Consider the following 108,787-nt stretch of genomic DNA (forward strand, 5'->3'; position numbering starts at 1 on the left):
TGGAGAAGGTTGTGAGCCCGCGGTCAACTAGACGGGAACTTAATTTTCTTTAGCCAGCACTTCGCATGGGGCCTACTACGTTCCAGGCACTGTTCTAAGTGCGTGGCAAATATTAACTCATTTAATTTGCACAGCAGCCCTAAGAGGTGGGTCCCTTGGTGATCCTCATTTTACAGATGAGGAAATTGAGGCAGAGAGAGAGGAAGCTGCTTGCTCAAGGCCATCGTTTACACCCAGGGAGCCTGGCTCCAGGCTCTGGTTTGTCACACCACTGTGCTGAATGCCCCTTTGAGAGGCATTTAAATTCAAAATGAGAAACTGATCAGGGCAAACAAAACACGTTAGTGGCTGGCCCGCGGGCCACCAGTTTGAGACCCCTGTCCCAACCTGAGGGTCTTAGCTTGAGGTGCATGTTGGAATTCTCAGGGAGTCATTGGATAATAATATTAATGGATAACATGTATACACCTCCTCACTCTGCACAATCCTATGAGGTAGGGACAATTGCTGTTCCCAACTCACAGATGAGGAAACTGAGACATACAGAGGTGTAGCCACTTGTCCAAGGTCACACAGCCAGTAGGCAGCAGAGTAGGGGGTCTAAGGCAGGCAGTTTAGACCCAGAGCCCATGCTTTTTAGTGGGGTCTGCATGCAGGTTTTGGGGCACAGCTACAGTTATGGGATACTTGACTGATTTCTCTTAGCCAATGGTTCTCAACTGTGGGCAATTTTACCTCCAAGAAAATATCTGGCAATGACTGGAGACCTTTTTTTGGTTGCCACAAAGGGTGTGGGAGTGCTACCAGCATTTAGTGGGTAGAGGCCAGGGATGGTGGTCAATATCCTACAATGCACAGGATGGCCCCCCAACAAAGATTCTTCCAGCCCCAAATACCAATAGAGTTGAAGATGAGAAACTCGGGTCTAAGCCAAGCCTGATTCTCCCCCTCAACCATCCCAATCCCAGACCCCTCTCTTTTTTTCTCCATCTGGCCTCTCTCAGTCTCTTTCTGACTCCCTTCACCACCACCTCCCACCCTGCTGAGTCTTCCTGTCTCTCTGTGTCTCTGTTTATCTCAGCTTCTCTGTCCCTCATCTGCTCTTAGAGGTGTCTGTGACCCCTCCAAGCTTCAGAGCCCGTTTCTGTCTCCAGAGAAGCACAGACCAGAGGCAGGGTTGGGTGAGGTCCAGAATGTTCTTCCAAGAACTTAGGAGAAGGAGTTCTTGGTTCTTCAGGAGACTTGCTGAGGTGAGAACAGAGCGGGGATATAGTCTGGAAGATGGAGGTGGGGCCTCTTCCCTCCCTTCCTGTGCCCCTCACGTAGGGTAGGGGAATCTCAAAAAACAAAGTCCTTGGGCCAGCCACCAAGTTTTCTTTTCTCACACAGTTTTTAACTTTGAATTTGTGTGTCTATCCAATTAGCCACAGTCCCTGCCACTTCCTGTTGTCTTACACTGGCCTTGTTGCCCTCATTAGTTTAATGATGGCTCTTGAGTATGAGACCCCTGGGATGATAGGAAGCCAGAATTTGGAACAGGGTTTGGACTAGATGGTGGGGAGGAAGGATCTCTACTGGTGACAATGTTTTTCGCTTGGCAGACTCTTGGCCCTCTCTCTCTCACCCCCACTCAACATGCAGGATTCCCTCTGTCCTTCATGTTCATTCTTTTCTCAGGACATTCCAGCACTTCTGGCCTCTGGGTGTCCAGCTTTGGATTGGGAGCCTGGGGGCACTGATTGATGAGTGAGGGGTGCAGGCTGGACCCTGGGCTAGCCCAGGGCTGGGGCCTGGCCCCCAGCTTTATCACCTTCAAGGCACAGAGCAAACCCTGGTAATAAAGTTGAGAATACTAGTGCTAATAAAAAAAAGCTAGCATTTATTAGGTGCTTACTATTTACCAGACACTGCACTAAATGACTTCCATGCGTGATCACATTAAATAAATGTCTACAGCAGCATTTCTAAAACATCTTTGAATTTGATTTAGAGTCAGAAATACACTTTCTTTGTGACGTAGTATGTACTCACTATATATTATCAATATTTAATATTTTCACAAAACCGTCTTTACCCTTGACATCATGTTTTTGTTTTTTTTTTAAAGTATATTCAATTTTATATTAAACAAAAAAAACACTTGTCAAGAGCCACCGAAGTTGAAGGTGGGAAAGGGAGTTGACAACAAGGAGCACAAGGCAAGTGTTTGGTGTGATGGCAATGTTCTGAATCTCAATTTGTGTGGTGTGCAATTTTATACATTTGTCCAAACTCATCGAACTGTACACCTAAAAGGCAAATTTTATTGTGTGTAAATATATCTCAATAAACTTGAATAAAAAACAATAAGAGCCATGAAAGTCATTTCACAATCTGTGGTTTGCTCAGGACCCACAGTATGAAAAACAGGGAAAGAGGGAGAGAGGGAGGGAGGGTAGAGAAAGAAAGGGAGTGGCATTAATTGCTGTCAAGTAGATTCTGACTCATGGTGACCTCATGTGTGCAGAGTAAAACTGCTCCATAGGGTTTTTAAGGCTGTGAACTGTCAGAAGCAGATTGCCAGGCTTATCTTCCAAGGGACTTCTGGGCGGGTTTGAACCACCCACCTTTCTGCTAGTGTAGCCAAGTGCTTAACCAAATTAAGCTGAATTAGTTGCCAGTTGCCAATGTTTTAAAAAATCAGATTTCATGTGAAACTGGGATTTCCAGCTTTTCTCAGGAAAATCTAAGGATCTGGCCCTAGCGGGGGCCCCCGTTTCATATCCTGGACAAGCCCACCTTTGCTCAGGCCTGGCATCCTTTCTCCGCCAGCCCAGTGCTGGGCACACAGGGGCGATTCACCTTTGGTGACATGATTTGGTTGTGGGTGAGACATAAAAGGAATGGAAGGTCCAGGAGATACAGAGAGTAATGGTCCAAGGGGGTGGGAAGGACACGGGGTCACTATGTCACATCAGATGAGGTGGTTGACAATGGGAAACTGAGAAGGAAAAGGGAACAGAAAGCAAAGAGACTGGGGGAGATTTCCTGCAGGGTCTGCCCGGGCATGTCTGTGCCAGGCGCCTGGGGCTTCCTCCTCCCTTCAGGTCCCCACCAGATCTGTGGTGAGTGTGACCAGGAGTGCCTGCTTCTTCGGAGTGGGTCCCGTCAGTGGGTCAGTTAGCAGGAACCTGTCACAGGTGTGACTTTGTGACTCTATGTCTAGGTCAGTCTCTGTCAGATTTGATCTGTCTGCTAGGGTTGGTTTCAATGTGTCAGCTGCGAGACCATGTGGATGTGTTTGTGTGTGTCCCAGTGGAGTGTCTAGGTCAGGCTATGTCCAGGTGTCCCTGTGACAGGTGCCTCTGTGTGATGATGTGTGTGTGCCTGTCCAGCTGCACCTAGCAGGGAATGTGTGTTTCTTGACAAGCGCTCAGCCTTGTCTGTGTGTGTTGTGGGTGCCGGCTCAGTGGGAATGTTTGTGAACACTGTGTTTGTGAACACAGGTGTGGTCATTCGTGGAACTCTGCGTGACTATCGTTGTCTCTGTGTCTGGGTGACTCCGTCAGCGGGCCAGTCTGGGTGTGTGTGTGCCCGGTGAGCCTTTGAGTTTGTGTGTCCATTAGCGTGTATTCATGCGGCTGTGGCCGGGTGTCTGAGTCTGTGTGTCCCCATGGCCCTGTCAGCATGTGACTTTGTGTACCCAGGAGCGCCCGTCGCTGGGCCTGTATGGACTTTTTTGGGTGTATATCTGTGGGTCCCAGTCAGTGTGTCAGTGTGTCAGTATGTGTGTTGGGCCGGCCGTCCCGGTCCCCATCCGCGCGGCCCAACCCTCCCCTGCCCCGGGCCTGGCCCGGCCCCGCCCCCGCTGCAGGGAAACCCCCTGCACGGAGGGGGCGCGGCGCGCGCCTGCAAGTCTCAACTTGCCCGCGGCGGCAGCGGGTGGGGGGGGCGGCGGGGCGGGGCCGTGGCGTCACGCGGGGCGGGGCGTGGGAGCCTGTGGGCGGGGCGGGGGCGGGGCGGGCGAGGCGGGGCGGGGCGGCCCCCGAGCGAGCCTGGAGCCGGCGGGAGGACAGACCCCGCGCAAGCCACATGCGAGCGGGCGCCCAGCGGCGCGGCGGCAGCGAGATCAGCGGCGGCGGCCACATCGCGGACGCGCCCGCGGCCCGAGCAGCAGTAGCAGTAGCCACTGAAACAGCAGCAGCCACTGCAGTTAGAGCAGCAGAGCGACAGCAGCAGCAGCCGCCGCATCGAGCGGCGCTAGCGGGCGCGCCCTCCTGAAGGAAGCCGCCCGCCACACACCACCATCCCCTCCGGCGTGTTCATGCCCCCGGGGTGAGTGTGCGCACCTCGAGTCCCCGCTGGCGGCCGTGGGCCAGGCCGGGTGGGCTCCCTGGAGGAGGTGGCGGGAGTGCACTCCGAGAGCGGTGGGGGCGCGCCGCAGCCCCACGCCGTGCCTGCCTCCTGCCCACCCCCCACGGGGCACTTTGGGCGGGGGTCGCTGAGCTGGAGGCACGAAGGGACCCGGCGCCTGGTTCGGGAACGCAGGTGCCTCAGCGGTCTGGCGGGTTTGTTTACAAACAATGGGGTGCAGGCTCAGCAGCGCCCCCTGGCGGCCAGTGCGGCCCCGGGGAAGAGAGTTGACCCGGGGTGCCCCGGCCCCCGCAGTACCGGAGGGGCGGAGGGGGGTCGGCGAGGAGGGGTGGCCACACCCCGGGCGCGTGCCCGCTGGGGGCGGTGGCAGGGGGCGGCTCGCGGGCCGCCGAGTCTGCGGCTCCTGCGGGCGGGGGCTGCGCCCCAGCAACAGCCAGTTATTGGCCCCGCACTCGGCTGGCGGGCGGGGCAGGCGCACGTGGAGGCGGCGGGGTGGGAGGGGCGGTGACAGCCGAGGGGCGTCTGGGACCGCCGTGGGAGCGCGCGTGTGCGGGGTTGTGGAGCTGCAGGTGTCTCGCCTGGGTGTGTGCGTGCGTCTGGCTCCGAGTTTGTGTTGGGCTCTGCGGGGAATGGTGGTGTCAGTCCAGGGGAATGTTGGAGGGTGTGTGTGTGTGTGTGTGTGTGTCCTGTGTCTGGCCCTGCCATGCCTGTGGGGTGGGTGCCCTGTTTATATGTGATTCTACCTATGTGTGTGTGTGTTCTCTGTGAGTCTTGCCTGTGGGTGATTCCATCCGTGTTGCTCGCATGTGTGGTTGTTGTGTGTGTGTGTTGCCTGAGTGTACTCTGGGTGAGTTTGAACATGTGTTTTGCCTGTGTGGGGGGCTGTATCCATTTGTGCTTGCGTGTGTAGCTTGAGTGAGTTTGTGTGCTTATACGTATCTGCCTGTGTTGTCTCGGTGTGCTTGTGCGTCTTGCCCGTATAGTATTATCTATTGGTGGCCGTCTCTCTGTGTGTATCTTCAGGGCATGTGTCTCTGCTGAGCGTTTAGTTTATGATCCTGCGTCTGCTGAATGCCAGTGTTTGTTTTCTGTCCAGGTGCCTGTGTGAGTCCTGCGTGTGTGTGTATGTGTGTGTGTGCATGGTAGGGAGTTGTCTCACTCGGTCTGTGTTTTGTCAGTGTGTCTAGCATTGGCATCTGGGAACTGGAGACTGAGGCTCTGCGGGGTCTATGTAGTCAGTGGGTATTGCTGCCTGCTTCTCAGATCGGGCTGTGTGTGTGTATGTGTGTGTGCGTGTGTGGGGGCTGAGTCTGAAGGGCTTGTCTCTCTGATGGGCTGGCTCATGTGTGTCATGTGGGCTGCGTGTGTGTAGTGTTTATGTCTGTCACGTGAGATCAGTGTTTCTGTCACGGCTTTAGGTGTGTGCTTCTGGGGCCGTGCAGGATTAGTTAACTGCGTTTGCCTCTGTGTGTGTTTGCCTGTGTGTGTGTGCTAGTGTGCCGGGGCCTTACAGTTGGTGAGAGTGTCTCAGGGTGGGAAGGAGGGAGGTGGGCTGATGTCTGCTCTTATGCTGGTGTGTCTGTGTGTGGTTGCTGGCATGTGTGGGTCTACATCTGGGTCTGATAACATGTGTCCGTGTGTGTCTTGGCGTCTCAGAGTTGGTGCTGAGTAGGTGTGTACTGGTTGTGTTGGTCTGTGGCTGTGGCTGTCTGTTTTGGGTTGATGTGTGTGCAGTTCAGTCCTGGGAGGTGTAGATCTTGTCTCTTGAGTGTATGTCTGAGAATTGTGGCAGTGCCTATTTGTGTGTGTTTCTCTCAGTCTGTGATGGTTACACTGTGTATGTGTGTGTATGTGTCTCTGGGCTTATCAACAGTGTGTGGGATTAAGGGGGGTTGTGCTAGCTACCCTGCACTGTGTGTGTGGCCCTTGTGTAGGCCTGTGTGTATGTCTAGATTTTGGTCAGGGTGTGTGTGTGAGTGTCCTTCTGTCTGATATTGGGGCCATCTCAATGTCTGTGTGCAAACGGGAGGTGGGATGGGAGGCCAGGCTGGCCACTCCTGGGTGAGTCCTTGTGTGTGTGTTGTGTGCCCATCACCCCCTCCCCTCCACATGTACACACCCCACAGTCCTCTCCATCTGGGTTCTGTGAGAATCCCTGTGGGTGTTGTGTGGGAGTGCCCTCCATGTGTGTCCATCTCTATGTTTCAGAAGTTACCCAAACCAACCTGTATCCTGTGTCAATCTTAGGTTAGGTGGGTTTGTGTTGGGAGCTGTGACAACGCACGCACCCACCCACACATACGTACACACACACTCCTGACAGGCCCTTCCATTTAGGTTTTGTGTGAACCCTTGTACTTGCTGCGAGAGCCATCCTGTGCCTCCCTCCCCCCATGTGTATCCATATCCATCACCATGTGCACAGGTTGGCTGTTCAGCCCCTGCGCTGTGTCGGCCTTGGCTGGATAGATGTCCGGTGTGAGCCCAGTGTGTGCTGTGGGCGCTCCCCTGCCCCATCCCATGTGTGCTCATCGTCGTGTTACTCCCGGGTCGTGTGTGTGTATTGTGGGGCCCTGTACCCCTACACATCCCCGCTGACCTGCCCCTCCCCCGTGTCCCGCAGGCCCCAGGGAGCGCCATGGCCCGCGCACGCCAGGAGGGCAGCTCCCCCGAGCCCGTAGAGGGTCTGGCCCGCGACAGCCCGCGCCCCTTCCCACTCGGCAGCCTGGTGCCCTCGGCCGTGTCCTGTGGCCTCTGCGAGCCCGGCCTGCCCGCTGCCCCCGCCCTGCTGCCCGCCGCCTACCTCTGCGCCCCCGCCGCCCCGCCCGCAGTCACCGCCGCCCTGGGGGGCCCCCGCTGGCCAGGGGGTCCCCGCAGCCGGCCGCGGGGCCCGCGCCCGGACGGTGAGTGCCAGTCCCACGCCCGAGATGTTGAGAGCCAGGAAGAGAGACCCCAAGGAACTCTAAAAGTGGGAGCGAATTGGGGGTGCGGAGAGCCGGGCCACGGGGAGGGTGTGGCCAGTGTGGTCTTTGTGTTGCAAGAAGCAGGAAGAAGGAGTGGGAGGCGGGGGTGGGGGAGAGGCCTAGTGGGAAGTCCCTCCTGGAATCTGACTGCAGTCCTCGAGTTGCAGGCCACGGCCCCTTCCGGGCCTCGGACAACAGCTGTTTCCCAGCCCCCTCCTCCAGTCTGGGTCCCCTGATCCCCTCGGGGACTGCAGTTGGAGAGAGGGTGGGCCGAGTGGGAGGACAGGCCCCTCTGGACTTTGAGGAGGGGGCGAGGGTGGCCATTTGCCTTTATTTGCATATCTTTAGCCCGGCCGGGCAGGTTCCGTAGGAGGAAGGAGAGGGGGAGGGGCAATTGTGTTGGGAAATTCCCCTCGGGGCGGGGGTGAGTTGTGGGGAGGGAAGGGTTAAAGGTCCCCTGCCTGATGGGCTGTTAACCCTGTGATGTCCGGGGAGCCTCATCCCTGTGGAGACAACACACACGCACACAGACACACAGTGGCGGGGAAAAGATTGTCCTGGTTTCCGCAAGCCCAGAGGGATGAGAGAAAACTTCCCTGGCTCGGTCCTGGCCGTGGGGGAGGGGAGTTCCAATATCGAGACTTAAGTCTTAGATGGAGAAACTGAGGCCCTGGTTTTAGACCTTAAGGGGGAAACCTTCGCCAGGACCCGTGAGACAGAGGAAAAGTACGAGAAACTCAGACGGGGGGGCGGGAAGAAAGACACGGCCAGTATCCCAGCCCCCCAGGACCGTCCTCAGCGTTGGCTACAGTCTGGCCTTCTGGTCTCCAGGCTCCAGCCACATCCGGGGGTGTGGCTTCACTGTGGTTGGACCCGAGAGGGCAGGAGACCTGAGGCTTATGACTCGGGGTGGGGTCAGTCGCTGTATCCTCTGTGTGACCTTAGGGTGGGCCTCAGTTTTCCCTATCTGTCAAATGGGGCAGGCAAAATTTGACCCCCTTGTGGAGTAAAAGTACTTAAATAAGAGGAAGGACTTCCAAACTGACCCAGGTCGTGGGGAGGTGGCTGGTCAGACAGCTGACCCCAGAGAGGCCTCCTCAGGACCTCTGCTTGCTTTCTGGTGCCTGAGGAGTAGGAGCCGAGAAGTCCGCCTCTAAGAGGGGAAAGAGGAATCGCTAGAAATGAGGCGGGGAGCAGAGGAGAAATCAGGCGGTTGGAAAAGGGAGCAGCCGGGCTGGCCACCGGGACTCCCGGACCCTTAGGGACACCTCGGGGCCAGGAGGGTAGGTGGGTGCTGACCTCGCCCCTCGTCCTCTCTCAGGTCCTCAGCCCTCACTCTCGCCGGCGGAGCAGCACCTGGAGTCGCCGGTGCCCAGCGCCCCGGGGGCCCTGGCGGGCGGCCCAACGCAGGCGGCCCCGGGGGTCCGGGGAGAGGAGGAGCAATGGGCCCGAGAGATCGGGGCCCAGCTGCGGCGGATGGCGGACGACCTCAACGCGCTGTACGAGCGGCGGGTGAGTCTGGGGGAGGGGTAGACGGCAGGTGGGACTTCCCGCCGGGGGCAGGAGGGGGGCAGGGCTGCAGGCGGCCCCGCCAGATGTGCAGCAGCTGCTGCCGTGCGCGGCGGGGTCGCGGCGGGGACAGGCAGGTCGGGGGGGCGGGTAGGTGGCGTGGCCGCCGAGCCGCCGGTGGGCCGCGCTGGCAGGGCCGGGCAAGGCCGGGGTAGCCGGGCCGCCGGAGCGCTGCGGCAGCGGAGACTGGGGCGGCGCTGAGCGCGAGCGCGGCTCATATATCCCGGGCTATTTATAGCCGGTGAGTCAGCAGCGGCGCGCGGCCGCGCCCGAGCCTCCCGGGCTCGCAGCGCCACCCTGTTTCCCGGGCGGAGGGCGGGGCGGCGGGGAGCCCCGCCCCCGGGAGTGCGCCCCTCCCCTCCCCCAAACCCCCCCGAAAACACAACGCGGCCTCTTTTTACAACAAAACAGGTCGCACACCACCCAGATCTATCTAATCCGAACATTACACCCGTACCGCTTGCTTATTAAAAAGAAAAAAGAGAATTGGCAAATGTATATATTTTTACAACAAGGAAATACAAACAAAAATTAATCAAGATGCAGTTGCTGAGTGCTTCAGGTTCCCATTTAATTCACGGGGTCTTAAAGAATGAAAAGAGAGTTTTAAAAAGATGAGTGGTAACTAAAAACTGGACTATAGAAATGCTAATTATTACACATAAGGTACAGATCATTGATTAAAATACATACACGCAAACGGTATGTTATGAAGCGCCGTGTTCACCTCCCCGATCCTTTCCCCTCCCTCCTTCCAGAGAAAGCCTCTAAAGTGGGGGGATCTCAGTCCCTATCAGGGGCTTATTTTTTTACTAGGCATTTACCAGCCCAGAAACACTGCCTAGGCTTGTGGGCACTTTTAGCCTCCTGTAGATCATGGTGGCGACATGGTTAAGCCCTGGGCTACTACCTGAAAGATGGGCGGTTCAAATTCATCAGCGGCTTCACGGAGAAAGACCTGGCGGTCTGCCCCTATCCAGATTACAGCTTAGAAAACCCTATGAGGTAGTTCTATTCTGTCATATAGGATTGTTATGAGTTGAAATAGACTCAGTGGCACCCAACGACCACGTAGATCATATAGGGAGTCCCTGGGTGGTACAAAGGGCTAACGCACTCGGCAGCTAACTGAAATGTTGGAGGTTCGAGTCCATCCAGAGGTGCCTTGGAAGAAGGGCCTGGTGACCTACTTCTAAAAAATCAGCAATGGAGAGCCCTCTGGAGCACAGTTCTACGCTAACACACATGGGGTTGCCATGAGGTAGACTTGCTGGCAGCTGGTTTAGATGATGGAGTATGTATCCCTCTCCACACTTTTGTTCCCTCAATATTATACTTCTTCAAGGCATTCATTTTCACTGCTAAGTAGTATTCTGCTGTATCAATATGTATATATAGTGCACTTACTCTTTTTCTCATTAGTGGATATTTAGGGTATTTCTTTGTTTCCTTTTAAATTTTTAGGTGTTTGTTTTTTTGACTCTTCCAAACAAGGCACATCTCCTGCTGTGCCCATGGTTGAGTGTCTCCAGGGTAGATATCTGGGTGGTTGGGTCTTGGCACCTTCAGTTTTACTAGGTGATTGCCAGCTTGTTCTCCAAGGTGTCTGTGGCAGGTGGCACTTTCAGCAGAGTGATGGTGGCAAGCTTTTTAATTTATGCCAATCTGACATGCCCCTTTGCCACCTTGTCCTGGCCAAAAGAGTTAGTGGGGGGTGTTGAGAAGGCAGGCTTTGATTCCTCCTGCCCTGAGTTTCCCTAAGGATCACTTATCTGACCTTCACGTTCTCATCTGTAAAATGAGTTTCTGCTTCCCTCTGTGTTCTATGAGGATGAGATTAGGCACGTCCTGCATATCACAGGGCCTACTTACATGCTCAGTATAAGGGGTTGTTGTTAGTTGCTTTCAAGTCAATTCCAACTCATGGCAACCCCAAGTGTGCCAGAGCAGAACTGTGCTCCATAGAGTTGTTCATGGCTGAGTGACTCAAAGGGCTAAACACTGGGCTACTACCTGAAAGGTTAGCGCTAGTTTTGAACACACCCAGAGGTGCCTTGGAAGAAAGGCCTGGTGATCTGCTTCTGAAAGATCAGCCATCAAAAACCCTACGGAGCACAGTGGCACACATGGTGTCACCATGAGTCAGAGTCTACTCGTTGGCAGCTGGTTGTTGTTAGGTGCTGTTGAATCGATTTTAACTCACAGTGACCCCCTATGACAGAGTAGAATTGCCCCATAGGGTTTTCTAGGCTGTAATCTTTACTAGAGAAGATTGCCAGGCCTTTCTACCATGAAGCCCCCGGATGGATTCGAACCCTGTGACCTTTCAGTTAGCAGCTGAACAGTTAACCATTGTGCCACCAGGGCTCCTTTGCAACTGGTTACTGGTTAATAACAATAATAGTACCTACTCAGAGGGCTGGCCGAAGGTGTAGTTCACACACATAACATCTCCTAGGCGAGCTGGCCCTGCTACTCTACCTTCGGCTGCCCTCAGACCTGGGCACCCACACACCCTTGCCCTGGGACCCCAGCCCACTCATTTCTCTTCTCTCTCTCTCCTCAGAGACAGGAGGAGCAGCACCGGCACCGTCCCTCGCCCTGGAGGGTCCTGTACAATCTCATCATGGGACTACTGCCCTTACCAAGGGACCATGGCGCCCCCGAGATGGAGCCCAATTAGGTGCCTGCACCCGCCTGGTAGACGTTGAGGACTTGGGGGGGCAGGCTCCTCCCACCTCCTGATGCCCTGGCCAGCGCGGGGGACTTTTTCTGCACCATGTAGCATACTGGACTACTGGCCCTGCCTGCCCCGGGGCGGCCAGGACAGCCACAGGGGGGCACTGACAGAGATGTGGACTCCTGGTTCCCTGGCCGAGGTGCCAGGGAGGGCGGGCTGCTGGACTCTGCATCTGAAGGGAAGGCAGCGGTGACCAAGGGGGTGGGGATCGCGCCGCCTGCCTCTACTGCCCACCACCATCTCAGGAAAGGCTGCTGGTGCTGGCTGCCCATTCCAGCTGCAGGGGTGACACTGGGGGTTTCCCCCCCAGTGTTCCTTCACTTTGGGCCTGGCCTTAGGCCCCTGGTGCTTCCCCCCCTCCTCCCAGGGAGGGGGCCCATGAAGAGCAAATGAGCCAAACATGATCACTAGCCTCCTGGAGCCAGAGAGTGGGGTGTGTCGGACAGCCCCGGCCCAGCGCCTGGCCATCTTCCCTGAGCCAGCGGCAGGTGGTGGGCGTGCCTGCCTCACCTTCATCAGGGGTGGCCAGGAGGGGCCCAGACTGTGAATCCTGTGCTCTGCCCATGACCACCCTTCTCCCCCCATCGACCCCATTCATAGGTTTAGAGAGAGCACGTGTGACCACTGGCATTCATTTGGGGGGTGGGATATCTCGGTGGAAGCCGCCCCAGCCTTAGTCCCCAGGCGAGGCGCTGGGGGGGAGGATGGGAAGTCAGGGAGGGGGGGTCTTGGAAGAGGGAGGAGTCTGGGAGCGGGGAGGGGTGGCCCAGCCTGTAAAATACTGTATATGCGCTACTGTAGATACCGGAATGAATTTTCTGTACATGTTTGGTTAATTTTTTTTGTACATGATTTTTGTATGTTTCCTTTTCAATAAAATCAGATTGGAACAGTGGACGTTCTTTCTGCCCGCCTTCCCCGCCGCGTGGCCTGGGTGAGGCCTGGCACCATCCACTGAGAGTCTCCTTCTGTGGCCCTGTCTTTAGGGTGGGGGGAAGTCCACGGGGCACAGGAGGGTGTCCAGCTCTGTCAGTTCCACCCTCAGGGAAATGGGGACGCTCAGGGAAAAAGACCCTTCTAGAAACCAAAAACCAAACTCTTTGCTGTCAAGTTGATTCTCACTCATGGCCACCCCAGGTGTTGAGTAGAACTGCTCCGTGGGGTTTCCTTGGCTGCCATCTTTACGGCAGCAGATTGCCAGGACTTTTCTTCCGCCGAGCCTGTAGGTGGGGTTCAAACTGCCAACCTTTAGATTAATAAATGAGCACAAACCATTTGCGAAACGTAGGGACTTACTTCTAGAATACCAGGGCACAGGAAAAAGGAACCGCCACTTTGGACAAGAATCCGGCAAACCCCCTGTCAAGCTGAAGATGTACATACTTGACGCCGGCATTTGCCTTTCTGGGCGTCTCCTTTAGAAGGTGGGAGCTGTGCATGGGAAGGTCCCAGGTGGTGATGTTGCCACTGCACAGAGCCAGCCACCTAAGTGCCCAACAGCCATCAAAGGGTAAGTAAAGCCTGATCAACTCTGCCACACTTCCGGAGTAATACACAGCAGTGAACTGTATCGAGATAAATAAACACAAATGGTGAGCAAAGTGAACAAGTGGTAAAAAGAAGTTGGGTATATGGGGTTTGTACACTATTCTCTATAGCTTTTTTCATGAGTAAATATTTCCAAGCAGGGCCCCACAGAAGGGGCCACACAAAGGTCTGCTTAGTCCTCACTTGGGTGCACGTTGGCTCCTTGGTAGAGGATGCTACCTGCCCTCGCGATCAACCACCTCCTCTCTCCAGAAACATCTCATGGAATAACTGGTATGGTTGGGCTTAGGTCTACCATTTTACTATGTGTGTTCTGTTTGCCCTGTTCCGTCTGTTTTTTGTTCCTCTGTTCTCCCTTTCCTACTTTCTCTTGGATTATTTGAAAAACTTTCAGAAGTCCATTTAAATCAATCTTTTGGTGATTTAACTCTCTCTCAACATTTTTTTCTATTGCTCTGCTGGCAGCCACTATTGCTTGGACCCGACTTATGGAGACTGGAATAAAATGCTGCCTGGTCCTGTACCATCCCCATGATCAGTTGCAGATTAGACCATTGTGATTCATAGGGTTTTCATTGGCTGATTTTCAGACATAGATAGCCAGGCCTTTCTTTCTAGTACCTGTAGGTCCGGAAGCTCCACTGAAACCTGTTCAGCGTCATAGCAACACACAAGCCTCCACTGACCAGACGGGCGGTGGCTGTGCGTGAGATGCCTTGGCCAGGAATCGAACTGGCGTCTCCCACACGGAAGGTGAGGACTTTACTACCTAACCACCACTGCTCCAGTATTGCTCTAAGGAGTATAAAAACACATCCTTAACGATTCACAGTATATTTAGTTAATACTGTGTACACCAGTTCACGTATCACGTAGAAATCTGGTGACCATATAGGTCCACAGAGCCTTTTTAAAATTTTTTATATTTTTACACTACAAAATAGAACACTGAATATTTTTCCAAAATAACGAACAATTTATTCTAGTTGTTGTCCGGTGCCATCAAGTCGGCTCTGACTCATAGCGACCCCATGAACAAAAAAGTCGGGTCCTGCACCATCCTCACAATCATTGCTATGTTTGAGCCCATTGTTGGAGCCACTGTGTCTATCTTGTTGAGGATCTTCCTCTTTTTCACTGACCCTCTACCTTACCAAGCATGATGTCTTTTTCCAGGGGAAATGCCATACCACACTGAGATACCACTCCCCCCGCCGCCACTAGAATGCCATAAAAAAAAAAAAAATCTATGTTGGCGAGGATGTGGAGAAATTGAAACCCTCATCCACTGCTGATGGGAATGCAAAATGGTACAGCTGCTGTGGAAAAGTTTGGGGGTTCCTCAAAAAGTTAAACATAGTTACTATTAAAAAAAAAAAAACACCATTGCTGTCGAGTCGATTCTGACTCATAGCGACCCTATAGGACAGAATAGAACTGCTCCACAGCGTTTTCAAGGAGCGCCTCGTGGATCTGAACTGCCGACCTTTTGGTTGGCAGCCGTAGCACTTAACCACTATGCCACAAGGGATTCCATAGTTGCCATATGACCCAGCAATTCCACTCCTCGGTGTATACCCAAGAGACCTGAAAGCAAGAACACCAGCAGTACGTGTACACCAGTGTTCACTGCTGCACTGTTCACAAGAGCCAAAACTTGTTCGTCAACAAATGAAGAAATGTGGTACACACATGTATTACCCATGCATAAAAAGAAATGAAGTCCTGATAGATGCTACGACACAGATGAATCTTGAAAACATGATGCTCGTGAAATGTCACAAAAGGACAAATAACGTATGATCCCACTTACATGAAATAGGCAAACGTATAGAGAGCAAAGTTTATTAGTGGCTGCCAGGGCAGGAAGGAGGGCGGAGGGGGAGTCAGTGCTTAGGGGCACTGAGTTTCTGTTATGCTGGTGAACTAATTTGGAAACGGATAGTGGTGATGGTTGTACATGATGAACAAAATCAGTGTCGCTGCGTTGTACCTGTAAAAAATGTAGAACTGGCAAACGTTTTGCTTTATATATACCCATAACCTGCTGCTGTTGATTCCGACTCATAGCGAACCTATAGGACAGACCAGAACTGCCCCACACGGTTTCCAAGAAGCGGCTGGTGGATCTGAACTGCAGACCTTTTGGTTAGCAGTCATATATATAAAAATCTATATAGTTGTTTTCACAATAAAACAATTTAAAGAACACGCAAGAAACTGGCAAAAGTCCGCACTGCAAAGGGAAACCATAGAGTGTGGCGCTGCGAGGAGCCTGAGAACTTTTCAGTGTTTTCTTTACATTGTACATGTATTAGACGAAAAACAAAAGGGTTTCCACTGCACGTATTAGAGTGGAAGCTATTTTACTAGAACGTTCTGAGGCTCTAAGGGTGTTATGCATTCAGCACGTTAACTGTTTAGTTCTTACACATATTGGGGGCAACAGAAGTGTGGTATAGGGTGAGAAACCTGGCAGCGCCTTTTCTTTCATTTGTAACCCCAGCAACTCAAAGTGGGTCAACCAAACGTATTTGTTACCTTCATGGATTACATCCTCCTTGAATGGGCTATATACCTCCTGGAGGTACGTCACAGGGTTAGCAGTGTGCAGCTTCTTGGAGACTTGGGGAAACCCATTTTTGTAACAGGAGCATGTACTATAGGGGAACAATATGAAATCTGAAAAATAAAGGTATTTCTTGCCTTGGGCTGGCAGCTTCCAGCTCCACCCCTCCCCTGGTTCCTGAGGTATCTGGTCCAGATGACTCAATCCTTGCTATTAGAGGTATCCAAACACCCAAACCCACTGCCGACAAGTTGATTCCGATTCATAGAGGCCCTATAGGACAGAGTAGAACTGTCCCGTAGGGTTTACAAAGCTGTAATCTTTACGGAAGCTGACTACCACGTTTCTCTCACGGAACAGCTGGTGGGTTTGAACCTCTGACCTTTCGGTTAGCGGCCGAGCGTTTAACCACTTTGTCACCAAGACTCCTTATTTTGACTCATAGTGACTCTATGTGACAGAGTAGAACTGGCCCAGAGGGTTTCCTAAACTGTAATCTTTACAGAAGCAGACTGCCAAGTCTTTCCTCCAGTGGAGCCACTGCTGGGTTCAAACCACTGACCTTTCAGTTAGCTGCCAAGCACTTAACTACTGCACCACCCGGGCTCCTTATTAGAGGTACAAGTTGGAAAAGTTTGAAAGGCTTTAGGGAAGATTTGACAATGACAATCTCTTTATCCATTCAGACCCACCTGCTCCCCCTTGTGACCAAGGTCCCACACTGCAAAAAGAAGGGAGGCAGTAAGCTCAAAATTTCAAACCTGGGGTGAGATTCAAGGGGCAATAAAACTGCTGACCTTGGCGCCATAGGTTCTCCATTAACAGGGTCCAGGAAGGGACCTCCCCCTCCAGAAATGCCTGAATGACAGCCCCATCTTCATCCAGGCGGAAGCGGGGTGGTGGTGGGGGGGGGATAATCTCATCACCTGAGAAGACTAGCTCCTTTTCACCTCACATAGCAGGACTCAAATAGGCAACGGGCTGCAAATCCACCCCTCACACAACTTGACATCAAGGAGAAACACAAGAGTGGGAGGTGTCTGGGAATGAGTACAGACTGCCAAGCAAGAGAAACATGGGCTCCAATTAAAGCCTGACCCCCACCAGCTGTGGGACTTGGGGCTGGTTACTGCAGTGTCACCAACTTTAAAATGGGACCATCACCCACTTTTCCTCTGAGCAATGCCTGGCACAGAGAATCTAAATAAAACAGATGGTAGAATCAATATCACTTGTCTTACCCCTTTTTCATGATTATTGTAATTCTTGCCACTGAGAACAGCCACTATTATCTGACTTATCGAAGAGACAATTGGAACCCGAAGCTTCTCCTCCCTCTAGAATTTGCAGTCTTACTCCTGCTGCATTATCCTGCAGAGTGGAGGCAGGAATGGTGACCGAGGGGAGGAAACCTCCCAGTCCTGTCAGGGCATTCACTAGTGTTTCTTCAGGTCTAACGGTCAACCAGGAGGGTCACTCCCTGTCAGATCCACTTTCTAATGTGAAAGAAATACAACAACAAAAAATCCAAAACCAAAATTTTATTTCTACTATCATTCCTTTTTAAAGAACCAGGGAAAGTATAGAAAACATGTGAAACACCAACAGCTACATTTCAGAGTAAATGAAGGACAGACAACCACTTAATTAAATGCCCGCCTCCTGCAGGCCCGCCTGCCTCAGTTATGGGGCTGTGTTAAAAGGGCAGCTCTGTGTTCCAGCTCAGCCCCAGGGAACGTGCCTCTCCAGGGGTGGGCCCACAAACAGGCCATTTTAAACAAGCTGTTCTTCCACTAATATTCCACTCAGAAGGTCCCCCCTGGTAAGGTATCCAGGGGCTTAGTAACATTTCCCTCTTCCGAAGCCCAGGCTGAACTCCACTAATCCTAAACGAAAACTCAAGACCAGCACAGCAGATGGCACCTGTTGTTTTTTGTGATATCAAACTTTGGAAGAAAGACATTCCGCTGGGCCTGTTTTTTCCTCTCTAAAGGCACCTGTCTGAATTTGGAACTTTGGTTCCACTGACATTTATTCGGGCCTGGGCCTTATTCCCCACCTGAAGTCACACTCCTCGCTGTATGACATCATGCGGGGAATAAGTCCAAGAAGATGGTAAGAGGCTCCTAAGCGACAAGGCGTGCTGGTTCCTCGCAGGTATCTCCGCCGAGGCCCCAGAGGGCTGGTGAAGCCATGATGGCACCAGGTGGGGACGTGTCAGAGGGGTGCTTTGAGGTGATCACCACTCAGGGGAGCTGGCAGGCCCGGGGCTGGCACACAGGCCCAACAGCACTGGAATGGGAACAGCCAGTCCCCAGCCCGTTGCTCAGCAGCTGCTGGGGAGCGGAAGCCGTACATCTGCACACTCTCCCGCTCCCAGGAAGTCGTGTGTACTGGTCAATCACTTCATTTCCCCATCTTGAGATGCCTTTGTGGGGGCAGGAGGAAGGGAGTATCTCTGGGCGTGCTGCAGGTCAGCATCTTGGGGCCTCCAACTCTTCGGTTCACTTGGGGCCAAGGCACTCCACAATCCCACTCCCCTTTATGCCATCAAAGAAGAAGAAGTTGTTGTGAGGAGGGTCCCTCTGAGACAGGGCCTGGTGAGAAAACCGAGAGGAAGGGTCAGGCAAGTGCTTTAAAAGGGATAAAATGAGGGGGAAAAAGTCTTCTAAAAGCAGTGTAGGGCAGTGGTTCTTAAGCAGGGGCAATTCTGCCTCCCACCCAGGGGGTATCTGACCATGTCTGGAGACATTTTTGGTTGTCACAACTCTGTGCTCTGTCCCTTCCCAGCTATGGGTCCTTGGGCAGATCATTTTAACCCCCCCGAACTTTTCCCATGTTAAATGAGAATAATTAATGCGTGATCCTGGGGGATTAAAACAGATGATGTACTTCAAGTATCTAAAACAATGCCCAGCACAGAGCAGCACTGCTTGGCAAATGGCAGTGATAACTATTTATGACTATTCAACTGATAAAGGCAGCCATTAGTTTCATTGATCCTGGGCTGCCACCTTCATCACCTGAGGGAATCAGGTGACTGCGTGAACTGGAGACACACACTGATGTGGCTGGGGCTCACTTGCTTCCCATGGGACAGCCCCAGAACCCAGAGGTCCTAGGAGTGGTCAACAGAAGGACAGAGGCCTTCTAGAGACGGGGCCAGACTCCCTGAAATGACATGCTGAGTCATGTCTGTACCTGCACGTTTCTGGGGAAGGGTTCAGAGATGTCAGCAAATTTTCAAAGAGGGCTGAAACGCCACCAGGAGGTACCACCGAGAGACAACCTCCCTGAGGCACACGGCTGGGTCGGGTCTATGATTCCAGGGAGCACCACGCTTGTCATTCTTAAGGACGGACCTTATTTATAAGCTCACGGACGTGCCCTAGACACCTTAACTTCTCCATGAACTGAGCATGGAGTTTCCTCATCTGTAAAACGGGATAATTATACCTACACCTCAAGTGGTGATTTATCTGTGTAGCTGAGGAAAACTTACTGAGCATCTACTCTGTGCCAGGTATTACAGATTCTGCCTATAAGCTCGTGAGGAGGAAATGAGACCTGGCCTGTAATGAATTTAGCACACTGCATGGCAGAGTGAATGCTCAGTAACTATATATTACTATTATTTGTATATAACCTATATAATTAAAAAAAAAAAACAAACCCACCCATTGCCACTGAGTTGATTCCAACTCATAGCAACCCTATAGGACAGAGCAGAACTTCCCCAAAGGGCTTCCAAGGAATGGCTGGTGGATTCAAACGGCCGATCTTTTGGTTAGGGTTAGCAGCTGAGCTCTTGAGCACTGTGCCACCAGGGCTCCCCTGTATGATTACATTTATATTTAATAATCACTATCAGTTGGACACTGACTGTATGTACAGGGTCCTTGAGCTTACATCTGTTTGGGCAGATGAAACACAATGACAGGATGAATGATGGTGTCAGGCAGGCGAGGTATCAGGCAGCACAAGCCATTCCAGACCAAGGTAGACAGGAAGGGGCCAGAGGGGCCGGAGGGGCTGGGCCAAGCTACAGGTTTAGGTGGGCAGCTGCCTGCAGGCAGGGCAGAGAGTGAGGCCAGGGCTGGGTGGGGTATGTGGAAGGGCCTGACCACAGTGACAGGATGGCGCCCACACTCCTCAGGCACAGGAAGCCCCTGAGGCGGGGCAGAGGGCAGAGCCTCACAGCAGGGAGACTAGGCTGGAGAAGACATGCTAGCTGGTTCTCAGGGCATGGATGTCCAGTGCTGGCTCGGCCACCTCCTAGCTGTGGGACTTAGATCAGAGGTGTGCCTCTCTGAGCTCCCATCCAAAATGACTGTGTAGCACCTGCCTGCTACTTCTTGGTAGGAATGAAATGCTATGAGGCTTGTAATGTGCCTGGCACATGGTAAATGCTCAATAGACAGCAGCTGCTGTTACTTAGGAGCCGTGGTGGTGCAGTGGTTAAGCGTTTGGCTGATAACCAAAAGATCGGCAGTTCGAATCCACTAGTTGCTCCTTGGAAACCCAATGGGGCAGTTCCACTCTGTCCTATAATGTTGCTATGAGTTGGCATCAACTGGATGGCAACGGGTTTGGTTTTTTTGGTTTGCTATTACTAATGGGGCTTCTTACCAATATCTGGGGATTCCAAGTACCCAGTCTAGTGGAAGGGCCCAAGACCCACAGCTAGAACTCTTAGACCACAAGTCCCAGGAGATGATAGAAGTTAAAGAGCATGGAGTCTGTAGGGAACTGCTGAGGGCAGTGGGGACAGATGGAAGGGAAAGGCGATTTAGACAAAGGAGGCACACTTGACAGGGGACATGGATGTAGGATGTAGTGTCTGCAAGGGCATAAGAAAGGGAGGACACAAGGATGACTCCAGGGAACAGACTGGTAGGCCTGTCCTCTGTCTCCTAATGTGTCCTCCTCAGAGGTGGTCAGAGGCCCCTCAGGACAGCAGGGAAAGGGCTAGGCCCTCCGAATGAGGGGCCCTATGGCCAGCTGGCTGCAGGCTGGATTGCAGTTAAGTAAGGGGTAGTGGTGGGGACAAGAGAGCAGGACACGGGGTGAACACGGGGCAAAAGGTAAAGTGCTTCCTAAGCATGATGGGGGCAGAGGGAGAGAGATTCCAAACACACCCAGCAACCAAGAATGCAGAGTCTTCGGACTGTCTGGGATAAACAGAAACAAGACGCTGGCAGCAGCTGTCCCCAGCAGCAGGAAGGAGGGGGCTATGTGAGGGGTGAGGACTGAGATGCAGAGAACCACTGCAAATAACGGGGTAAAGGGCACCTGTCTCAACCCCTAATCTCCATTTCACACGAACAACTCAAGGAGCAGCTTCTTAGCAGGAGTATGGAGCAGAGGTTCAAGGACAGTGGCCCCAAGGCCTCTGCAGAGCGTCTTTGAATGGAGTGCCATCTAGGGGCGGCACCTGAGACAGAACAGCCAAGTGGTGAAGAACACAGGCTCAGCAACCAGACTGCCTGGGTTCAAATCCTGGCTCTGGCACTTATCAGCTTGGGCAATCCATTTCACTTCTCTGCCACTCAGCTCCTCCTTCATAAATTAGGGATCACAGTAGTTCCCACCTCATGATATATGAGTTAATCCATGCCAACAACATTGTCTGGGACATAATGGGCTTTCAATAAATGTTATCCCATTATTATTGCTGCTGTGACCACAGACTACAAAAATACATAGGTTCCCATTCCCCCCTTATGGCCTGTGCATTGCTGCAGTCTTTCCTGCTGAGTCTGTCTACAGGTAGCCTCAGAATCCTTCTCAGCATAGTGCTCTGGGTAGCCACTGCCCATGTCTTGGGTTGGGCCTACAAATAGCATCTCTACTTCACTCTGGGTTACAATGAAGGCCTGAGAGAGAGACAGTCCTGGCCGTCGCAAACCTCCTTTCCCCCACTTCTCTGGTGAGTGCCTACTGCTTAGGACAGAGGAGCAGTGCAGATGTGGGGAATGGAGAAGTTGGTCCAGAGAGAAGGGTCAGGAGAGAAAACAGGAGCCTCAAGAAGAGGGTGGGACTATTAAATTCAGTCAAGTGTCTCTAGAGCAAATTTACACACCTGAAGACAATGTGGTGAAAGCTGAGACTCCACATTTTCTTAACATGTAAATATTTTAACATGGAAACCACTTAATGAGGCCCAACTTGGCCCCATGAACGTCAAAGACGAACCGTGACTACAAATCCACTAATGTAGCCAAGGCCCTGCAAAAGGCAAATTTAACACCTTTGCACAAGTAACAAAGTTCCCAAAGAAAATATATTTGTGAGCATGCTATAGTTTTAGCAACCCTAATGGTGTGGAAGAGATTCGAAAGGCTGTGCCAGTTATTTGTTAGGGGACTCCGCATGAGATACTTCCCTTCTGAGAGGGACAAAAGCACTTGCCTGGCGGGGTCATGGGGCTGCCCCATACAGGGCCTTGTGGGGCCTCTGGCACAGAGCATGTGCCCCACAGACACTGACTATGCTCATCTCTACATACACCTATGTGCACGGACTAGAACGAGAGGGGCTTGATGCCAGTGTGATGGATGGAGCGAAACGGGACAAAGTCGTGTTTAAGAGCACAAGTTCTGGAGTTCCTTCTCTGGGTCTCAGTTCCTTCCTCTTAAATAGAGATCATGACCATTCCTATTTCATAGGCTGTGAGAAGCACAATCCCTGGCAGATACAATTAGTACCAGATAAATATATAGTCAGGGGACAGTAGACAGACCCTTGCAAGCAACATGTTCAGCTCTGAGCTCAGCAGAGAGCAGTCCACGCTTAGGTCATCTGCTGAATGGCCACCTGGATGGGATGGCAAGAATAGGAGGGGTGCATTGGGGGAGAGAAGGCAGGGAAGAAAAGGGCAGGGTATGAAACAAGGATGAGGCAGGTCAGCTTCCTAGGACAGCCCTCAGTTCTCCGTTTGGCCCACTGATGAGTCATGCTGTGGTGCGTCAACTCTCTTCTGCTCCACAGTGGCGTTTTACCTTCACAATTTCCTGTGCCAAGATCCCGCCAACCACGGCGCACACAGGGGCCATCTCGGAGAAGCAGTACCTGCAAAAAAAGATGAGTGAGATGGAGCCCCAGGGACAGGCATCCCGATGACATCTGGGAAAGTTCAGGAGAGGGCCCTAAGTGCTACTGGGAGGAGTCAATCTAGAGAACAATGCTAATGCTGGCGTTTGGGCATGGAAAAGAAATCTGATCCAGGGGTTAGTGAGTGGTTGGGAAAGACCTTTGAACTTTGGGAAGCAGGAATTCTTTCATAACACTTTCTTTCTGTTTTTAAGTTTAAGTTAAGACTATATCTGTGCTTCCTAAAAATAAGGCCCTACAAATATCAGATGTTTCAATGCCCCGGTCACATTCTCGCAATTCTCTTCTCACCCATAATGGGCAGGGGCTCTATCTGCTACTCCCAGACAAACATCAGGGAGGAGGCCTGTGTTAACATGCAGGAGGCCTGGGAAATTTGGGGCTTGAAATGGAAGCACGGGGACAGAATACTCTTGGCTACCCACACAGAAAGCAGCCCTTCTGGGCCAGCCTGGAGCATCCAGGGGACAGACTTTAGCAGAGACTGTCACCTGCTGCTCCAAATCACCACCCTGCGAGCAAACACATTCCTCCACTGCTTCCCCAGGAGGTGTGCTCCACAGGCTCCCACCCCTGCACACAAAGTTGTGAACAGGGACACAGACCAGCTATAGGGAAGGCTTCCCTAAGGAATGTGACCATCAGGAGATCATCTCCATTCTTCCCAGTGTGGTACACAGCCTTCCACATGCTTTTAAAAGTGCAAATTATCATTTTAAAGGCAAATACAGTAAAACCTGAGAAAGCTGGATCATTTGTAAGGCGGAAAAACGGAAATATTTTCTACTAATAGAGCGCAGAAAACTTGTGAAACCCAGAAAAACAAGGCAGTCCTACTGAGTTCCGGCTCTCACAGGTTTCACTGCAGAGGTAGTCCCTGACTGAGGGCCGAATGCCACCCCCCCCCTTTTTTTTAAGTTTTCATTATTATTGCCTGTATCTTTATAAATCCAATCTTTGTCTTTGGGGGTTGGAAACATTACATACAAACTTATAGCTTCAACATCTGCGCTTCCTACTCCTCCAGTTATAAACATTATGTAAGCTCCACCCCCCAAAAAAGAATGGCTGAAAGTATGGTTTGTCCTGGGGACCACCTGTACTATCAAGCCATTATTCATTTGGCTTTGTAACTTACTGATGGATATTTAAGCTGTTCAACACAGCAATCACACATCTTGGCATAGGTGTTCAATTACTCCTTGAGGCTCCTAAATACAGAATTGTTGGGTTTTGAAACTTATTGCCAAAATGCCTTCCAGAAAGGCTGTATCCATTTCAAGTCCCTCATACCCTGGCCAAGACCAGCACACCCGTTCTGTTAAACCACAGTGCTAATGTCTCCTCCTGCTTGGAAAGGTCCATTACAGGCCTTCAGAACACAGAAGACTGTACCGAAGAAAAACCAATCACTCAGAATGCTACTATTCATGATAATCAACTCTGAGAATATTTCCTTTAAATAAAAATACACCTATATTTTTTTTTCCTGTTAAAAGTACATCACCTCAAAAAAATTTACCAAACTGAACCAGCAACATATAAAAGGGATTATACACCCCTGAGGTAAACTTTAAACCTTAAACCAAAAATGTCCCCAGAAATCTTCTTAAAACCAAACATAGTTTAGCTTAACTACTAAAGAATGTCCGCCTTGAGCATTATGCTCTTTTAAGAACTATCTATATGGGACCAAACTGACAACAGCAACTTGAAAGATGAGACAGGAAACGGGGGCAGTGCATCAATGTTTATGGCAGAGGAATAACTCAGAGATGGAGGGTAAAAGAATGGTTGTACAACTCGAAGAACGTAATCAACGTCACTAAATTATACATGAAAAAGCTGTTGAACTGGTGTATGTTCTGCTGTGTATATTCTCAACAACAACAACAAAAAAAACAGATTACACACCATGACTAAGTGGGATTTATGCCAGGAATGCAAGGTTGGTTTAACGTATGAAAACTCATCAATGTAATAAACCATGTTAATAAAGGATCATAACTCTATGATCCCCCCATCCGTCTGTCAGTTTGTTGTACTGTGGGGGCTTGCGTGTTGCTGTGATGCTGGAAGCCATGCCACCGGTACTCAGATACCAGCAGGGTCACCCATGGAGGACAGGTTTCAGATGAGCTTCCAGACTAAGACAGTAGGAAGAAAGACCTGGCAGTCTATTTCTGAAAAGCATTAGCCAGTGAAAACCTTATGAATAGCAGCAGAACATTGTCTAACATAGGGCTGGAAGATGAGCCCCCCAGGTTGGAAGGCACTCAAAAGATGACTGGGAGAGAGTTGCCTCCTCAAAGTAGAGTCAACCTTAATGACGTGGATGGAAAAGCTTTCGAGACCTTCATTTGCTGATGTGGCACGACTCAAAATGAGAAGAAAGAGCTGAAAACATCCATTAATAATCAGAACCTGGAATGTACGAAGTATGAATCTAGGAAAACTGGAAATCATCAAAAATGAAATGGAATGCATAAACATCGATATCCTAGGCTTAGTGAGCTGAAATGGACTGGTATCGGCCATTTTGAACCGGACAGTTGTATAGTCTACTGTGCTGGGAATGACAACTTGAAGAGGAATGGCCTTGTACTCATCATCAAAAAGAACATTTCAAGATCTATCCTTAAGTACAAAGCTGTCAGTGATTGGATAATATCCATACGCCTACAAGGAAGGCCAGTTAACACAACTACTATTCAAACTTATGCACCAACCACTAAGGCCAAAGATGAAGAAACAGAAGATTTTTATCAGCTGCTGCAGTCTGAAATTGATCGAACATGCGATCAAGATGCATTGATAATTACTGGTGATTGGAATGGGAAAGTTGGAAACAAAGAAGGATCAGCAGTTCGAAAATATGGCCTTGGTGACAGAAACAATGCCGGAGATCGAATGATAGAATTTTGCAAGACCAACGACTTCTTCATTGCAAATACCTTCTTTCACCAACATGAACAGCAACTATACACACGTACCATGTCAAATGGAACACACAGAAATCAAACTGACTACATCTGTGGAAAGAGACGATGGAAAAGCTCAATATCATCAGTCAGAACAAGGCCAGGGGGCCGACTGTGGAACAGACCGTCAATTGCTTGTATGCAAGTTCAAGCTGAAACTGAAGAAAATCAGAGCAAGTCCACGAGAGCCAAAATATGACCTTGAGTATATCCCACCTGAATTTAGAGACCATTTGAAGAGCAGATTTGATGCACTGAACCACTAATGACTGAAGACCAGGCGAACTGTGGAATGACATCAAGGATACCATCCATGAAGAAAGCAAGAGGTCATTGAAAAGACAGGAAAGAAAAAAAAGACCAAGATGGATGTCAGAGTAGACTCTGAAACTTGCTCTCGAATGTCAAGCAGCTAAAGCAAAAGGAAGAATGGATGAAGTAAAAGAACTGAACACGAGATTTCAAAGGGCGGCTTGAAAAGACAAAGTAAAGTATTACAATGACATGTGCAAAGAGCTGGAGATGGAAAACCAAAAGGGAAGAACATGCTCAGCGTTTCTCAAGGTGAAGGAACTAAAGAAAACATTCAAGCCTCGAGTTGCAATAGTGAAGGATTCCAAGGGGAAAATACTAAATGATGCGAGCAGCATCAAAAGAAGATGGAAGGAATACACAGAGTCATTATACCAAAAAGAATTAGTCAATGTTCAACCGTTTCAAGAGGTGGCATATGATCAGGAACCGATGGTACTGAAGGAAGAAGTCCAAGCTGCTCTGAAGGCACTGGAGAAAAACAAGGCTCCAGGAAGTGATGGAATATCAGTTGAGATGTTTCAACAAACAGATGCAGCGCTGGAGGTGCTCACTCGTCCATGCCAAGAAATATGGAAGACAGCTTCCTGGCCAACCGACAGGAAGAGATCCATATTTATGCCTATTCCCAAGAAAGTTGATCCAACTGAATATGGAAATTATAGAACAATATCATTAATATCACACCAAGCAAAATTTTGATGAAGATCATTCAAAAACAGCTGCAGCAATATATTGACGGGACTGCCAGAAATTCAGGCCGGTTTCAGAAGAGGAAGTAGAACCAGGGATATCATTGCTGATGTCAGACGGATCCTGGCTGAAAGCAGAGAATACCAGAAGGATGTTTATCTGTGTTTTATTGACTATGCAAAGACATTTGACTGTGTGGATCATAACAAATTATGGATAACATTGCGAAGATTCATGGGAATTCCAGAACATTTCATTGTGCTCATGAGGAACCTTTACATAGATCAAGAGACAGTTGTTCAAACAGAACAAGGGGATACTGAGTGGTTTAAAGTCAGGAAAGGTGTGTGTCAGGGTTGTATTCTTTCACCATACCTATTCAATCTGTACACCGAGCAAATAATATGAGAAGCTGGACTACATGAAGAAGAACGGGGCATCAGGGCTGGAGGAAGACTCATTAACAACCTGTGTTATGCAGATACAACCTTGCTTGCTGAAAGTGAAGAGGACTTGAAGCACTTACTAATGAAGATCAAAGACCACAGCCTTCAGTATGGATTACACCTCAACATAAAAAAAAAACAAAAATCCTCACAACTGGACCAATGAACAACATCATGATAAACAAGAAGAAGACTGAAGTTGTCAAGGATTTCATTTTACTTGGATCCACAATCAACAGCCATGGAAGTAGCAGTCAAGAAATCAAAAGACGCATTGCATTAGGCAAATCTGCTGCAAAGGGCCTCTTTAAAGTGTTGAAAAATAAAGATGTCATCTTGAAGACTAAGGTGAGCCTGACCCAAGCCATGGTATTCTCAATCGCATCATATGCACGTGAAAGCTGGATACAATGAATAAGGAAGACCGAAGAAGAACGGACGGCTTTGAATTGCGGTGTTGGCAAAGAATATTGAATATACCATGGACTGCCAAAAGAACGAACAAATATGCCTTAGAAGAAGGACAACTAGAATGCTCCTTAGAAGCAAGGATGGCAAGACAGCGTCTTACATACTTTGGACATGTTGTCAGGAGGGATCAGTCCCTGGAGAAGGACATCATGCTTGGCAGAGTACAGGGTCAGCGGAAAATAGGAAGACCTTCAACGAGGTGGACTGACACAGTGGCTGCACCAATGAGCTCAAGCATTACAACAATTATGAGGATGGCTCAGGACCGGGCAGCGTTTTGTTCTGTTGTGCATAGAGTCGCTATGAGTCGGAACCGACTCGACGGCACCTAACAACAACTGTATGATCACCTTAACGGATACAAACAAAGCATTTGACAAAATCCAACATACTTTCATGGTAACACGGGTTTTTTTTTAACATTCAACAAACTAGGAAGAGAAGGACACTTCCTGAACCTCATGAAGGGTGTCCACGACAAACTCACAGCTAACATTATAGCTGACCCTGGTGGCGCAGTGCTTAAGCGCTCAGCGGCTAACTGAAAGGTCGGCAGTTCAAACTCAAGAGCTGCTTCGCAGGAGGAAGTTGTGGCAGTCTGCTTCCGTAAAGATCATGGCCTTGAAAACCCTATGGGGCAGTTCTACTCAGAAGTGAGTCCATGGCAATGGGTTTGGTTTTTTGGTTAAGATCATACTTAACAGTGAAAGACTGGGTGTTTTCTCTCTACAATCAGGAACAGGACAAGGATGTTGGCTCTCACCACTTCTATTGAACACTGTACTGGAGGTTCTAGCCAGAGCAATTAAGGAAGGAAAAAGAAATAAAAGACATCTGAACTGGAAAGGAAGATGTAATACTATCTCTATTCACAGATGACATGATCTTGGACATAGAAAATCCTGAGGAATCCACAGGAAAAAAAAAAAACTATTAAACCTACTGAATGAATTCAGCAAGGTTACAGGATACAAGCTATCAAGATAAAAAAATCAATTGTACTTCTATACCAGCGACAAACATTACAAAATGAAATTTAAGAAAACAATTCCATTTGCAGTAGAATCAAAAAGGATATTATTATTTAGGAATAAACTTAACAAAACAAGTTGAAGACTTGTACACAGAAAACTACAAAACATTGTACAAAGAAATTAAAGAGGACCTAAATGAACGGATATCCCATTTTCACGGATCAGAAGATTTAATTTTAATATGGTATCCTCATTGTTAGGTGCCGTCAAATCAGTTTCAACTCACAGCAACCCCTATGTACAACGGAAGGGAACACTGCCGGGTCCTGTGCCATCCCACGATCCTTGTCATGCTTCAATTCAGCCCATCGTTGCAGCCACCGAGTCAATCCATCTCATGGAGCATCTTCCTCTTTTTCGCTGACCCTCTACATTATTATGGTAATACTCCCTAAATTGGTCTATGTATTCAAGCCAATCTCTATTAAAATCTCAGCTGCCTTTTTTGCAGAAATTGACAACTTGATCTTCAAACTCGTATGGGAATGAAAGGGACCCAGACAGCCAAAATATTCTCGAAAAAGAACAAAGTAAGAGGACTCACACTTCCTGATATCAAAAACTCACTACAAAGCTACAGTAATCAAGATAGTGTTATACTGGTGTAAGGACACACACATACAGATCAATGGAATGAAACTGAGAGTCCAGAAATAAACCCATATATCTATGGTCACTGATTTTCAAAAAGGGTGCCAAGATAATTCCAGAGGGGAAAGAATTGTTTTTTCAGTAAGTGGTACGGGGACAATGAATCTCCACATGCAAATAAAGACAGTTGGACTCACACCATGTACAGTGAGACCTGTGAGAGCCGGAATGCACCAGGACGGCCTTGTTTTTCCAGGTCTCACAAGTTTTCTGCCTTTGAAGGCATCCACCATACACAGGTTCCAGCATTCGCAGGTTTTATTGTACAAAAATTAACAAAAAATGGATCAAAGCCCTAAATGTTAAAGATAAAGCTATAAAATTCTTAGAAGAAAATACAGCCGTAAATCTTTGTAACCCTGGATTAGGCAATAATTTCTTAGGTATGTCACCAAAAGCATGCATGACAAAGAATAGTTAAATTAGACTTCATTAAAATTAAAAACTTCTGTACTTCAAAAGATAACACAAGAAAGCAAAAAGAAAACCTACAGAGTAAGCAAAGGTATTTGCAAATGACATAGCCCATAAGTGACTTATATCCAGAATACAGGTCCCTGAGTGGCACAGTTTGCATTTGACTACTAACCTGAAGGTTGGTGGTTCAAAACCACCCAGTGACACCATGAAAGAAAGGCCTGTGATCTGCTTCCCTAAAGATTACAGCCAAGAAAACCCTACTGAGCTGTTCTACTCAGTAGCACATGGGGTTTGCCATGAGTCGGAATCGACTTGACAACAGGTATTCAGAACATATAAGGAAACCTCACAATTTAACAATAACTCAATTAGAAAATGGGCAAATGATCTGAACAGACATTTCTCCCAAGAAGATACACGAATGGCCAATCAACACATGAAATATGCTTAACATCATTAGTCATCATTATCTCATCTTGAAACCACAATGAGATACCACTTAACGCCCACTATGGCTAAAATTAAAAAGACAGCGAATAATAATTACTCGCAAGAATGTGGAGAAATCAGAACCCCCATACATTGTTGGTGGGATTATAAGTGTTACAGACACTTTGGAAAACAGTTTGGCAACTCCTCAAAATGTTAAACATAGAGTTGTCACATGATCCAGCAATTCTAGGCACATACACCCAAGAGAGACAAAAACTTTTCACACAAAAACATGTTAATGTTTTCAATGGTTTCAGCTAAGGTTGCCAAAAGTGTAAACAACTCAAATGTCCTTCATCTGGTGGGGATAAACTATGGTATATTCATATAATACAATACTACTCAGTAATAAAAAGAAACAAGTTACTGATTCATAAAGCAGTATGAATGAAGCTCAAATGCTAAACAGAAGCCAGGCTGACAAGGTTATACACCGTATGATTCCACTTACATGCCATTATGGAAAAGGCAGAACTACAGGAATAAAGAACAAGTCTGTGGTGGTGAGTGAGGAGGGCAGGTGACTATAATAAGGCAACAGGATAGAATTTTTAGGGGTGAGGAAGCTCTTACATATCTTGATTGTGGTGGTGGTTATACAATTCTATGCCTTTATCAAAATTCACAGAACTAAACATAACAACCAAAAAAAAGCCAAAGACAACAACCAAAAAAACCAACAAACACAACTACACAAGAAAAAAAATAAATTTTACTGTATGGAGAGACCAGTCCCTGGAGAAGGACATCATGCTTGTAGAGGGTCAGAAAAAAAGAGGAAGACCCTCAATGAGATGGACTGATGCAGTGGCTGCAACAACGGACTCAAGCATAACAACGATTGTTGGGATGGTGAAGGACCAGGCAGTATTTCCCTCTGTTGTACACAGGGTCGCTATGAGTTGGAACACCAGGAGGGAAAAAGAATTAATTGCACTGAACATAAATTAAAAAATAAAAATCAAGAGAAAAGAAACACACACAAGAAACAAAACAATCCAAAATGTGGGATATTCTACAAGACAACCAGCCTACTAAACTTTTTAAAACAAAAAACAAAAAAATTATTCTAGGTCAAATTATTCTAGGTCAGGGGTTAGAAAATCTTCTCTGTCAAGAACCAGATAGCACTTATTTTTGGCTTTCCGGGCCATATAGTCTCTCTGTTCCGACTATTCAAACTCTGCTGTTACAGCACGAAAATAGTCACAGATAATATGTAAATGAGTGGGTGCCCCAATAAAACTGTCTTGATAAAAATAGGTGGTGGGCTGGAGCTTTAGATTAAAAGTGATACAAGGGCCAGATGTAACAGATAAACCTGGATGCATTCGGAAATATCATGTCATCCTGATCCCCCTTCCCAAAACAAAAAACAAAACGTTAACAATGACCAAATCTAGCTGAATGGCATGTGGTACTCACTCTAGTATGATGCTTTCAAGTTTTTGTCTATGACTGAAATTTTTCATAATAAATATCATTTTAAATCCCTGCGTAACACTGCACTGCCCTACAGAATTAGCTCTTCAATGCTGTTTTTCCCTCTTATAAACTGCCTCCTAAAAAGGGTGCATCTTTTTTCAATCACCCTTGAGTATTTAAAAAATCTACAAAGGACTTTGCTGATTTTACATATGCTATGACAGAAAATGCCTGAAAAGATGTAACACTAAATAAAATGGTTGCTGGTTTTTTTTCTGGAAGTTTCTATCCTCATCCCTGAGTTTTTTTTCTGCAGTATCTGATTTCTCCATAACAAACAGGTGTATTATTTATGTACTTTAAAAAATACTAAGTTATGTTAAATATACAAATTATGAATGTTCTTAAGTGTTTATAATAGTGAAAAACTATAAACAACTTAAATATCTACATGGTTAAATAACCACATATCGGTGACATTATGAAGCATAAGCAAAGATATACCAAAAACCAAACCTGGTGCCACTGAGTTGACTCCAACCCACAGCAACACTTTAAGTCAGGGTTTTCAAGGCTGTAAATCTTTATGGAAGCTGGCTGCCACATCTTTCTCCCACAGAGTGGCTGGCGGGTTAGAACCTTTTGGTTAGCAGCTGAGCTCTTAACCACTGCACCACCGAGGCTCCTTAAGCAAAGATATAGATTTATATTTATTGACACAAACAAGTTCATGCCATGCTGAAAACAGAAAGCTATCAAAGAATACGGGGTAGTCTCACTCCATTTTGATATTTAAAAAGAGGGAAAAAAAAACCCTAAGAACATATGTACATAGAAAAGTTTCTGAGACTGGAGTCCGAAATGCCAGCAGCAGCTACTTCTGGATGGCGGGGTTCTGGGCGAGTCTTTTCTCCCCTTTCACTTTTTGGTAACGGGCACCTGATACTTTCAAAATCAGAAAAGCAATGAAGCTCTTGGAAGAGCGAGTCACTGACATAATAGGCAGTACGGCACGAGCAGACCCAGACAATGAAGGGAACAGAGGCTTGTGCACAGCTCTCTCCTCAGAGGCGGTGACAGCAATTTGTGAGGGGCGCTCAGCTGCCAGGCAGCACCCCGCGCCCATCTGAGGCCAGTTCGTTGCATGCCCAAACAGACCTCAAGAGGTGGCCGAACATCTCTTACTTAAAGGGCGCTAGAGTGTGACCGCCTGAGCACACAGGACCTACACTCGGGGAAGCAGTGCCTGCAAAGAGGGGGCGGGAAGGAAAACATTTTGGACAGCAAACCAGCCAGTGGCTTGTTAAGCTGTGGCTTCCCCTTCTGGAAAGCGAGGCCTCCGCTCCACTCACCGGCGGAAGCAGAGCCAGGCCGTTCATCACTCTAAGTGCCCAAATTAGTCACTCGGCTGCACACTCACGGCCCGGAGCCCGACACTGGGGAAGCTTTGAGGCTGCAGCCACGCTGAGCCTGCTTGGCCTGTTGGAACTGAAGCCCTGGGTGACCTAGTCCTCCACCTGCTGGGAAGCTCAGGGACGCAGGACTTGCATGTCACGTATGGGGAGTCTCCCCCTCAGCCAGCCGAGAGGGATCACAGCCAAGCCTGCACTGCCATTAGTCCCGCTCACAAGCTGCCAACTTCCAAAAGCACCTTGTCGACTGCTGCCTACTTTTAGGCAAAGGCCTTCTGGTCCAGGGCTCTGTGAGTGGTTCAAAGGCCCCGGCCGGTCCTAAATCAGTGGAGGTGGCTAGTCTCTGAATGAGGTTCCCAAGCAGAAATGAAGAAAATGGGAAAGGAGGGAATCTGATCAATGTTACTACTAGGGGAAAAAAAAACACAAACCAAGTCAGTGTATTGCTACCAGAGATTAGCAGTGCAAGGAGACTTGGGTAGGATCGTGGCTAGCCACTTATTAAAATGTGGGGCCAGTGACTGTATTTTTCTGACCCTCAATTTCTTCATTTAGAAAAATGGAAAATAATAACATATTTCGGGGCTTATTGTGGTAATTAATGTGGCTGTGTATGTAAAGAAGAGAAAGCCTTCAATATGCGGGGCTATTATTTGCTCTAGAACCTTGGGTGGTCGCTTAGCTTCTCTAAGCTTTGGTTTCCTCACCTGTAAAATGGGTTGTTGTGAGGACTAAGAGAGACCATGTATGTAAAGCAATGACCACAACGCTTAGTGCACAATAAATGCTCAATGAATTGTAGCCATCGCTATTACACTGCTATCCATAAGGGTTTTTTTTCTTTCAGAAGTAGATTGACAGGTCCTTCTTTCTGGTCTTAGTCTGGAAGGTCCACCTCATATGCATGTGACAACTGGACAATGAATAAGGAAGACCAAAGAAAAATTGATGCCTTTGAATTATGGTGTTGGAGGGGAATATTGAATATACCATGAGTTACCAGAAGACTGAACAAATCTGTCTTGGAGTAAGTACAGCCAGAAAACTCCTTAGAAGGGAGGATGGAGAGACTTCATCTCACGTACTTTGGACATGTTACCAGGAGGGACCAGTCTCTGGCGAAGGACATCATGCATGGTAAGGTACAAGGTCAGTGAAAAACAGGAGATGGACTGACACAGTGGCTGCAACAATGGGCTCAAGCATCACAATGACTGTGAGGATGGTGGAGGACAAAGTAGTGTTTCATTCTCTTGTACATGGAGTCACTATGAGTTGGAACTGACTTGATGGCACCTAACAACAGCAACACCACTGTTATTACAGCTACAGCCTTGAAGCAGAGTTTAGGAAGTTCCCAAAGGTACGCAAAGAGGACTGGAGTGAGCGGAGGCTCCCAGTGTTGCTCTGAGGGGTTTGGGACCTGGTCACCACTTGAACCTCTCCAACTGAAATCCTGAACCAGTTTCCACACTGACAGTATGCTGGCAGTATAAACTGATGAGCCACATATGGAGGGCAAAGTGGCAATATCCCTCTAATGACAAATCTCCCCCCTCGGGCCTGTTGTTGTTAGGTGCCATCGAGTTGATTCCTACTCACGGTGACCCTATGCACAACAGAATGAAACACTGTCCAGTCCTGAGCCATCCTTATAATCGTTGTTATGCTTGAGCTCATTGGTGCAGTCACTGTGTCAGTCCACTTTGTTGAGGGTCTTCCTCTTTTCCACTGACCCTGTACTCTGCCAAGCATGATGTCCTTCTCCAGGGACTGATCCCTCCTGACAACATGGCCAAAGTATGCAAGACGCGGCCTCAACACCCTTGCTTCTAAGGAGCATTCTGGTTATACTTCTTCCAAGACGGATTTGTTCGTTCTTTTGGCAGTCCATGGTATATTCAATATTCTTCGCCAACACCGCAATTCAAAGCCGTCAATTCTTCTTCAGTCTTCCTTATTCATTGTCCAGCTTTCACATGCATATGATGTGACTGAAAACACCATGGCTTGGGTCAGGTTCACCTTAGTCTTCAAGGTGACATTTTTGCTCTTCAACACTTTAAAAAGAGGTCCTTTGCGGCAGGTTTACCCCTTGCCTGGCAACCCCTTTTTCATCATCTGTCCTGCAGACATACCTGCATGTATACAAAACGACACACACACACACATACACACACCTGCATGTATACGAAATGGCACACACACACACACCTGCATGTATACGAAACAACACAAACACACAGTTTTATACTCCAACAGGATGTAACAACAAACCCGGGACACAACTGAGCCACAATACATTACACTTCAGGTGACCCACATGCTGGAACCCTAAAGAGCTGTAGAGGAAAGAGAGGAGGCTGTACTGATCTGGAAACATCCTAAAAGGTCATGGAAAGCAAAAAAAGGAAGGTGCAGAACAGTGTCAACAGATTTATGTTGCTTTGAATTTTGAACCATGTGAATATAAAACACTTATTTTAAAAATCAGAACCTGTAGCTGTTTTTGGTATGCTGTTACACCAACGGACAGCCAGAGGCCTATGGGAGCTGGCAGAATGCAGCAAGAAGGGTTCTCCACAGGGGTCTGGGTCTTAACAAAGGATCTCCCCAAACTGAGTCAGATACTGAAAACAGACATTTGTCTCTCCAGGCTAAGCTGCGATTGACACTGAGACCAACCTGACAAAGTCCTCAGGAAGCAGGTCAGGGCTCACGCCCAGGGAGTCGAGCACATCATTTCGAATCTGGAGCAGCGACTCGGAATCTTCGCCATAGGTCTCGGAACCAGGGTCTCTTCCTTTATCTGTGCGGAACTTCAGAAGCACTGGGAAAGGGCCGAAGAAGGCAGGTTATAAAGCAAGTCTTTTCATAACAATGCTTACAGATGCTGAGAACTTAAAATTGTTTCATTCTATAGGAAGTGGTACGTTAAGTAAAATGTGGGACACATGAGAAGTAATACACTTCATTTACTCAACAAATATAGTCAGGCAATCAAATAACTACAAAAATGACTAAAATTACTGCTAGGAGCTGTGACCACCTAACAGGTAATCAATCATCTGCAGGGTGGCGCCAGAGAAGGCTTCCTCTGATGAAGCAACCACCGATGGAGTGTGTGTGTGTGAGTGTGAGTTTGTTGAGTGTATGTGTGAGTGAGTTTGTGTGAGAGAGCACGAGTATGTGTGTGGGTATGAGTACGTATGTGTATGCATTCGTGTATGTCTATAAATTTGTGTGTGCATGTGTGAGTAAATTTGTGTTTCTGTGAGAGTGTGAATGTGGATGTGTGTGTGTGTGTGTGTGTGTGTGTGCAAGTATGAGCATGTGTGTGTTTGTGAGTTTGTGTGCGCTGGGGGGTGGACTTCCAGGAGAGGGGAAAGGCATGTTTATGACCCAGGAGAGAGGTCAGGAGCAAGAGGCATACATTCTCGGCACCAGTTCAAAGGGCTGCTTCTGCCAGAAAGGCCAGCCAAGTGCTCAGATTCATCAGACAGGTGGGTCATTACAAAAGAAACCTCCCTTCATACAAAAGCTGTGCTCTGACCTCCAGAAATGGATCTCTGATTTTTATTTTGAACCAGAGGAAAGGTTCAGATGCTGGCTGGGAGTCAGACCTACTGTGGAAAGAGATCGTAACAAGGCTAGAACTCTGACCTCAAAATAGCTACAGGCAGGTGCGGGATGCAGTTTGTCACTGACACTGCACCTTACCCGTGACGGTACCTATGCCCACATGTTCCCCAAGGCAGGGAACAGCCACCTTGGGCTGTCTCTAAAGCCAATACTGCCACCATTTCACACTACTGGAGGTTTAGATACAGCAATCGGCAACAGCTTCAAGGTCCAACCCCTAGGCACTTATAGGATACTATGGGACAGCACTTCATAACTTAACAGTTGCAAAGTACTTTCACTTAAGGCTCAAGTATTTGCTAACAGAGAAAATTAACATATTCATCAAATTATACTAACAGTAGAGGGGCTTCTCCCTAAAAATTAAGGTGGAATGAAAACTGAGACAAATGCCGCGAGGCTCTTTAAAAATGCAAGTCATTCCAGACTAAAGCACCCAAATCCTCCTTTTTTTTTTTTTTTTTAAAAAAAAAAAAAAAGACTCAGATCATTTGGAGATGGGTAGCCAAGGTTGAGAACCACTCTCCAAGGAGCACAAATTTACTCACTCTACCCACACAATAGCACCTACTATGTGTCAGGCAGACCCAGGGACTAGAGGTACAATGGTGAGTGAGCAAGGGTGTCCTGGTCTGCATGGATGTTCCCAGTGGGGAACCTGAACAAGAGGACAGGAGACTGAGGAGCCACAGCAGGCAGCTCCCTGAAGCCTGAGAGAAGTTCCTAAATGGATTAGAAAGCATTCCAAGAAGATCCCAAACCTCAGGGGCCCAGGTAAAGGAACACACAACCATGCTTCTTTGCCTTCTACTGAAGGAGCCCTGGTGGCACAGTGGTTAAAGTGTTCGGCTGCTAACCAAAAGGTTGGCAGTTTCAACCCACCAGTCACTCTGCAGGAGAAAGATGTGGCAGTCTGCTTCTGTAAAGATTTATAGCCTTGGAAACCCTGTGGGGCGGTTCTACTCTGTCCTGTAGTGTTGCTTTGAGTCGGAATTGACTCTGCAGCAATGGGTTCGATTTCTGTTTTCTATGCTTTTCCTGGTTCCATTGTCTGAGACAGGCCCCTACTCTATTTTGGTGGCAGCCTTCACTTGCCCCGTATAGGGCTCTACACATGGGAATTAAAAAAAAAAAAGCTTCCAAACACCTGTTTTGAATACTATTTGCTGTCTGGAAATGTCATTTTTCTCTTTTTCAAGAATACAGCTCCTGGAACCCTCAGATCTACCTGTCCAGTTGGCAGACAACTCAGAGCCCATGTCAACCTGTGCAGGCTGACCGGGTGGCCAGCACCCAAGCTGGAACTTCTAACTCTGCACATGTGTTGCAGAATTCCAATTTGCAATAAATAAAATCAAGTAAGCATCTGGGGGTCCAAACCATACCAAACCCATTGCTGTCCAGTCAATTCTGACTTACAGTGACCCCACAGGGCAGAGCAGAACCGCCCCATAGGGCTTCCAAGGTTGTAACTTCACAGAAGCAGACGCCACAGCTTTCTCCCGTGTTCGACACAGCAGCAGTCGAACCGCTGACCTTTCAGTTAGCAGCCAAGCATTTAATTACCAGGGCTCCCCTTCACTTGGGAGTAGTAGGGTGGAGAAAAGGCCACAGAAGCAGCAGTTAATCCCTGTTTGGATCATACTTCTTTTCCAGAAATGTTCTGTGAAGACAAAGCAATCGAAATTGGCTAGAGCAGAGGACACTCCGGTAGACTGCAGTCAACACCGATGGCTATTCTTGTCACTCACTCCTCAGAGGACATGACAACAGGCAATGACAAGCACAGGCTGCTTGTGCTTCACACAATCCACGGTCCAGTGGCTTAGTGGTCGCCATGTGGAAACTGAGTCAGGCTGCTTGATTTTGAGCCACTGTGTGGGGGACAGCACCAGGGGCCTACGCTGGCTGTGATACCAGCCACTGGCAGCATCCTGTGTGATCCTCTCCTTTCTGTCTCTCTTGGAAGGAAACACCAACTGTAGTAAGAGGCTGAGAAGAGAGGGTATTTGTTCAGCTCTCACCACAAAGCCTTTCATCTTTAGGTTAGAAAATACAGTTTCTTGTGCAAAGCCCAGACCTAACACTATGTTAATGGTCCTAATAGCAGACAGTACCCACTATATATGCCAGTCAGCGTTCTAACCATGTGACGTGCATCAGTGCTCATTCCATCTTAGTTGGTGGGTAGGTACTATGACTCTCCCTATTTTATAGATGAGGGGACTGAAGTTCAGCTGTTAAGGAAATTGTAATAAGGAGTAGAGCAAAAATGTAAACCCAGCTCTGGCTTTAGAAGTTGTGCTTCTGAACCACCATGGACTCCAGGAAGAACGGCAAGGCAGTGCTGGAGTGCAGCACCGAGGCGATCAAGTGGTCTGGCTCCTGCTCCCCATCTCAGGACAACCCCCACGTGACTACATTTTCTGAGATGCATTTTCCAGATGGGCCCTATTCTATCTCCTCTGCCCATTGACGTGAGGCTACCAGTTCAGTGGGTGAGAAAAGTGGAGGCAGAGGCCACATAAAGCCTGGCCTATCATCCTTCCGTGTAGAAACAGCCTCATCTTAGAAAGAAACACAACTGAGTGATCAGGAGGCGAGTAGGCCACCAGCCTGCTGTGTCCCTGGGCCCTGCCGACTCCTGGGGCAGGCTGCCTGGACGAGGGCCGGCAGGCTGGCACCGTCCAGATACCTCACTGACCACATCTGAAGTCTTCTCGGGGCCTCCGGGAAGGAGGCCAGGCTGGCCGGCCACTTATTTGCAGCAAAGCAAACAGAAGCAGTATTTTCACTCTTTTTCTAATGTCAGCACTCCAGCTCAGGGGCAGAGGGGGCGGGAAGAAGCCCATGTTCTAGACAGGCAGCGGCCTCAGAACTGACCCCAGCCCCTGACAACTTTGTGCTTATTAAATTCTGCTCTTTGTTCTGCCTGCTGCCCCTCCCAAATAGCCAGACACGCACAGATCAGTGTTGACTCTGCAGTTCTGTCGAGCACCTCCCCACCAGTTGACGGACCATTCTGTTCAGATCAAACACTGTCAGGGATAAAGCACTGCAAAGCCAAAAGATGACTCATCACATCGTATCAAAACACTGCACAAAATTAGAGTTCCAAACCTGATTAACTGTATCTGAACCTTTTAATTAATTCAGGTTTCTGAAGTCCAGGGGGACTGACATTCATCACCGACGATGCTAGGTTAGGCAAGGCCTCGGCTTCTGTTCAGCACATGCCCATGTAACTGAAAAGGCAAACTCTGCAGAGGAGAAACGAGGCACCCTTTCATGTATCGGAAAGAAAAACTGTGTAGATGTGAATAAACTACTACCTTTGAGAGAAAGAAAATGTGAACACTTGTGGAATTCGGATCAGATTAGTGCTGTTGTTGTAGTTTAGAAAGCAGTATTATTAATCATTTCTTTTAATAAATTTCTTACTGCATTTAAATATTGTAATTATATTGAGCATAATCACTCAGGCCATCAAAAGACCCCAATTATTTTCATAAAAAGAAAATGAAGCCTATGATGCAAATCAGCCCTAATTCAACTGTTGTCCCCTAGAATGGTTCAGTTCAGTTGAGGAAGAAAAAGCCAAATCTATATAAAACCTCACTCACTTGACTGACACTCAAAAGCTTTCCTGTGCCAGACACCCTTGCCCTAGCCTCTCTGGGCCTGCTCAACCTAAAGGGGACCCTTTCTCCCCAAGCTGGCTCATTCATGGAGACTCATCACCCCTAGAAAGGAAAAGAAATCTGCTCTACTCCTGGGTTCTGTAAAACTTTCCTTGCAGGAAAACCAAAAGTATAGCTATCCTCTAGGGCAACACCCTGTTTTTCTAAGGCAAAGCTCTGGGCCTGGCATTTGCTCAATTTCTGATAAATACCTACTGAGCAATGACTTTATGCCCAGCCCTCTGCCGGGCAGTGGGGAGCCAAGTGGCCACTCTGCCCTCCACCAGCATTTAGCAAGGGACACAAGCACTATACATGAGACAACAGGCTGTGCTAACTAGAAAAGGTGCTGAGAGTGCTATGGGACACTTCTCTAAATGGGGTGGGATGGGCGGTCTCATCAAGTCACCAGGCTCTGCATCATGGGCAGAGCCCCCTCAGTCTTCACTGTCCCCAGCCACCAGGACATGTGACTGTCACCATGTTCTGGGCCCTCAGCATGTTCAGCTGCTGCTCTTTTGGGCCTCCTGCCCCTTCTCAGCCTGGAGAGCTTCTAAACTGACGGGCTACAGAGCTCTGGAGCCCAACTGCCTGGGCTGGAATCCCTATTTTTCCACTTACTGCGTCCTTGGCCTAGTGACAGTGTCCCTGCACCTCACCTGTAAAATGGGAATCATCATGGCACTTACCTTCTGGGGTTGTTTTCAGGGTTAAAGGAGCTAATTCATGTAAAACACCTAACGCAGCACCTGGCTCAATAACTAACAGTATTCCAGAGCTGACACTGTCCTTGTGCCATCTCACAGGCAGCCCCCACGCCCCCCGAGAGAAGCGACATGCTTTTCTGGTGGTCTCTGTGCCCCAGCACCTCAGGCTGACGACCGACATGCCCCACTGACCTGGGTTGCCACCATTCCCCTGCAGCTTGGGGAAGACACCGCCTCTGCTCTAAACCAGCTCCCTGATGTTCTCTCGGCTCCTTGCTCTTTCCTTTCCTGGCTCTTACTCTCAAGCTTGTGACTTTATATTCATTTGTGCAATTAATTCATACAAGGATTGATCCGTCTCTTCTACTCAATGATTGTGCTCCATTAGACAGAGACCAGATCTCTCTGCTCATCACTATCTATTTAACACCCAGTGCAGTGAGTGTCCCATGGCAAAAAAAGAAAAAAACTCACTGCCATCAAGTTGATTCTGACTCATAGCAACCCCAAGAGACGGACAAGAACTGCCCCATAGGGTTTCCTAGGCCGTAAGCTATATAGAATCAGACTGCCACATCTTTTTTCTGCGGAGAGGCTGGGGGGTTCAAACCACCAACCTCTTGGTTAGCAGCCGATAGCTTAATCACTGGCCACCAGGGCTCCTTTGTCCCATGGTAGCCACTGAAAAAATTCTGCTGCACGGGGAGCCTCAATGTTTTGTGAACAAAAGGAAGCAGCCACACGTGAGGAAGGAGGGCTCACGGTAAAGTGATCCAGCAAGGTCCTCACAAATCCAACACACCAGACCTACTCTTTCACTAAGTGAATTGAATATGGCTTCCAAGATAGCCAGGATGGATCTGTTTCTTACTGAGTATTTACAAACATGTCAGATGTGGAATACTCAGGCAGGAAAAAAAAAAAAAAAGATATCAGACACACCACATCTGCCCTCAAGGGGAGAATAAGGTACAAGCCCAGCAGCTCTCAATGTATCTGAGGGGCAGGATGTAGAATGGCCCACAGGTGAGAAATGCAAAGGTGGGACATAATGCTTGCCATTCTTGGCACTGGGTCACCTGCTCTGGTCCACATTACTCCCCTTCGTTTCTCTCTCTGAGTTTTCTTCTTTAACCCAGAAACCTAAAGGTAGAAGTGTGTATGTATGCACACAGCCACTCCACAAACACTTCCTGAGCACCTGTTCCCCGCCCCCCTCCCCCCCCCCCCGCCCCGCCGGCTGAGCAGTACTGGGGTCCTATATGTGACCCAGACACCCCAGGCCCCCACCTCCCCTGAGGAGGCCACCATCAGCAGAGGGCACACTCATTAGCTCCTGTCTGTCACCACAGTCACATGATACTTTGATCTCTTTCTCCAGAGAACCTCATCTCCTGAGAGGCCCCCTCTGAAGGCTTACTCTGAAATGCCCCTTTCTGAGCTCAAAGTCCCGGCCACCCCTTCGTCTCTCCAAAGAAACCTAGCCTGTGACCTCACCACATAACTGGCTCAAAAAAGGGCAAGGAAGATGACTCTTGCTATTTACATCTCACTCTCTTTTGAAAAGCATTTGCGGCGGCCAGATGAAAGTTGTTGATGGGGAAAAGGAGAGTACTATTTCTCAGAAGTGACCCTGAAACTACATGCCGTTTTTTGCCTATCAAATTAAAGAACGAGATTACTCAACACAAGCAAAAAGGCTGGGGGACAGACACTCTCACACAGCTGGGGAGAGCGGCAACTCTCATCAACAATGTGGAAACGTGGCACTGAGGAGTTTTAAACAGGTCGTGCTCCTTGACTATTATAAAGAAGCTTTCACAAAGAAACCAAACTGTGCAAAAACATTCACTGCAGTGTGCTTTACGCCACAGAAAATTTGGCCATAATCTCACATCTAATCGTAGGATGGTTACATAAAACATGATGCAGACAGAATGAAATATACAGCTATTAAAATTATGTTCAAGTAGTTTCTATTCATATTTATTCACTTTTTTTTTTTGCTATACTTAAGGTAGAAAAAAAAAGAAATAAGGAGCTCTGCTATGTAAAAATAAACATACAACACAGTGGCGTAGGTACAGGTGTTACCATGCCCACTTGAGAGGAGAGAGCCTGAGGCGTTAGGAGAGAGAGTCTCAGGGTTACAACATCACACTGGGCTCTAAAGCCGCCAGGCCTAGCTTTCATGTGGTACTGTTTCCCTAGGAACAGAGACAAGATAAGAAGATATGCTAATTAAAAAAAAATCCACTTCAAATGGATTTCCAGCACCCTGCCCCAGAGCCTGCCAGTTTAGAATAATGTAAGCCAGCCATTCAGACTTTGGTCCCAGCCAAACATTCTATTCTTCTCCTAAAAAACGTCAAGTGGTGCCTGAGTTTGAGGCTCCCCTTGCAAATGGAACATTCTAACCAGTACAGAAAAGCTGTAATTTACAAAACGAAGGGGATCAGAAAAAAAAAAAAACTAAAATGCAGAGGCAAATGATAATAAAGGAGGACAATGATCAAGTCCCCCAGCTCATCCCTGTCTGCTCTGCCTGACACCCCAACAGAGCCCTCCACAGCACGACCCACCTGCCAGTCACAAGCAGCAGGGAGAGGGGGTTGTTCTCCACCCAGCACTTGAGCGGCACATGACCTTCACTCTGGGCATCTGCTGCTTTCTGCCAACCACTCTGCCGAGGGAAGATGGCACAGGACGTTCCCGTGACTGCTGTCTGACAGGCAGAGAAAAGATGTGAGGCTTTCAACAAGAATCGCAGCTGGGCCCCGGGGCCCACGAGCAGCTCGTGCACAGGCTAACCCGGGAGCGGGGGCGACATGGGGCTGCAGAGAAAGAAACTAACTGGCCATAGCAAGGCAGGTTGCTGACAATGCTGCCCATTATTACAGTCTGGTCCCGGTGGGCCTCAGTTTCCCACTTGCAAGAGTGAAATATGAAAATGTCACGGGACTCCTGTGAAGTTAAGATAAAATAAGGGACATGGTGATATGAATAAGCTAACAGTTCAAGTCGGCCTTAGGCCTTTCAGAGCCTCAGCATCAGGGCGGCTTAAGATGAGAGGCTCTGGGGATGCCTGTCTCGGTCCGAGTTCTGACTTTAACCACACTAGGTTTGAAGACCCTGGACAAACGGCTTGGCCTCTCTAAGGCTCAATTTCCTTGTGTGAAAATGGGATAATGGTTAGACCTGCTCTCATGAGAGTGTTTTGAAGATTGAACATGATCATGGTGCATGTGAAGTACTGAAGCAACAGCTACTAATGCACAAACTTACCTCAACCCTACATGCCAGACCTAGCCCTAGGCCTACTTTTCAGATTAAGGAGGAGCAGGTATTAGCCAGAGCCTGCTCTCTCCCTGGAAACCCTGGTGGCGTAGTGGTTAAGTGCTATGGCTGCTAACCAAGAGGTCGGCAGTTCAAATCCACCAGGTGCTTCCTGGAAACTCTATGGGGCAGTTCTACTCTGTCCTATAGGGTCGCTACAGGTCGGAATTGACCCAACAGCAGTGGGTTTGGTTTGGCTCTCTCCCTGGGTTCTACTCCTGGTAGCTATAAAGCCTGGGTCTACCTGAGCTGTGACTTGGGTCCCTCCTGCCCTTCCCCTCACCTCTTCTCTGCATGGCTGTGTCTTCTCCCTTTCTGAATGACTGTGGTCTCTGCGTTCTCCATCACTGATAAAGCAGTGGCATTAAAACAAAACAAAAGCAAAAAGCAAAAAAAAAAAACCACTGCTTTTTTTCTTTCTCCCTACCAATTATTTTTAAACTTCTGTGGTCGTGAAAGCAGCAAATCAACAAGTACTCAGCTGCTACCCTCTTATCAGAACCCGTTTCCCCGTGGCTGTCTCCTCCTTGGCAGTGCTTGTCATGGCTGGACACCAGAACAGCCGGGCCATCTTATGCCCAAGCAGCCAGGGCTGCCCCCGGCCTGGTCTGCAAAAGTTACAAGTTCTAAAATTAAATTCCTTCTGAGGAGAACTGACCACCAAATTAAGCTCGGGTTTAGAGACACAGCCATTTAAATATCATGTAACAGGGAGGCTGGAGGTATGGCAGGGGTGGGTTTAAGACACGAGGAATCAAGGATAACAAAGTTCTCGAAAGCCTTCTGTAACAGTAAAAAAGTAAAAACAGCCCAAGTGCCTCAACACGGGATCACATGGAGATGAAGAAGTATTAGGTACATTTCCAAAAAAAGTTCTGGAATGTTATGTAAGCAACAGTATTTTCTTCTGAGGTATGTGAACATTTTACTAAGAGGATGTCTTACTTTTTATCATGAGAAAAAGGAGAAAACTAACCATTTCTAAGGCTCTCCTACACATGACGAGTGGGAGTGAGGGGTTACTGTCATTCCCCCATTCCATGTGAGATAGCATGAGAAGTGAGAAAGGACCTGTCTCAGGCCCAGAAGCCAGAATGTATCTGGCAGAGCTGGGATCTAAACTTTTCTTCTGAATCCAAATTTGGAGACTTCAGAGTTTTGAGCTTGGGTGACTGAGAAGGTTCTACTGGCAAGAGAAAGTAGACGTGAACTCCAAACTTGTTTGGCTTATTATGAACCAAGAACAATCAGCTATCTTAACAAAGACCACTCATTTCCCCAAAGAGGGTCTGACCCCACCAGCTCCTAGCAGATATCAGCTGCTGGGTGGTTATTAACCAACTCTTAGTCCCTGGACAAGCACTGTCCAGGAAGCAAGAAGCACTGTCGGATCCTTTGGATGGTTTAGGCACAGTCCTGCAGCCAAGTCTGGGGCTTAGAGGTGCTTCTGCTGTCTTGTGGCAGAGTGCAGAAAAGGTCAAAGGCCAACAATGCAAATCAGCACTGATCTAGACAGCTTCACATGAACCTAAAATAAATTAATGATGCCACAGGTTAAGAACTGGTCAGATTCTCCAAACTTGGGACAGGTAGTCTGAGGAATCGACCAATCCACATTTACGACGCCCCCGGTCTGTGTCAGGCTGTGCTGTAAAATCAAAAGAGGAGGCAGCTGTGGCCTTTGCCCTCGATTTAGCTCTGTTGTCCAGAGGGTGTTATGGGATTACAAAGGAAGGAAACTTAAGGCAGATATGGGAGTTAGTTTCCAGGAGGTACCATCAGAGCTGAGCAGAGAATGGGGAGACCTGAAGCAAGCAGGAACATGTGTAGAAACGAGGATGATACCATGTGGTGACAGAGGTCTGGGGGACAGCAAGTAGTTCAATAGGACATTGAGTATAGTATTTCAAACGAGTCCTGGCGGTTGAGTGGGCAAGCACTTGGCTACTAACTGAAAGGTCAGCAGTTCGAACCCATCAGCCACCCCATGGGAGACAGATGTGACAGTCTGCTTCCATAATGATCGCAGCCTTGGAAACCCTATGGGGCAGTTCTACTCTGTCCTATATGGTTGCTATGAGTTGAAACTGACTTGACAGCAATGGTTTTGGTTTTTTGTTTGTCTGTAGGGTTTGAGGAGTGCAGAGTGCACTGGAAAGGAGAAAGAGGTCAGCAGACCTAGGTCTGGGGTGCCAATCCAGGAGGTCTGAATTGTCTCCTTAAGGCAGAAGCAAATCATGGATGAGTTTTAAGCATGTTGGGCTTTGGTGTTTAGACAGACTCAGTCTGGTGACCCGTGAGGATCAGAGACCAGGAGGAGATCAGAAGGCAGATCTTGGAGGCTGGTACAGAGGTTAGGCTCCTGATGAAGGCTGAAGTTGGGAGGCAGCCCTATGGGAAAATTCTCTCTACCATGTGAACATGAGGGAGAACAGGAAGCGTCTAAAATGAACTCAGCTCCATTCCCTAGAGAGCCACTTAGAGTGTCTGTCTCAGGCTCCACGTAAAAGGAGCTGCCAGTCAAGTTCTTTGAATGGGCTGAATCAAAACTAACAGCTCAACTCAGAACACTGATTTCAATGACTCATTCTGAGCCTGAGTGTACATCTGCACAAAAACAGAGCCAGCCAGGCAGTACGTAGGCACCTCACCTCTAATCCTCCCCTCCCACTAACCGCGAGGCTCAGCAGGATGAAGGGACTCACTTGAGGCCACGGGGCTGGCTAAAGGGTACATTGGGAATCCATCCCAGGTTTGTCCCCAAGTGCCTTCCCAGACACCATCCTTAATCCCAGAGCTCTAGACTAAAGTTGAAGGTTTGTTTGCAGTTAGCACCCTACATTATTTATATGCAAATACACCCCCCTACACTCTGCTCAACACCACTGCTTGGCAGAGGAAATTCTTTCTGTGGAGCAAGTGTCCGCACTGGAGCCCACGGCAGCCTTGCTCAGGATGGTCCAGAGTTGGTAGTGCAGTAGTGGTCTTAGCACTTCCACTTGACTAAGAGTAGCTGCGCTGCTCACTCATGAGGTGTGGTAGTTGTCGCACAGAGTGGGGTTCCAGGCGCCTTTACAAATCTGGGAGAACCAAATCAAATGCTCCCTCCCAGATACACACATGTAATTGCAGATTAAGGAGCCCTTGTGGTACAATGGTTAAAGGTTGGCAGTTCAAACCCACACAGCAGCTTCTTGAGAAAAAGACCTAGCGGTCTACTCTGATAAGGATTACAGTCAAGAAAACCCTAGGGCAGTTCTGCTGTCACATTAGGTCACTATGAATTGGAATCAACTTGACGGCACCCAATAACAACAATATCAGATTAAGAACCCCCGTTCTCTGATCTGAAAAGATGATGATATACTGTTAAATGAGTCTGTCCTATGGGCTGCTCTTGGATCTGAGCCCTTTACAGAGATTGTCTACTCACCAATATCTGGAATTTCCCAGGTAATGAGGTGGGCTTTTTTTTTTCTTTTCTATTTTCAACTATATCTTTACATAATTATAGACTTCTAGAAGGAAAATTTGCAAAAACTGCACACAAAATTCCTGCATAACTTCACCTAAATTCTCCAAGCGTTAACATTCTATCACATTTGTTTTTATATTTCCTTATATACATAGTGTCGCTATGAGTTGGAATCGACTCGACGGCAACAAGTGTGGTTTTTTTGGTAGCTATATTACACATTTTTTCCCTGAATGATTTGAAATTAAGCTGCCCCTAAAAACCGTGGGCACTCTCTTACATAACCACAAAATTATGAAATTAACACTGCTAGAGTACTGCTGTCTAATCTACAGAACTCTCTCAAATTTTACCAATTGTTCCATTAATGTTCTTTACAACAAAAGGAGAAAAAAAAAATGTCCTATTCTAGGATCCAGTCCAGGATTCTATTTAGTTACCAAGTCTCTTTATTCTCCTTTAAACTGGAATAGCTCCTCAGTCCTTCACGACATTTGCGAAGACTGTTGTTGTTATTGGCTTATGCCGAGTCGATTCTGACTCATAGCAACCCCATGTGACAGAGTAGAACTGTCTCACAGGGTTTTCTTTGCTGCCATCTTTACAGAAGTGGATCCCTGGGTCTTTTCTCTTGGAGACACTGGGTGAGTCTAAACTGTCAACCTTTCAAGTTAGCAGCCAAGTGTTTAAACCTTGCATCACCAGGGTTCCCTTTGTGGCCACTACAGACCATTTATCATATGGAATGGTCCTCAGTTTGCGTTTGTCTGTCATTTTCCACCGTTAGACTCAGGTTTTGCACTCTGGGCAGGAAGTGATATTGTATACCTACCTCTGGAAGGCACGATGTCTATATGTCTCGTTCCTAAGATGCTAACTTTGCTCTGCTGATTGAGGTACTACCTGCTGAGGTTCTCCAATGTTTCTCTTTATAACTAATTAAAAAGCATCTTGTGGAGAGCGACTTTGAGACTACATAACTATTCTGGTTCTCAGCGAACTTCCCCCAACAGTTTTAGCATACATTGATGATTCTTGCCTGAAACAATTTTTAGTAACATGGTGATAGCCAAACAAAGGGCGGCTTGAGAAGACAAAGTAAAGTATTATAATGACATGTGCAAAGAGCTGGAGATAGAAAACCAAAAGGGAAGAACACACTTGGCATTTCTCAAGCTGAAGGAACTGAAGAAAAAAATTCAAGCCTCCAGTTGCAACAGTGAAGGATTCTATGGGGAAAATATTAAACAACGCAGGAAGCATCAAAAGAAGATGGAAGGAATACAGTCATTATACCGAAAATAACTGGTTGATGTTCAACTGTTTCAAGAGGCAGCATATGATGAGGAATCTACAGTACTGAAGGAAGCAGTCCAAGCTGCACTGAAGGCACTGGCAAAACACAAGGCTCCAAGAATTGATGGAATATCAATTGAGGTGTTTCAACAAACGAATGCAGCACTGGAGGTGCTTACTCGTCTATGCCAAGAAACATGGAAGACAGCTTCCTGGCCAACTCACTGGAAGAGATCCATATTTATGCCTATTCCCAAGAAATTTAGGTGATCCAACCAAATGCAGAAATTATAGAACAGTATCATTAATATCAAACAGAAGCAAAATTTTCCTGAAGATCGTTCAAAAACGGCTGCAGCAGTATATCGACAGGGAACTGCCAGAAATTCAGGCTGGTTTCAGAAGAGGACACAGAACCAGGGATATCATTCCTGATGTCAGATGGATCCCGGCTGAAAGCAGAGAATACCAGAAGGATGTTTACCTGTGTTTTATTGACTATGCAAAGGCATTTGACTGTGTGGATCATAACAAACTATGGATAACATTGCAAAGAATGGGAATTCCAGAACACTTGTGTTCATGAGGAACCTTTACATAGATCAAGAGGCAGGTGTTTGGACAGAACAAGGGGATACTGATTGGTTTAAAGTCAAGAAAGGTGTGTGTCAGGGTTATATCCTTTCACCGTATCTATTCAGTCTGTACACTGAGCAAATAGTCTGAGAAGCTGGACGACGTGAAGAATGGGGCATCAGTGTTGGAGGAAGACTCATTAACAACCTGCGTTATAAAGATGACACAACCTTGTTTGCTGAAAGTGAAAAGGACTTGAAGCACTTACTGATCAAGATCAAAGACCACAGCCTTCAGTATGAATTATACCTCAAAATAAAGAAAAAAAATCCTCACAACCGGACCAATGAGCAACATCATGATAAGCAGAGAAAAGACTGAAGTTGTCAAAGATTTCATTTTACTCGGATCCACAATCAACAGCCATGGAAGCAGCAGTCAAGAAATCAAATGACACATTGCATTGGGGAAATCTGCTGCAAAGGACCTCTTTAAAGTGTTGAAAAGAGAAGATGTCACCTTGAAGACTAAGGTGAGCCTACCCAAGCCATGGTATTTTCAGCTGTATCATATGCACGTGAAAGCTGGACAATGAATAAAGAAGACCGAAGAACTGACGCCTTTGAATTGTGCTATTGGCGATGAATATTGAATATACCATGGACTACCAAAAGAAAGAACAAACCTGTCTTGGAAGAAGTACAATCAGAATGCTCCTTAGAAGCAAGGACGGCGAGACTGCGTCTTGCATACTTTGGACATGTTGTCAGGAGGGATCAGTCCCTGGAGAAGGACATCATGCTTGGCAGAGTACAGGGTCAGCGGAAAAGAGGAAGACCCTCAACAAGGTGGACTGACACAGTGGCTGCAATAATGAGCTTAAGCTTAACAATGATTGTAAGGATGGCGCAGGGCCGGGCAGCGTTTTGTTCTGTTGTGCATAAGGTCGCTATGAGTCGGAAGCAACTCAACAGCACCTAACAACAACAACAGCCAAGGAGCGATTAAAAAAAAAAATCTCCATCATTTCATCCACATTTATTGGTTGTTACTTTTGTACTCTACCACGAAAAGGAACTTCCTCTCTCCCCCATTTATGAACTCATTCACTTACTTACCAGTATGGACTTACAGGCTTTTACTCCACAGGCTGTAATCTATTACTATCATTATTTATTTTGACCCTCCAATTGTCCCACGTTTGACCAGTGGGAGCCTTCAAGCTGGCTCCTCTCGTCTCTTGACAAGCCCCATCATTCTTGGAACACTTCCTTACTTTCTGGTATAGCAAGATGTTCCAAGCACACCTGTAATTTTCCTACTCCAGCCCTGGAATCAGCCATGTTTCCAAGAAGCCCTAGTTCCTCTGAGTGGAAGAAGGTATTAGCAATCAAGATCTGAGCATCAGGTATGTTCACAGCGACTGGGGTATCTTTGTTTTAGGCCCCTTGAACAAACAGAGCTGGGAAATACATACATACAATTTTGAACACACACACATCTATTTCTGTATCTATATACAAAAAGACACAAGGTCATGCTGATAACATCAATTCCAATCCAATGCCACAGGGTTCCTTCTAGCATTTCCCACCTTCTACACTTATGGTGTTCTGTGCCCATGGAGCTGATTCCGAATTACAGCAGCCCTACAGGACGGAGTAGAACTACCCCATATGGTTTCCTGCACTGTAAATTTTTACAGGAGCAGATCACAAAGTCTTTTCTCCCATGGAGCTGCTGGTGGGTTCAAACCGACAACCTTTTGGTTAGCAGGGAGTGCTAAACCACTGCACCACCACAGCTTCTTTCCAAATTCATAGGAACTCTTCTTTATGATAATAAGAAAACTTGGCTTTCATTATCCACAATATATTTTACCTATTCAATCCTACGATAAACAGTAAATTAAAAGAAAAATGCAGAAATTATTGAACAATATCACTAATATCACACACAACTAAAACCTTTCTGAAGATAATTCAAAAAAGGGTTACAGCAGTACACCAACAGGAAACTGCCAGAAATTCAAGTCAGATTCAGAAGTGGACATGGAACGAGAGATACCACTGCTGATGTCAGGTAGATCTTGACTGAAAGCAGAGAATACCGGGAAGATGTTTACTCGTGTTTTATCGACTATGCAAAGGCATTTAACTGTGTGGATCATAACAAATTACGGGTAACACTGCGAAGAATGGGAATTCCAGAACACTTAATTGTGCTCATGAGGAACCTATACTTAGACCAAGAGGCAGTCGTTCAAACAGGACCAGGGGATATCGCAGGGTTTAAAGTCAGGAAAGGTGTGCATCAGGGTTGTATCCTTCCACCATACTTATTCAATCTCTATGCTGAGCAAATAATCTGAGAAGCTGGACTATATGAAGAACAGGGCATCAGGATTGGTGGGAGATTCATTAACAACCTGCGATATGCAGATAACACAACCTTGCCTGCTGAAAGTGAAGAGGACTTGAAGCACTTTCTGATGAAGATCAAAGACTACAGCCTTCGGTATGGATCACACCTCAACATAAAGAAAACAAAAATCCTCACAGCTGGAGCAATAAGCAACATCGTAATAAACGAAGACTGAAATTGTCAAGGATTTCGTTTTACTTGGACCCACAATCAACATCACTGGAAGCAGCAGTCAAGAAATCAAAGACACATTGCATTGGGTAAATCTGCTGCAAAAGATCTCTTTAAGGTGTTGAAAAGCAAAGGTGTCATTTTAAGGTCCTGACCCAAGTCATGGTGTTTTCAGTTGCCTCATATGCATGTGAAAGCTGGACAATGAGTAAGGAAGACCAAAGGAAGAATACCGAATATACCATGGACTGCCAGAAAAACAAATAAATCTGCCTTGGAAGAAGTACAGCCAGAATGCTCATTAGAAGCAAGGATGAAGAGATTTTATCTCATACTTTGGACATGTTATCAGGAAGGACCAGCCCCTAATGAAGGATATCACGCTTGGTAAAGCAGAGGGTCAGCAAAAAAGAGGAAGACCCTCAACAATGGGGACTGACGCAGTGGCTGCAACAATGGGCTCAAACACAGCCAACGGCTGTGAGGATGGTGCAGTTCCGGGCAGCGTTTCGCTCTGTTGTACACAGGGTTTCACTATAAGTCGGAATCGACTCGACAGCACCTAACAACAACAACAGTTTCAGAATTACTAACTCATACCACTCTGAAAAACAAACCTACTAACTAGAATTCAATATTTGCTTATGGTTCTTTTTCTCTTTAGTTTGAGGGTATATAGTCAAAATACTATGCTCAAGACCTACTTCAGTTACTTCCTTTTTTTCCTGCCTCAGAATAGTTATGTTATTCATTTAAAATAAAAACATTTATGTACTGAACATTCTGATGAAAGATTCTACAGAAGAACGGTCATCAAAGGGAGGGGGCAATTCAGGACAGAGTTCCAAATTCACATGGAACCCAGGTTTTCTGGAGACACAGGGGATGGATGAACCCCTGAAGCTGTTGTCCTGAGATAGCTTAAACCAAAAATATCCCCTGAAGTCTTCTCAAAACCAAGTTGTTTCGCTAAACTAGTAAAAAATATCTGCCTTGAGCATTACGCTCTTTTAAGAGCTAGCTATATATGGAATAAAAGTGACAACAGCAACTTGAAAGATTAGAGAGGAACTTTAGGGGACAATGAATTTTTGTGAATGGCAGAACAGCAGCTCAGAAAAAAGGAGGGAGAGAATGGTTGCACAAGTCGAAGAATGTAATCAATATGCCTGAAATGTACATGTAGAAATGGTTGAACTGGTTTATGTTTTACTGTCTATATTCTCAACAACAATGATAAAATAAAGATAAACCACTCACGAGTAAATCCATGCTTTGATCCAGGATATAGATTCTCCTTCTCCTATGGCAATGGTTTCCCCCACACTGGCTGATTCTTCAGACACTAGCCCTCTACCCCTAGTTCTTCTGATTTGGTAAATCTGAGCTAGGATCCGAACCCTGAGAAACCCTATACCCATTGCCACTGAGTCGATTCCTACTCACTGCAGCCTTATGGGATACAGAAGTGCACCATAGGGTTTCCAAGGAGCAGCTGGTGAATTCAAACCGCTGACCTTTTCATTAGCAACCAAGCTCTTAACCACTGCTCCACTAGGGCTTGAACTAGGACCAGGGATCAGTATTTTCCAAATGTTCCCTGGTGGGTTCTGAGATTCTATCAGTTGGGGAACTACTAGCTGACCAGAATAAAAGCCAAACCCTTTGCCCCAAAGAGCAAGGCCCTGGAGATCCATCTCTGGCTGGTTCCTGTGCTCTGGCCCCCTGGGGCATGGTTTCTGCACCCCTGGCCTCTGGTCTGCTGCTTCTTTGCCTGAATCACCCTTGCCTTGCTTCTCCCCGGCAAAGCCCTGTCTACTCTGAAATCCAACTCAAAGGCTTCACAAATCCCCAAAGGCAGCCAGGCCTTCAGTCCTCTCGGCTCCCGTAACAGTTTGCTTCTGATTATTATGAAATAATTCAAATACATTTAAAAATAGAAAGAACACCACCACACCACAGCGTTTTCCATAACCCTCTGTTACAGCTCTGCTCACGATGAAGTAGTTACTTGTGTCTGACTTTTCCATTGGCAAGGAGACTTGTTCTTACTCATCTGACGGTTCCCAGGCATGGGATCTGGCACATGGCAGGTGCCCCAAAATGTCTGCGCTAAGATTATTCTCTGCTTTAATCTGTGGCTCAAGAATGGCCTGAGTACTTTTCCACAGCTCATCAGAACAGGGGCTGAGAAAGTTAAGATTGCCAAGGATCCTCTGATAAGCAATTCTCATCTTGAGATGAAGTCCATTTCTTCCTGCTCTGGGCTAAACCTGCGTGTTATTGTTCACGCTGGTAAATGAATGCTGTTTCCATGCTAGACCTGATATTTTTAGCACTCTTGTTATGATAAACTCATAGTAACCTCAAAAGGAACAAATCAAAGTCAACTTTTTGCCACAGGAAACCAGCTCACGCTTCATGTTTTGCAACATGCCATGGGAGAATAATATAAAGATGAGACTTTTTGCTTACAGATGGCGAGGCCAACTCTCAAGATAGTGGAAAAATGCAGCAGGAAGCTTCAGTCTGGCCACTCTCATATTAAGTGAACTGGAAAAACACTCAACACCCCAACAAGGCAAACACACGCACGCTGACGGCAGGGCAGCTGCTTCCCTGGAGGCTCCAATTGTGAATGGGGCAGTCAGAATCGTTTCTATGTGAATGGCAGACCAGGGCAGGGAGACACTGGAATCAAAAGTCTGCTGGGTGCCCAGGATGCAGGCAAGAAGACCCTGCAGGGACACCACTGGAGCCAATGACCAAGCAAGTAATACCCAGTAATCCATACCAAAAATATTTATTCATTGAGGACCTACTACGTGATCCATTAGGCAACAGTGAAACCTAGTCGGTTTCTTTGTGAGTTGTTCTGGGGCCACAGGTAAGCATCACAGCCAAGCGCCCTGTTGCTGCTATTCTTAGGTGCCATCCAGTTGGTTCCAACTCATAGAGACCCCAGGTACAACAGAATGAAACACTGCCCAGTCCTGTGCCATTCCCAAGATCCTTGTTACGCTTGAGCCCATTGTTGCAGCCACTTTGTCAATCCATCTCATTGAGGGTCTTTTTTGGCGACTGCCTACTTTACCAAGCATGATATCCTTCTCAGGGACTGGTCCCTCCTGATAACATGCCCAAAATATTGAGACATAGTCTCGCTACCCTTGCTTCTGAGGAGCATTCTGGTTGTACTTCTTCTTACACAGATTTGTTTGTTCTTTTAGCAGTCCATGGTATATTTGATACTCTTTGTCAACACTGTTAATTCAAAGGCATCAATTCTTCTTTAGTCTTCCTTATTTCACTGTCCAGCTTTCGAATGTACATGATGTGACTGAAAACACCATGGCTGGGGTCAGGAGCACTTTAGTTCTCAGAGTACTCACCAGGAATTCCAAAGGCATCACCGGGTGCCTTAGTCACACTCCTAGAAAGGTTCTTTGTAATAAATTCCAAAGACTGGGAAAAAACTGGAAACAACTTATATGTCTTTCAAGCTTGAAGTGGTCATATATCATGGTGCGTTAAAAAAAATACATCATGCCGCCACCAAGATGAATGCTCCAAGAGCTTTCCATATCATTCACGGCCATTAAATTACAAAAAAAAGTTGGGTTACACAAACACACACAAATAATAATTGTTAATCATTTTTCTAAGAAGATATTCAAGAAATTATTTACAGAAGTTTCCCAGAAAATTGGGAAAGGAAGGTTGAGGAGAGTTTAACGTAAAAACCTTACTCTTTACACCTCTGTGCACTGTTTAATAAGGAGCTCTGGTGGCACAGTGGTTAAGTGCTCGACTGTTAACTGAAAGGTCGGCGGTATGAACCCCCCAAGCCACTCCACAGGAGAAAGATGTGACAGTCTGCTTCTGTAAAGATGTACAGCCTTGGAAACCCTATGAGGCAGTTCTGCTCTGTCCCATAGGGTCACTATGAGTCGAATTGACTTGATGGCAATGGGTTTGCTTTTTTTTGGTTTACCTTGATTAAAAAAAATCCTTTTGGTCCTTACAATCCTTTGATTGTAAGATGTTTAGAGAGAGCCAAGGCGAAACTACAATGGTATAAAAACTATGCACCTAGCGCTGACACCTTTCACATCCACTCTTTCATTTACGTTCCTGAGAGCTGAGGGAAGGAGGTATGAGGACAGGTCAGGAGCAGGATCTGCCGTTCACACACTAAAGGTCATCCCAACTAAGATGAGGCGAGGCTGTGGTATGAGCCCAGGCTGGCCGGCCTCCAAAGCCTGTGCTTTTTCCTTTTCGGAGGCCGCTCACCACTCTGTCAGGGTTGCACTTGTAACGCTCCAGCTGGTGATCACGCACAGGCTGGGCAGTGGGCAAAAAAATGATTCTAACTACAATCAAACCTCAGATCTAACCAGATGACACTGTTTGACTGAATGAAGTCACTGATTTAAAAAAAAAAAACAAAAAACAAAGTGGGTAAACTTTCTGGTATAAATTATACTTCAAATAAAGCTGTTAAAAGTATAAAAATAAAAAAGCAATACAGAAAGTGCTAGGTACAAGGAATAACTTATACTTTATTAGATTCACTGAATTATTTTGAAGAAGAAGAGACTTTAGAGACCAGCTAACTTAGCCCTATCATTTTACAGGAGAGGCAACAAAATCTTAGCGAGGCAAACTGACTCATTTGCCCACGGTTCCAAAGGCAATAAAGACAGTTGACGGCAAGCATATTTGGCGGAAGGCATATGGGGCAAAAACTCTTCTCATGTGCAAGTTGCTGTGCTCTCTTGGATAAATCCAGTGAGTTCAAATTACAGGAAAATGTTAGTTATGCAAATAGCCAGTCAGAAAATTGAAAGAAGCGTTTCTCTGACTCTAAGAACAAGGTAATCTACAAACAGTGTCTTGGTCATCTAGTGCTACTGTACAGAAATACCACAAGTGGATGGTTTTAACAAAGAAAAGTTTATTTTCTCACAGTCCAGTAGGCTAGATGTCAGAATTCAGGGCACCGACTCCAGGGTAAGGCTTTCTCTCTCTCTCTCAGCTCTGGGAAGGTCTTTGTGATGCATGAGTCTTCCTTTGGTCTAGGAGCATCTCAGCGCAGCAACCTCAGGTCCAAAGGATGCACTCTGCTCCCAGCACTACTTTCTTGGTGGTATGAGGACCCTTTTTCTTTCCACTTGCTTCTCTCTTTTGTATCTTGGCTTAAAACACTATCTAATCTTGGAGATCTCATCAATATAACTGCCGCTAATCCATCTTATTATCGTCATAGTAACAGGATTTACAACACATAGGAAAATCTCATCAAATGACAAAATGGTGGACAATCACATAACACTGGGAATCATGGCCTAACCAAGTTAAATAATATATTTTTGGGGACACAATTCAATCCATGTCAAAGAGAGTAGCCCAATCTTCACCAGCTGAAGGTTCTAAGTGGTTAGCAGTGGCCCCAGAGAGAGATCACGAGAGCCATTCCCCTCCACTTCCTGAACCTATAGTTCCAACAGTTAACCAAGTATGCTCCCAGAAAGCCAAGCAGACCCTCACATGCATTGCCTTTGGAACATTCCTTGTAGTTCCTGTTGCAGCATCTCTGGAAAGACATAACAAAACTCAGAAAAATACCAAGAGGGCAAAGGAATACATATATGGTAACATACAAGAAAAGGTATCAGCACTTGGCACCTGCTGCAAAGCCAAAGATCCAGGAAAGATTGGATATGAGATATTCCAAAAAATCAGGGAGAGCACTATGAGTGGTATAAAATAACTGGAACCTGGAAGAGTCAGGAAATGGGTTTTAGACCCAGGACTATAACTTTTTGCATGATCATGGCACATCACTACCATTCTAGGTCTTTTTTACATCATAAAAAGAGTCAGCCTAATGAGAGTTGGCAAGAGGGTTCCTTTTGCATGCCAAATATTGTGGATGAAACTGTATCCCCCCCAAAAGATATAATAAAGTCCTAAGGTATCTGTGAATGTGATCGCGTTTGTGGCTGTCATGGAGTTAAAATGGGATCATGCTAGATTGGGATGGGCCTTAAATCCCATCGTGGTGTCCTTATAAGAAGACACACACAGGGGGAGGACAGCCAGGTGAAGATGGAGGCAGAGATCAGAGTCATGCTGTCACAAACCAAGAAAATGTCAAGGATTGCCAGCAACTACCAGAAGCTAGAGGAGACAAGAAGGATTCCCCTCTATAGCCTTCAGAGGGGGCATGGCCCTGCCAGCACCTTGATTTTCAACTTCTAGCCTCCAGAACTGAGGGGGAACAAATCTGCTGGTTTAAGCCACCCAACTGCCAAAAAAAAAAAACGCAAACCCACGGCCATCGAGTCTATTCTGGCTCATAGCAATCCTGTTGGACAGATTAGAACTGCCCCATAGGGTTTCCAAGGTTGTAATCTTTACGGAAGTAGGCTGCCACATCTTTCTCTCACAGAGCGGCTGATGGGTTAGAACCACCGACCTTTCAGTTAGCAGCCAAGAGCTTAATCACTATGCCACCAAGGCTCCTTTAAGCAACCCAGTTGGAAAGTGATTACGGGCAACACCATTTAAAGGATTCTGAGGCTACCAAGAGAAATGGTGTGATCGTTTAGATATGTCTGCCAACAACGAGGGCTCCTTTAGCCATGCCTGCCATAGGTGAGGGATCCAGGGAAGAAGGGGAATACATGATTGCCATCCTTGGTCTAGATGACAGATGGGGTTGCCTCCTTTTAAAATTCTGTGACTATTAAAAACAATGACCTAGTTGTAATCACCAAATCCAAAACTCTGAACCTTGATACTGAAAAGACAAGTAACTAGTATCATTTAAAAGAGAGAGAACTAAATATATGGGATGTATTGTCCAGCGGTGTCACAGGTAGAAAATTATGCTTTGATAATATCTATTCTAGCACAGAATTAAGAATAAACTGAAGGTCACACGACAACTAAGAACCCAAGAGACAGAAAGGGCCACATGAATCAGAGACCTACATTATCCTGAGACCAGAAGAACTAGTTGGTGCCCGGCCACAATCGATGGCTGCCCTGTCAGGGAGCACAACAGACAACTCCTGAGGGAGCAGGAGACCAATGGGATACAGACCCCAAATTCTCATGAAAAGACCATACCTAACGGTATGACTGCGACTAGAGGAATCCCAAAGACAATGCTCCCCAGAACTTCTGACGGCACAGGACAGGAACCATCCCCGAAGACAAATCATCAGGCATGAAAAGGACTGGTCAGTGGCGGGGAGAGAGATGCTGATGAAGAGTGAGCTAATTAAATCAGGTGGACACTGGAGAGTGTGTTGGCAACTCTTGACTGGAGGGGGGATGGGAAGATAGAGAGAGAGGGAAGATGGCAAAATTGGCACGAAACGAGAGACTGAAAGGGCTGACTCAATAGGGCGAGAGCAAGTGGGAGAAGGGAGTAAGATGTATGTAAACCTACATGTGACAGACTGATTGGAATGGTAAATGTTCACTTGAAGCTTAATAAAAAAAAAAAAAAAAGAATAAACTGAGTCACTCCCAAAACTTCTACTGCAGAGTTGCAAGATACACTTGCCAAAAGGACAACACAGCGCCCTAGCACCTGCTCATTATTGTGTTTGGCATGTATAATCTCATCTAAACCTCATAAAACTCCCCAGAGGCAAATGCTATTACCACCCTCATCCCCATCTTCAAAGGGGAATCTGAGGCTAAGGGAATTTAAGTCAGTGGCCCGATCACCCATCTGAAAAAATTCTAGGGCTGGAAGTCAGGTCTGTTTGATTCAAAGCTCCTATTCTGAACAACTGTGTGTCAGTGCCTGCTACATAGGCCATAATATTAGAGCTACTGCTTCTTCCTCAACGACCCCTCTTAACTTCTAAGGGTGTTGGACAGCAGCATTTGGGATGGATACCTTTTCCCCCACACTGTTCCCAGTATTAGTTTTGCCGCCCTAGCTCAATGACAGCATCCTTGAGGGCAGGAAATGGTCACAACGTCTCAGTCTTCATCAGTCTGCGCCTTTTCATCTATAAAATGGGTGTACATTACCTATCTCATAGGGTTGCTGGAAGGATTCAAGCAGCTAAAATATGTATAAAACCAAACCCATTGTGATTGAGTCGATTCCGACTAATAGCAACCCCAAAGGGCAGAGCAGAACTGCCCCATAGGATTTCCAAGTAGCAGCTGGAGGATTTGCAACTGCTAACCTTTTGATTAGCAGCCGAGCTCTTAACCACTGTGTCACCAGGGCTCCTCTGGTACCTCCAAACCAAACCCATTGCCATCTAGTCAATTCCGACTCAGAGCGACCCTATAGGACAGAACAGAACTGCCCCATACGGTTTTCAAGGAGCAGCTGGTGGATTCAAACTGCCAATCTTTTGGTTATTAGCCAAGCTCTTAATCGCTGTGCCACAGGAGCCCCCATATATGTATATCACCGAGAAATATATCACTAGAAATTATTACCTTGTATCTTATACAACATTTAGAATTAAGAGATTTGTGTTATTCAGATCTTACCACCTTTGTCATTTACAATCTGTGTCTTCTTGGGCAAAACACTTAAGAGTCTCTGGGTCTGTGTTTCCTTATCTCAAGAAACCAAACTGGGGGTGATTCCCACCCTGTCTACCTCATAAGGGTGCTGTGATGATGTAATGCATGAGAAAGCACCCTGGAAACACCAAAGGCGTTCGATCAGGGTTTCTCAACCTTGGCTCTACTGACACTTTGGGCTGACATCTTTGTCATGGGGAGCTGTAGGATGTTTAGCAAAACCCCTGGCCTCTATCCAGTAGATGCCAGTAATAACTGGCCCTCAGTTGTGACAATCAAAAATGTCTCTGGATATTGCCAAATGTCCTCTCGTGGGCACAACTGCCCTTTGGTTGAGTATCACCGGATAATGGTAAACTCAGATACCAGCTGACCTCTATTATAAGCAGCAGTTAGGGATGCTCAGGTTATACTCAGAATGTTTGCGAATTAACACCTACTGTTTACTGAGGGTTTTCTATGTGCCAGGCACTGAGCGACCAGCTCCTCCCAAATGGCCCACTCTGCCATCTCACACTCACACACCCTGGGCTACAGAGGGCACTGTTCTGACTCCAGCTAGCACTTCTTTGTCTCTCGTTCCGAGGACATCAGGAGGAGGTGTTTTCTACCAGTCCCGCCATCGTCAACCTGCATAAGGCTTATTCTTCTTTAATCCATTAATTTCTCTACAAACGGATATTAAGTGCTATAATATAGTACATATCCCAATTCCACCCCTCCAGTCTTGTTAACACCATAAATCAGTATGGTAAAAGCTGTATCAACCCAAAAAACCCAGTGCCGTCGAGTCGATTCTGACTCATAGCTATACAGACAATGTAAAATTAAACTTTGACCTAGTATGATCTTTTTATTAGTTATTAAGGAGGTTTTTTAGTTAAAATATATGGAGCCTGGAGGAGGGAGGGTGTGTTTTAAACTACCACACACAGCTACCATATGTCTAGACCTGGGGATGAAGGGAAGGAGGGACCTGGAGTCAGCACAAGCAAATAGGTGGAGGTAGGAATGCAGCTTTAAATTCAGTCCTAGAGAAAGAAGGCTGAAGACTATTCAAATGCAACCAGGAAAGGCTTTGCAAATTTTAGAAATAAAACCTACACCTTTCTATCTCAAAGTCTCCCTGAGAAAGGACTACAGCTGTGCAGACATATTGAGTCTCTCAGCCCTTGGAGTGGACACAAGGGGCCCGGGCATGTGGCTGAGAGACGCCAGTACGCTGTGTAAATACTGTGTTGTGCATGCTGTAACCTGAAAAAAAAAACTGGGAAGCACACCCCCCAGAAAAGCAAAACTATCAAGGTGATCTTTTTCCTTTTTGAGTTTTTCCCCATTTCTTACAATAAACATGTATTAATTTTTTACAATCATTAACCAACCAATGTTGTTTTTATACTTACTTGCTGTGCAATCTTTTTTTAAATAACATTTTACTGTGTTTTCAGTGAAGCTTTACAGAGCAGTTTAGGTTCCCTTTCAACAATTTCTATACAAGTTCTTCAGTGACACTGGTGACATTCTTCACAATGTATGAACATTCTCATTATTTCCGTTCTGGTTGTTCTGTTTCCATTAATCTAGTTTCCCTGCCCCCTTACATTCTTGTTTTAAGGTAATTATTGACCGTTTGTTCTCATATAGGTGATTTTTTTTAAAGGAGCACAATTCTTACAGGTGATATTATTTTTTGAGCCAACCTGTTATTTAGCTACAAGGTGACCTCAGGGGTTAGTTTTGGTTCCAGGTTTGAAGAGTTGCTCTGTAATCTTCAGAATACAAGCAATCTTAATCTCTCTGTGCCTCAGTTTCCTTGTTTATATAAAGGGATACTAATAATATCCACCCCAATGGCTTATGCTAAGCACTGAATTTATGTTCACCATTATTATTTTTGAAGTAATATTAAAAAAAAAGTGCCAAGCACAGAAAGAACACCAAGAAGCCAACCAATACATAAGCTAATAGACCCCTGAGCACCAGCAAGAGGGACTGAAAACTAGCTCATTAATAGTGAAAAGAAAAAAATAAATGAATAAAAAAATACACCACCTTTCAGGAAAGTAAGGCTGGTTTGAGGCCAAGGAAGAACTCTGAAGAGGGAAAAGGGATGAAGAGAAGTTGCTTGATTTATGACACTGTTATCTCAGACTCCACTTTAGAGGGCGATTCAATTCATCAAATAATTAAAAAAAAGCAAAAGCCATTAAGGAACCAGAGCTCGCATGATGAGCCTCATCCCCACTCACTGCCTTTCTTGAGCGGTCTCTGAGGGCTAGCCAGTGAGGATCAGAAGCAATTACACGGGAACTCGACTCTTGGCAAACACCAAGAAAACCTGCAGCCTCAGCTGCCACACTTGCAGGGACCAAAGCCCACAGCCCTGCCCGGGAAGCTGCCCCAAGCCCTCACCTTGGAGGAGAAAGTAATCCGAAGTTGTGCGCTTCAGGGCTGCTTTGACTTTCTCACTGCGCCAGTCGACCTCCAGAGCTTCCTTCACAGGGCAGAAGACCACCTTCTGTGGAAAAAGGGGGAAAAAAGGCAAAGGTATTAGAAATAAAACATGTGGACTTTAAACCGCAAGGCAGGGGCTCTTCTCCATCTCAGAGAAATCCTGTTATTTGAGGTTTACTGTTCACTGAAAGAAGCCGGGGCCCATTCCAATCTGATAAACACTTACTGAGCACTTCCCGTGTGCTCCTCCCGGCACTGGAGACATGCAGATGAACAAGATGTACACCCTGGACTGAAGGAGGACAGAGCAAAGCTCCTAAAGACGTAGCTCCTTTCTGGCTCTTCAACTCTGACTGTACCTATACTACAGAAATACTTAACCAAGTAAGCAAGAATGAGTGTCTATGGATACTCAATATAACATTCTTTGGAACAGCCAACAAAAACCCAAGTGATTAACAGTAGTGGAATGGTTTAATTGATGATGATGATGGATAACAATAAAATAATAAATAACAGGAGGAAAAACAATAAGCAAGGGAGATGGGACATCAGCCCCAGGCTGTGAAATCGGCATTCGCAAAAGCCCTTGTGGTAGGAGAAGGTATGGCTAAGATCCGTTTAGCAAAATGAAATCATCTTTAAAAATGTCATAATTTTGAAATATAATTTGTTTTCTAATTTTGCACACTATAAAAACCTAAAACTCATTGCTGTCAAGTTGATTCCGACTCACAGCGACCCTATATGACAGAGTACAACTGCCCCCAGAAGGTTTCCAAGGCTGGAATCTTCATAGAAGTAGACTGCTACATCTTTCTCCCACGGAACAACTAGTAGGTTCTAGCTGGTGGATTCGAACTGCCAACCTTTTGGTCAGCAGCCGATCTCTTAACCACTGTGACACCAGGGCTCTAATTTTGCACAATACGGAGGTATTATTTGTGCCCACCAAAAAAGGCTGGGGAAAAAAAAAATGACAAAAACTGTTTTCCCTTCTCCCTCCTGAAAAATTTAGTCCAAAAGCTGGGGCTGAAGGGCGTGGAAAAGAATACACGTGGGTGGCCTAGCCAAAGGTAGCAGAGCAAGGTAAGGAGGGCATTCCAGGGGGCACAACGCGAGACTGATTACATTCAAGGGCTTCATGCAACAATATACCAAGGAGCCAGGCTTCTCACTGTCCAGAAGGGAATTAGAAATACAGAAAGGGAGAAAAGTAGAAATGAACCCTGTGGAGGGAGATACTGGTGTGAACTTACTATTTTCAATATGCACGTTGTTGTTGTCGTTAAGTGCTGCGAAGTCAGTTCCGACTCACAGCAACCCTACAGGACAGAGAACTGTTCCATGGGGTTTCCAAGGAGCAGCTGGTGGATTTGAACTGTCAACCTTTAGGTTAGCAGCCAAGCTCCTAACCACTATGTCACCAGGGCTCTGCTTCAATATATATGGAGACTTAAAGGGGTGTGTGCACATACAAATATTAACTAGCTATGCCTGCTCACAGGGCCTACGAGCAATGACACACTGGAAGCAATAACGGTACCCTAGCACCCAGATCATGGTTGCCATTCCCCACAAAAAAAATCCTCTTTGGAGAAAAGACTGATTTCAAAATTGGCACAGATGTATACCTGTAAGCTGAATTGGAAAAGCTGTGTGATAGACATATTTACAACAACAACAAGTGAGTAGCTCCTGAGGCTGCTTATGTACAACCAAACACCTCATAGGATTTGGCTCCTTGGCTTGGAGGTTTAGGGTCGTGGTTTCACGGGAAACCCCAGTTAACTGGCCAAACATCGTGTTTAGTGTTTCTGTTCTACCTCCTAGTTCACTGCGCAGTGCCTGGAGTGTTAAAAACTAGCAAGCAGCCATCCAAGGTGCAATAACTGGTCTCTATTCACCTGGAGCTACAGAGAAGGAAGAGTCAGGAATAGGAGGAGGATGTGGAATGTGTGGCTAATTTTTCCATGAACAACTGTGCCCTTTGTCTTGAGATCAGAAGAACTGGATAGTGCCCAGCTATCATTACTAAACGTTTTGATCAAAGAATTCTACAGAAAAATCCTGATCAAAAAGCAGAAAATGTGTAAAAGAAGTCCAAATTCTCATGGAATCCAGGCTTTCTAGAGCCAGGGGTGCTGGACGAACCCCTGAAACTACTGCCCTGAAATAATCTTTAAACTTTAAACCAAAAATACCCCCTGAGGTCTTCTTTAAACCAAATGATAGTTTAGCTTAAGTAGTAAAAAATGTCTGCCATAACCATCACGCTCTTTTAAAGAACTATCTGCAAGAACGATCAAAATGACACCGGCAACTCAATTAAATAGGAAACTTAGGGGACAGTGAGGAGGAACAATTAGGAACAGGTGAGAATGGCTGTACAACTTGAAGAATGTAACTAACTGTCACTGGATTGTACATGCAGAAATTGTTGAATTGGTGTATGTTCTGCTGTGTGTATTCTCAACAACAAAAAAGCATGAGAGGAGCCTGGAACATCTTACTGGGCCAGAAAGTAAGGAAATGCTCAAAGAATGATGGAGACATGATAAAAGGACACAGAAGCCTGCTTAAAGGGGCTCCTGCTGGTCACATCTGGAACAATGTACAGATAAAAATAGATGACAGTTATAGATTAAAACACTTCAACTAAAATAGAATCCATCAGTGCACAGACACAAAATTAATCGATTAGAAGTCTGATGAGAAACAGGATATTTACATATTTTCAAAGCACCTTCCCATAAAATAGGTATTAATAGCACAGGGCAAGTAACTTGTCAAAGGAGAGAAGCCTGGCAGACATCATCTTAACCATAACATCACCCCCAATGGGGTACATGTACCACACGAAAGGATGCTATGAGAAGCAGCCATTCTGTGCTATTCCTGCCCAAGATGCATTAACTGGAATCTAATCATGAGGAAATATCAGACAAACCCAAATCAAGGGACATTTTACAAAATATGGTTAACTGGCTTATAATCTTCAAAAGTGTCGTGAAAATCTAGACACGCACACAATTCTGAACCAGGTTCCTTTGCCGTAAAGAATGTTATTGAAACAACTGGTAAAACCTGAATAGGGTCTGAGGATTAGGTGGTGGTGATGTACTGATGGGACTTTTCTGATTTTAATGGTGGGTCTGTGGTCATGTTGGAGAAGGCCTTGTTTGGGAAAATACAGACTGAAATAGTTGGGGATGGCAGGGCATTATGTTGGCAACTTATCCTCAAATGGTTCAGGGAAAAAAAAAAGTTCTTAGTACTATACTTGCTACTTTTTTTAAGTTCGAGATGGTGTGTGTGTCCTTCTTCCCCTCTCTCTCTCTATACTAAGTGAGCCAAGACCTATCAGCTACCAGGCAGTCTCCACAGCTCACTAAGGACCAAGATGAACTTGAGGGATCCAAGTTCAAATTGCTAGTGAAAATTAAACAGCTGTGGTTTTTAAGGTGGCTTCCTGCCTCCCCATAATCACTCCTTTGTGGTCTCGATCCATTGTAAAAGCTAGTATACGAGCTGTTTGTATTGCCCTCAAACCTTTTGGTAAATGGGTCTTGTCTGACCTCAAACGTAAGTCATGTAGTCAGCCTAGTAATATTTAGTGCCTGGTACAGTCTGCTAGACCCTTCTTAAAGAGTCTTAAAACAGAGATCAAGCCAGCAGCAATATGGTCTGAAAATGCCATCAGGATGAGGAGACGAAGTCTTCCAGGTTTCAAAAGATACCAAGATCTTCACTTACGGTTCTTGTGTTCGCCTGGCTCGCAGTGATGCTAAGCATTCAGTGATACACTAGGCTACTATATGACAGGTGACCCTGTTTGATAGAATCTATCACAGGCAAGCCTGCCCCTCATACTTTTAGGACCCAGAACAAGAACACAGACAAAGATCCACATATTATACCTAAATATAATGCCAACAACCTTTTAATGAAGTATAGTGTATTCTCATACCATGATAAATATACCTTCTTCATAATCACTTGGAAGGCCAGCTTCATATTTGGAATTCTCATACTCCTTCGGAACTCTGTGCCACAAGAAGTACACTGGTCTCATCCTTCTCTTCTCACCTATGGTTCTGTCCCACAATGCAAGGCGCTCGGCACTTGAGTGTGGACAACCAGCCTGCGGCTCCAAATCCATCCCTTGGGCCTAGGCCTGTGGGCATTGTGGCAAGGTCCGCGCTCTGGAGGCAGGCCAGGGAGGAAGCCCACACAGGTCCAGGAAGTAAGCCTGGGGTTGTCTGGGCAGAATTCCAGGGCTCCCAGAAATCCCAAGTATGGTCTAGATCTGGGGATACAGAGGGGCACAGGCTCCAAGTAAGCATATCTCCTTGGTCCCATGGAATTCTCACCTTATAAGGGAAAAGGCTGGAAGAAGGTCAGAGTGGGTCTTTTTAGAGCATTGGGGTCAAGGAGAGAAGCCCTTTTTGCCTGGGATTAAGGGCAGGACAAGTCCAGGTCCATCACTAACTCATGATCTTGTTGTTGTTGTTGCTGTCAGATGCTGTCAAGTTGCTTTCGATTCATAGTGACCCTGTGTATAACAGAATGAAACACTGCCCAGTCCTGTGCCATCCTCACAATCGTTACTATGTTTGAGCCCACTGTTTCAGCCACTGTGTCAATCCATTTTATCGGGGGCCTTCCTCTTTTTGCTGACCAAGAACGATGTCCTCCTCCAGGGACTGGTAACATGCCCAAAGTATGTGAGACGAAATCTCACCATCCTCCCTTCCAAGGAGCACTCTGGTCGTACTTCTTCCAAGACACACGTTCATTCTTCTGGCTGTCCATGGAATAGTCAATATTCTTCACCAACAGTGTTAATTCAAAGGCATCAATTCTTCGGTTCTCCTTATTCATTGTCCAGCTTTCTCATGCATGTGACGCAACTGACTTTAGGCAAGTTAATTTACCTTTTGGGCCTGTCTATGGCAGGCTACTTTCGGGGCAGTTTCCTGGTACCTGGCAAGAAAGTCTCCAGTTACCCTGTCTATAATGTGTACTGGCTCTTGAGCTACAGGTGACAAAGCCATAGGTGGGCACATGCCAGAGAGGGCAGATTCTCTCTCCTGGGAATTGAGAACTCTGAATGCTGGAATACAGAAACAAGTTAGCAGTAAGACGATAAGGAGAAACGCCACAAAATCCTACTGTCTCCGAGGTTCCTGAGCTACCCTGGTCTTAACACTTCTGGTATCACAGTAGTTACTATTCAACACTTCGTACTCCACTCCAGCATTCTACCAATTAATGTCACTTTTTGTTCAAACTACCCAAAGCTTGCTATTATCGGTCATTAACAATTAAAAAAACAAAAAGAAAACAAGTTTATCCAAGTCGTCTAATCTGTAGTGGGACAGGCAATAGGTAGTTTGTGCCTTATCCACCTCACTGGCATTTGGGTTTATACAAGAAAGAACAAACCCAACAGTGCTTCCAGGGAATGAAGAGTCTTCCACGTGAGGCACCCAGCACAGTGTCTGCAGAGAGCAGCACTCACTATCCACATATGAATGAATACACCAGAAAAGGTAGCACACTCACTCCCTCCTCCCACTGCCCATGCCCTCAGCTACAATGCCGAGTCCACACGCCCCCACATCCGTTTCCTCCCTGATACTTACACTTCTGGGCCTTAAGCATTTCAGTCTGATGGTCTATTTACATTCAGGCTAATACCAAGCCATCTTACATCCTACCTGTCTCTGTCCTCCTCTCTCATGTGTGGGTATTAGCCTCCTAAGGCAGAGACCACAGTGAAAGGCATGGCAGTGACTTGACTAGATTTTCAATAAATACCCATAAACTGGTAGGATCCAACCTGCTTTTCTTTTGCAAAAAGCCCATCAGTAAATACAAAAGTTGAATTCTCCCCACAATCTATCAGCCGTCAAAGAATGGGGTTGTACTGAGCCATTTAGAATAGTGGAAAACTGCAATTAGCCTCAATGCAACAGGAGACCGGTTAAATACGTGGTAAAGCAAAAAGGTGAAACGCTACGCAGCCATTAAACCCATGCTCTCCAGAGTAGGAGTAAAGATTTAAAAGCGTTTATGGAAAAATACTGTGTGAAAAAGCAAAAGACAAAATTATGTACATGTATGTATATTAATAAGAAGACTTGTGGCACAATGGATAAGCGCTCAGCTACTAACCAAAAGGTTGGCAGCTCAAATCCCTCAGCTGTTCCGTGGAAGAAAGATATGCCAGTCTGCTTCTGTAAAGATTACAGCACTGGAAACCCTATGGGGCAGTTCTATTCTGTCCTACAGGGTTGCTACGAGTCAGAATCGACTTGACAGCAAGGGCTTACATGTATTAATATATGTTAATTAAAACCCCAATCGTGTGGATATGCAGTAAGAACAAGGAATGGAATTTTACAGTCACTACTGGGTGGTACGACTCATAATTGCCATGCTTGTTCTGTTTCTTCCACGTGGGATTACGAACATACTTTACTTTTAGAGTCAGGTTGAACAACAACAAATGATATAGCCGTGCTTATCAGCTCCAAATGTAAATCAGAATTAAAATAACTTTCAAAATGACAGCTTTCTAGGTCCGATCACCAGACCTACTCAGTCAAACTCCCCTGGAGTGGACCTGGGAGGAGGCTATAGTTTTCAAAAATATTCTAACAAATTAAAACCACAATTGAACGCCATTTTCCCACACATCTGAGTGGGGAAAAAGCCTGAAGTTACGAAATGTTACTGTCATATACTGCTGGTTCTGGAATGGAAATTGATAGAACTACTTGAAAGTAATTTAGCACATAAAGATGCACATATCCTCTGACACAGTAATTTTACTGCCAGGTAGATAGATAGCTTAGAGAAATTTGAACATTTACCCAAGGATATTACACACACACACGCTATACGTACTGCAGCATGATTTCTAACAGCAAAAACTTACACACCTAAATGTCCATCAATAGAAGGAAAAGTAAACAGTGATGTATTCACACAACGAATACTCCCCAGCAGAAAAAAATGAATGCCCTGTAGCACGGTCCAAGGGAACTTAACGTAGTGATGGAAATAATCTAGATCTGCACTGTCCACCAAGGATGCCACTAGCCACATATGAGCAATTGAAATGAGGCCAGTGAGACCAAGGGACTAAATTTATTTTAATTAGTTTAAATAGCCACATGTGGCTAGTGGCTGCAGTAATGGATAGTGAAATTCTAGAACTACATGCAAACACAGATGACCTCCCAGACAAAATACTGCTCTTAGAAAGCAGGAGGTAGAATACATACAATATGAAGCCATTTTTTTTAAGAAGTTAAAAAGCATGCAGAACAATTCTATATATTGGTTAGAAATACATACACGTGTAGTAAAAGTATGAAGAAATGCCTGGGAATGAGAAACACTACTGAAGAGTGTGGTTACCCTAGGGAGGCGAAGCCAGGTGGCTCCAACCACACTGGCAACGTTTTATGGGAATTGCTATACAGTGAAACCTGTACGGGCCAGAACTCAATAAGACTGCCTTATTCTTCCAGGTCTTGTAAGTTTTCCACCTTTAACAGGGTGCAGTCACCACTTTTCTATCATTCTTTATTAAGAATCCTACCTTGTAAACACCCAGTGAGTCTTCCTTCTCTGATAGGTTTCTGCCTTACACAGATTCTGGCTTTCACAGGTTTGACTGTATCATTCTTAGTTTATGCCTACAATGTTGCCTAAGAAGTTTTATACCAAAACACAAGCCAAGCAGGGCTGTACCTGCCCCCTCAGGTACCTTTTTAGGCCACAGGAAGGCGACTGCAGTCCTGTGGTGGGGAGCGGTGGGGAGGAGACTGAAAAGAAACAATAGTATTGGAAATGCTTTGGTTTTCAGTCAGATGCTGTTTGTTTTGTTGTTAATGCTCTGTCCTATAGGGTCACCATGAGTCCTAATCAACTCAAAAGCAACGTGTTTGGTTTTGGTTTTTAGACACGGGGCTAGAACATAGCAGCGGACAAAATACATGACATCCCTGACGTTAAACCAAACCCAGTGCCGTCGAGTCGATTCCGACTCATAGCAACCTTATAGGACAGAGTAGAACAGCCCGATAGAGTTTCCAAGGCGCGCCTGGTGGATTCGAACTGCCGACCCTTTGGTCAGCAGCTGTAGCACTTAACCACTACACCACCAGGGTTTCCTCCCTGACCTTATGGAGCTTAAAAATCTAACAGGAGATAGCAATAGAATACTAGTGAGACATAAAGAGAAATACAGTCCTGATGCATGCTGTAACACACATCAACCTTTAAAACATCATGTTGAGTGAAACAAGTCAGTCTCAAAAATACTGTAGTATGATCTCACTTACACGAGATAAGAAATATATAGAAACCAAAGATTATTATGGTCACCAGGGGCGGGAGGAAGAAGGGAAGGGGGAGTTTTTGCTTAGGGGAAGCAGTGAGTTTATGTTAATGGTACTGGAGTAACTCAGGAAAGGATGGTGATAATGGCTGTACAACTTGAAGAATATAATCAGTATCACCGAATCATACATGTAGAAATCAGTGAACTGAAGACTCTTTTGGAGTGTATATTTTTACCACAATAAAAAATTAAATTAAAAAAAAAAGAAAACCCAACAGGAGAGACACTGTAAGTAACCTCAAGTGCGATCGGCGCCGCAAAGTCAAGTGTCAAGATGCTATGTGAAAGAGGGGGAGTTACGCCAGTCGGATATCATGGGTGTTTCTTTAAAAATGATGGTGGGAGGAGGATGAGAGTAGTCAACAAATTGCTCAGAAAAGGTGAATCAAAATAATGAATCACTCCTCAACTGTGGAATTTCACAGTCAATTCATGGGAAGAGGATTAACAGTGAATGCACCAAATCAGTCGCCCACTACTGCAGAGGCAGAGGTAAAATGACATCGGCATTTCCTGGCACTGTCATGAACCAATATTACAAATACCACTTTGTGTTCAGTTTTTAAAGTGACACTACCTGACAGCAAGTACTGCCAGGTATCTCAGCATCTCTTGCAGTCCCTAACAACATGGACAACTTACAATAAAGAAACATGAGCAGTAACCTTTTATCTCAAAGGTTTCCCAGGGTGAAGTAGCTCCGGTGGTACAGTGGTTAAGTGCTCGGCTGCTAACCAAAAAGTCAGTCGTTCAAATCCACCAGCAGCACCAAAGGAGAAAGATGTGGCAGTAAAGATTACCGCCTTGGGAAACCCTATGGGGAAATTCCACTCTGTTCTATAGGGTTGCTATAGTCAAAATCAACTCAACAGCAAGTGGGTTTTGGTGTTTTTCCCAGGATGACCCCAACTTTCACATATGTTTCCCACCATCCTCAGAAAACTTTAAATGATCCTAGAAACTCCAAGAGATTTCAGCCTGTAGGTTGGGGAGCCCGGGCCTGTGACTGTCACTGCTGCCTGCCTGCTCTCCCCATCCATTCCTCTCACACAGAGGCATGAGCTCTTGCAGGTCACTGTGCATCTCCTAGCTTTGGCTTCGGGTCTAAATGGAGGCAGCAGGGCTGGATGCACTTCCCTGCACCCAGTAGCGTGCCCTGTACACAGCAGGCATTGTGCAAGTTGTGGATGGAAAAAGAGCTGGCTGCCTGGAGCAAGGGAAGCAGAGTTACTCTGCCCTACATCTGTGATTTCGTTTATCTTACTTCCTCCATCCGGATACCAGTCCAGGCTTTGGGACTTGCAAACTCGTCCTTCATGTGCCAAGTCAAACAACTCTTCCTACAGGAAGCCTTCCTGGACAGTCCTCACGGTGCAAAAACTACTCTCTACCTGCTATGCATCAGCATCTAGAGCAGGTTTGTGCTCCAGTCCTGATTCTGATGAGATCTGGCCCCCTACATCTCCTGGGCACCAAAGGAAGCAAACAAACTACTGAACACCTATCTCTGGACTAGATGTTTCCCCATGACTTTATTTATCATGATGGCGCCTGCACTAGAATGGCCCAGTGTCTTCCTTGACGGTGTGAAAACCATAAGGTCTGTTTTTCCTCTGTTTTCTAACATTTCTAATTTAGGAGTACAACATGTACCTTGAAGCTGAAGTGGCTTTACAACATTTGGTGCAACCTAAGGAAAAGGGGAAGGGAAGGAAACCCTAATGGGAGATCTTTCATAGGAAACAGGAAGTGGCTGCTCTCTCACCCCCATCCTGCGCTCTCTGAGCAGCACCTAGTATTTATTCTGTACGACAGGCAAAAGAACAGAATCTGAGTCAAGGAATTTCTGAGTTGGAAGAGAACTTCGAAATCATGGGTCAGTCTCTGCCATGAATGGGGGAGACATATTACTACAAGGTGGTAGAGCCATGGCCAAAACCCAGCTGGGTCCACTCCTCCAGCACAAAGGCAAGGTTTGGAATCCCAAGGATTGTCATCAGGAATGCACCGAATGCCTCACAACCTTCAAGGCTAGGGGTCGGAATCCAAGCCTGAATTGTCCCAGGGAAACAGCTGACTAACAATGCCAGCTGGGGAATATTTTGATACCTTCCAATTCGGCCCATGTAGGAAGAGGCTGCACAAAGAGCTGTGTAACTGAAGAGCCCAGGAATGGTACACTTAGGCTGCCGAGTGCCTGCATGGGCTGCCCGCATTCTCCCCATAGCTAGATAAAGTGGCTCCCAAAAGAGCTTTCCAGATCGGCCCCAGTAGGCACCGTCAGAACTGACTCCAGGGAAGCATCCAGCTGTGAGTGGCTAACAAAGCCAGGAGCTCTCTCTATTTGAATGTGAAAGACCCGCCTCAATCAGAGAATGCCCTTAAGCCATAAAACCCTTCACACCAAGGCCAAGTGTCACACTCATAAGAGGGTGTGATTTATAAATTGACAGCATCCACAAAGCTGCTTTTGTACTCCTCCGTTTGTTAACAATTTATCTCCCTCCTCCAAAACTCACGGAGCTATTCAGATAAAGCTTGACTGGGCCTCGGAAAGGAAGAAAGAAAAGGTCCCAAGTTTGGCCAAAACACCAATGTTCACTTGGGATAATTACATTCCTGTGAATAGACACTAAAATTAGGGTTTAATAATTCCCCTGTATCAAGCTTAGACCATCAAACTCTTCCAATACAAACACAAAAAGCAAGAGAAAGAAAATCTCCAGCGTAGCCCTGCTGGAAACTCTACGAGTTCCACTTTTGCGGTTTTCTGCAGTCTCTTTTGTGGTTTCTGCACTCTTCAGAATTCCCCCTTTAGAGCAATTTTAACTCATAGCCTGACCAGCTGTTTTTCTTTCTCAACATTTAAATCTACAAAACAGACAGTAAATATGGGTTTGGTCCTAGGATCCCTCTCAGTTCAACAAAATCAATTCTGGCCACTTCATCTTCTGTTTTCCCCATCTCATGCCTCCCTTCTTCTCAGATTCCAACACTAGCTACAGAAATCATCAACTTCTGGCTCCCTTCCCAATCTGCTTTCTATAAAATGAATTTATAAACTGCACCTGATCCAAATAGAGTCTAAGCCCCTAACACAAACTACATTAATACGCACACACACACACAAACACACACACTCACATATCTACGATAACATTTGTCAATACTCAAGGCTCTTCTTCCTAATTCTTTCATAGGGGAGAAAACAAGTTTCTAAAGATGCAAAAGCAATTCAGGATACTTTAAACTGGTTCCTGCCACTTAGGACCATTCTAAATTGTCTGTCAACCTGAACATTTTTGATTTTGCATAAAAGTAATGACTTTTGTTCAGTCTTTCTGATACTACCCCATATCCCAAAGGTCAAAACTGGTGGCCCACAGACCAAAGAAGTCCTGCAGACATGTTCCATTCGGCCTTCACAGTGTTGGCCAGGGTGACATCCAAACCAATTTGAATAGGTTGCCAGTACTACAAAATTTGAGAAATATCATACAAAAATCTCATTTTTTATTTCTCTACATAAATCGCATCTGGCATCACTGGGGCCCAATTCCTCATGGCAACAGCTGGCTGGCACTAAGCAGCAGGTGCCCCTTGAGATGGGGCAAAGCACTGTTCCAGTCTGTCCAGGCCCCTCTTCTCAAGTGGGTCTCTTCCAGGCTCACTTCACTCATTTACAATCGTAGTTGCCTGTTCCCTACATGGCCCCAGGGTTTCTGACCTCTGCCCCCCACACACATACTTTTAGGGACAGTCCAGAAACAATCTGGTTGGTTAGAATACGTACCTTTTTAACCATAGTTGTCTCAGATGAATCAAGTTTTGCTCTCTTGGTATCAGGCCCATCTTCTATGCCTTGGCTAACTTTGGCAACTTTGGTTTTCTCCCTGGAGGGTGACATGGGGGAGGGAACGGAGTTCTAGCCTATGAACCATACCAACAGAATAAAGAGTATTGTTCACTCACAGAACAGGATGGTGACAGGATCAGACAGATCTGGGTTCAAATCCCAGCTCTGCGACTTATTACCTGATGAGTTGCTTACCCGTTCTATGGGAACAACAGTCCATGACAAGATTATTACAGAAATAAGAGTAATAACGTAAGTTACTTAGTACACTGCCTACCACCCACATCGTAACCCGTTGCCGTTGAGTCAACTTCGACTCACAGCGACCTTATAGTAATCTCTCAATAAATGAAAGCAATTAACTTTGTAAACATTCTACTGGAATAATGAAATAAAAAAAAAAAAAAAGTAGTTGCCTTCAAGCTGATTCCGACTCACAGAGACGCCACACGTGTCAGAGCAGAACTGTGCTCTGTAGGGTTTTAAATGGCTCATTTTTTTCTTAACCCTTCACCCTCATCTACCACCAGGTCCTTGCATGGTATCTTGTGGTCTTTACTCTTTTCAGAATATTTATGATTGTTTCCCTCACACCCTACACAGCAAGTCATGCCCCAAAACATTCATAACTGTCTCCTCCCCTCCACCTCCCTTCATTCTCAGGGTATCCATAACACAGCTTCTGCCAAAGTTTTGGTTTTAGTATCTTTTCTCTTAGGGAAAATGTTCAATACAACTCTGGCTTATTATCAACTTCTTTTTACTCTTGGAAGTAAAAAGACGGTTGGCCCATTTGTTGTTCTTTTTGCTGCCAGGACTGATGACCAGTATCCTTGCTTTTCTCCCTCCTGGAACGGGAAGCCATTTTACAGGTTTTTTTGTTTTTTGTTTTTTTGCCCCTCCTTCCAGCAATAAATCAGGCAACAAATCAAGCAGATGGCTCTTTGAGGTTTCATAAGAAGCTCCAACTACCATGTACTGAATGCCAACCATGTGTCAGGTACTAGCTGGGCTCTGACTTGTTATCTCATTTAACCCTCAGCACCGCTTTGAGCAGAGGGTGGTATTATCCCCCTTCGACATTTGAGGAACCTGAGGCTTAGGAAGGGTAATTTGCCCACAATAATACCGTTAATAAATAGGGTTCAAATCCACATCTGTCTAGCTCTAAAACTGTTGGATTCTTCTCACAATCTCATGTGATAGTCTCCCTTCCTCACCTCAAAGGGAGGTTCTAACCCTGCCCCGCTGCCCTCGGATGGCTCCCAACTCTTCTTTTGCTCTGCCTAGAGTGTGCTTTTTTTGTTTTTTTAAATGCTGGTTATTTTCCCAGTGACAATGGCTGATTTTTTGGAAGCAGACTGCCAGGCCTGTCTTCTGAAATAAATAGCCAAATTTAATTCCTCCTTTCCGCCATGGGGAATTCAAGTTAAACCAATCTGGCACGCTTTTTCTACCATGACTTCTTTATCTGTTTATAATGTGCCCAAAGAACTGAATTTTCTTAAAACCACACAGTGCTGGAGTTGCAAGAGATCTTGGACATCGCTGTCCTTCCCCCATCTCGACTTTATAGGCAAGGAAGTTGTAGCCTGGAGCAATTAAATGACTTGACTGGGAGGCCGAACAAAAGGGAGCGAGCTTGGCTCTCTTCTCTTTACCTCTCTTCTTAGCAAGTTGGGGGGTGTCGGAAATTGCAGCCAAAAATCCAACTCATATAGTTTTATGATACTGTATCATCTGCCATCTTTCATCTAGAGGCTACAGATCCCAAACACTGCAGGTCCCGTCACATGAGAATTACCAGGGTCTGCAACTTCAGTGTTCAAAATGGGAGGATACGGTCTGTTCATTCCACCAGAGCAGTCTCTGGGCCTTGGAACTTTGCCAGGATAGCCTTTGGCTGAATGTGGCTCTGGAGTTACCTCCCTATTTTGTACTTGTTTTACTATCTCTCAACCGGAAAACATACAGTCTGAAGCTGGGGGAAAAAATGTTTATAATACAGGCAAGCCTTCATCAAACAGACAGAAAGTGTGGCTTCAACACCTGAGATCCAGACTGATCCAATCTCACATGGTGTACTTTGATGGCTTATGAAGTCAGCTCTCTTTATACTGGGTCCACTTTTCGGTTAGACTAACATTTTGGAGGGCAGGGACAGTACCTCCTACAATCCTGAACCACAAACTATATATTCAGATGGTTCATTTTCTACAGGTAATAAAACTAAATTTTGAAAATGTTACGTTCTCCCCTCCTCTTCCAACACTTACTCTACAAACTCATGTTCTCCAAGATTGGCAAATGTGTATCCGTGGTAGCCAAAAACATCTCCAGTGAAGAACTTGATGCTATTTTTGTGACAGATCTGGTCAACTTTAACTATGACATCCCTGGAGCAGCAAGTCAGACATACCTGCAGAAAGAAAGAAAGAAATCGATGGGGCGTGAGTCCTGCAAACTGTGAATCATTGCCCTGATGTCTAAATAAATCTTAATGAACACTCTCTCTGGGCATGTTTGAAGCCAGTTTAAAACTGGTGTAACAGGTTCTTTGGGTCCTACGGTTAAAAGACAAAAGAAAAGTTGAAGGTTTCAGTGTATAGAAAATGTAAATTATGAGACCAACACTTTCTACAACCAAAATGAACTTTGTTTAGCATGAAAGTAAAAGCCATTCAATGCATTTATTTCCCCTAGTCCATAAACACATATGAACAGCAATACAAAATGACGGTAATAACTTCATGTAGGCCATTTCTAAGTTACAAAATCTATTAAATTCTGAATAAGCTATAGAAGCAAAACAAATATTTTAAATTGACTCAAACAAAGGTCAAAAGTTTAACATTTTTAAACATGAGGGATTTTTTCCCTTCTTTTTATGCTTATGTTAAGATAAACACGATAAGCCACCCCTGTTGGGGTTATTTTTCCACAGATTATGGTGTGAAACATTATCTGAATTTAAGGACAAAAGGAGAGGTTACAGACGAAGTGACCTTCCATTCAGACTTCAACAATGAGCGGGTGATTCACTCAGCAGAATTATCAATGTCACTCTTGGGCTTCTAGGTTGTGTTTCAATAAGCTGAGGTGTTGAAAATGGTCAAGTTTTATTGAACGAACACCATCTTTTAGGGAGAAGCTGAGTGATCAAGATCAAGAAGACTAACTTGCAAATTCCAAGTTTTCTCCTGAACATAGAAAGTTGGAGAAGAAATTACAGAAGGCCATTTTCATTTGCTAGAACCTCTCTGCTGTTGTTTGTCAATCTGATTGATAGAATAACATTCAGAGATAAGGTGCTCTTTTGGTGTCACTCAAAGCATGCAGCCAGCCAAGGAAAAAAATCAAATCTAAAGGGTAAGAAAACCACAGCTGAACATGCAGCCAACTGACCACGTGGAGCCCTGCAGAATCAAATCTACAACGAGGACCGGTCCAACATGGCCCGTGAGGTAGCCATCCTCACCCAGCTACCTGCATTATACACTCTTCCGTCCTAACAAACATGCTCTCTTATTGAAAAGTTCAAGGGACACCTAGAATGAACCAAAGGTGGTTATTATGGACAAAGAAATGAACAGAGGACTTGTGTCCAAATGGAAAGCATCCCAATACCTGGAGTGACAAGAGAAGAAATTGCAAAAAAAAAAAAAAAAAGGAAAGAAAATGCACAATCCATCATTTCAAGCCCATATGTGAACAGATGCACACATGAAATATAATAATATGTGAAAAACAAGCTACCCAACCCAAATTCTAACCTTTCGTACAACGAGCCTTTCATTTAAAAAAACAAGTAGATTATCTGTGATTAGTCGATGGTTATCGAACATTTGTTAAGCTTTCCCAGGGCACAGGGAACTATGTCTGAAAAGTCAGAGATACTGAAATTAAATCTAACTTCTCCTTTTCACCTCCGCATAGATGTGGCAGTGAAACCAAATGAGGCTGGATAGATGTCACTTAGCTTATCAATATAGTGTAGTGATTTTTTCTAGTTTTCCATGGCAACATGGTCAAAGTGGCCGAGGGACAGACGGACAGACAGACAGAGAGACCAAGATCAGGTGTGCTCTTTCTTAAGACAAAACACAAGCTGTGGTGTGATATTTCGAACAAAAAAATGTCTCTGCTGCAGAAATTAACCAACAACTTGTTAAGTTTTGGGGGGAGAAAACATTTGCAACAAAATGTATCACAGCTACGTGCACAGACTCTGGAAGAAAGACAGAACAGCAACAACGAAACCTGGTTTAGGGGAGCATATGCCTAAAGGAGGAGCCAGCAGACAGCAAGTTTCAAACAGTCACAGCAGACCCCACAGGCTGGACCTCTCCTACAACACATTCAGCCAATGTACCATGCCTCAAGAAAGGAGCATCTCCAATGGTGGGGAGGACGGGAGAGGGGAATTCACTAACTACACAGTAGACAAGAATCATCTTAGGTGAAGGGAAGGACAACACACAATACAGGGGAAGTCAGCACAACTGGACTAAACCAAAAGCTAAAAAGTTCCCTGAACACAACCAAACACTGAGGGGCAGAGTAGCAGGGGCTGGGGTCTAGAGACCATGGTTTCAGGGGACATCTAGGCCAACTGGCATAACAAAGTGTATTATGGAAATGTTCTGCATCCCACTTTGGTGAGTGGCATCTGGGGTCTTCACCAAAAGCTTGCAAGCAGCCATCTGAGGTGCATCAATTGGTCCCAACCCACCCTGAGCAAAGGAGAATGAAGAACACCAAAGATACAAGGAAAATATGAGCCCAAGAGACAAAAGGGCCACACAAGGCAGAGATGCCATCAGCCTGAGACCAGAAGAGCAAGATGGTGCCTGGCTACCACCAATGACCGCCCTGACAGGGGACACAACAGAGAGTTCCTGACAGAGTGGGAGAAAAGTGTGGAGCAGAACTCAAATCCACAAGACCAGACTTAATGATCTGACTGAGACTGCAGGAATCCCCAAAACCAGGGCCCCCAGATACTCTGCTTACCCAGAACTAAAAGCATTCTGAAAGCCCACTCTTCAGACAAAGATTAGAATGGACTATCAAACATAAAAAAATACTCGCGAAGAGTGTGCTTCTTAGTTCAAGTAGATACACGAAACCAAATGGGCGGCTGCTGTCCAGAGGCAGGGTGAGAAAGCAGGAAGGGACAGGAGCTACCTGGATGGACACGGGAAACCCAGAGTGGAAAGGGGGAGCGTGCTGTTACATTATAGGGATTGTAACCACTGTCACAAAATAATACATGCAAAATTTTTTTTATGAGAAATTAACTTGAGCTGTAAACTTCCATCTAAAACACAATTAAAAAAATAAATAAAAGAGCATCTCTTTTCAGATTATAATTCTCTAGCATACCTCATACACACGCAACTAATGCTTTAATTTGTTTTCTTCCCACAGCAGCTGACATTCTCTTGGAAACTTACAGCATCAAACTGAGTGAAAAACGACTCCGGTTTCTTTTCTATATTCTCAGTGTCCACCTTCACGTCCACCATCGGGTTGAGATTCTGGGCTCGCTCCAAAGAGGCTTCAGCTCTATTTCGGCCAATGGACCCAGTCCGGATCAAGAACTGAGCTCCAGGGTCTTCTGGAGATACCTAGGGATAATTTTTTTTTTTTTAATTCTTGACTGTTTGGGGTAAAACAAATCTCAAAATCCATGAACTTTTGGATTTTAAAGAACAGCGAAAATGCCTTCTCATTGTATTACTGTTCCTGCAGGAATGGGCCTAATGTAAACTCCCTACTCTCTTTCCTTCTAAGGCTTTAACTGGTCATTGATGGCTAAAGAGCGCCCCCTCGTGTTTACAAAGAAAACACTCTAAACAGAAAAGTCCGAGCTTTCCTCTGCCACTTAAATTTTTAACTGCTAACAAAATGACTGAGAATTACAGGTTGTAAAACATTTACTAAATACCTACCATGTGCCCAACCCTAGGTATTACGAGAAATACACAAGTAGTTTAAGATATGATCCCTGCTTACAAATGGTTTAAAATCAGACTGGTGCAAAAATCAGATATAATTAAGAATACTTCAACACAAAACTCAAAAAGAGGAGAGGTGATGGGGGCTGGGGTAGGGGAATGATTTCACCCAGATGGCTGGATGTCAACAGAGCAGAACCTTAAAGTCAAAATAACAATCACCTGACAGCTACCAGTATAAGTACAGATTCCATACTGTCCACAAAGCATTTCTTTACACATTAAACATCTAATCTTTAATCTCTGCATAGCAATTTACCACCAGCTTCACCAAAGACAGAGTTCAAGTAACCTCCCTTCATCTCCTTCTACAAACAAGCCACAGCACACTCTTCCTCACCACCTTTCCTCCAAGCTCAAGAAAAGGAGCTGGCCCTTCTCCCATCAAGGCCAAGCCTCTTAACAGTGACTTTGACCCATCCTGTCCTGCATCTTCAGGGATTTTGTTACTGACTGAGAGACTGTGTTACAGTGGTTAAGAGCAAGGGCTCTGGAATTCAGCTGGGATTCAAATCCTTGCTCCACTATTTCCTGTGTGATCTTAAACGAGTTGTATACCTTTCTGTGTGTTTATCCCTTACATGTAAAATAAAGAAATGCGTTAATGAACACAATACACTTACTAATTACTCTGTAAATGCCAGCTATTGTTATTTTTAGTCCAGAGGTCACACCTTCCTTGTACACTCTACACCTCTGACCTCTGAGATTCTGGCTCTCCTCCTCACTGTCATTCTAGATTCTACAAGTGCCCTTTTAGGTGTGGTTGTTCGCCAAGAGGAAACCCTGGTGGCGTAATGGTTAAGAGCTATGGCTGCTAACCAAAAGGTCAGCAGTTCAAATCCACCAGGCGCTCCTTGGAAACTCTGTGGGGCAGTTCTTACTCTGTCCTATTGGGTTGCTATGAATTGGAATCAACTCAACAGCAACTGGTTTGGTTCCCCATGATTCCATCTCAGGACCACTCATCTTTTCACACTGTATAGCTCCATCAACCATCTCAATGCCTCTTAGTTTCTACCGAGGCCACCCTTACTGCTTCTGCCTGATTCATACGAGTCTTCTATTAAACTGCCCACCAGATATTTCCTCCTGGTTATCCAACAGGCTCTTCCTGTTTGACTCCTCCTATACTTGCGCCGCTATGAGTCGGAATTGACTCGACGGCACTGTTTGGTTTGGTTTTTTATACTTGTGCCATAGTGGTTAAGTGCTACGGCTGCTAACCAAGAGGTCGGCAGTTCGAATCCACCAGGTGCTCCTTGGAAACTCTATGGGGCAGTTCTACTCTGTCCTATACGGTCGCTATGAGTCGGAATCGACTCAACAGCAGTGGGTTTATACTTGTCTCTGTTGAAGTGCCCACCATCCACCCATACAGTCACCCAAGCTGGAATCCTGGTCATCCTATCCTTGCTATTTCCTTGAGAGCAGCCCGTGATGAAGTGGCTGAGAGCATGGGCTCTGGAGGCAGACTGCCTGGGTCCTGGTCGTACCACTTACTAGTGGTGAGACCTTCTTTCTCCTCAGTTTTCTCCTCTGTAAAATAGAGATGGTAACAGGTCCTGTATCTCCAAGTTGTTGTGAGGACTAAATGAAATAATACGACTAGAGCTCTTAGAACAGAGCTTGGACTTTCAGTCAGGGCCAGCTTTCCTTCTGCTCCCAGATCCACTTCCTGCAATTCTACCACCTAAGTATTTCTCACACTTGTATGCTTCCTGCCATCCCTGTCACCAGTACCACAGCTCAGACCTTTTTCACCTCTCACCTAAATTACTAATACAACAGTCTTCTACTTCTAGATGGCCTTCTGCCCTGTAGCTTGTACCACCTGCACCACAGTTCATATAGCAGTTAGTGATCTACATAAAGTCCAAAGCTGACCAGGCCACCCTGCCCCCATTTAAAACTTTTCAATGCATCACCACCGAAGGGATTAAGTAACGCTCACAGCAGGGCTTACTAGCAGGCCCTTGGTGATCTGGGCCTTACTCCATCTGAGTACCCATGAGATCGGCTCCCCAGTCCCCACCACTTTTGAATTCACACTCTGGAAACACCAAACTGTGTGTTACATTCCATTTCTACCATGCTGTTTTTTGCCTTTGTGCCACTGCTAATATGCTCCACCTAAAACACACCCCTCAAACTGATAAAAGTCCTAGTTGCTCTTTAAGACTCAGCTCAGATCGAAACTCTAGAAAGCGTTTCATGTCTCCTGAAAGCATTCTGGTTTCTGAAAAACCTTGAGAACAGGAACCAAGTCTTATGCCTCTTTGTACTGCCAGTACCTAGCATACTTCAGGGCTCCCAGAAGGTACTCACAAAGCTTGCTGAATGTAAGGCAAATGAAAAGCTCTAATGGGTAGGCATTAACATCCTCAGAACACAGATGAGCAAACTGAGTCTCTGAGAGGTGAATGGCCAGTTCAAGGGGCTGGGATTTGAGCCCAGCGTGCAGGATTCTAAAGCTTTTGCACTGTCAGCACTGCCCCCCAGGGCCACCCCCCTCCCCCCCATAAGAGCCAAAGTAAGCTGCTGAGGAGAGAACCATCGCAGTGTGTCAGTGGGTACTCAGGTCGGGTGAAAGTGGTTTTCAATGCTCCCTGAGTATCAGACTCACCTGGAGACCTTTTATTTTTTTTTAAAAAACTCCCCAAGGCTATTGATTGATATCCTAAAATACACCCAAAGTTAAGAGCTACTACATCAGGCCTTAAAAATCAGGCAGAAGAGTTTACACTTAAGAGAGGAAGGCAAGTGGAAGGTACTCTAAATTGTCAGAGAGACACGTTCACCCCAACACAGACCGGCACTGGACTGGCATACAATAATATATTGACACAGTGTCGGTACCACATACAACCCTCAGTTTTATATGATCTACCATTCTCAGATTCACCCAACAAGATAAGGAAGTTACCAATCACCACCTGGTTTCGTTTTGCCACGTAAAGGGCTTCCAAGGGGCTTCATGGTTAGGTACTATCCTTCCTTGGGTCTCTGCTGTTTCCCTCTTTTAGGGATTTTTTTCCTCTAGATGAGCCCTGGTGGTGCTGGTTAAGCGCACAGCTGCTAACTGAAAGGTCAGCAGTGAGAACCCACCAGCCACTCCACAGGAGAAAGATATGGCAGTCTGCTTCCGTAAAAACTTACAGCCCTAGACACCCTATGGGGTGGTTCTACTGTGTCCTATAGGATCACTGAGTTGGCAACAACTCTACAGCAACATGGTTATAGCCGGGATCCAGATGCGTTCCTGCCTCTAGGGGGCACTGTGGTTTGGGAGATGTCAAAGCAACCAGTGCTCAGTCAATATTAACCTGGCAGCTTGACTGCAGGAAATTCTTTTTCCTTGAAAGGTTTTAAAATTCATCTCAAATATCAGTTTGTGACTGTGATATTAAGTGAGTCAACCCACGCTTCCCTTCATATTGCAGTAGAATTTCTATTTAAAAAAAATAATTCCAGGTGCTATTTTTCTCCTGAAATCCCAAAACAAGGTGATGCTTTAAAACATTCCATTAACGTTTACTTTTTTTCCAGAGCATATGCCTCAGACTGTGAGCCAGTTTTAGTAAGAGAAAAGACCCCCCCGTTCATTGCCTAGAAGGAAAGACACAAAGAATAATACAACACGACAACATGCGATTTGAATCTTTTCGCCTAAAATAATGACATGATTTCTGGAATTTGCCCCCTAAAAAAGAAAGGAAAAGATAAATAAAAGCCAGGTAGATGGGGTATCAAATATTCTACTTTTGTATATCCCTGAAATTTTCTATAAAACGTCGTTCCAAACCAAAGCCACTGCCATTGAGTGGATTCCGACTCATAGTGACCCAACAGGATAGGGTAGAACCGCCCCCTAGAGTTTCCAAGGCTCAATCTTTACAGAAGCAGACTGCTACATCATTCTCCCTCAGAACAGCTGGCGGATTCAAACCACCAACCTTTCAGTTAGCAGCCGAGCACTAAACCGCTGTACTAGTAAGGGCTCCTAAAATGTCATTAAGGCATGGGAATGTAGAGAAAGAAGTACTTCTTTTCACCTTGGGAAAAAAAAAATAGGTCAGAGAAAGCTACATTGGAGTTAGGCCCTATTGCTACATTATCAATTAAAGAGCATTATGTCATATAATTATGATCACTGAATGCCTGTTATTTGCCAGGCACTATGTTAAGCAGTCCACATATATTCTCTCTAATCCATTGTTTTTCAAAGTAGTGTCTGTGAACTACACCCATTGCCACTGAGTCGACTGCGACTTACAGTGACCCTATAAGACAGAGTAGAACTGCCCCACAGTTACCAAGGAGCACCTGGTGAATTTGAACTGTCGACCTTTTGGTTCGCAGCTGTAGCACTTAGCCTATCTACATCAAAATCTCCTGAAACCAAAATCCGTTGCCTTCAAGCTGATTCTGATTCATAGCAACCCTATAGGACAGAGGAGAACTGCCCCATAGGGTTTCCAAGGAGCAGCTGGTGGATTTGAACTGCCAGCCTTTTGGATAGCAGCCAAGCTCTTAGCCACTGAGCCACCAGGACTCCTGAAAAGACCTTTTAAATACACACTCCTGAGCCCCGTCTCAGTCTCTCTAAGTCAGAATCACTGGGGGCAAATGCTATCCCAAGACAAAAAAAAAAAAGCCCCCAGTTAATTCTGCACTTTCAGTGAGCTATTAAGGCGAGTTTTAGAAACAAACTGGAAAAGCACTTCTCTAAACCTCACAACCATTCTTCAAGGGAGATGTTATTACTCCACATTACAGACGGGCAAGTGCAACAAGGTGAGGTACGGCTCCAGTGGTCATCCAGCTAGGATGTGGTAGAACTGGTTTCACGCCCAGCACCAGAGCGGTCAGTCTCCAAAGGCCGTATATAGTTCCATTAGTTCCACAGTTCTTCTCAGAGCCATGAAGGGGCACATGGGAACTCACAGCATCTGCAAGTGTCATGTTGAGGAGAGGGAGACTGAGCAGGGGAGAGACGAGGGGACCGGACAGCTCACCTGTTCGTGATCTAGCATGGTCAGTCCTTTCACCCCTGCCAGGATGAGGTTCTTGGCAATTTCAGCCCCTAGTCCTTTCATGCCAACAAGAAGCACCCGGGAGGCCCGCAACCTGCAAAGCAGACGTTAACCTGATGATACAAAACAGTAGCAGCTTTTGGAATCATCAAAGACAAACTAACAGGAAAACAGTTCTGGCTTTTTAAACAATGAAGCATTACAGCCTCAAATCCAGGAAAAAGATAGGCTTCAATCCTTCCTGCACATAACAATTCATTCAGCAAGTATTTATTGAGCACCTACTGAGCCACGTACCCTTATAAGGTGTGGGGACAGAGCAGTGGATAGGCAGTCATAGTCCCTGCCCTCCCTGAGCTTACATCTGGGAGGGGAGACAAACAATTACAGGGGTATGTAGTACGTCAAGAAGTGATAAAAAGTGATTGAGGATGAGCAAGGATGCTATTTTAGACAGTGATCTTGAAGGCTTTTCAAGAGGAGGCAATATCTACACAAAGAACAAAATGAAATGAAGGAGGAACATATAGATATTTTGGGAGAACATCTCAGGTATAGAAAACAGCCAAGTGCAAAAACCCAGAAGAGGAGGAGTGAGCACCATGTTCCAGGGACAGAGAGGTCAAACGGCAGTAAACAATGAGAAGAATGGTAGGAAGAGCCTGTGGACAGAACCAGGAGTTGCACCAGGAAGGCTTCTTACAGGCCATTGTAAGGATTCTGGATTTTATGGTAAAGTCATGGAGAAGGAGCGGTGGAGTAGAAGGAGTGTGCAGTTAAGATGAGAAAGCTTGGTGGCTTGGACTAGCACAGTAGCAGAGGAGCTGATGACAGGGAGTACTCTTTGGGCTGAAACACATAGGCAAAAACATGGTGCCATTAAAGAGGATGTACACAAGAAATGCTTCAATCTTGATGAGGTTAAAAAAGGAGTCAGAGGCTGAGCTATCCCCAAATGTCTAAACTTAACTCTGAGGTCAAAGGGAGACAGTGTAGGTCCAAAATATCTTATCTGAAATCCCTTGTACAAGTGTTTCAGAATCAGAATTTTTCAAAATTTTAAGAAGAAAATATGGAACTTACATCATATATTATGAAACAATCCCAGTGGGGTCTTGAGCTGCACCCTCTAATGAAACCCACTAATATTTCTGCAACAAATATGATTACCCACACTGAAAAGGATTACTAAGAACCATAAACAGTATCACATCAGTTCAAGTTCTGTTGCCCAACGAATTTGCTACTGTCTTATATAAGGAGGTGATCATCTCCAATTACTAAATGTTTTTAATAATGACGAGAACTTACATATGGTTCAGATTTCATTTGCTGCAACTATCAAAGAATAGAATGGGAGCACAGGAGGATACTGACAATATTTCTATCAAAGGCATATGTCTGGGTCTCAGTTTCTCCATTATTTCCTTTTTGTTCTATGGCAAGAGACTTGGCAGACATGATCCTTTCAAGTGTACAATTCCACTTCACTAGAGTAGGAGGTTAGTCATCCAAACCCATCCAGAGGTGCCTTCGAAGACAGCCCTACCGATCTGCTTCCAAAAGGCCACTGCTTTGAAAACCCTATGGAGCAGTTCTACTCTGCATACATGGGGTTGCCACGAGTTGGAGACGACTTCATGACAGCTAACAACGAGAGAAGGAGGAAACTGAGGAGAGAGTGGACAACACCCAAGTGAGGTAAATAACATAGATGCTAACGATGAACAGGTCTCCTGTCACATACTGATAACATTATCCCAGTGGGTGGAAGGGACACCATCCGACTTTCCAGAGGACTTCCATCCCTGGAGAACCAACACATACGTTTAATAATTATACTCTGGTGAGAGTATAGCGTACATATCAAGCCCTTGGCATCGGAAAGGCTGAACAACCTGGCATTTAGCTGTACCTCCAGGTATCTGCTGTCACTTTTAATCTACAAGCCCTCCCTCTGCCAGGGCCCAGACACTGTCACACCTGGAATCTGGAATTCAAGACTGAAAGTCCCCCTTTCAATTTGAGCAACTGAGTCTTTTTCAGTGTGGCTGTTCAAGTCCCTCACTGATATAGGTAGCATGGCCCAGCTCTTCTTTGGAATCTCTATCTTCAAATATCACCCATCATCACCACTGATCTCCAAACACACAAAATTCTTCTCAAGCCCTGTTCTCCTAGATGTTTCTTTAGAAATGGCACTGCCAATCACTAACGTCCTTTGAGTAGGAAGACTTGGATTTGAATTCTGGCTCTGCCACTTCCTAAATGAATGACCTAGGCAAGCTGCAGGACCTCTCTAAGCTTCAATTTATTCATCTGTAGAATAGGGATAATAATTCTGACTTCATCGTTTAATTCCCTCAACAATCTGGTAAAATAGTGGCTGGCATATTACAGATGCTCAATAAATGTGACTTGAACTTAATGAACTTTTCCTCAATTCCTACTGCCTTAATTATAAAAGAACTCCAGTAACAGGACTCTGATTTTCAAAATATCTGACAGGAAAAAAATGTATGGCTGGTATTAAAGCCATCCAATATTGGCTCCGTCCTATTTTACCAGCCTTGTAAACCACTATCATCAATTAGTCTACGCAGACCCAGATATGCCTTCAGTTTTCCATTTTCAGACTTTACGTCACATTCCGCATGGCTGGACTGTGCCCTCTCTGTCTCTCTATGCCTAGCTGGGCCTTCACCCCATACTTGAAAACCCAATTCAAATGCTATTTCCTCAAAAAGTCCTTCTTACCGTGGCACATGCAAGTGGGCAAGCCCGCCTCTAAACTCTTCCACCAACTGTCACATACACATGCCTCTGACAATAAATCAAAGCCACGTGGCCTCTCCGAGAGCCCTGCACTCCTATGTGGCTCTACAGACTCTGACTGCTCCAGAGCTTTTTTATTCGTCTGTTGTCAACATCAAATATGTTTATCTTTTTAATCCTTAACTATGCATAAGTACTGGGACTACAGTTTATTTATGCTAGATTACAAGAAAGGCAATTTAAATAGTACCTGGCACATGTTATTGCTGTTGGGTCCCACCAAGTCAACTCATAGCGACCCCATGTGACGAGCAGAACTGTCCCATATAGGGCTTCCTAAATTGTAATCTTTACGGGAGCAGACTGCCAGTCTTTCTCTGGTGGAGCCACTAGGTGGATTCAACCACCAGCCTTTCACTTAGCAGCTGAACACTTAACCATTGTACCACCAGAGCTCCTCAGATTCTAAGAAAAGCACTTTAAACAGTACCTGGCATACAGACAGCATTTAATGAATGTTAGCTATTATTCATATTCTCTGACGTAGCAATTCCCCTTGTAGGAGTCAATCCTACAGAAATACTCAAGTGGGTACAAACATTACATACAAATATTTTCCTAACAGCATCGTCCATCTACTTCCCTCTACCTCCACAGCCACCACCCCAGTCTAGGCACCGTCATTTCTCACCTACAAAACTACAACAACCTCATATCTAGTCCCCGCTTTCCCTCCTGCCCACTATCATCCATTGTCCGCATCCCAACCACAGAGATGTTTTAACATGTAAAGGAGAGCCTATAAGCAAAATGTTTTAGAAAGCAGCTTTCTAATCATTCTAAAAATTGCCCTTAAAATGAAAAAAACTAAAACTACTCAAGAGAAACAAGCTCACTGTAAAAAAAAATAAAAATACAGAAGATAAAAATTACCCACAATCCTACTATTCAAAGATACTGTTAACAATTTGATTTACATCTTCCTAAATTTTTATATGAAGGTTTTACCCGTGTATTTTATTTACCAAAATGGTATTTTACCATATCATTTGAAATCTGTTTTTTCCCCCTCTTGATAATCTTCAACATCCTACCAATGCAATAAGCAACAATAATTTAAAAAAGTAAACCAGATCACCACGTAACTCTCCTGCTCAAAACTCCTTACCTTGGTCTTGAACATCCTGAATCTCACCTCACTCTTCACGGAAGCAGACCTTTACATCTTTCTCTCACAGAGCACCTGGTGGGTTCGAACCACCCACCTTTTTGTTAGCAACTGAGTGCTTAACCACTGCACCACCAGGGCTCCTGCCTTATATACAGGAGGTCCTAAATAAAATATTTGTTGATTTGCCCTCCCTTTCTTAGGAAGGAAGAGCCCTGGTGGAGCAGTGATTAAGCACTCAGCTGCTAAATGAAAGGTCAATGGTTTGAACCCACCAGCTATTCTGTGGGAGAAAGAAGTGGCGGTCTCTTCCGTACAGATTTACAGCCTTGGAAACCCCAGGAGGCAGAGGTACTTGTGTCCTACGGGACTGCTGTGTGTCAGAATCAACTTGACGTCAATGGATTTGGTTTCGGATTTTCTTAGGAAAGAGGACTCCCTGGGTGGTGCCTCAGAAGAAAGGTCATGAGATCTACTTCCAAAAAATCAGTCATTGAAAACCCTATGGAGCACAGTTCTACTCTGACATACATGGGGTTCCACGAGTTGGAATTAACTCAACAGCAACTGGTTTGCCTCCCACCCCCCCATCCCCCCCCGCCACCCCAGGAAAAAACCAGAGTCTTTATATCACAATCTTTGGAATTCACAATATACAGTACAAGTTAAGTCAAAGGGAATGAATTCCACTCATCTTTAAAAATTTTTAAGACTATCAAAATCACATTCAAACCACATTTACTAAGAGTCTACTGTGGGAGAATGAGCCACACAAAAAATGTGGTGTGAGACTATTTCAAGTAAGGAAAGCACAAAGTCCCGGAGGCCATAAGGAGCTTTTTAGCATATTCGAGGACCAGAAAAGATCTAAGTAGCTGGAATGGAGTGACCCAGGGAGATAGAAGCAACGTCAGGCATGGCCGAGCATAAAAGGCAATAACATAAGCTTTGAATTTTATTCTTAATGTAAAAGGAAATCATCAAAGGGTTTAAAACCAATGAGCGATGTGATGTGATTTACTCTTTTTTTTTTTTTACTCTCTTTGGCTGCTGTGTGGAGGATGAACTATAAAGAGTGGAACAGGGGAGACCAGTGAGATGTTTGAGGTGGTCTACAGGAGACGATGGCGGGTGGATTGGACTAGGAAATGAAGAAAGGTGGATGGATTTGAGATAAAGTTTGAAGTAGAGCCAGTTGGATTTGCCAACAGATTAGCAAATGAGCCTGAGCCTGGCCTGCCTGAAAGAACCCTGTCTAAGACAAAATTACTGCCACCTCCTCCTCATCTTCAAGGTGTTCAAATCCTGGCTCTGCCCCTGTGCACTCTTGAGAATGATAATGGTGATCAAACTCTCAGGGCTGTCAGGAAGATTAAACAAATATTTCTTAAGCACCTACAGCAGTGCGTGGCACATGATAAGCGCTAAATAAGCAAAATAAATTCTTAGCACTTTTTCCTAATCCCCTAACACTGAAGTTACTAATGAAAGAGTTTTAATATTTTGGAATTCAAATTTCTGGTTTTCATGGAAGTTGGGGTAACTGATATAGGCCATTCCCCTTACGTGTCCTTTTGAAACATGAGCTTTGAAAAAACTGGTTTCTAAATGCCACTTTTGAGTCAAACAATGGTCCAGATAAGCTAGGAAGACTGTTTTGTTTGGGCCTTGTGCTCTCTGAAGAATTCAGTAAGTTTTGGGAAACAGACTTCAAAGGTAAGGCTGGGAACTACGTTTAGGATAAATTAGTGATTACTTTTAATCGTTCCTGGAGACAAAGCTGTATGAAATTCTTCCTGACTTTTTTCCACAGCAATGCGGATAAAAATTGGTATAAGAATTTTGGAAGTTCTTCTCAGTCAAAATGTTACCCCAATTTGCAAATCGTGTATTTAACATACTTCGATCAATTTCTATTACTGACTTTACATGACTTTTGTTTTAACACTACCTTTATTTGACGCCTTGCTCCAAACAGAATTTGCTAATCAACGAACAGTACTCTAGAGTTATATTACAGTTTTTGCTGCCTTGCAAATCCAGTAATAGACAACCCTCACCACAAACAAAGCAAGTAGGTATTACTATCATCTCATTTACAAACGAGGAACCTGAGACACAAAGGCTAAATGGCTTGTCTAAGCTCACAGAGCTGGTATAACTTCAGAGCCCATACAAGTAATCACTATGCTTCACAACTATGCAGTATTAAACTCAAAAAACTCAGTGCCGTCGAGTCGGTAAGAACCTCAAATACAGAGAGAAATGGTGTAGGTGATAAAATGGAAACTTGGCTTTCATTAAAAGGTACGGTTTTCTAAATTTTTATAACCTGTTCTTAAAACCATTTTGGCATGGCAACTGTCCAATTACTTCCCCCCACTCCTGCTCGACATTTGCCTAATTTTTCTCAACCCATTTGCCACACAACTTCCCTTCTTTTATTGCTAATGACTTATACTTGTCAAATGACTGTGATTATAATGCATTAACTGCTTTCTATGTATAAACGCTATACATGTAATATTTATTTCTCAACAATTCTGTAAGGCAGATTCTATCAGCCCCATTTGTTAAATAAGAAAACTGAAGCACAGAGAATATATTGGAGGTTACGGGACTAAGAAGTTATGGAAGTGAAATTCAAACTCAGCTCTAATGCCAGTTAACTTGTTGTTGTTGTTGTTAGGTGCCATCCAGTCGGTTCTGACTCATAGCAACCCCATGCATAACAAAACAAAACACTGTGCCCGGTCCTGAGCCATCCTTACAATCTTGTTACGCTCGAGCCCATCGTGGCAGCCACTGTGTCAATTCACCTCATTGAGGGTCTTCCTCTTTTCCTCTGATCCTGTCCTTTACCAAATACGATGTCCTTCTCCAGGGACTGATCTCTCCCAACAACATGTCCAAAGTATGTAAGACACAGTCTCACCACCCTTGTTTCTAAACAGCATTCTGGTTGTACTTCTTCCAAGACAGACTTGTTCATTCTTTTGTCAGTCCATGGCATATTCAATATTCTTCGCCAATACCACAATTCAAAGGCATCAACTCTCCTTCTTCGCTCTTATTCCTTGTCCAGCTTTCACATGCAGCTGAGGCAGCTGAAAATACCAGGGCTTGGGTCAGGCACACCTTAGTCTTCAAGGTGACACCTTTGCTTTTCAACACTTTAAAGAGGTCTTTTGCAGCAGATGTGCCCAGTACAATGGTCTTTTGACTGCTGCTTCCATGGGTGTTGACTAGGGATCCAGGTAAAATGAAATCCTCAACAACTTCAATCTTTTCTCCATTTATCATGATGTTGCTCATTGGTCCAACTGTGATGGTTTTTATGCTGAGGTGTAATCCATACTGAAGGCTGTGGTCTTTGATCTTCATTAGTAAGTGCTTCAAGTCCTTTTCACTTTCAGCAAGCAAGGTTGGGTCATCTGTGTAACGCAGGTTGTTAATGAGTCTTCCTCCAATCCTGATGTCCCATTCTTCTTCATACAGTCCAGCTTCTCGAATTACTTCCTTAGCATACAGAGTGAATAGGTATGGTGAAAGGATACAACCCTGATGCACACCTTTCCTGACTTTAAACCACTCAGTACCCCTTGTTCTGTCCAAACAACTGCCTCTTGATCTATGTACAGGTTCCTCATGAGCAAAATTAAGCGTTCTGGAATTCCCATTCTTCGCCATGCTGTCCATAATTTGTTATGATATGCACAGCCGAATGCCTTTGCATAGTCAATAAAACGCAGGTAAACATCCTTCTGGTATTCTCTGCTTTCAGCCAGGATCCATCTGACATCAGCAATGATATCCCTGGTTCCACGTCCTCTTCTGAAACTGGCCTGAATCTGGCAGTTCCCTGTCGGTATACTGCTGCAGCCACTTTTGAATGATCTTCAGCAAAATTTTGCTTGCATGTAATATTAATGATATTGTTCTATAATTTCTACATTTGGCTGGATCACCTTTCCTGGGAATAGGCATAAATATGGATCTCTTCCAGTCAGTTGGCCAAGAAGCTGTCTTCCATATTTCTTGGCATAGACAAGTGAGCACTCCCAGCACTGCATCCAATTGCTGAAACCCCGGTGGCATAGTGATTAAGTGCTACAGCTGTTAACCAAAGGGTTGGCAGTTCAAATCCACCAGGCGCTCCTTGGAAACTCTATGGGGCAGTTCTACTCTGTCCCATAGCGTCGCTGTAAGTCAGAATCGACTCGATGGCAATGGTTACAGGCCCTCTAAGAAACCTTCCCCGAGTCCCAGGTGGGTACATACCAGTTAACTATCTGCTGTCAGGTTGATTCTGATTCATCATGGTGGCCCCATGTGTACAGAGGGGCACTGCACCATAATGTTTTCAATGGCTGATTTTTCAGAAATAGATCACCAGGCCTTGGTGCCGCAGGGTAGACTCCCACCTCCAACCTTTGGGTTAGCAGCCAAGCACATTAACCATTTATACCACTCAAAGACCCCCTAACTCTAACGCCCCCACCATTAACTGCTATAATTGGTGCTTGCACGCAACAACCATTATTGGCCTCTGTGTTGTCGCTGCTGTTGTTAGTTGCCATCAAATTGGCCTCCAACTCATGACAACATCATGTGTGCAGAGTAGAACTGCTCCATAGGTTTTCATGGCTGTGACCTTTCAGAAGCAAATCACCAGGACTGTTTTCCAAGGTGCCTCTGCATGGGTTCAAACCACCAATCTTTCAGCTAGCAGTCAAGCTGTTAACTGTTTGCACCACCCAGGAACCTTATTGGCCTCTAGTACATGTACAAAGGAGCCCTGATCACACAATGGTTAGCACTCAGCTGCTAACTGAAAGGCTTGCAGTCCAAACTCACCCAGTGGCTCCAGGAGAGACAGACGTGGCAATCCAATCCTGTAAAGATTACAGCCTAGAAAACCCTATGGGGCAGTCCTACTTTGTCACATGGGGTCCCTATGAACTAGAATCAACTCCCTGGCCCCTAACAACAACAGTATATGTACATAGTATATGCTCAGTCACTTTCAGGGCAAATGCACCTATGGCGTCAATTGAAGTTCTTTCAAACAGCAACAGTGTTAAATAAGGAGTATTTGAAAATAGGGTGGAGTTTTTGTTGTCCCTTTTTTGTAAAATCAAAATTTTAGAGCTGCAAGAGCCTTTAGTCACAGTCACTCCTCCTTTTTACAGATGTGGAACCTAAGACCAAGAAACCATGTGACTCACCCAAGGTCACAGAGCTATAGAAGAGCTGGGAATTAAACCCAAGCTTCCTGGCTTCCTGGGTCTTTGCACTACACCATTTCATTTCATTCAAATATCTAAATGTCTACACACTTGCAAGCACTGAGAATAAAGGCTAGTCCAAACCTCTATTTTAGTTACTGGACCTTTGTAAAGTATTTGCCCTAATGGAGTTTATATTCTACTTCCCTTTTTCCAGTCACCCTCCTTTCCTCACTATTAGATATGGAATAAATTACTGTTGAGGCCGAGAAGAAAAATTAGACATGTTGTTGTTGTGATAGGCAGCACAAAAACTGCTGGCACACATATTCTGAAACATACAGAGCAGCAAGCTTGAATGTTCATACATCTATGTTAATTCAGCTGAATGAATGAGCTGCTCTTGTGGAAAATGAGCTGTCATGGAAATAGCTATGAGTCTGAAATTGGAGACTTTAGAGTTAAGTTCTTCCATTAGTCTGGCGTGTGACCTTGGGAAGGAGTCCCAGTGGCACAGTGGTTAAGCGCTCAACTGCTAACGGAAAGTTTGGTGGTTCAAACCCACCAGTTGTGCCAAGCGAAAAAATGTGGCAGCCTGTTTTGGTAAATATTACAGTCTGAGAAACTCTATGGGACAGTTCTACTCTGTCCTATAGTGTCACTACAAGTTGGAATCGATTCAACAGCAAAGGGTTTGGTTTTGTTTGGTGACCTTGGGAAAGTTGGCTCCCTTCTCTGAACCTCATCTGTAAAACGGGATAGGCACCATGGCAAGAAATGCAAGCTCACATAGTACATGGGTCAGGTAATTACATCAACAAGTGAAGCTGAACTGATGGAGAGTGTGACAAACCAGAGAACACATGCCCTGTGTGAGAGAGGTGCCCCGACTAGGTCCCAACCAATGTGGGGATGTCGACCTTTCCATTTTTCAAGAGAAACCAGGAATCAGGAACTCTACGTGAAATCTCCAGATTTCTCGAGGAAAAATTTTTCCGAAATTCTCATTATAAAAATTTCATACATACAGAAAAGCTGAGAGAATTGTTAATATTTTTTAAAATAATTTTTATTGAGCTTTAAGTGAAAGTTTACAAATCAAGTCAGTCTGACACATATAAACTTATATACACCTTACTCCATACTCCCACTTACTCTCCCCCCCAATGAGTCAGCCCTTCCAGTCTCTCCTTTCGCGACAATTTTGCCAGTTTCTAACCCTCTCTACCCTCCCATCTCCCCTCCAGACAGGAGATGCCAATACAGTCTCAAGTATCCACCTGATAAAAGTAGCTCACTCTTCATCAGCATCTCTCTCCTACCAATTATCCAGTCCCTTGCATGTCTGATGAGGATTGTTAACATTTTGCCATATTTGTTTTACTCACATACCTAGACAGATACACCATAACACTTCATGCTTCTGGCACGCAGCTCTAAAAACAGGCCATTCTCCTTCCTAACCACACCACTATCACATCTAGAAAATAATTCTCAAATTCCATGTAATGGGACCGAATATTCAAGTTTCCTGTTTTTTAGAGAAGTCTTTTCTTTCTCTTTTTTTTAAAAACCTGGAGCCAGTCAGAATAAGGATGACACGTTGCATCTGTTTCTTTAATCTTTTCATCTAAAACAATACCGTCACTTGTTTTGTTCCATGACATTGACTTCTACAAGAGAACTAGGGCAGCTGTTTTGTAGAATGTCCCACATTCTTATCACCTCAATGGTGTCCTTTAATTTGTTCATCTGTTCCCTCAAAGTGTGATTAGTGTAAAACATTTTTGGCTAGGAAGCTTCACAGATGACACAATGAAGTTGTTATTTCACCACAACAGAAGGCACACTGCATCAGGTTGTCCCAAACTTAGAGGAGTTATGTGTGATCACTTGGCTGAGGTGGTAACCACCAGTCTCCTCTACTGTAAAGATAAGCTCACTCCTTACAATTAGTAAGTGATCTGTGGGGTAAAATCTGGCTACTCCATGAGTATCAGGTTTCCCAACAAACCTTCACATGATGGTTTTAGTATACACTAATGATCTTTGTCAGAAATCAATTACTTCATGAGAAGTTGCAAAGGAGAGATATTCTAATTCTATGGTTATTGTTACATTTATTAGTACAAAGATCACTTCCTCATCAAATGAGGATGAACAACACTTTCTACTAAAAAAAAAGAGGATACTTAGTGCTATGGAAGCTGGAAGAACCCCAGAAACTATTGCCCTGAGATAATTTTTAAACCTTAAACCAAAAATATCCCCTGAAGTCTTCTTAAAACCAAACCATGGTTTAGCTCTTTTGAGATCCATCTATATGGGATCGAACTGACAACAGCAATTCAAAAGATTAGATAGGAAACTTAGGGAGCTTTGAGTTTATGCTAGCTGGGGAGGAACAATTTAGAAAAGGAGGGTGGGAATGGTTGCACAACTGGAAAAATGTAATCAACGTTACTGAATCATACATGTAGACATGGTTGAATTGGTGTATGTTCTGCTATGTATATTCTCAACAACAAAAATAAAATAAAATAAATTACACCCACTCCATCTTATCAACATGGTTAGGTTCCAAAGACCACATCTTTAAGGAAAAATTGGCATTATCTGAAAATGGAGGATGACCACATCAGATCACAAAATGGAGGATGACTACATTATTACATAACTGCCAAATCACTGAGAATCATGGCTGAGCCAAGCTGACACATAACCTTAACCATCACAGACAGTGTTAGTCTTGCCTCACACCTCGGTGTTCGTTACTACCAGACATACGTCATTAATGCGCAAAATAGTCAGGTTGTAAATTTTTTACTACTGTCATAAATGTGAAATGTTGGATAACAAGGTAGTGATAAATAAGTAGGTGTATCTTTTTAAAAATAAATTAAATTTTAAAAAGAAGAGGATAAATGCTTAATTTGTTCCTTTTAATTACCAATTTTCATAGTAAGGAGTTGGCGCACCAGTCACCTTCAAAGGAGACAAAAGAGATTTTTATTTCTCTTTTGCTTGAATAATACCTTTGGCCTTATGGATTTTAAGTGATTCAATATTTTTAAATGAAATAGACTTTATTCTTTCTGATGTTCAAATTGCCCCAAATTTTGGGCAATTCTCTAGATTTTTAAAAGATGGCAACTAATTTCAAAAAATTTAAAACACTGTACTGGTGGGTGATATGGCCCAATTTTTAACTTCTAGACTAAGGAAATCCTGGTGGCTTAGTGGTTAAGGGCTACGGCTGTTAACCAAGAGGTTGGCAGTTCAAATCCACCAGGTGCTCCTTGGAAACTCTATGGGGCAGTTCTACTCTGTCCTATAGAGTCTCTATGAGTCGGAATCTACTTGACAGCAGTGGGCTTGGCTTGGCTTGGGCTACACTATTTAAGGAGTCCTTAGGTAGCTCAAATGGTTAAGCACTTGACTACTAGCCCAAAAGTTAACGGTTCAAAGCTACCCAGAGGTGCCTCAGAAGACAGCCCTGGTGATCTGTTTCCAAAAGGTCACAGCTTTGAAAACCCTTTGGAGCAGTTTTATTCTGCACACATGGGGTCACCAGTAGTTGGAGCTCCACGGCAACTAACAACGACAGACTGTATAAGCTCCCTTAAAGGCCCTTTTTATTATTCCTACTCTCCCTCAACGGCAGTGGGTTTTGGGTACTCTCCCTCAGTTCTCCCTCAATCTTGGTCCAAGATCACAGGTCCAGTCTGAGGCAAAACAGTAGCTAAAATACCATCTGCTTATTCCTAGGCTTTCCATTTCATAAAGTAACCTCAACCCCCAGAGTCCTCCTATCCCACCTGAAATCCCTTTATACGCAAGTCAGTTAGCTTTGTGGAGGCTCCATTTCCTCATCTGTACAGAGGAGTAAATCACTGCCCTTCCTACTCTGGAGAGCTAAGTATGAGACTCAGCTGAAAAAAGTGGACATGACAGCACTTTAATATAACCCTGTGAAACTGTCTACAAGCGTAGAGATCTCACATTATAGATAAACCCTTTATATCCTCTCAGGCCCTCGGTTACTCCTTTCTAGGTTCTTCACTAAGTTGTCTCTACTCCCTCAGAAAAACTCCCACTTCCCAGGAATTCCATACTCTGACTTTGACTGGCTCCTCAGGTCAACTCCCCCTCATGAGCCCCTAACCATTCTTCATTGTTCTTCAGATAAATCGTTCCTACCCCTCTGATAGTTCCCTCACTACATTCCAGGTTAATCCTCACAAACTTCACCCCACTTCAAATAAAACTATCTGCTGCCCCAACCCCTTGGATTAACCCTTCTGGTACACTTAAAATCCCCAACCCTTTAGGATCTCCTACAATCCCAATCCTTCTAAGCCTTCAAAATTTCCTCCAGCTCACCTAAACCCTTTTTCCAGCCCTTCCAACCCATGGAGTCAATTCCAACCCATAATGACCCTATATGCCCAAAAACCAAACCCAATGCCATTGAGTTGATTCCGACTCATAGTGACCCTAAAGGACAGAACTGCCTCATAGAGTTTCCAAGAAGCGCCTCGCAGATTCGAACTGCCGACCATTTGGTTAGCACCCACAGCACTTAACCGCTACGCCACCAGGGTTTCCAATGACCCTATATGAAAAAGAAAATTCTTCTTTAGCTGTCCCTAAAATCAATCAACTCCACCTACATCTTAAAAGCCACTCTCATCATTTAATTGTTGTTGTTAGGTGTTGTCGAGTCTCATAGCAACCCTTTGTACAACAGAACGAAACACTGTCCAGTCCTGCACCATCCTCACAATCATTTAATTACCAATCTTCTATTTCAGCTGCCTTCAACCATCAGACCAATGCTTTCTAGTGTTCCCTCCCATTCAGAAGACCCCAGAAAACTGAGATAAGCCTGAGGTAAACCCCACCACACACACACACACCAGAACAATCTGGAAGCTCCCACCTCCTCAAATTAAATTTTCCTGACCTGCCTATCTCTCCACCCCTTAAAATTTTCAATTATCTTAGATCAAGTAATAATTTTTGTACCCATCCACATCACATAAATGCCCATCACTCAGACCGCTCCTCTGAACTTAACTACTCACATGTTTTCATTTAGATGTATAACAAAATCTCAAACTGAAATTGAAAAAAATAATTCCTGATTCTTCCTTCACCCCAGAAACCTACGGTCTTCCAAAAGAACTTCAGTCCAAAAACCAAGGAGTCATCCTTGACATCCTCTCATACCCAACATGAAATCCTTCAGCAAATCTGACCGGTTCCTTCTACCTTCAAAATACATCCAGATACATATCTGACCCCTTCTCTAGTGTTCCAAGCCACCATTATGTCTCACATGGAATACTGTAGCAGTCTCCTGCCAAAATCTACTCAACGGCACCTAACGACTCCTAACTGAAATCCTTATTTCCACTTCTGCCCACTTAAACCTATTCTCTACTCAGCAAGACAGATCTTCTAGAAACACACATCAGATCATGTTACTCCCACTCTCTAAACAATACAATGGTTTGACAGCACACTTAGAATAAAAGCTATTCTTCACCTATTTAATCCTAGCCACCCTGCTGTTCCTCTACTTTGCCAAGCGTGCCCAGGTCTCCAGGACTGCACTTGCTGTTCTCTACGCCAGGGAGGTTCTTCTCCCAGATGGCCACATGGATCTTCCGCATCCTTCATTCAGGTCCCAGGCTCAATGTTACCTCTTCAGAAGCCTTCCTTGATCACCCCACCAAAGTACCTCTCCCACCCCACCATCCTTTACTGATCCCCTGGCGGCAGAGTGATTAAAAGCTCAGCTGCTAAAAAGAAGGTCAGCAGTTCGAATCCACCAGGCGCTCCCTGGAAACTGTATGGGGCAGTTCTACTCTGTCCTATAGGGTTGCTGAGTCAGAATGGACTCCATGGCAATGGATTTTTTTTTTTTTTTTAAGGTCCCTGGGTGGTACAAATGGTTGGCACTTGACTACTAACCTAAAGGTTGGTGGTTCAAACCCACCCAGCAGTGGCACAGAAGAAAAGCCTGGTAATCTGCTTCCATAAAGATTATACATAAGAAAACCTCAGTTCTACTCTCTAACACACGGGGTCCTGGTGAATCAGAACTGATTCAGCAGCAACAGGTTTGTTTGTCTTGGTATTCTGCTTTATTTTTCTCCCTGACACTTGCATTACCTGATACAAGCAACCCCCAAAATTACGAGGTATTCAAATTACAACCATCTGGTTTTGGGTTTTTTTTGGTACATTTTATTGCTTAGTAATATGTCCTGCATACAGCGCTGCAGCACATAATTTGCTGATGTTATCATCTACAGATGTTCATTCACAGATGTTCGATGTTATGATTTACTTTCAAAACACTGCCGTCTAGCAGGCAATAATAAAAACTTAAAAAAAAAAAAAGTATTTGACTTAGGTCAGAGCTGGCTTAGGACACAGTCTCCAGATCGTAACCCTGTGTAAGTCTGGAACTACTCCTTTTTTTTTTTTTTTTATTGTTCCCCCATAGGAATGTAATCTCTGTGTGGGCAAGAAATCTGTTTAGCTCACTGATACATATTCAGTGCCTAGACCAGTGCCTACACCAGGTTCTCAACAAATATTTGTTGACTGATCAAGCATCTCTTTTGGAGACCTCTTCGATATCTGAAGATATGCCCACCCTTAGCGTCCTGTCCTCTCTACAAAGACCCCCATATCCAGACACAAGCAACCTCTTCATTCTTCAGGTATCTCCAGCTCCCCTAGGCTCCGAGCCTCTCAAGACGTTCACTTGAGGTAACTTGCTCCAAAACTCTTCAAAAACCCGTGTTCTCTCAATTTGGCCCACACCTCAAGACCCACAAGGATGTCAGTTCATGTCTTTTGGAGTCACCAACCTCCCCAGTATCCAGCACCCAACAGGTTTCCACTATCTAAGGATGGATGAATAAATGAATGAACGACACCTTCCGCTTCACGCATCCAGGACCCCTCTTACTCCCTAAGCCTCCAGTCCCCTGAATTCCACCTTTCCGGCGTCCACACCCTTCAGTTTGAATCCTCCTGATCCCTTGGGACCTCCCGGTTCAGAAGCCTCCAATCCCTCGGCACGGGCCTCCTACCACAGCGGGACGTTTCTGCTTCACATACCTTCCAAAAACATCCCAAATCTACCCTTCCAGTCCCCTCAGGAGGGCTACCATTCCCGAGCACATAATTCCCGCCTCCTCGCTTCAAATTAGACCCTCCCGCTCCCTCAGGGCCGCGAATGCCTCACACCAGACGCCTCCTCCCCGCTGCCTCCCGACCCTCGGTCCCTCAGGCTGCCGCTGCTCTGACCGTTTCTGGGCCTCCAGCCCCCAGAGGCGGATTTGCCGGTCATACTGCGCCGCCTCCTCTTCACTGATGCCGCCGCCAGCTTCCTCCTTCTCCACCATGGCGCCGGCTCTCGCTGCCTCCGCTCCGGTCCCGCTCACGCCAAACACCCGCCGGACCCGCGCGCAACCAACCGTCCGCCAGCCGCGCACCCTGGCCGCGTCTGCGCCTGCGCCCGATGGCTGCGCTTGCGCAGTACCTCCTCCGCCGGTCTGTCCAGCCGGCACCGCCTGGGACCACGTGGGCGTCCGACGTTTCAGGCTTCAAAGTCAGGAGGGTTGGCTGGCGACTAGAGACTGTCAGTCACGTGATAGAGACTCCACCCTATCTTGGCCAAAAACGGCTGCTATTATGTAGGGGGAGTACCGACCTAGTTATTTATAAGGTTATTCAATTCAGCAAATACTCATAGAGTGTCTGCTGAGATCCTGGCGTGGGTGGAAGGGGGTTTGCGAAATAGAGTGCGGAATAGAGTAGACAAAGCCCTGCACTCATGGAGCTTACATTCTATGGAGTATAAAAAAAAAAATACGAATAAAAAAAAAACTCGTTGATGTCTAGTGGATTCCCACTAATGGCGATTCCACGTGTTTCAGAGTAGACTTGCACGCCATGAAGTTTTCAAAGACTGTGATTTTACTGAAAGGAGCCGTGGTGGCGCGGTGGTTAAAGCACTGGGCTGCTAACCAAAAGGTCATCGGCTCAAACCTACGAACCACTCCGCTGGAGAAAGATGTTGCATTTTGCTTCCGCGAAGATTACAGCCTTGGAAACACTATGGGGCAGTTCTACTCTGTCCTATAGGGTCACAATGAGTCTGAATTGACTTCATGGCAATGGACTTGGGGTTAACCTTACTGAAGTAGATTGCTAGGTCTTTCTTCCGTGGCACTGCTGGCTGGATTGAAACCATTAACCTTTCAATTAGTTGAGCACAAACTATTTGTACCACCCCCCACCGAAAAAAAAAAATTAAACCAATTGGTGTTGAGTCAGTTTCGACTCATGGCAACCCATGTATTACAGAGCAGAACATTTCCATAGGGTTTTCGTGGCTTCAGCCTTTACAGAGAAGGAGCCTGAGTGGCACAAGCCGTGTGCAACCAGCTGGTAACCTAAAGGTTGACAACTCAACCACATCCAATGGCTCCACAGAAGAAAGGCCTGGCAATCTACTTCCATAGACACAGCATAAACCTTTTGTATCACCCACGAACTAAAAACAAACCCCTTGCCGTGGAGTTGAGTCTGACTCATAGGAACCGTACAGGACAGAGTAGAACTGCCCCATAGAGTTGCCAAGGCTGTAATCTTTATGGAAGTAGACAGCCACATGTTTCTCCAGCGGGGCTGCTGGTGGGTTTGTACCACGCAAACCAAAAACCAAACCCAAAGACAGGTCCACACTGACCCATATCGAATCTATAGGACAGAGTAGAACTGCCCCATAGGGTTTCAAAGGCTGTAAATCTTTATGGAAGCCCCAAATCACCAGGTCTTTGTGGAGCCACTGGCTGGGTTTGAACACCAATCTTTCAGTTAGTGGCCAAGTGCTTAACCACTGCACCACCAGAGCTACTCTCTTTCCTTTGAAACCTGTTGCTGTTGAGTCGACTCCAAGTCATAGCTGCCCTATAGGACAGACCTAGGCCGTAATCTTTATGGGAGCAGATCGCCAGGTCTTTTCTCCTGAGGAGCAGCTGGTGACTCTGAACAGCCTATCTTCAGTTGGCAGTGGAGTGCTTACCCATTGCACCACCTGGGCTCCAGAAATGTTGTTTTACCCTTCCTTTTTCTAAGTCCTTTCCTGACTCCCCAATCCATCCCTCAGCCATGACCTTATCCTACCCCAACAGACGAGATGGGTGAGAAGTTCAGGGGTAGAATGGGAATAGTTGACATTGTCTGGTCATTTTTTCACAAGTTTTTATTTCGAAGAATTTCAACCTTACAGAAAGGAATGTCGCTGTCGTTGTTAGGTGCGGTAGAGTCGATTTAGACTCGTAGCGACCCTGTGTGTTACAGAGTAGAACAGTCCTCTAGGGTTTTCTTGGCTGTGATCTTTTCAGGAACAGAACACCAGGTCTTTGTCCTGTGGAGCCACTGGGTAGATTCAAACCGTCAACGTTTCTGTTGGCAGCTGTATGCTTAAACATTGCGCCAGCAGGGGTCCTTTTACAGAAAGAAATAGTCCAATGAGTACTCATTTTTCCTTTGCCTGGATTCACCAGTTGTTAGCATTTGGGCACACTTACTTTTTTCTTTCTTTGTCTATCGGTCTTTCATACACACACACACACACACACACACATACACACTAAACAATTTTAGAGTCATGCCAGATTTTTTAATCAGTGTAAAGTTTTGAGAGCCTGCTGGGGCTATGCAGCTAACAACTGAGGGTCCGTAACTTAGTAATTTCTCCTTGGCTGATTCTAGGCACTGAAGCAGGGAATATATAAGATGAGCCTGGAGCATTTTGGAGTGCCAAAAAGGAAGAAAGTGCTCAAAAAATCCAGTGATGGTGGTATGTCAGAGGGGACACAGGAACTACATGGAAAGGCTCAAAGTGGCCAAAGCTGGAACAATTTGAATAAAAAAATAGAGTATTATTGGATTAAGAGTCCCTGCTTGCTCCAAAAGGTTAAGTGCTCAACTACTAGCCAAAAGGTTGGCAGTTCAAACCCACCCAGAGACACCTCCGAAGCTAGTGATCTGCTTCCGAAAATCTTACGGAGCAGTTCTACTCTGCACACATGCGGTTGCCATTGAGTCGGAATCGACTCAGTGGCAACTAACAACAACAGTATTGAATTACAACCCAAAATATAAATATCCATAAGTCTTTACTGATTTAAATAAATAATTGAAAAAATAATGGGGGAGAAGAAACAAATCTCTCATAAAAAAGAATTCCAAATAAGTTATGTAGATATTCCCCCCCAAGGAGGTGGAGCTTAACTCCCTACCCCTTAAGTGTGCACTGACCTCTAGTAACTTGCCTCCACAAAGTACAAAAAGGGAAAATAAAGTAACTTTACAGTGGCAGACACTTTCTCAGCCAGGCGATCAAGGTCAGCATCAACACATGATGGATGATAACATGTACCCTTGTTAAGATGTGATGAGAACGGCACTTTACCGCTGTAGGCTTCCTCCCCAAAACCCATATCCCCAATCTAATTATGAGAAAAACATCAGACAAATCCCAGGAGAGGAACATTTCAACTCCTAGCAACCCCATGTGACAGAATCTGTAATCTTTACAGAAGCAGATCACCAGCTCTGTCTCCTGCAGAGCCACTGGGTGGGTTTCAACTGCCTATCTTTGGTTAGCAGCCAAGCACTTAACCCTTTCTGTCACCAGGGCTCCTTATGTATATGTATATATACATACATACATACATAACCAGAAACTGGTTGCCGTCAAGTCAATTCGGACTCACAGCAACGCTATAGGACAGAGTAAAACTGCCCCATAGAGTTTCCAAGAAGTGCCTGGTGGATTTTGTTACCACAAATCACAGGTTCGAGCTGCCTGCAGCAAAGCCAATACTGAGACAGGAGGAGGTAAGCACTAAGAGGGCTTTATTGTAATACCAGTATTCAAAAGAGATAGAGGGGGTTAAATTTCTCCCAACTTCTGTCTACTCTAAAGGATTGATGGGAGGGTTTTATGTGGGGAAAATCAGGGTTACCTAATGTTTTGAACATGTAGTTCATAGATGGTCTTACACATCACAAAACAACTACAAAAAACTCTTTATTAAACTAAAGATATGCGTGTCAGGCATCCGGACTCTAATCAGTGTATTTGTAACAGGCTGAAAAACTCACATAAGAATCTCTCAGCTAGTAGAACTGTTTTGCCAAGTCCGCTGTGGCTGAGATAGGGAGTAAGAAAGAAAGTTGCAGATTAAAAATGCCAGACAGCCTTCCTGTTGGTCTGCAGGCTAAAGGCCATTTCTCAAGAGAACAAAAAAAAGAAGAAGCCAAGACCACAGAAGCTGAGATAGCTCCGCACCCCTTTGGAAGAGAATGGTGCAGTGCAGCTGGTGAAAAAAGTTTAGAGATTACTTAGACCATCATTACGGTGTTAGTCATGTCAAGCTCTCAATCACCTATTTTGAATAGGGGAAAACATGTTGTAAGGTATTACGGTGTTTGTTATGTTTTAAGAGTGGAACAGGCCGCTCAGCTATATTTTGAACAGAGCCTGCACCCTTTTCCAAGGACTGGAGATTAATCACAGCTTACACAGCTATACTAAAACGAATGAGAATATATATTCTCTCTAATATTAAAACACTAAAGAAAATGCATTTTCACTACCTCAATTTGAACTGCCGGCCTTTTGGCTAGCAGCTATACATAGCTCTTTAACCATGACGCCACCAGGGTTTCTGCGTACATATGTACATACCAAAAAAACTAAACCCATTGCCTCTAGTCGATTCCGATTCATAGAGACCCTGTAGGACAGAATAGAACTGCCTCATAGGGCTCCAATTACATATATACAGAGAGAGAATGAGAGATTGATTTTAAGGAGTTGGCTCACACGATTTTGAAGGTCTGACAACTCCAAAATTTGTAACTCAGGCAACAGGCTGGAAATTCCTGCAATCTTGTGCCCTAAAATCTCTAGGTCAGGTGATGGGAAGACTAAAGAGTGAGAAGTTCTGGCAAAACATCTACTTATAGCCTGAAGGCAGAATTTACCTTTTTGCTCTCAAGGCCTTCAACTGATTTGATGGGCCCATCTACATTATGCACAGTTGTGTATGTTTCTATGATGCTTTCAAATCCCATAAGGTATAAGTCACTATTGTGCCTCCAAGTACATACATACACTCATAATATGAACTTCGGAAACCCCGGTAGCATAGTGGTTAAGTGCTACAGCTGCTAACCAAAGGGTTGGCAGTTCAAATCTGCCAGGCGCTCCTTGGAAACTCTACAGGGCAGTTCTACTCGTCCCATAGGGTCGCTATGAGTCAGAATCAACTCGACGGCACTGGGGTTAATATGAACTTCAAAATAGACATATGTCTACCTTTCTGTGGTCCTATAACAGTAACTATAATTCACTAGAATCTTGTAAAATCACAAGGAAGTTATTTAGAAATTTTCTGAACTTAGAAGCATATCAAGTATGTAAAGAATGTAAACAACCTTTGAGTTCACTTTGACTCAGCATGCTGTGACACAGGAAAACATCTTACAAATCTAAACAACCTCCCTAAGGCATCATTTGGCTACTCTCTAACCCTGGAGAAAAGACATAATGAATTAGTCTTTGACTTCACACTGGCCCTTAAACATTCATTTAGAACCAAAGAATTAGAATTAACAATTACAATATTAGGTCAATGGTTAGAATGCAAATCTTTAGA

At 45.4% G+C, this 108,787-nt stretch overlaps 2 protein-coding genes across 3 annotated transcripts; one reads left to right on the forward strand and one right to left on the reverse strand.

The window, feature by feature from the left end:
* Positions 1-4,029: 4,029 nt before the first annotated feature.
* BBC3 (BCL2 binding component 3) lies at positions 4,030-12,317 on the forward strand. 2 transcript variants are annotated; one of them, XM_049901592.1, is made up of 4 exons: positions 4,030-4,314; positions 6,977-7,256; positions 8,638-8,828; positions 11,452-12,317. In XM_049901592.1, exons 2-4 carry the CDS (start codon positions 6,992-6,994, stop codon positions 11,566-11,568), a joined length of 573 nt encoding a protein of 190 aa, XP_049757549.1. In that variant the 5' UTR covers positions 4,030-4,314; positions 6,977-6,991; the 3' UTR covers positions 11,569-12,317. The 2 variants fall into 2 exon arrangements, with proteins under 2 accessions (XP_049757549.1, XP_049757550.1); XM_049901593.1 differs by lacking the exon at positions 4,030-4,314 and adding an exon at positions 4,876-4,935.
* A 4,956-nt stretch (positions 12,318-17,273) lies between these two features.
* SAE1 (SUMO1 activating enzyme subunit 1) lies at positions 17,274-103,570 on the reverse strand. Its single transcript, XM_049900352.1, has 9 exons — positions 103,356-103,570; positions 86,838-86,949; positions 81,256-81,429; positions 78,076-78,218; positions 75,737-75,836; positions 63,483-63,588; positions 35,878-36,022; positions 22,744-22,813; positions 17,274-18,339 (listed from the first exon to the last, which is right to left on the reverse strand). Exons 1-9 carry the CDS (start codon positions 103,451-103,453, stop codon positions 18,247-18,249), a joined length of 1,041 nt encoding a protein of 346 aa, XP_049756309.1. The 5' UTR covers positions 103,454-103,570; the 3' UTR covers positions 17,274-18,246.
* Between the last annotated feature and the right edge of the window lie 5,217 nt (positions 103,571-108,787).

Source organism: Elephas maximus, chromosome 11 (genome assembly GCF_024166365.1).
Source record: "Elephas maximus indicus isolate mEleMax1 chromosome 11, mEleMax1 primary haplotype, whole genome shotgun sequence".
Lineage (NCBI taxonomy): Eukaryota > Metazoa > Chordata > Mammalia > Proboscidea > Elephantidae > Elephas > Elephas maximus.

What these genes read in the sequence shown, in the direction of transcription:
- SAE1 (XM_049900352.1), bottom strand. Translation starts at nt 103,453, where the DNA reads ATGGTGGAGAAGGAGGAAGCTGGCGGCGGCATCAGTGAAGAGGAGGCG. An exon ending in GGAGAACATGAGTTTGTAGA is followed by an intron (nt 75,837 to 78,075) that starts GTAAGTGTTGGA and finishes GTCACCCTCCAG; the next exon opens with GGAGAAAACCAAAGTTGCCA. An exon ending in AGACAACTATGGTTAAAAAG is followed by an intron (nt 63,589 to 75,736) that starts GTACGTATTCTA and finishes CTTTTTCCACAG; the next exon opens with AAGGTGGTCTTCTGCCCTGT.
- BBC3 (XM_049901592.1), top strand. Translation starts at nt 6,992, where the DNA reads ATGGCCCGCGCACGCCAGGAGGGCAGCTCCCCCGAGCCCGTAGAGGGT. An exon ending in GCGGGGCCCGCGCCCGGACG is followed by an intron (nt 7,257 to 8,637) that starts GTGAGTGCCAGT and finishes GTCCTCTCTCAG; the next exon opens with GTCCTCAGCCCTCACTCTCG. An exon ending in ACGCGCTGTACGAGCGGCGG is followed by an intron (nt 8,829 to 11,451) that starts GTGAGTCTGGGG and finishes CTCTCTCCTCAG; the next exon opens with AGACAGGAGGAGCAGCACCG.